At 33.1% G+C, this 144179-nt stretch overlaps 1 protein-coding gene across 1 annotated transcript; it reads left to right on the top strand.

Moving 5' to 3' along the window:
* The first annotated feature begins 138378 nt into the window (after positions 1 to 138378).
* On the top strand, positions 138379 to 140089 carry LOC149553703 (anthocyanidin-3-O-glucoside rhamnosyltransferase-like). The gene has a single exon (XM_089789941.1). The coding sequence runs from the start codon at positions 138530 to 138532 to the stop codon at positions 139919 to 139921; it is 1392 nt and encodes a 463-aa protein (XP_089646067.1). The 5' UTR covers positions 138379 to 138529; the 3' UTR covers positions 139922 to 140089.
* Positions 140090 to 144179: the final 4090 nt, after the last annotated feature.

The raw sequence follows: 144179 nt of genomic DNA, 5'->3' as shown, positions 1-144179 counted from the left end.
TTCTTAAAATATTCAACATACATGCCCAACTATAAGGCCTTCTAGGTTATGACTAGATACAAAGCTTCAAATTCACACTTTTCAGTTCTGCTCTCCAAAATCATCTCTTCAAAAATTGTCCTAGATCTAAGCCTAAAAACTCTATTTATACTATCCAAAATGGCTTATAGATCATTCTAGAACATAGAGAATCCACAAGTCAGCTCTCAAAAAATATTAAATGAAAATAAACCTAACATTAAATTCTTGAAGAGCCACAAGTTAGCTTGCATTAGCAATTAAATGTCCAAAAATTGATGTCTGAGCAAAATTGTGATATCTCCTAGCTTCGATTGAATTAGAACTTGCACTTCAAACTATGGGTAGATATTTAGGTCCTATATGACCCCTAAAGTGTGAAAAGTCTAGTTCACCAAGGAAAAGAATGCATCCAACCTGAAAGTCAAGCATAGGAAACTATCATGTAGAACTGCCAGAAATTGATACTCTGGTAGAATTGGCATATCTCCCAACTTATAAGGAGTTAGAACTTGTGCCTTGGATCATAATTAGGCCTTCTTAAATCATTGAAGTGTGTAGACTCTCATTTATTATGGAAAATTTGTTACACTGATTGCAATAAGCACCCATAACTCAAAAAACACAGTTTTAGTAGCAAGATAAAAATTGAAAACATGGGGGATAGCAGTGCAACATAGGATGCTCCTACATCAAAATTAATGTTTGACAAGAAAATGCACTTGAAGAATTGTTAGCTCAGAAGCAAGAACATGGTGTTGATATTAGATCTACCTTGCTAACTCCTAATGGGTTGGGCTATTATTATTTTTCCCCATCACTCACTTTGATAACCATGTTAGGGTGGTAATCTCACCTAGTTCATCCTCATGACTTTGAAACCCTTAATCATGATCTTGGGTTTCATGTTATGTGCAATTATCATGATGATGGGGACCTATCCTTGATCCTCTTCCTAAGAGCACAAACCTTTATTGTTCATATTTCTTGAGTTATGAACTGTTCTTTGCAATCTTTGACCATATATACCATTGCAACGAACCTTGATGCAGTGTCAAAGGGAACTCTATATTTGTCAAGATTAAAAATGAACTCCTTTCCTAGTTTTTGATAAACTACTCTAAGGACCAAAAAATGTGTAGACAATGACATTCCTTGATTATGATTTCTACTATATGCCCATCAAATACTATTTCATATGTAGGTCCATGAAGCCTGATGATGATTTCCATACTTGGACCTAATCTAAGTTGATCCTGTATTTTATTGATATATCAATTATACATTATATAGATATCTTGTCCAAAATGGAAAAAAAATGTGAAACAAAACCAAATAATTGAAAGGTTGAAAGTAACTAAGGATTAATTTGTTTAAGTATATAAGATAGTCCAAACTAACTTTTAGATAAAGTAAAATCATTTTCTAGAAATATGGATGGTTATCCAAGAATCTTAATACACACAATACCTTCATATCTAATGTAGGGAATAAAGATAAATAATCTTTATGAGAGAAGTATATTGAAGGATAAGAAGAATTCTATTTTGAGTTTATACTGGGGGTTTCACCCTCATGATAGACCAAAAAAGGGGAAGGTTTCCAATCTAGGATGTAAAAATCCCCATGTACTATCCAAATTGATCTATTATGAATATTAATATTTTTATCATTTGGTCAATATGGTCCATGATGAAGAAGGGACAAAATTTAAAGAATATTTTCTATATGATTAAAATAATAATAGAAAAGTATCATCTAACTCTAAAAACATTAGATATCAAAGAGACTAAACTTAAAATCTATACTAGAAGATAAGCAAGAAACATAGAAAAATTGACTCTTAGTGAGAGAGGATACATTGAGATATAATGAGAAATATCCAAGGGAAATCATTTTTGGGAAGATAGTTATGTTTGGGAGTACTAGTCTCAAACATACTACATCACTACGAACAATTACCCCTAACTATAATGCACAAGATTATGCTGTTTCTTCTAAATGAAGGAAAGATAATGCTTATCTTAGAAACCAAAGCCATGTGGTTTCAACCATATATACTGAATATGTTGTAAATAGAAAATTAATCATATTACTATCCAAATCCTTTATCTTAGAAAATAATATTGTATATAGAAAAATTTGCAGATGTAAGGAGAGGTATCCAATGAAAATCAAGAGTTTCTATAGGAACAAGTCATGAAGATAAAATCCTTAATCTAATATGAAGTTTTCTCTTTCATAATATTATTAATCCTTTGAATTGAGAGTTTTGAATTAGAAATAACTATTTTCCAACTTGAATTAGAATAGAACCTACCAAAAATTAAATTATGTGTTAAAAAGCTATAATACACATATGAATTATGCCCTTTATTGTTCATTTTGTTGTACCTAATCTGATGACAGTTATACAAGAATTTGTAAGAAACCTCACTAATCAACAACTAGACCAATTTAACTAGTTTATGACTTGTTTCTTTCTAAAAATATCTGTTATGATATGTTTTTGTAAAATTTCTTGTGAACTATGCTCATTTTTTGTGGTCTGCATTATTTTTGTGCAGGATCTCAAGGTAAGTCAGTTAGCATGAGTTGGGTAAGTTTTATTACTTTATTATTTGGATTCTAGAATATGTATGTAGCTAGATCTTTTTTTGATAAAGTTGATTGTTCATTTTGTTGCACCTAATTTGATGATAGTTCTATAGGAATTTGTAATCAACCCAACTAATCAACAACTAGACTAGTTTAACTGGGTTATGGCTTGTTTCTTTCTAAAAATATTTGGTATGATATGTTTTTGTAAAATTTCTTGCAAACTCTACCCATTTTTCATGGTCTGCATTATTTTTGTGCAGGATCTTGAGGTAAGTCACTTAGCACGGGATGAGTGAGTTTTATTGTTTCATTATTTGGATTCTAAAATATGCATGCATCTAGATAATTTTTGATAAAGCTGATTGTTCATTTTATTGTACCTAATCTAGTGATAGTTCTGTAGGAATTTGTAATCAACCCAACTACTCAACAACTAGACCAATTTAACTAGGTTATGGCTTGTTTCTTTCTAACAATATCTACTATGATATGTTTTTGTAAAATTTCTTGTGAACTCGACCCTTTTTTCATGGTCTACATTATTTTTATGTAGGATCTTGAGGTAAGTCACTTAGTATTGGTTGAGTGAGTTTTAATGTTTTATTATTTGGATTCTAGAAAATGTATGTAGCTAGATCATATATGTAATAAGCACCTTGAAAAAGATCTCTCTAGATATATAAATAGATACATGTTTAGAAGGAAATATAAAGATATACATGTTTACAAGGAAAATAATTTTTTTTTACATACGTACCTCTTCTTGCCCTTGAAGAAAATCACAAAGCAAGAGAATGTAGATCACAAGGGCATGAAATGATAATGAAACTATAGAAAAAGGGCATGAAATGATAATGAAATCAGAAAGCAAGGGCACAAAAATGAGATGTAGAGATCATGAGGGCACAATAACCAAATGCACTGATCACAAGGGCAAAATTCTCCACCCTCATTCGAAGCTCTCCACCTCTATTGCATATAGCTCTCCAAAGTCAAAACAAATGAAAAATGATTGTCATGCTTTCTTTTTATTATTTTATGCTCTCAAGGGCATTACAATTATGATATAGACATTGATATTGCAATGACATCAGGGATAATTGCAAAAACAAAAACATGAAAATGACCACAAATTACATCACTGTTGCAAATTGTCATCATAATTTGACCCCAAATTTTATAGTGTGTACTTGATGTTGAAAGTGTAGGCTTGCAAATATTATACCCACTTCATGTGTTTTCTACTGAATTTGTCTTCAAAGTTAAGGAAATTGAGGGCTTGGTTGTTTGAGTACACCACAAATATTTTTGGGAGCAAATAGTGCTTCCACTTCATTAGAGCTTGGTCTAGGGCATACAACTCTAATTCATAGGAGGAGTATTTCCTCTATGCATCATTGAGCTTCTGACTATGAAAAACCATTGGTCTTCCCTCTTGGCTTAGAACAACCCCCAATATCTATATTACTGGCATCACACTCCACTTGACAAAGTTCCTTAAATCTAGGAAACACTAGAGTAGGCAGTTCTGCTATCTTCCTTTTTAGTCATTCAAAAGCATGATCAACTTGTGGCATCTAGTGAAATTTTTTCTTCACTCCTCCTTTGATTGTATCCAACGTGGGAGTACATATGCAACTAAAATTCTTGATAATCTTTCTATAATACTAGGCCAAACCATGGAAGCTTCTTACATCTGATGTAGTCTTGGTAGTAGGCCAACTTAGAATGGTGTCCACCTTGTCTTGAACCATTTTGAGATTACCTTGAGACAAAACAAAGCTAAGATAAACTAGCTCCTATTTGATGAAGTCACACTTCTCCAAGTTTATCATTAGATTTTCTTTATACAATTTACTAGATTTTTTTTGTAAATTCTTGACATGCTTCTCTTTGTTTTATTGAAAATTAATATGTCATCTAAATAGACAAAAAAAAACTTACCAATGTAATCTACTAATACCTTGTTCATAAGCCTCATAAAAGTAGATGGAGCATTAGACAAAACAAATGATATTACAAGCCATTCATTCAAACCTTTTGTAGTTTTGAAAGTTGTTTTCCATTGATCCCCTTCATTTATTTTGATTTGGTGGTAGCCATTTTTTAGGTCTATCTTGGTGAAATATTTTGCTTCCCCTAAATAGTCCATTAGGTCTTCAATTCTAGGTATTGGAAACCTATACCTAAAGGTGATTCTATTAATGGCTCTAGAATTAGTACAAAGTCTCCAAGTTCCTCTTTTCTTGGGTTCTCAAATAATAGGGACTACACATGGGCTAATGATTTTCCTAATTAGGCCTTGGTCTAGGAGCTCTTGGATTTGCCTGGTAATTTCCTCATTTTGTTAAGGGGAAATCTTATAAGAAGTCATGTTGGGTAAGGTAGCTCCTGGAATAAAGTCTATTTGGTGTCTAACAAGTCTCTTAGGAGGTAGGGTGGCAGGTTGTCCATTACTAACAATAGCTTTGTACTCTTAAGCTATTCTTGTACTTCACTTGTTATCTTTGTTTTCTTGGCAACAACTTCATCTTTGGGCTTCAAAACTAATGCAAACTTAACTCCATTTCCTTCCTCTAGGGTCTTTAAGAACTCTTTCTCACCAAGCATGGCCACACTTGGACCTAAGGTCTTCATCTTTGCTTCTTCTATCAAGGACTAAATTTTGAAAGTCAAACCATCCTTCTTGAATGAGTAGGCATTTTTGGTTCCATCATGTATGTCTTGGTTATCAAATTGCCATGGCCTTCCAAGTAGAAGGTGGAATGCATCCATAGGAAGAATGACACATAGTACTCTATCCTTGTATCTCCCTATGGTGAACTCTACCCATGCTTTCTCTCCCACAAGAATATGTTGCCCTTTATTGAGCCATTTGACCTTATATGGGTTTGCATGTGGGATTCTTTGTAGCTTCATCTTGCTAATTACCTCTTTATTGATTATGTTATCTATTGAGGTTGATTCAATGATGACTCTACACACCTTCCCTAGGATTTTGCATCTGATTCTAAAAAGTGCCCTTCTTTGACTTGATTCTTCTTTGATTGGCTCCTTGATTAATGTTCTTCTTATTATCAAGTTATCCCTTCCTCTAATTCTAAAGGCACTTCAAATTGTTTACATTTTTTGCTAGACTCTTCTTGCACATAGTTAACTCTTTTTGTACTTCCTTAGGAAGTTGAGCCTTTTTTAAGGCATCTATATACAAGGTGTCCTAATTGATTGCAATGGTAGCACTTCATTGTGGTAAAATATGTTAGAATATATAGTCCACCAATATAAGTAAGGGAGGGGGGCGGGGGGCGGGGTGAATCAATTATCCAACTAATATCATAATTATTAACCTTATTAAACTTTAACCATATGAGCAATATAATTAGAAACCAGAACAAGATACTAATGCACAATAACACCAGATATTTTAATTAGGGAAACCCTTGATCAGAGGGAAAACCCAGGTGGGGATGGTACCCACAAGATGATGTACTAACATAAATATTCCTTGCTAGAGGATGGACCCTGTTAAGAGTCTATGAATATGTTTAGTATATATGAGTCCCTATTAGGAGACTTTGAATCTATATTAGGAGTTGCAGAAGATAGTTGGACCCACTGCCTAAACAACTTCAAGAAAAAGACCAATGAACCCAATATCCAAATGATCTTTGTATTATTCCTTGTAGAATAATAGAAATGAAACTTCCTTCCTCTACCTTTTTCCTATCAACTAAACCTCTAATCCTTCTGATCTTATAATTAGGTCACAAATCTTGCATCCAATAATTCTTTGAATCACTTACACACATTAACCAAACACTTTGTTCCTTTTCACACTTCACACTTCATACTACAATGGATACTATTACAAACAAGGAAAACATCTTTCCTTTATACCATATCTTCAAAATAATTCCTTGAGTTGGCCCTGAGGCTTTCCCAATTAATTACAATAAGATAATTAATTAATTATAATTACAATAGGATTGTCAACTCACAATCAATACAAAAATTCACACATGTGATACTAGGGCTTGTGCACTTGCTGACATCACCAACAAACTATCCTCTATCACTACTTGACTATGTATCTTCTCATTACATCTCAGATGAAAGATAACAAAAAAACATTAGGAACTACTTTCCAAATGCTCTGTCTCTTAACTGCTATATGTAAATAAGGTACAAATTAGTACATCTTTGATTTAGACTTTGTGCACTAAACCATGTCATCAAGATACTATGTTGAACATGTCCATGACCGCACATCACTAGACATTCAAACCATTGTCCATACAACTAAGATCTCTATTTGTTTCTCAGCCAGTTTTTATAGAAACTTTACTATGTTGACATCAATGAAAAACACAGTCATGAATGCAAATACTCTCCAATGCTTAGGATACCCCCCCAAAGTAGTATCATCAACAGTCATGCTAAAGATCTCCTGCTTTGGCATTGATGGTAACATAGATGAAAACCATCTAAGTTCCAAGAATACCAAATAGTACTCTGTTGTTGTTGTTATCTTCTCAAATCCTCTTCATTAAACCAAGTCTAAAATCCTTTGGACTCTAGGATTGCCATCATTTATTCAGATGCTGAACAATTCTCAACACATCAAGTGCATATCTCCTACTTCCTCACATGAATATTTCTAAATCTCTCTAAAGATATATCTCTCCCCCATTACTTAGGAGTTATTCTCCTAATACTTAGGATATGGTTTTTGATTCATATTCTCCTCCATTGACAACAATGTCAAAGGCCTCAATATTACAAAATACCAATTGTTCCAATTCTTCAACTAGCTTGAGTGTTGAAAGACACTATTCAAGACCAAATACCAAGAGTCCTCAATGACTTAGCTTATCATAGATACCCCCCCATATGGGAAGCATTAGCATTCAATCCAGTCTAACAATAGTGCTCTGTAACACTAGAATGATGCACTTACTGTATCATCTACTCAGAAGTAGGTAGGGCCATAAACCCAAGCATACGTCTCAAGTACTCAAATGAATCTTTAGGCAAAGGCTTCATAAAGATATCTACAATCTGATCTTTAGTGCTCACATACTCCAATCTAATATCCTTTTCTTCTACTCTCTCTCTTTGCACATGATACCTAATAGATATATGCTTAGTCTTAGAATGCAATACAAGATTCTTAGACATAATCACTATACTTATGTTATCATAGTAAATGATAATAGGTTCTAAAAACTCAATTCTGATATCCTTAAACATTTTCTTAATCCACATTACTTGATTATAGTTATTTGTCACTGCAACATACTCTACCTCAGCTGTACTCTACGAAATACAATCTTGCTTCTTAGCCAAGAAATCAATCTTCCTACAAGAAAAAATGCTCTAGCATTAGTGCTCTTTCTATCATCCATACTTCCTGCCCAATCCACATTAGTATATGCACATAGAGTGAAATCAATTGATTTATCATATCAAATTCCATAGTTAGATGTTACTTTCAAATTTTAGAATATCCTCTTTACTACTACAAAATGATACTCCTTAGGATCATCTTGAAATATAGCTACAATCCAAACTACATTTGCTATATCTAGTCTAGTGTGAGTTAGATATTACAAACCTCCAATCATGGATCTATACTTCTTCTCTATTGCAAGTGTCTCATCTTTGCTAGATACCTTGTAAACAATTATCATAGGTGTACCAATAGGTTTACAACTTTCTAATCAAAACCTTTTCAACAAGTCTTTTAGGTATGCAGCTTGTGAAATAAAAATGCCATCACTATTTTGCATAATATGAAATCCTAGGAAAAACTTCATTTCTCCTATCATGCTCATTTCAAACTTCTTCTTCCTTTCTTCAACAAAATTATCACTTGCTTCATCATTATGTCCAAATATGATGTCATCAATAAATATTAATTTTATCAACAAACCATTCTCAATTTATTTCAAATATAAGTTACTACCTACCATAACTTTAGCAAATCCAAACTTTTCCAAATAGTTGTCCAACCTTACATACTAGGTTCTCGGTGTTTTCTTTAGACCATATGGATCTTTCTTTAGTTTGCATACCATGTCTCTATCTTTTGTCAAAGGGGAAAACCTTTAGGCTACTCAATATATACCTTTTCTTTAAGTCCTCCATTTAGGAAGGTTGATTTAACATCCATCTGGTAAACCTTGAGCTTCTTATTCATTTCTTAAGCAAAGAAAATTCTTATTGCTTCCATTTTAGCTATAGGTGCATATGTCTCCTCATAGTCTATGCCTTCTTGCTATGAATATCCCTTGCATACAAGTCTAGCCTTGTTCCTCAAAACTCTGCCTTGCTCATTCATCTTATTTCTGAATGCCCACTTGGTTCCTATCACATTCTTATCTTTAGGTCTAGGAACTAAATCCCCTGTATCATTTTTCATAATATTCTCTAATTATTCCTTCATTTCTTAAATCCAATGATCATCTTTACTTGCTTCATTTGGGCTCTTATGTTCAACTTGAGAAATCAAACATATCTCTTCATTTACTATGTTTCTTGTCATAACACCTTCGTCTTTGCTTTTAGTTATCTTCTCTAGAGGGAAACTCCTTATTAGATTCCTATTAGGGGTAGGAGTTGACATCTCAACTCTTATCTCATCTCTAGGTTCAAATATCTGCTGTCCTCTTTGCTCAATAGTTAACACATCGTTCTATAGATCATTGTTAGTCTCTAAGAAAACTTCTACATTTAGTCTAACAATTCCAGAATTATCTTCTTTTTCATCTAAATTATAATCTACCATCTTTTCCTTAGTACCAAACTTTTCATCAATCCTTACATTTGTGCATTCAACTATTGTCTTAGTTCTATAGCTAAAACATCTGTATCCCTTGCTTTTCAATGAATAGCCAAGAAACATAACTTCATCACTTCTTGGATCAAACTTACCAATGTCATCATCTCTCTTAATATAGAATTTGCTCCCAAAGATTCTAAAATACTTAGCTGATGATGAATGACCAAACCATAATTCATATGATGTCTTGGTCATACCTTTTTCGATTTGTACTTTGTTTAGAGTGTACATTGCTATATTGACTGCTTCTCTCCAAAATGTTTTAGAAACATAATTCTCAAACAACATTGTTCTTGCCACCTCTATAGCTAATTGATTTCTTCTTTCAACAATCCCATTATACTTAGGTGTTCTAGGTGAGCATAGATACCTTTTAATTCTATTCTCTTCACAAAATATGTTAAAGTCTATAGAGGCGAACTCTCCTCCATCTAATCTCAAAAATTTCATTTTAACACCAGATTCATTTTCAACTCTATTCTTAAATATCTTAAAATTCTCAAAAGCTTCAATTTTTTTTTAAAGAAATGCTACCCGCATCATTTTAGTGAAATCATCAACAAAAATCATGAAGTACCTTTCCCCATAGAATCCTCTTGCTCTTGAAGGACCATTTAGATCAGTGTGACTGATCTCTAGCTTCCTTGCAGTAGTGAACTTCTTGCTAGGAAATGATATTTTATTTTGTTTAGCCAAAATACATTCTTTGCAAACAACATTAGTAGGCTTTGTTATCTCAGCTAAGTCCCTAACTGCAAATATGCTACTAAATTTCACAATATTATCAAAGTTTATGTGACAAAATCTTCTATGCCACAATGAACTATTTTCCACTTTAGCTACCAAATATTTCATTTCAGTAGGATTCAATTGAAATACAATACCTCTAGATCTTGTTCCTATTCCAATCATCTTAAAATCTTGTCTTTGATAATGCAGGTCTTCTTAGTGAATTGCAACTAATAACTCTTGTCCACCAATTGTCCAACACTCAACAAATTATGTTTCAATCCATAAACAAAATAAACATCATCGGTGTTAGTTTTACCATCAAGAGTAATGGATCCAATTCTCATTATATGACAGGCTAGATTGTTACCAACTCTAACAATACCTCCATCATGATTTTTGAACTTAAAAAACTTATTCATATCATCAGTCATGATGTAAAAAATCACTATCAATTATCCAATCATATTTATTTTCCACTTGGGAAACTTGAGCTCTTTCTTCTCTAATTTCTCTACCAAGATCATCTTCCTTGATAGCCACAAATCTGAATTCATCATCACTTTCACTTTGACCTCTCTTATTAGATTCTTCATCTTCATTTGCATACAAACAATTTCTATCTCTTCTAAATTCAAACTTTCCCTTATAATTTTTCTCTCTTTTTAGACATTTAGATGCATAATGACTAAATTCATCACAAGTCCAATGTTTAAGGATTTTCTTACCATCCTTTTCTCTTCTCACAAGAAGGGCTATACATTTCCTCAATCTTCTTATCTTTATTAGAGTTGTTGAGATTTGCTATTTGGATTTGATTGCGTGATCAATTTTTTACATCAACGTTTTGGATCACACTCCGTGATCCATCATCAGGATGAATACAATAGAAGAGAAAGATAAAAGAGAAAGTTAGCAAACCAGACTTCAAATAAAAGGTAGGGGGTTGGGAGGAGAGGAGGAAGAAAGCACACAAACCGAGGACAACTACCAAATAAAGGAACCCAAAAGATAACCAAGCCAACCTGAAGAGGAAAAAGAGTTGAGAGGTGCAAGACACAAAGAGAAGATCCTAGTGAGCAACCTAAAGACCCCAAAAGATAAAAAATAAATAAAAGAAGGAGAAATTAATAATAATAAGATAATGGGTGAATTAAAAAGATAGAAAATAATTGAAAAATATTAAAAGAGGTTCTAACGCAGAAAAAGAAGAAAAAATTAAATAATTAAAAGACTGAAAAAACCAAAAGAATAATAAAGAAATCTACTTAAATAAATTAAGAAAAATGATTAAATAGAAAGGAGAGAGAAGAGACCCCCAAAAAAGAAAAAAGAAAAAAGAAAAAAGTAAAATATACAAAGAAGAAAAATTAGAAGATTGAAAAAACAAAATAATAATAAACTAATAAAATAAAAAAGGAAGATTGAAACATAATTAAAAAATAAGGAATAAAACAAAATTAAATTATTTGAGAGAATTAAAATTGGAAGAATTGAAAAAATAAGAAGTAAAATATACAAAGAAGAAAAATTAGAAGATTGAAAAAACAAAAAAATTAATAAACTAATAAAATAAACAAGGAAGATTGAACCATGATAAAAATAAGGAATAAAACAAAATTAAATTATTTGGTTAGAATAAGCAAAAGGGAGGAAAAGAGAATAAAAAATAAAAAGAAATAAATAACTTAGTTAATAATTAAATTATAATTGGAGAGAAAGATAAGTAGAAAAACAAAACGAAAAGAAGAACAAAGGTAAGTTAAACAAAAGAACCATGAAAGAGCAAAAATTAAGTAAATAAAGGGACAACGAAGGGGGAAAGAATTTTAAAGGTGGGGGGTAGTAAATTTGAAAAAGGCCACAATAAGACAAAGAAATAAAGGAAAGAAAACCTAAAAATAAATAAGATAAACGAATACAAATAATTAAATAAATAACTTAAGACAATGAATATAAAAAATTAGAAGAAAGAAAACACTAAGCTAAAGGAAGGAAGTTAAAAAATAATAAAAAGAAAAATAAATAGAAAAAAGAAGAAAGAAAGAAGAAAGAAAGAAAAAATAAAAAATAAAAAATCTGCAGAAGAACACGAGAAAGCACAAAAAGAAGAAAGCCAACATATACAAATATATATAAAGGAACACATGCAAGCCCATGCATGCAAATAAAGTACCAGGGGGGTAACAAAAAAAGAAAACCAGCTCCCAACAAAGAAATTGAGAAAGAAAGAAGGCCCTCAAAGCCCCAGAACTAGCACGGAGGAAAAAAAAAAAGAAAAAGAAAAAAAAAGAAAGACACCAAGGTGGAAGGGGGCGACAAGGGGGAGGGGGAAAGAAGAAGGAAACAAGAAGGCAGGCACAAGAAAAACCAAAGCGCCTAAGAGGAACAAGAGAAGGAGAGAAGACAAGGACGAGGGAGGAAGGGAAAGGGAGCACCAAGGGGGAGAGAGCGAAAAAACCAAAAAGGGCAGGGGACCCAGGGCAGAACAGGGGAGACAAGGAACAATCAGGACAAGGCGGGGTTAGAATACTGAAGGGACGACAACAAGGGATGCTAAGCATGGTTTAGGTGCCACCCATCATCACGGTTGAGGTTAGACGGGTTGTAATATATCTCAACCGCCTCTTTGAACTTCCTTTTGAAGAAGTTATGCTCCTTGGAAACAATGAGAGCATCCTCCAAACAGATATGATGTTTAGTAGAGGATGAGTGCTCGACAAGGGCGGACTTGAGAACCCGCTCATCTCTGATATCCACTGCATGTTCTTTGAGTCGGGTGGCAAAAGAGTGACCTGTTTCACCTATGTAAGGGATGCCACATGAGCAAAGAACCTTATAGACTCCTGACTCCATGAAGGAATTCCTAGAGTCCTTGAGCAGGGGAAGGCATCGGTTGAGAGTGGAGAAGGGCTTGAAGAACACTCGGATACCCTTTTTGACTAAAATTTTAGAGATCTTGTGAGAAATGCCTTTGACATAGGGGAGGGTGAAGAAAGGGGTAGGATCGAGAGGCGGGGGTGAGGAGGCAGGAGGGGAACAAACAAGGGACCTAGTCTGGCGGAAGGCTCTTGAGATTTGTTTGTTGGAATAACCATTCCACAGGAACACTTGGCGAAGGTGAGTGAGCTCCGGGTATCCGGGTGTCCTTCAAGCCTCTCTCCACTCTCAATCAATGCCTTCCCCCGCTCAAGGACTCTAGGAATTCCTTCATGGAGTCAGGAGTCTATAAGGTTCTTTGCTCATGTGGCATCCCTTACATAGGCAAAACAGGTCGCTCTTTTGCCACCCGACTCAAAGAACATGCAGCAGATATCAGACATGAGCGGGTTCTCAAGTCCGCCCTTGCCAAGCACTCATCCTCTACTAAACATCATATCTGTGTGGAGGATGCTCTCATTGTTTCCAAGGAGCATAACTTCTTCAAAAGGAAGTTCAAAGAGGTGGTTGAGATATATTACAACCCGTCTAACCTCAACCATGATGATGGGTGGCACCTAAACCATGCTTGGCGTCCCTTGTTTTCATCCCTTCAGTATTCTAACCCCACCTTGTCTTGATTGTTCCTTGTCTCCCCTGTTCTGCCCTGGGTTCCCCCTCCCCCTTGTCGCCCCCTTCCGCCTTGGTGTCTTTTTTTTTTTTTTTTCCTCCGTGCTAGTTCTGGGGCTTTGAGGGCCTTCTTTCTTTCTTGGTTTCTTTGTTGTGAGCCGGTTTTCTTTTTGTGTTACCCCCCTGGTACTTTATTTGCATGCATGGGCTTGCATGTGTTCCTTTATATATATTTGTATATGTTGGCTTTCTTCTTTTTGTGCTTTCTTGTGTTCTTCTGCATTTTCTTTCTTCTAATTTTTTATATTCATTGTCTTAAGTTATTTATTTAATTATTTTTATTCGTTTATCTTATTTATTTTTAGGTTTTCTTTCCTTTATTTCTTTGTCTTATTGTGGCCTTTTTCAAATTTACTACCCCCCCCACCTTTAAAATTCTTTCCCCCTTCATTGTCCCTTTATTTACTTAATTTTTGCTCTTTCATGGTTCTTTTGTTTAACTTACCTTTATTCTTCTTTTTGTTTTGTTTTTCTACTTATCTTTCTCTCCAATTATAATTTAATTATTAACTAAGTTATTTATTTCTTTTTATTTTTTATTCTCTTTTCCTCCCTTTTGCTTATTCTAACCAAATAATTTAATTTTGTTTTATTCCTTATTTTTATCATGGTTCAATCTTCCTTGTTTATTTTATTAGTTTATTAATTTTTTTGTTTTTTCAATCTTCTAATTTTTCTTCTTTGTATATTTTACGTCTTATTTTTTCAATTCTTCCAATTTTAATTCTCCCAAATAATTTAATTTTGTTTTATTCCTTATTTTTTAAAATTATGTTTCAATCTTCCTTTTTTATTTTATTAGTTTATTATTATTTTGTTTTTTCAATCTTCTAATTTTTCTTCTTTGTATATTTTACTTTTTTCTTTTTTATTTTTATTTTTTTTTATTTTTAAAATTTTTTTTGGGGTCTTTTCTCTCTCCTTTCTATTTAATCATTTTTCTTAATTTATTTAAGTAGATTTCTTTATCATTCTTTCGGTTTTTTCAGTCTTTTAATTATTTAATTTTTTCTTCTTTTTCTGTGTTAGAACCTCTTTTAATATTTTTCAATTATTTTCTATCTTTTTAATTCACCCATTATCTTATTATTATTAATTTCTCCTTCTTTTATTTATTTTTTATCTTTTGGGGTCTTTAGGTTGCTCACTAGGATCTTCTCTTTGTGTCTTGCACCTCTCAACTCTTCTTCCTCTTCAGGTTGGCTTGGTTATCTTTTGGGTTCCTTTATTTGGTAGTTGTCCTCATTTTGTGTGCTTTCTTCCTCCTCTCCCCCCAACCCCCTACCTTTTATTTGAAGTCTGGTTTGATAACTTTCTCTTTTATCCTTCTCTTCTATTGTATGCATCCTGATGATGGATCACGGAGTGTGATCTGAAACGTTGATGTAAAAAATTGGTCACACAATCAAATCCAGATAGCAAATCTCAACATTGATGGATTGTGGAAATCTAATAGCTCTTATTTTCATTAGAGTTGTTGCTTCTAGTAAAATATCCACTTGCGCTTGCACTCTTTATTAGATTAGGTCAAATGTTCAGGCCACTAAAGATTGTTTTGATTCTAGCTATATCTCCAGACTATCTTAGATCTACTTCTATAGCTTCTAATGTTCTAAGAAATGTTTCCTTGGTGAAATCCTTAGTGTAGGTTATCAATAGATGAATCATCTGAGCTACTATCTTGAATGGTGGCATTAAACTTTTCAAGATCTTCCATACTTCCTCATTTTCTTCCTTGGTTCCACCATGAGATCAAAGTCCTACAACAATTTCTAAACATCTACCAATATAGCTTCCTACAGATTCATCATCCATTATCTTAGCATCTTGAAAAGTACATATCCAATTCTATAATTTAATTCTCTTTGCATGTATATCATCTTCAAAAGTAAATTCTAATGCTTTCCAAATTTCATGAGATGTTTGAAGTGACTCTACCTAACTATATTCATTCTTTGGAAGAGCTAATAGTTGTTGAGAATTTCTAGCTCTCATGTTGCACATGAACAAATCTCTCTCTCCTTCACTGCATTCTTCAAGCTTGTCTTATTTCACAATTGTCTTCTCATTCTTTGTCAAGATCCAATAACCAGGACCCATGCACAACATTTGAGTCTTCATCTTCTCCTTCCAACTATCATAGTTGGCACCATCAAATCTATGACCATCCTTTCTAGAAATATTCACCATTGATCTCCCAAAATTGTTAAGCTTATCCTTCAAGGACTTGATGCTTTGATACCAATTATTAGAATATATAGTTCACCAATATAACTGGAGGAGGGGGGGGGGGGGGGGGGAAGGGGGCTGAATTAGTTATCCAACTAATATCACAATTATTAACCTTATTAAACTTTAACCATATGAGCAATATAATCAGAAACCACAACAAGATACTCATACACAACAACACTAGATATGTTAACTAGGGAAACTCTTGATCAGAGGGAAAACCTTGGTGGGGATGGTACCCACAAAATGATGTACTGATATAAATATTCTTCATTAGAGGATGGACCCTATTAATATTCTATGAATACATTCAGTACATATGAGTCCCTATTAGGAGACTTTGAATCCCTGTTAGGAAATTCCAATCCTCTTAAGAGTTGTGGAAGATAGCTAGACCCACTACCTAAACAACTTCAAGGATAAGACCAATGAACCTACTATCCAAATGATCTTTGTATTATTCCTTGTAAAATAATAGAAATGAAATGTACTTCCTTCCTTTATCTCTTTCTTGTCAACTAGACCTCTACACCTTCTGATCTTGTAACTAGATTATAAATCTAACATCCAATAATCCCTTGGATTGCTTACGTGCATTTTCCAAACACTCTACTCTTCACACTTTGAACTTCATACTACAATGCATACTATTACAATTAAAGAAAACATCTTTCCTTTATACCATATCTTCAAAAAAATTTCTTGAGTCAACCTTGAGGCTATTCCCAATTAATTATAATAAAATAATTAATTAATTACAATTACAATAGCACTATTGGCTTATAGTCTATACAAAACTTCACACATGCAATACTAGGGCTTTTGCACTTGTTGATGTCAACAATTGACTATCCTCTATCACTACCTAATTATGCATCTTCTCATTACATCTTAGATGAAAGATAATGAACAAAAATTAGGAACTGCTTTCCAAGTGCTCTGTCTCTGAACTGCTCTTTGTAAATTAGGTACATATTTTGTACATCTTTGACTTAGAATCTGGGCACTGAACCACAATACTAGGATACTATGTTGAACATGTCTATAAATATACATCACTAGACAATCAAACCATTGTCTTTATTCAACTAAGATCTCTATTTGCTACTCAGCTAGTCTTTATAAAAACCATACTATGTTGATATCAATGACAAAGATAGTCATAAATGCAACATGTCAATACTCTCCAATGCTTAGGATACTCCCCAAAAGTAGTATCATGAACATTCATGCTAACAAAGTAGGATCCTCTCCCCTAGTTGTTACTCTTTCCTCTCCAACCAGTTTTAGAGTCTCTACCTCTGCTAAACCTTCCCCTTCCCAAACTTCCTTCTTATTGCTTAGTCAACTTGTTGTCTCCTTGTGGCCTAGAATCTGATCCTCTTCTACCATAGCTTCTTTGATTTCTTTCATTTCTACCTCTACCTCTTCCTCTAAAGTTTTTGTTTTCCCTCTTGTTGTTTACTTCTTCCACTTTTAGAGCAAGTTGGAAGCATTTATGGACTATTGTGGGAGTCCATAGGCTGATCTTTTCTTGTGTGTTCCACTTCAAGCCTCCTAGATACCTAGCCACTTTGATAGCTTCATATTCTTGTACTCTTGACTTGGAACACAACTTCTAAAACTCTCCAGTGTAAGTTGCTACATCCATGTCTTTTTGTTATAAACTTTGCCTCTTCTTATGTAATTGAATTTCATAGTCCTTTGGTAAGTATTTTTCTTTCACCTTTGTTACCATGGCTTTCTAATTTACAATGAGATTCTTTCCCACTTTATCCCTCTCTTCTTGGAGGTACTTCCACCATGTTAGGGCTGATAACCTTAGCCTAGATTTGGCTACCTTAACCTTCTATGCTTTTGTTACATCTTCACACTCAAGTGGTTCTCCATTCCTTCAATCCACTCCATTACAAGTTTAGTATCCATCTTTCCACTAAAAAAATGGATGTCTTCTAGAGATTTCCCACCTAGTGCCTTGATGGATTTTAAGAATGGTTCCTCATTCAATGGAGTGTTTGAGATAGGTATAACATCTTCCTCATCTATCTTTTCTTTATCCTTACTATTAGGTTCACCTTCTTGGTCTTTCTTCTTAACTACCTCAAAAACTTCTTCTAACTACTTTGTTTTCATCTCTTCTAGGGCTTCTTTAAGGATTCTATTTCTTTCCTTTTACTCACCTATTTCCTTAGCTAACTTTGCATTAGTCACCATTGTTGACTCACCTATGGATTCTTTAGTCTGATACATCTAATCACAAGCCCAATCTTTGTGGCTCTGATACCAATCTGATGTAATGCTAGGTAGTTTGTTTGCTTAGTCCATATCTTATCTAGGACTTTCTTAGGCTTTATTTTAGCCTATTAGGGTTCATTTTAGTACCCTAACCTCTAGAGGATCTCTATCTTGTCCTCCAACTTCTCACTAACTAGTTACACCAGGAATTTTTGTTTCTTCATTCACTAAATGCCTTTATAAGCTAACTTGCCAACTTCAATTCTTGATCCATCTTGTTCATTTCCTCAACTACATGGAGTGAAGGACTCATAAATGAGGTGTTAGACTTCACCTAGGCTTCTAGACACAAATCCAACAATTTTTCCTCAAGTTATTTATATCTACTCCAAAACTGTAAAAAATAGGCCTAATTAAATTAGCTCCTACTTGAATTTTTGGACTATAACCCCAAATTTCTCTGAATAAGGTGGCAAACAAATCATAGATTCAAGTAACCTTTTGGAAAACCTAAATTTTTTGTGGGTATCAAGTCCTCAAGCTCTCCATACACCTGAAAGCAATTTTTATGCCTATAATCAAGGGTTTCACATTGAGAATGATTTTGCTGACTAGGGTTTAATCATACTCTTAAAAGAACTTGTTTTGAAACTTCTTCCTCTTTCATATAGAAAAATCACTCACCCCTCCTCCTTTTTCAACTCATTATTTGAAGTATCTATCACATTAAAACCTCCAAAAGCTTCTTGAAAATGTTGTGATTGGCTAACCAAGTGATTGTGACTTGCCAAGGGCATCACATTAAAAATAGTTAACCAGCTTTCCAGGGCCCCAAAATCTATATACATAATCTATACTAGCTCCTTTTCCATTCCTCTTAAGACTGTGATGAATCCATGCTAGGAACTAATGGGGGAGCAATTTTTGCATAAAGTATCAAGACTAGACCATCACATAGTGTAATTACAAAATATTTTCAAGAATTAATCAAATGAATTTCTAAAACCTAGAAACCTAAAATAGAAAGAACTATATAAGAATGAACTTTAATAGTCTAATGCAAAAACTTAGGCTTTAATCCAATCTTGTGAACATGCAATAAATAGGTAAAACTATGAAAACTGGGGCAAAATTCATGGTTTTCAATAACAAAACTTTCCTCTTACAATATCCAACCTCTGCAATATCATTTGGAGGTACTTAAATACCTTTTCCCTATGGGTGCTAACTATTTCTTAGACCCATGTGTCATTAGGATGACAAAATGTAAAAGTTGTCATGACAAAACTGGAAAATGAAAGGTAGTCATGAGCAACATTTTGCATTTCTAAGCGTCTTTGCATTTTAACTCTTGGAACTTGCTACATACCCTTAACTTGGTTCCTTAATGATGTCTATGTATGTTTGAACATTTAGACCACCATTTTCAATGCAAGTTCATATTTTTGCCTTCCTAGGCCTAGTTGACAAAATTGCAAGGTTTTTTACAACTTATGAAATCATTCCCTAAATGACAACTTGTGATGTCTATACTAAGAAAAAATGTGTAAAAACATCTTAGATGGCATATTTAGATCAAATCCCATTCTTATCAAGGACCTCTAGGATATTTGACCCCTATCCCTAGGTTTTCTCTCAAAAACCCTAAACAACAACAAAGAACTTAAAACATCTAGACTGAGCACAATCCACCTAGGAGGAAACAAGCATGACCTTGAAAGGTACAAAATCACACTCTTGACTTGGCTAGAGTTAGTATAGGCCAAAATCAAAGCTAGAAATCTAAACAAGAAGTTTGACTAGGTGCCCCTGCACCAAATATTAAAGATTTGATATTGAGTCATTGCAATTATTTAATTAATAATGATTAAATTAGAGTTGTGTTTAAATAATGGGCTTTAATTATTATTATTACTTAAAATAACAAATTATGCTTTTAAAGTGCTTTATATAAATAATTAAGTTGGAAAAAAAAAGCAAAAAAAAATATTTTAATTAAAAGATGCATTGAATATGCATGGAATAATTAATAAATTGATTTATTACAATTTTTTTTGATGAATAGTCCCTTCCTTATATTAAAAAATATATAATAAAGTTATATATTCAAAAAAAGGGGCTAGGGGAAATAGGATCACCCTGTGAGTTCATACAACCATAGCTAGAAATCAACTATTCCTCAAAAAACTTTTAGTCAATAGAAAACAAAGAAATCCTCATGCTATTAGTGTAGAACTAGCCGAGAAAGGAGGATCCTTATCATTAGAGCCCCACTCGAGGGTGGGGTGAGTAGATGGCTCAGGGGGAGCCCATCCATCATGAGCAACAACAACATTATCTTCATCTTTCTCTCCCTCAGGCCTAGGAGGAGAAATGGCTAAGTCTAGCTGGGGAAACATCCACTTGGGGTTTAAGTGAGTAGAGGGCCAACTGGTAGCAGGACTAGCAGGATGAGCCATTGGGGACTACCTTGAACTAGACCTTTGGAGAGGTGAGGCAGAGCAGTGTTGACCACTAGAACCTCTAGAAGAGTGGTGCCAACCAAAAACACCATCACCGGGAGAGTGATGCAGTTGAGAGTGAGGCATGTGCGAGTGGTGAACAAAACAACTACATCCTTGATGGTGACCGCGATGAGGGGTATGGTGACTATAGGCCACATCTGGCAGAACACGAGCAATCGTACAGGGGGCATTTCACCATAAATTTTAGAAACATGGTAGACACAAGGTAGACATATATTCCAAAATAATTTCAACAAAGGAGTTCTCAAACCCTACCTCAATCTAAAAACTAAAATTCTAGATAATCTGGTGAATACATGTAGTCTAAATACTTAGTGAGTTTCTTTTTGTAAATTAGATGTTAGAAACCCTACGTATTAGTAGGGCTCTTTATTAGAGATTTTGTTTTTGGTCATTTGAACACACAAATTTTGGGAGTGCAATTGGGGAATTGAAGTTAAAAAGCAATTGTTGAAAGCTTAAGAGTATTTAGACTACATATATTCACTAGATTATCTAGAATTTTAGTTTTCAGATTGAGGTAGGGTTTGAGAACTCCTTTGTTGAAATTATTTTGGAATATATGTCTACCTCGTGTCTACCATGTTTCTAAAATTTACTTGTTAAAATTTATGGAATGAAATATATAGAATAATTCTGATTTATAATTAGGAAATAGAATTTGATTCATGTGTTGTTTAGAAGCAATCGACAAATGTAAATTGTAGGATTATGCTACTAGAAATTAATTTAGAAAACCCAGATCTAAGCAACCAATACAAATTCAACATTAAATTTTAGAGGATAATGATTATTATTGGCTAGAGTTTGAAAGATATTATTTGAAAACTTCAATAGAAATCCCCATAAAGATTTATCAAATAAAATGTATATTTTCCTTAGAATATAACAAAATTATTAGTTAAAAATCTTTTTGAAAAATAGACACATTCAAGATAGAAGATCAAGTATATTATGCTTGCATGTTTCAAAAGATCATAGACATGTGAAAATAATAATTTCATGCTTATTATTATTATTATTATGAAATTTAGTTTTTAGTTTTTAATTTTTTTGTTTATTTATTGATGAAAGGCCAAGGCCCTGTTAAATTAATAAATATCAATAAGATTTAGAACATGTCCTTAATAAGGGAACATCTTCATTTTTAAGGATTTATTTCCTTCTTAGAAGTTACAATAATTGTTGGATTCTAAGAACCTTCCTAGTTAATTGATTTCCAACTTCCATCTTTACTATGAATTATGTGCTTTTCGAATCATTGTGCTATTTTATATTGAATTGTTCACTATGTCTTGCAAAACAATTTAGATTATTGGCCAAGATCATTGTTAGATTATACAAAATATCGACATGTTTCAATGAATAAAAAATTAAGATTGCTATCTTATAAATCAAAACTTATTCCTTTTAAGTTTTAGAAGATATCCAATGCTTTTCCTTTATTCATTTTGATCTTGTAATTTAAATTTCATATAACACATAAATGATATCATTCTTTTATCAGTATTTGTGTTCCCCCATTTGGATTTATTCAGTTTATGTTTCAAGGTTTGAATTTGATTTACTTTACCTTTCTTTCCATGTAATTTAATTAAATTTATCAATTTAGAAAGATGCCTAATAAGAGAAATATTTCCTAATAGTATTTATCTAAGTATTACAAATTTTCATGATTAAAAGCCCATTTCATTACAAATTTGAACTATTATAAAGATTGAGTCTTAGATCATTTTCATGATTCCTTTATGATTAGTAGATCTTATATTTGATACTTTATTTTCATCTAGATTCTATAAAGGAACCTGCATGGGGAAAAGACTAAAAGAGGATCATAGAATTTTTCAAAATTAATAGTCTTGACAATTGAAATACTTGTAAGCCCAAGATAAAAGATCAAATAAACACTATCATTTTATCTTGAACTTACCTAGATTAAGCTTAAACAAATTTAACCAGAACATCCATACAACCAAAAATATTATTTAAATGATTAAAAACATAAATGCTAAAAGTATAAGGGATCCTAGAGCTAAATAATAGCTTGATAATTAAAATAAACCATTCAAAAGAGATGAAGCTAGAAACACCTACAATACACCCTAAGAGAGAGAAATTTAGGAGAAAGCCTAACTAGAAGCTAGCCTAGGGAATAACCTCTGAAAAAGAAACAAATAGGATAGGGAGAGATGTGACACCCCACCAAGGGATCCAAAAGAACTAATCTAAAGTTTTACTAAGTTTGCCAAACATTTTTTTTATAAAGAATAACATTTACAACAATCATAAAGTAGTGGAAGCAATAACAAACTGTAAGAATTTGCCTAAGGGCAAAATTCACCCAAGAACTAAGAAATCAAACACAAGCACATAGTAGACCAAAAATAGACATGATCAATTAATCAAATTATATTCAAATACATTGCTCTGTTCAGAATGTGATGTTCAACACACTAGGAGTGCCTGTATATAAAGGCCTCAAGAGAGCTTCTAGAATGCCTAGAAGTTAGCACCATGAAGTGTCATACAACCAAACACTTGTCCACTAGATATGGGTTATCCTCCATTAAGCATGGAATTAAGTGCGGTGATGAGAGGATAAGCCTACAAGGGTGGGACACACAAAACAGTGTTGTAGACACCATGTGTTTAAATAGAGTTGTGTACTCCTGCATTGTCAACATGACAACTCACAAGGTGCACAAACTCCTAAGTGTCTCAAAAATAAAAATAATAAAATGATGCAAAATAATTAAATAATGCATTAACCTAAGTAAACTTAAGTAAGTGTAAATAGTAAAGTATGTATTTACACCAACACCCCCCCTTAAGTGCAAGTTAGGGGAATGCGCTTAAGCTTATGAACTAGGATGAAGATGCATAATGGGTCCCGGCTACTAGGCCATGTTAGGTACCCATGTACATAATGAAATGCAAATCTCCCATAAAGCGAGGAAAGAGGGAAAACGTCATGGGAAAAACCCTCCCCCAAAAAGAGAGATGAAAGAGGATGCATGGATGGATGGAGTAATCAAGACTCCCCCATTATGACATACATCCATGTATATACAAGAAAGAATGGAGAAGGACAAAACCTCCTATGAGGAAGAAGTCCCCCCCAAAAAGGAGAAGAAGGAGACAAGGTAGTCCCCCCCCCCCTTAAAATTAGTGTGCCGATCAGTGAGAAATGCTCCAACGTAGAAGCTGATCCATGACCTTTGTATGATGTTCCTCCCCTTTGGAAGAAACAAAGGCAAGGGTACCTGTGAGATGCATCCCCTGGATGGAGAAGGAATCTCTATGATGACTGGTATCTCTAAAACTTGTTCAAAAGTCCTTGTGTCGATACTGATGATGGCTTCCTCCAAAATTGCTGAAGAGAAGAGTAGATCAAACAAGGAAGGATTTAGAACCTACTTCAGGAAACCAATAGTCTTCTTAACTGATGAAGAGATCTCCTACAGATGCTGTAAAGAAGAATCCATAATCATGCCAATTTGGAAGGATTGACCATGTAGAGCATGGAGTTGAGGGTCATAGCGGGCCCTCATAACAATTGTAGAAGACTCCTCAGCAAAGAGAAGCGAGAAATCATCATAAAAGTCTCCCATGTCTATGGTGTGTGACTCCAAGAACAGAGTTGAAATGTCTAGCAAGAAATCAACACCTGGAAGACCATGCATACCCTGCAGTGTTGAAGTGCATGAGTCTATCACTATGAAAAAGGATGAAGTATCTGCCTCAAAAAGTAGACAGATGTCATCAAGAATGTCTCCCACATTTGCAATGTGAGACTCCACGAACAACTATGCAATGTCTGAAAGGAAGTCTTCGCATGAAGGTAGAGTAGGAAGACATGAAGTATCCTACTGCACTGAATCTGAAGCATCTATGGTAGAAATAGGATCAGTAGGAGCAACAAGAGCTGGAGGTGTGATCTCATCTGAAGAGGTGTTAGCTGCAACTAGAGGAATGAGTTCCTTTGGGAATGGAGGAATAGCTAGATCTCCATATGTCTCCCACAGAAACATCCAAACATCATAGGGATCAGTGGACTTAACTTCATCCATGGTGAAGTCAAGAACGTCATAATCCATATGTAACCAGAGAGTACAAAAAAGGATCTCAATTGTATCAACATGATACTCAAGATCAGGTGCATACGGTAGTAAATTGTGCTAACTAAGATATCTGATGGAAAGTTGACTCCATTCATAATAGTTGTGTGGGGTCAATTGAATCAAATCATCCTCTTCCATGATGGACCAATCAAAGAAACCTCCAAAAAAATCAAATAACCCCCCCTAAAAAGATGCTTTTGGCACTTGAAAGCCACTTGCCAATTTAGATCCTATTTTTGAAAGTAGTATTTCTGTCTACAAAACCTATAATGTGATTGCAGATCTATAAAATAGACAAAAAAAATGCACTTTAAAAAAAAATGGAACCTGATTTGGAGTCCAGATGAGCCTGTACCAAGCATTTTAAGTGGAAAAATTTGAGATTTTGGAGTTGCAGAAAAATTTAGAAATAGAGATCTCAAACCACCTACACCAATGTGTAGATCATGAAATCTTACCCCAAAACAAAAAAAATTGCTTGCAAAAAGGAGTCCATATGAGGAAGATATCGTTGTTTGAAAATTTTTGCTGCTATTATTTTTTTCTGAATCCCGCCGTGCCTCCAAAAAACAAAAGGCTCTATATTTTGCCTCAGATGTCCGATTTGGATGAAACAAAATCTGATCTGGGGGTTTTTGGACCTTTTGAATGTGATACAAATATCAGATTTGCACCAACAAGCTTCAATCTTCACCTGCAAAAAATCTCTCCTATGGCCCCATGGCCAAATTTTTTTCAGAAAATAATGTAGATCCAAAAAAATAGCAGAGATGCAAATGAAAAAAAGTAGATTTGAGAATTAAATGTACAGATCTGAAATGATCATACCAATTTTGCAAATCGGTCCTTTGGGTGCTGGTTTGCAAAAAAAATATTGCCTCACAATCGACTTTGGCCTAGGGTAGGCAACTTTGTAGCCAATTTTCACCGAATCAACATTCTGGATGCCATGGTGAGGTCAGATCTGATGCTAGACACTCCCAATTTCTGTAGCACTCCAGATTTGGGCTGAGGTGATGAAGCAAGAGTGGTCTCGAAATGGGTATGTGATGAGTATCTCCCTCAGCTCTGATACCATGTAAGAATTTTCCTAAGGGAAAAATTCACCCAAGAACTAAGAACTCAAACACAAGCACACAGTAGACCAAAAATGAACATGATCAATTAATCAGAGTATGTCCGAATACATTGCTTTGTTCAGAATGTGATGTTCAACACACTAGGAGTGCCTGTATATAAAGGCCTCAAGAGAGCTTCTAGAATGACTAGAAGTTAGCACCATGAAGTGTCATACAGCCAAGCACATGTCCACCAGATATGGGTTATCCTCCATTAAGCACGAAAGTAAGTGCGATGATGAGAGGATAAGCCTACAAGAGTGGGACATGCAAAATAGTGTTGTAGACACCATGTGCTTAAATAGAGTTGCATACTCCTGTGTTGTCAACATGACAACTCACAAGGTATGCAAACTCCTAAGTGTCTCAAAAATAAAAATAATAAAATAATGCAAAATAATTAAATAATGCATTAACCTAAGTAAACTTAAGTAAGTGTAAATAGTAAAGTACGTATTTACACCAACACAAACAATCATACATAAATAAACATAACAAATGACATTCCTTAAGGATCCAAAGACATTGAGTCACATTTAATTTTAATTAATACTAAGTAAAATAAATAACACATCCACATAAAAGAATAACTACAAGTCTAATCCATTTAAATAATATACATTTGTTCTAAATGCCACTTGGCAATAAAATTTGGAATGCACAATCATCCACTGTACATGTCATAGGGTATGAAAGGCTAAAATAATATACATTTATAAAAATAGATAACATCATCCCTTTTAGATCGATGAAGAAAAGTACAATACAATAAGTGAAATCATCCATCATGAAGATATAATCATCCATCATAATATACCAAGAATAGATAGAAAGGAACATCTACACAAATGCATCTACTAGTGGTATCTAACAATCAGATCTCAAAGGTATAAGAAAAAGCACTACCACCTAATATCATGGTAACCTAAAAAGGTCCAAATAGACATCTAGACCTAGAGGAAAACAAAGACACGTAGGGAATCTACTATGCAAGCATGCAAGTTTCATCACACGAATCAATGCTAGAGTTACCCTAGTAGTCTAACTTGACCCTACCTCCCTAGTGATTCTATGTCATACTAGTATCCTTTCATACTAACAAGGCATACTAATAACGATGCATGGTCACAACCAAGCATTCTCTCTACTCCCATCCTAGTTTGTACTAGCACTCAAGGCATGGGTGAGAACATACAAAGGCTCTTATTAGGTTTATTTTATTCTCATTTAGTGTAGCATTTTCACTTATTAAACAACTTACAATGGGTTACCTTGGTAGCCACTTTGGGCCTCGACCTCCATTGCAAGCCACTTCTTGACATTACATATAGATAACCTGCCCTAAGCTTAGTAAAAAAAATAAATACAAAAGACCACATACCATACATCAGTTCTTAAATAAGAAACTGACAAGTATTGAGAAAACACTAATCATAATCACATATTCCACCAAGACGATCATCCTAATAGGACTGATCCCAAAATCAAGTATACATATAAACCAATCCATGTCATAAAATGACATCACCAAGAACAAATCATACAGACACCTCAGTCCTATAAAAGTGATTGGAAAGTAATCCAAATACAACTAATCAAAGACTCAAAGGTTATATCAGACAGGTCACACCATTCACCTCAGTTTCACACAAGAACACTGGAAAGAAATAAAAATCAATGCATCAAAACATCTCATAGAGTGTACAAGACACATTACCATGGTTGAATATAAAAGATTGTATACAAACATCATCATGACATCATAGAACAAACCCCCAAGCCTTTGGTAAACATCCTCACTAGCTAAAGCTAAGACAAACCCAAAAACCCCAACACCAGTAAATCACACATTACATAAAGTGAATTTTATAATTCAATAAGTTTTGAAAACCCTAAAGTTCAATATTTACTAAAATTTTTTAGATTAAATCATAGACAATTCTATAATGGAAAACAATTTTCTCAAACAAGAGAACTTCTGAAAATAGAAACACAATAGACATAAAGAAGACAAGAATTCGAAGAATGAGCAACTACTGCACAAACCCACAAGATTCTTCCTGGATCTAATGCTAAAACAATGAACACATAAACATGCAAGAATCTTCCTTTTTCTTCGAAAACCCTCTTTTAAAAAATGTGCTCCTCCAAACCTATGTATCTAGAAATGAGCTCTAATTTCCTTAGGAAAGAGTTTTTCCCCAAAATCAAGGCTTTGATCATGCAATCATGCGAAAACCCTTTGTCTTTAATTATATATTTTAATTTTCATGCACACACTTTATGCAATTTAATTAAAATAAACTTTATTAAATTAAAGCTTTCTCTCCCTTATTAAATCGTGTGATGTTTTTAATATAATATTTATTAATTTAACTAATAATATTATTTGAAGTTTATTAAAAATAAAACTCCTAAATAAATTATTATTATATTAAATAAATATAAATATGCCTAAATTAGAACTTTAATCAAATCTTTTAAACTTAATTCTTTCATGCACATTTAAAGAACCTTTTTTTTCTTTCTAAAAAATAATGATAGAGCTGCTTGACACACACACACACACACACACACACACACACACACACACACAAACACACACACACACACACACACACACACACACACACACACACACACACACACACACACTACTTTGGTTCTAATATAAGAAGCTCTCAGAGAAAAGAACCAGGAAGAAAAACTTCATTCATAACCCCATCAAGTAGAAGAAGGAGAGAGAAGAGATAGGAGGAGAGGAAGGAAGATGGTAGGAAAATTTGATTATAACAATCCCAAAGTAAAAACTCCATCTTACAATATATATATATATATATATGGAAGAAGAAGAAGAAGAAGAAATCAACTAACTAATAGGTACATTTATTTACATAAGTTACTTATGATACAACCTTGAAAAATAACACCCACTAAAACCACCAAAAATGACAGAGGGATGCTGCAAAAGTGAACCTTGTAACCCAACCAGTTGATGGCCAAAACTCTAAGATAACTCCATGCGACAACCTACACATATTAAAAAGCCAAAAAAAATAGAACCAAATAATTTTATTCCTCTGTTCTACCTCTTCTAGAAACAAAATTACCTAGCTTGAGACTAAGATCGGAGGCGAGAATGGGAGGGGATATCACCGGTGCAGTAGATGCTTGAGAGGAGTCATGCTCCAAGAGATCTAGATTTGCAAAAACCATTTGATATACATTGTTAATGCAACTTTTGGGCAAACAACCACCATATTTTTGTAATGCAACCTTAACTAGGTGAAAATATTGTCTCTCAAGGGCTTTCTTAATGCTCTCAAACACCATATAAACACCATGATTACTGAGAAGAGCGTGGTGGTGAAACAAGATCCCAATGAGAGAAGCACCATTCCAAAGATCATACTTCTGATAGGCTTTAACAAGCCTATCACCTTGCAAAAAGCCAAGTCTTACAAATCTGGTAATTATCAATTCCAAATGAAATGAAGATTGCAGTAAATCAAGAGCATTTGACAGAAAGACCAACAAAATTTGAGAGGGATAAATCAATATTTTTCTAGGAGGAAAGAGAATCTCATGCCCACTAATCCTCTTAACACCTCTATGAATGTGAGGGCGATCACAAAAGAAAATGACTACTAGCATGTCATCCTTAATGCAGCCGAAAAATGACAACTCCCAATCTTCCAGCTCCAAGAAAACCCTATAGTTCCTTGGATAATAATCCATGTGCAAAGAAGAGAAAGTTGAGCAAACATCAATTGGGTAACTAACTCCAACCAAATAACTATGGAAACTTGACATATTTGTGCTATTTGACAATAGTGAAGAACAACTTCCCCAAAATGCAAAGATAAAATAAGCACTCAAATAACCTGGAAAAGCATATCAAGAAATGATAGAATAACACATCTATAAACAATGATAACCAATTATGCTTCGAAGATATGGAATCCATCATAATGAAGCTGCAAATCAGATCACATGAAATAAGTACAAGAAAACCAATGCAAACTAACAAAATTAATACCAACTGGCCACCACCCTATGAATAAGAAAAGAATAAAGTACAAAACTTGTTAGAGACCAAATTCAAAGAAAAGGGAATGTTGCCAATTGTTAAGAAGCAAACTTCAGCAAAGGCCAACATGGAATACGACAAATTGGCTAGTCATCATCATCAAAGAATAGGATGTCATGCTAAGTATAGAAAAATAGAACCTCATGCCAAATCATAATTATTACTAAGATCACATCTCCCATCCACAAGTCATTAAAATTTTCCCCACTAGATACCAACTGCTACCCCATGTAATCATGAATACTACACACATTATATATGACCACCCAAAAACATATCTACAAGTAAAGATATGCATAAGCAGAACACACATAATGCTATTAAACATCATCACACAACCTAGTAGCTCACACCTAGTAGAAAAATTAAGACTCACTCTTAATGATAGAAACAACACATTCAAAGAACTTTTAAATTAAAATATTCTTTTATATTTTCTTTTTCCTCCACTTTATTAATTACTGTAAGTACTATTTAAAGCATAATTTACTATTTAAATTAATAAAAATAATTAAGTCTCATTATTTAAATGCAACTCTAATTTAATAATTATTAATTAAATAATCATAATAAAATAATATTAAATCTTAAATCTTTTAATATTTGAATTCTATTTTTATCCAACTTCTTAAATTACACTTTTAAAATAAATATTTTAAATTGAAGTACATATTTAATTAATTTCTAATTAATTAAATACCATCATATTCTAATATTTCTTTAACCAATTTTCTAAATTTAGACCTCTAATTTATACTTCTAAATTTAGACTTTTTATTTAAAGCATAAATTTAATTAATTAAATATTCACATATTTTAATATTTTATTTTTAATCAAATAATATTTATTACTCAACTAATAATATTATTTAAAGTTTATTATTAAAATAAAACTTTTAAATAATAATTATTAAATTAAATACAAACAAATATGCTAAAATTAGAACTTTAATTTAATCTTTTAAATTTAATTCTTTTATTTAATTATTTTTTCAATTAATTAAATATAATTAAATATTAAATTTTTTTATATACAATTTTCATGCAACAACTTTAAGCAATTTAAATTAAAATATCTTTATTAAATTAATTTTCTTTCTCACTTTAATTAATCATGAGAAATTTTTAATTTCATATTTATTAATTTAACTAATAATATTATTTAGAGTTTATTACTAAAATTTATAAATAAATTATTATTAAATTAAATAATTATAAATATGCCAAAATTAGAACTATAACTTTATCTTTAATTTTATCCTTTTATTTAAGTAATTCATGAGACATTTTTAATAATATATTTATTAACTTAATTAATAACATTATTTAAAGTTTATTATTAAAATAAAACTCTTAAATAATTATCATTAATTAAATGAATATTAAATATGTCAAAAATAGAACTTTAATAAAATCTTGAAATTTAATTCTTTTATTCAATTAGTTCATGAGATATTTTTAATAATATATTTATTAACTTAATTAATAACATTATTTAGAGTTTATTATTAAATAAAACTCTTTAATAATTAACATCAAATTAAATAAATATAAATACATCAAAATAAAACTTTAATAAAATCTTTAAATTTAATTCTTTTATTTAATCAATTTATCAATTAATTAAATATAATTAAATATCAAAATTTTTAATAAAATTTCCATTAAACTAAATCATTAAATTATCTTTTAATTTGATTTAATAATAACAGAAAATTGCCACATACCCACAAAATAAAAAATGACAACTTAACTGAAGGGAAGAACCGAAATCAAACTTCAGGGTCAAAGTCACAAATTCATGTCATTTGACAAATTTGGAAAGGTGAAACTAACTCAAATACTTGTCCTATTTTCTAAGGCAATTGGCTTAGGTTAGGATTTGGAGTCAAGAGTTATCTCTCCACTTATATTAATGAAATATTGCGATAGGGTACGCTCATCTTGGCAATTCAAGCAAGTCAATACCTGGTACCTACAATCTGTATAAAATTCACACATGTACAAACACAATATGGTAAACTAAATAGGTAATGGTAGGAAGTGGTTCATCATGTAGATATTGACTAGCAAGTTACTATGACTCCCTTCCTCAACCACATCAGACACGTAAAACATAAAGAAAATATACATGCACACTATACACATGTATACACATGCAAGTATGAGGTAAGTGTCCCTAGAAACTGCATAAAAATCATTCGTCTAACATCATTCAATAACTGAAATAACTGGCACTAAGTACCTCAACATATAACACACACACACACACACACACACACACACACACACACATCTATATCTATATATATCTATATATATATGTATAGGTGTATATATATATATGTATGTATGTATGTATGTATGTATGTATGTATGTATAGGTATATATATATACCTATACATACATATATATATATATATATATATATATATATATATATACATATGTATATATATATATATATATATATACATATGTATGTATATATATATATATATACATATGTATGTACATATACATATGTATGTATATATACATATATAGATGTATATATATATATACATCTATATATATGTATATATATACATCTATATATATGTATGTATATATGTATATATATATGTATGTATACATACATACATACATACACACACACACACACACACACACACACACACACACACACACACACACACACACACACACACACACACACACACACACACACACACACACACACACACACACACACATATATATATATATATATATATATATATGTATATGAAATACAACTAATCAATTCTGGTAATCGAACACCACTAATCATAAAACATAATAATAGAATAGGCCTAAAAGAATCTAGTGAAAACAAATCATAAAAGTCAAGTAGGGGTAGGCATTGCAACAAACACCAAAAACAAGAGAGAAAGGAAGGACATAGAGAGACAAACTAGGTAGAAACAAATATAATGAAATAAGAAGAAAAAAGGACCCAAAAGGACAATAATAGTTGCCAACCTCATAGAATAAGTAAATCAAAGTTTAAAATGCCTAAAAAAATGCCAATGCCATTTAATCAGAGCTTAAATTTAATCTTGATATTTAGATATATGAATTGAAATGCCTTCCAAATCATTAAAGCTAAGATCACTATAAGAATAAGGAAAAATTAAACCTGTCATGACTAGTATAAACACAATGATAGTAAACTCAAAAAGATCACATTCTACTAAAATTACAAAGTGCTCATAATGTTTAAGAGTATACTCACTATTGATATTTAGTATGTACATTATAGCCTATGAGCTAGGCTATCTAGAGAAAGAACATTGTTTGATCCTTCATATTATAAACAAAAAGGAACTACAACATCAACAAGCTAGAACCATATACAAAGCAAAAAGGATGAGGAGAAAGACCAAGAAGGAAGGCCCACCAAAAGAGAAAAAAATGAGGACCCAGATGCAAAACTTAACTATGTCGCATATAACCTTCTGCTTCCAAATTCTAGGGAGATAAAAACCATATCACATTAGACCTTCAGCTTCCAAATGCCACTCAAAACCTTTCCAATCCTCAAAGATTCAGGTGTTGGTGGTTTCCAAAAGGAACATCCAATTTCTAATTATTTGTTCCTTTTTATAAGAGAAGCTCAAGATATTCTTGATTTAAAAAATGGGATAAACTTGGACAAGGAAACTATGAACACCATATTCACTTATTTTAGGAATGCAAAGATTGTCATCAATATTCTCAAGAACTAGGTCCAATTCTATAATGATTGAATTTATAAAAACTTTCTTACATAAATCCCTAATAACTAGTTTATCCTCATCAACATGTAGTATTATAGCCATAAACCTAGCCACAATATTTGTATTATGCTTTTGACAGTCCCGGACAACATAGATCCCTTCCTCAACTATCCTATTAATGACTCTAAACACTGATTTGTCCTTAGTATTTACCATTTTATTGATCTTGAGGTCACTTACTATCCCCCAAAAGGAAATCTCATATTTTCCCAACCTCATGTAGATTGAAGTATCCATTAGACGTAGATACCTAAACAAAAGAACTCTAACCAATCACAAAAGAATGAATCAACCAATTAATTGAATTTTAAGAATCTTCTTGGGTTTAAATAGAGAAATGCATAATAATGAATTAAGAAGGAGAAAGAACTAAGAAGGAAGGATCTCAAAAATCAAAATGAATAATTATTACCCTATATAGCTTTAAATTATCTTGATTAAAGTAGCTTAAGTTTTCATTATTGGTACCATTTTAAATGTGTTGAAGGACACATTTTCCTTGATTTGCAATCTTGAAAATAGATATTTTATCAGCTTTAAGATTTAACATGAGATCAAGTATACACCTAGTGTCACAGACCTTGGGAGAATGACCATGCCACACTGACTATTCTTGCAGAATTATGCAAGCCAAGCTCACATAAAAGAAAATCAGACTATGCCTTCCCCAATTCACACTTATGCAGATGCTAAAATACAGATCTAGGTACTCCCAAACATAAATCATGTAGATTCAAATCATAACATGCACAATGATGTCATACACTATCAACACAGATCAATATATGGGTGGGGCCATCTCCCATATATGCTTAATATATAAGTAGCTAGTATACAAAGAAATCAAGCAATTAGGATCCAATGTCTAAAGACACAAATCACCACCAAGTATTGAATGTGCCAAATCCTCTTGAAAACCCTTATTACAAAAGGAGCTCCTTGCTCATGAATACAAAATGATCATTAGTTCATTATACAACCAAGTAGTCTAGTGTCCAAGACAACTCAACCAAGTCATCAACTCTTGCACTTTGTTGCTCCATTGATCTGATGCTCGAACTTGTTTCCTTCACTTTTTTGATTTCTCCAAATGGATACACATGCCTTCCTTGTATAACAGTTTTCCTTTGGTGAATCCAAGCTAGTCATTATCAAAATAGGTCTGACCCTATTTTTGTGACCAATGTAAGTCCACATGTTACATTAAAGCTAGGCCCTAAATGGTCTTCAAGGTTGGTCTCCAAAAACTATCTCCATGGGAAAACAAGCTCAACCTCCAAAGCTTAGAAAAACCCACTTGGGCCCAAGTTGCACTTGTTACATTGTTTAGCCTCGACAATATCATAATTAAGAACCATGCCCAATATGAGGTCCCAAATTATCTTAGCTATCTATAAAAAGTTACCAAGTCATCTGGCCCAATAAGCTAAGACATATCCTAGACCCCTTACATCCTCCCCCACTAAACTAGTGGCAACATCCCCAATGCCTATATTGTTCACATTACAGTCATGTTTGTTATTAGTGACATACACTTATTTAGATTGTAAGTATCTACCAAGCATATTGTATAGTTAACAATGTTAAGCAAGCATTTTAGACTCTACTGAGTTCTATAGTTGCTATTGAGTACAAGGGACAATATTCAGTTTGCACCAAACAATTTCTACTATTGTGGCAATAAATAGTGCAAATTGAGCTTCATAAGGTTTACTGAGTTCCTTAGTGCAAACCGAGTTGTGTAGTGCTTACTAAGTTTGCAATTGAAATAATGTGAGTCTAGTGTTAACTGAATGACTCAGTTTATATTGAGCTCATAGTGATAGATTTGCTAAGCTATGCAGTCAGAATCAAGTGACAGTTTATATCTCAAGTTTCATAGTATTCACTAAGTCACTAGTGTAGATTGAGTTCAAGACTACTTGGAAGTAATTAGTATGGACTGAGCTTCTATGTCTACCAAGTACATGATGATGCCGAGCATTGATAGTGGATGCTGAGTATCAAAACCTCACCAAGCTAGTCTTTAGAACCCAAGTTTCTATAGTTGAGCCAACTTTGTCTATTTTGTGTAAACTTGTATTGTGGCTGACTTTGTAATTTGTAATTTGCATTGGTATATATGTAATGTATTTGTATTACATCTAATGTGAAAAGAAAAAACACTGTAACAAGAAGAGTAGAATAAAAGAGCGAATCACAAAGGCTACAATAATATAAGAAGTAAAAAATATTTATCTATCATAGCAAGGTGATCATTACACTCAAAGGAATCTCATTCAACAAACCAAGTTGCAGATCAAAGATCAGCTACTATTTCATCCTAATAGGTGGATCAGTTAAATCCTTTCACAAGGTAGACCTAATAGTCTTTTGTAAATATCTTTACCAAGTGCACACTTCATTGTATGTTTGTAAATCCTTTTACAAGGTGGACCTAGCAGTTTTATTGCTCCTAATAGGGAAGATCATCAGAAGTGATCATTGTAAGCCTTAACAAGCCAACTTTAGTAAAGGAACATCTGAAGAAGAATGAAGAAAAACTTACCTTGAAATTCAACACTTGTCTTATATTGTTGAATGACATTGAACATGTGGTAAGGAATGCTGCCAACACATGGAAGAACATTTATGTTCTTCATAAGCAAAGTGATTTTTTTGTCAATGCTAGTGACAAGGATGATGATGAGCATGAAAAGATGAGGAAATTGATGATGAAGAAGTTACACGTTTTGACAATGTAGATGATGATGAAGAGGAACAGGGATAGGAAGCTACCAAGGAAGACTTATCTGAAGTGTAGAACATTGAGGAGACTAACCTAGATAAAATTGCAACAATGGTCATATGCTCACTTCCTCATTCTCCAAGCCAAACATTGAAAACATCAAGCCTTGAAAAAGCTATAGTAGGAATGATTTTGTCAAACACTGTAAGTACAAGTACTCAATCAATTTTTGTACCTATCTAGCTTAGTATTCCATTAATAGAAGTGGCAAGCACTTCATCTATTGAGTAGCCAACACTTCCCTCTATATTAGTTTTGGTTACTCTAGGTATTTCTACAATTGGTATTTCACCAATAAGTACAATATCTACTTTTTAAGAAAATCCTACCATTTCTACTATTGTTTCCATTTCTAGCATGAAAATAATAAGTGTAAGGACAATTGAGACCAAGTCTCTAAGTATAAATTTTTTGAGTAAAGGCAAAGAGAAAGAAGAGGATATTGATCTTGATGAAGAGATTGTTATTCCAAACTAGGACATCTCAAATCTCGATCTTGATCAGATGCATATTTTTGGAGAACTTCTTCAAAAGAAAGATAAGTAGTAGAGGCTTAGAGATGAAAGAAACAAGGAATTCCAAATAATTGAAGGTGTAAAGAATATCCTAGCTAAAACACTAAACATAGAGGTTGACACTTCTCAACCAATTTTGAATTAGTTAGTAGAGGTAGTCCATAAATTCAACGATGATTTGAATGGACAAGAGAAATTGTTGTAGAGAGTTGAGAGGAAATTTGAGAATAAATTGTTTTGGAACTTATTGCTCAACAAATTGCTATTCATAAATTAGAATTATCTACTATTTTAGGCTCACTAGAGACCTCTTGCGATAATGTATCTTCACTATTTGGTAAATTTTGTGATACATCAATTTTCACCAAGGACATAAGAGATAAATTGTCAAAGATTGATGATAATCTAAAGGAAAGTTCACAACAATTTCAAATTGACCCAAGTTATAGCTCTGACCACTACACAAAGATCAAATTCTTGACTAATATGCAGGCAGAATTGCTCAGAGAAGAAGCCAAAATAAGAGCTACATTGATAGAGATTTAGAGCATGATTCTCCTATACATGGATGCATTGTAAAAACATATTGCACATGCCAAAATAGTCATCCATGACAAAAACTTCTCAATTGTGGACCACATGATAAAACTATCAACAAAAGTGTAGATTGTATTGCACACATGTAAGGTGTTGCAAGAGAATTAGGACAAGACAATGAAACTAATCCTAAAGGTACATTTAGATTTTTGGTCATATTTTGGCATTACTGTATAGTATAGATAGCATTATAATATTATACATGTACAAATATTTAGAGATACATCTCTTACAAAAGCAATTTTGAAAGATCCAAAAATAGAGTACTCTATCGAGTTGGAGACACAAGGTGATGAATAAAAAGTGTTCTTGAACATTTTGAATATAGTTTTGGTTGATAAGTGTTTTTTCACTAATGCCTAAGGGGGAGATTGTTGACATTACAACCATGTTTGTTATTAGTGACATATACTTATTTAGATTATAAGTATCTACCAAGAATATTGTATAGTTAACAGTGTTAACCAAGCATTTTAGACTCTACCAAGTTCTATAGTTTCTACCGAGTCCAAGGGACAATATTCAATTTCTGCCAAGCAATTTCTACTACTGTGGTGATTAGTAGTGTAAACTGAGGTTCATAAGCTTTACTGAGTTCCTAAGTGCAAACTGGGTTGTACAGTACGTACTGAGTTCACAGTTGCAGTGATGTGAGTCTAGTGTTAACCTAGAAACTCAACATTAACCAAGTGATTCTATTTATACCAAACTCATAGTGATAGTATTTGCTGAGCTATGCAGTCAGAATCAAGTGACTTAGTTTATATGCCAAGTTTCATTATATTCACCGAGTCACCAGTGTAGATCGAGTTCAAGACTACTTGGAAGTGATCAGTATGGACCAATATTCTACTTCTACTGAGTGCATGATGATGCCAAGCATTGATAGTGGATGCCGCGTATCATAACCTCATCGAGCTAGTCTTTAGAACCCGAGTTCCTACAGTTGGGCCTACTTTGTGTATTTTGTGTAAACTTGTATTGTGGCTAACTTTGTAATTGATAATTGGATTGGTATGTATGTAATTTAGTTGTATCACATCCAATGAAAAAAGAAGAAGTAATGTAACAAGAAAAGTAGAGAAAAAGAGAGAATTAAAAAGGCTACAACAATATAGGGAGCAACAAAGATTTATCTATCATAGTAAGGTGATCATTACACTCAAATGAATCTCATTTAGCAAACCAAGTTGTAGATCAAAGATTAGTTACTATTTCATCCTAATAGGTGGATCAATTAAATCCTTTAACAAGGTAGACCTAATAGTCTTTTGAAAATCTCTTTACCGAGTGCATACTTCATTGTATGTTTGTAAATCCTTTTACAAGGTGCACCTAGTAGTCTTTATTGCTCCTAATAGGGTAGATCATCAGAAGTTATCATTGTAAGCCTTAACAAGCCAATTTTATATTGAAATACTAAAGCTTGTGGGTATCATCTCCACCTTAGTTCTACTTTCTATTTGGAAGGTTTTTGGGGTACCAAATTGTGTGTCAAAAGTGTTATGAATGCTTTTATGTTTTTAGTTTCTTATGCATGCAATTAGATTAGAATACACATGAAAGATTAATTGCTAATAAAGAATTAAGTTTTATTGGTTATTGATTCAGTCCCCCCCTCTTAGTAACTTAGCCTATCACATATATTTCCAACATGTACAACCTAAAATGTACCATGATGTCCAAAACATGAAGGTTTAGTTTTTCTCACTGGAGTCCCTTCATCGAGGGAACCCACCTTCTCCATCGAATCTGATCTTAGACACCACTTCATCTGATCTCAATACTATTTCTTCCACCTAAACTGCTCAGTCTCGAGGTGTTGTTGGTGCAGGTGGATTAAACTAGTCCCAATTTTCTATCACCTAATAACATCAATTTAAGATTTCCAAACCTCTTTCATACCTCTCCCAATTCGAGGTGCCAATTTCTTGTTTATTAGATACCATATCACATAAACTATTCAAAGTATGGCTATCATAGATAGTCACAATTTGATTCTAGTGCCAATTTTCATAGAAGTCAATAAAATTAGGATAAGAGTCGCTTGTGTTGGTCTCAAATTTTGTTACTTAAAATCCATGTTTCTTTAGAACACTTTGAAGTATTCCTATCTTTAGTGGTGTAGGATTTAGAACCATGTTAGGAGACACTACCTCTATCTCATCCATCACTACATCTTCAACATTGTTTGCCTCTTCCAAGGGTATAGTGTTTTGACTTGCATAGCTAGGTAAATCCTCTAACATATCTCCTATCATATCTTCTAACATTTCTGCCATAGAGAATCAATCTCAAATTCAACATATTGATAGTCCATTCCATGGATTGCTCCAACTAGATAGATGAGTCTATCCCACAAGAATTCATTTGCTATATCTTCTTGATCCTCCTATGCCCAATTATTTAGTACAAGTGAGCACCAACCAAAAGTTTCTAAAGTGTCTAAGGTTCCTCAAGAATAGAACATGTTCAAGCTATCTCTAAGATAAAATAAATCACCAAAGAAAATCATTCCGTCACTATCCCAAGTGTCCAGAATTCTATCCATGTGAAACTATTCACCTAACTTCATAAAATTTGATATGATGTTGATGTATTCAAAACTAAGCTAAGTGGTTTCATTCTCCCAACATCTAAAGGTAATCATAATCGTGTATGGATCTAGGAATTCCTCTTTGACCTATGCTATTGGTGAGTCTCTCATTGTAGATTCAATAGGTGTCTCCACTAGATTGACTCCACCATTCCTATCTTCATGTCCCACAAGCCTCATGGAGTTCAAACTTATTTCCAGTTCATGCTATTACTGAATTGTTTTAAAGGCCTCCTCCTTTTTCATTATGCTTCTATCATCTGAGTTATTATCAACCTAAGATAACTTGGCCAATCTTGCAAGCTTATCATTCCATGACTTTGATCTCATTAGGATCCTCTTTCTTGACTGAATTAGAACCGTGTGCAATGATTTCAATATCATGTAGGCATAACAATCCATGTTTTACCACCAAGTTTTACCATCTATAATTGAACTCATAAAAGAGTAGCTTGACCAATTTCAAGAGTCTATCTCCCCACAGATCCAAAATTGTTTGACCATCCCAACTCCATCAATCAAATGCTTTAGTACAATTCCTCAAAAGTGTGAAGGCTTTATCAAGTTTTTAAATCTATACATCCATGCAATTTCCCAGTATCATCAAGTCCCTCAAAAAAACTATACCATGTCACTCTAGTGATCTAAAATGACATCATCTATATAGATCATCTAGTGATCTAAAATGATGTCTTCCCCAATTCATGCTTATGTAGATGCTAAAATATAGATATGGGTATTCCAAAATATAAATCATGTGGATTCAAATCATAACATGCATAATGATATCTTACGCTATCAACACAGACTAATTTATGGGTGGGACAACCTTCCCAATATGCTCAATTTATAAGTAGCCAATATCCAAAGAAATCAAGCGGTTAGGATCCAATGTCTAAAGACACAGATTGCCACCAAGTATTGAACATGCAAAATACTCTTGATAGTCCTTATTACAAAAAGAGATCCTTGCTTATGAATACAAAATGATCACAAGTTTAGTATAGAACTAGATAGTGTAGTGCCTAAGACAACTTGACCAAGTTGTCAACTCTTGCACTTCACTACTCCTCTGTTGCTCCACTTCTTTAATGCTCAAAATTTCTTACTTCACTTTTCCAATTTCTCCAAATGGATGCGTTGTGCCTTCCTTTTATAGTAGTTTTCCTTGGGTGAATCCAAGATAGCCATTATGGAAATAGGTTTAGCCCCGTTTTTGTGCCTAATGTAAGTCCACATGTTACATTGAAGCTAGGTCCTACATGGACTTCAAGGTTGGCCTTCAAGAATTGTCTCCAAGGGAAAATGAGCTCAACTTCCAAAGCTTAGAAAACCCCACTTGGACCCAAGTTTTTCTTGTCACATCATTTAGCCTTGGTGGTATCACAATTAGGCACCATGTCCAATCTAAGGTCCCAAATTGCCTCAGCTAGATAAAATGTTACCAAGTCAACTAGCCCAATAAGGTAAGATAAGCCTCTAAGTTGGCCCATATCATAGACTCCTTACACCTAGGGATATAGTGGTCAAAAACATATCTCGTAATGATTTCTTTATTTATGGTGTCTATGGTTACATGATAATGAAAATAATTGAAGAATGTGCTCTATTTTGATGGGAACAATAAACACAAAACCATCTAAGTATAGTTTTTAATTTAAAACTTCCTGCAAAAAACACCTTTATTAATTAATGCACTTATTCCAAATACAAACTTTTCCAGATCATAAAGCCCTAATTTCATTTAAAATATCATCTTTTGACATACTTTCATATTCCTCTAATTGAGTCATATATATATCCCCTTCTCATACATCTATTTGGTCTTCTTCAATAAATATTTCAATCCAATTTGGACATGGAGGGGGTGACCATGGAGAAAATGAAACAATAAATCCAAATTTCTTTGAATAGTAGGTGTCCATTCAATAAAGCTATTGATATCTTTGATTGACAGTATATGATACAAAGGAGAATTCTTTTTATCTCTCCTTCTATAATTTCCTCATCATAGTAATTTCTCCCTCTTTGACAACAATGCCAAAGACATGTAGTTGTCTTAGCTTCAAAGCCTTCATACATCTAAATTATGTAGATTTAGCATGTCTAACTGATATTTGTCATCTATCTATGAATGATCTATTATGTTGAATTGAATTATCTACCTCAGGCACTTCCCAAAGTAGAGTTGTACTACATCAGTGTGTAAGATATTTTGATTAGTATATGTGATGTAATGCACCTTTCTTGCTTAAATAGCTTTGATTAGGGAATCAACCCTAGTTTAACTCTAAGATATTCATGAGAATCTTAAGGTAAGGGTTTTGTGAATATTTTAGCAATCTTTTCCTTAGTATTCACATATTCTAGCTTCACTTGTTTGTCTTGAACTAATTCCCTCAAGTAGTGATACCTGATAACAATATGCTTTGTTTGAGTGTGCATCACTAGATTCTTTGAAATGTTGATAGCACTTGTGTTATTACAATAGATAACTACTAGATCTATGATTTCTTCTTTCATACCTTTTAGTAACTATTTGATCGAAATAGTATTTCAATAGTTCACTGTAGCTGCCACATATTTGGCTTCAACTATAGATTGGGAAATACAATTATGATTCTTTCTTGTCTATGAAACCAATCTCTTTCCTAGAAAGAATGCAACTCCACTAGTGTTATTTCTACCATTAATATTTCCTTACTAGTTTGAGTTAGTAAGCACCCTTAGTTCAAACTTATCATTTCTTTTGTAATACAATCCACAATATTCTATACCTTTCAAACATCTTATTATCATTTTCACTTCCATCATGTGATTCTCTTTAGGATTTGCTAAAAATCTAACAACTATCCCAATTACCAAAGCAATATCTAGTATATTGTGAACAACATATTGCAATTTTCCAATGATGGATATGTATAGGGTTTGGTTCACATCAGTAGAATAATCAATCCTAAATAGCTTATGTCAAGTAGACATAGGTGTACTCACTAGCTTGGAGTCTTCCATATGAAAAGTATTTAGTATTTCCTTGATATATTTGGATTGTGTAATGAAAATACCAAACTTCATTTGACACACTTATAGTCCAACAAAGAATTTGATTTCACCAAACATAGACATTTCAAATTCCTTCTTCATTTCATTAGCAAATGATTTGCATAAAACTTCCCTTCCTCCGAATATAATATCATCAACAAATATTCTAGATAAAAATACTTCATTATTCTTACCATTCTTCAAAGATAGGTTACTGTTATCATTTTTCCTCTCAAAACCAATCTTCACCAAATAGTTGTGTAATCTTTTATACCATGCTCTTGGGGATTGCTTCTATCCATAGAGGGCTTTGCTCAGTTTACATACCATGTTCTTCTTTTTTGGATCTACAATCCTTCATGTTGTTCAATGTATACTTCTTCCTCCAATATACCATTTCAAAAAGTACTTTTGAGATCAATTTGATATACCTTGAAATTTTTGTAGGCTAAGTATGCATGAAGAGTTGTGACCCCTTAAAGTCTTGCCACTACAAATTTTTTTTCTCCATAATAAACTTCTTCATCTTGAGCACAAACCTTGCATACCAGTCTTTCCTTGTTTCTTATTACTTCTCCATTCTCATTGACCTTGTTCTTGAAAACCCACTTTATCCCAATGAAATTTTTGTCTTTAGTTCTTGGCACTAAGGTCCAAGTATTGTTCTTCTCAATGTAGTCAATTTCTATGTTCATTTCATGGATCCAATATTCATTTTCTAAAGCATCCTTTATTGACTTGGGGTCAAACTTACAAAGTAAGCATGTATTATCTTTGAGTCTTCTTCTTGTCATAATACTTGATTCAACATCACCAATGATTTGATTAGGTTTATGATGTCTTCTCACATATTATTCTAGCATAGGTAATTTCCTTCTTTGATCTTCTGTAGGTTCATCTTGAAAATTAATCTCAACTTCATTTTCTCTTCCTTGCTTTGGTTTAGGTTCATATTTTGCATGCTCAACATTTTCTATCCGATGGTCAACATTGCCTATCTATGACTCAAAATCTTTAGTTTGTTGGTTGACACTAGCTCTTTGTTGCTCAATAATTTGCATTTGCATTTGCATTCCATCATTTTGTCTAATGGGAATTTGCAACTTGAATTTTCTATTTACTTTGAGTGCTAGGAGCATCATCATCCACATAGTTGAATGTACTATAGTCTTCAGGTTCTTCATTACATGAAGTGTCACGTCTTTTTGTCAACTCATCAACTCTCACATTTTCACTTTCCACAACTTTGTTACTGTTAGAATTTAAACACTTATAAGCTTTTCTTTTAGTGGAACAACCTAGGAATATGCCTTCATCACTTTTTTCATCAAGATTTCCATTCCTATTATCTTTCTGTATATAGCATTTGTACCTTTCTTGACTTGTACTCTATTCATGGTATAAACACCAGTACTAATGACTTCTCTCCAATATTTATATGATACATTCTTCTCCATAATTAATGTTATTGCATAGTCCATTATTGATCCATTTCTCCTTTCAACTATTCCATTATGATGAGGGGTCATTGGTGCTAACATCTATCTTTTGATTCCTCTGCCATTGCAAAAAGTATTGAAGTCATGAGAAATGAATTCATCACCTCTAGAAGATCTCAAACTCTTTAGACTCTTCCCTATTTCTTATTTAACTCTAGCTAAATACCACTTAAATAATTGAAAAAGCATTAGTTAAGCTTTAAGAAACATCACACTCATCATTCTAGAGTAGTCATCCAAAAATAGAATGAAAAATTGATCTCCATGGTAACTTTGAACACCAATGGGTCCACAAAGGTTAGTAAAAACCAATTCCAAAATATCATTAGCAATATATGTTTTATTGTTAAAACTAAACTTTGCCATCTGTCCTAATTGACACTATTTACAAATATCATTGTTAGGCTTCTTTAGTTTAGGAAAACCTCTTACTTTCTTGATCATATTGATATTCACTAAATTATCAAATTTCATATGACATAATCTTTTGTGCCATAACCAAACATCTTCTTATTGTGTAAATAGACATGTCTCATTTGATAGGTCTAGATAGAATAAGTTACCTCTTGTTTGCTCACTAGTTCCAATTATCTTTTCATCACCATCATGTGTCTTGGCCTTTCTATTGTGAAATTCAACTCTATAACTTTATTAGTTCACCTGTGAAACTTTCAACAAATTGTAGTTAAGTCCTTCAACCCAGTAAATATTGTCACATATTATCTTGTCAATTAGTTGAATAACACCTTTACCTTTTATAAAGAATGGGATATCATTACCAAATTTAACACATCCACCATTGTATGGTCCAATATCTTCAAATTTATCTTTATCAAAAGTCATATGGTTAGAGCATCCACTATCAATTATCCATCTATCACTTTTGTTCACATAAGAAATTAATGTAGTTTTCTCATCTTCATCAAAATATTCTTTCATAAGAACATAGACATCTTCATCATCATTACTCCTAGATTCAGTATCAATCCTTTCTTTAGTAATATAAAAATATTTCTTACCTTTTTCATCCTTGCTTCTCTTGTAGTCTTTGTCATCTCTTCTTCCTTTGTACTATATTTCCTTCCTTTCATCTTTATCATCTCTATCACGACATCTAACATCAATATGACCAACTTTGTTGCATGAAAAAAAATGATACGTAATTTACCTTTTTATTTACCTCTTAGTCTTCCAAAAATTTTTGAAATGAGGGCTTCAAGTTCATCAATCTCATCATCCAAACTATCACTTTCACTCTTCACATGTTTTCCTTTCTTCTTGCTATGAACTAGAGTTGTGACTTGAAAGTAGATTCAATAGTAGTAGATGCATATTTATCAAAGCTAGACAACACAAAATTAGTAAGTATACCAATTACACCTTCTAAGGTCAAATTTTTACCTAGTGTACATCTCACGAGCTCTTGGATTGTAGACAATCTAATGGCATAGATGGGGAGTAGAGTCCTCAATACCTTACTTATCACTGTTTCATCTTTGATTTCTCCATTTGCACCTCGAATAACATTAACAACCTCTTTAACTCTTGTGAAGTATTGTACTATTTTCTCCCCTTCCATCATTCTTATGTCATCAAATTTACTTCTCAAGATTTCTAATTTTACTCTTAGAACATTGTCATCACCTCCATATATGGTCTTCAATCTATCCCACATCTTCTTTGCATTTTCATGATCTTTTAGGTCCTCAACCTTGGCATAGCTTAGTGCTAAGACAATCTCCAACATTTTTTGGTTGTGTGCTAGCTTATGTTTCAGTTGTTTAGCATTTAGAGGAGTAGTTGTTACCTTTACATATTCATTGTCTAGAAAATTGATAGCAACATCACTGATGCTAGATATGTGTAACTTCATCAAGGTCTACCATGTAGGAAAGTTCTCCTTGTTCATCTTGGGCACATATCTATTATAGTCATGATATTTAGCTTTAAGTACCTTCACAATTTTCTCTGTAAGCACTAAGCTTTGATACCAATTATTAGAAATGTTTAGAATAACTAAAAGTGGGGGTGAATTAGTTACTCAAGGTCAATATGTGCCACTCAAAAAATTAAAAAATAAGCACTTTACTATTCTTCTTATCTTATTGTTTCTCATTCTATACTCTAAAAATTCAATAAACATAACTTGCATTGCATAATGAAAGAATTATCAAATGTAAATACACATAAAGAATTCATCATAGTTTTGACACTAGGATTTTAAGTGAAAACCCAGTTTGGGAAGAACCATCTACAACATGTCACTCTTTTTCACTCTTTCGAAGTGAGCTCTGTTAGGAGCCAACCTTGTTAAAGGTTACAAGACACATTGTTAAATGTGACCTAGTTAGAGGATTTAATCACCCTGTTAGGAGTGGACTTGTACGAGGACTTTGATCATTCCACTTAGAATTTCACCTAGTTAGAAGATTTACATAGATTGTTAAGTCTTCAAATGACTGTTAGGTCAACCTCTATTAAAAGAATTTCAATACAAACTATTTACAATGACTAGAAAGAAAATAGTGGGTTTGATTTATGTGATTAGAACTCACTTTTGTGGGTTTAGATCTTTGTTCAGTCTTTATGTTGGTTTACTGATAAGCCTTCCATTGGCATCTATGAGCTTGATTTGCTTGGAAACCCTTCAAGAAATCAATCTACTCTTCTCATCAACACTTAAGCCTTCTACTAAGATTCACTTATCAACATCAACATCATCTCTAAAAGCTTTCTCTATTAGCTTCACAATCGCTCAAACATGTACATTTTTTTATCAACCTTGCTCTGTATGTCTCTCTTTACATACAAGATTCACACACATACACCCACATGCACAACAACACACCAATTGTTTAACTCTGTATCTCTTTTAAATACATAATTCATACTTTAGCATTTTCTACGTCCACCATAGATATTAGGGTTTACAATTAGGTTCAACTCAATTCATTGTATCTATCAATCTTCTTGATTTTCTTCTAGAAACTTCTCTAGAATTTGTTTGTTAGATATTTACCTAATGTTCTCCTTGAATTTAATGATCCAACTCATCAATCTTCTCTTCAACATGTATTAAATATCCCAAGAAATCAACTGAGTTAGATTCATCTCTCAATTTCCTTGAATTCATTCTTAAACCGTCACTCGACGATCTCTAAATTTTGGCACTCGATTATCACTGAAGTCCTCAGTTGCTATGATGCTTTCTGAATTGACATCAACTATCTTTCTCAATTGATGCTAATGCTCAGTCAACACTATATTCTCTTGTCATTAACTATAGCTCGATTAACACTAGTATTACATGCCACTAACTGTATTTATACTTCTTCTTAGCTCGGCTTAGCTTTCTTGACATAAACAATCACTTTTCTTGATTGAAGTCTATCTAATCAAATTTCCATTGTAACTCCTTTTTCATAACTCAAACTTTCATCTAGGTGCTATTGTTATGAGAAACTTCTCAAATACTCTTCATCAATCAAATAGATATGACATTTAGATTAGGTAGTAATAAATCTTATTAATAGATTTGGCATCAATGACAAAACAACAATTGTTCCAATTGTAAGTTTCCAACACCTCTTACCTATCATCCTTTGAAGATAAAATCTAGGTTTGGGAATGGTTAGATCTTCCTTAATGTTTGAAATGACTAAAGCAAGATCTTGAATGTAAGATGTTTTGAAAACTCTTCTACATAATAGTTCAATTGTAAATTGGTGTGAATATACTTGTAAAGATTGAGCAATAAAATTGTAGAGATGGCTAAATTAGCTATGTATCTATCCCTATTATTAACAAGTTCTTGATCCTTAATTCTATGCACTACACAGACTACTAAAAAAGTGAGTAGCCAACATTATACTTCTAAGTCTTTGATCTTCTATTATGCCATCAAAGACTGTCTATTGCACATGACCCTTGATCATAATAGGGGTAGACATAGATTCTACCTAAATAGATACAAGTTGGAGAATCCTAAGGGCTAAAATTATAGATGGGTATAACTACTCAATGGATGAACTGAAGCATTTATATTTTGTAACCACATGGATCTTGGTTACATCTACAACTGATTTAATGTTTGATAATTTAATTATATGTCTATTAAAAGCTTAAATTCTCTTATTTATGGATTAGTTTGTATATTTACTCTATTCTATTGATTAATGTTTTTTATGAGTATATTGCAACTGTCAACTCCAACATTTGCTAAAGCATCCACTTTTTTGTTGCCTTACCTATATATGTGCATAATCTAGATTGGTTCTAGTTTTTCCATTAAATCTAAAGAAAAATAACTTGTGAATCTCCTTTAATAATTAATTTCTTAATATCAAGTTCCAAGCTCAGGCTTAACCCTTCTATTAATGCTTTAATTTCTACAATATTATTAGTAACCTTACCTAATTATTTGACATGCTTGACTATCCATTCTTGATTCTCATTATGAATGATACATCCTAGGCCTATATTTCTAGGGTTTCCTCATGATGCTCCATCAAAGTTTAACTTGGCCCATCCTTTTGGTGGTGGAAAAGATTTATAATTGGCTCTAGCTAGTTAAAAAAATTTAGAGTACATCATTAGAGGATTGATGAGATTTCTCAAATTATTTTTCATTTTAGCGTCCCATTCCAAAAATGCTGCTTCTTCTTTAATCAATTTTCTAAGGTTGTTATTGATGTTTTCTATGATACTTGTGTCAATTTTGTTTTGTAGGGATGAGATGGACATCTCCTCATTTAGGAATATTCTACAATTTCTTTCTTTCCATATTTCCCATAAAAGTATTGATGGAGAAATCTTCCATAAATTATTATATATTTTTGAAGATCCTTTCTTGGGCCAACTATTCAAATTGTCCAAAATATTATTTTGAAAGGCTAAGTGCCAATTTAGATTTTTACATAACCATGACCAATAAATTCTAGAGAAGGGGAAATTGAATAAAATATGTTTAGTTGTTTCAAAATTATTTTTATAGATTGTGAATCTTGAAGGGCCTTCATATCCCATCTTCATAAATCTATCTACTATTAGAATTATGTTTTGGATTGTGACCCATAGAAAAATGCTAGCTTTAGGTAGACAAGCTAAGTCCCAACATAAATCTAATGGAATTTTTATTGAATCACTTCTATGAAATTTGACAATAAGTTCATAACCTAATTTTATTTCGTATTTCCCATCTTTTGATGCTCCCCAAATTAATTTTTCATTTCTATTTTTGTGGTTAGCTATGCATTGATTTATGAATTAGTTATATTGTGATTATTTGAATTTTGATAATTCTGTTTGGGAAACTCATTTCCACCCACATTTGACCAAAATTTTAAAAATGGTAATATTTTGATAGTCTCTAACTAAAGAGCCCAAAAGATTTGATAATGTGGTTTTGATGTTTGGGGGAAGATTCATCTTATCTAGAGTTGGGAGACCATCCCAAGAATCTTACCAAAATAAAGCATTAGTCCCATCACCTATGTCCGAAGTTAAATACATGCAGATGAGGGGACAACATTGTATCATAAAATTCCATGTTCTAGAGCACATAGGAGGGTTAGAGGTTTACAAAATAGATAATGGGTTGGTTGTAGAGAAATATTTATGATAAAGAATTGATGAGGAGGTGTTGAAAATACAATAGGGAAGTAAACTCTGGAGGGGGGAGGGGGGTGAATCAACACTTAAAACTTTCAAGCTCTAAAACTATTCACCACACATCCATCTCACAATTTATGCATATAAACTAAAATACCAAATTAAGAATATACATCCATAGCATGAAAGTAAAATATTCAACACGTGTATGACACAAAATATTTGGTTACCAAAAACCCCTCTAAGAAGAAGGTAAAACTAGGGTGGGGATGACACCAAAAATATTTACTATTGCAGTAATAAAGTGCATCCAATAAAGGTTGCAATGTTTGATCATGAAACATGATCTACCCTATGAAATGTCTACCCTATTAAAGGCTTATACAATTGTTAGATCTTACTCTATTAAAGGATTAAAAATCCCTACTAAAAGTGTGCTTGATAAAAGGAATTTAAGCTTACAATGAAGTAAGCACCTTGTTAAAGGATTTACAACAACCTATCAAGACTACCTTGTTAGGAGATTTAACTGATTCACTTGTTAGAATGTCTCAACAATGTTCATTCAATTAGCACTCTGTTGCTTGCAGTTAGATCACCTCTATCCTAATGTATACCTGATCCTTTTTAATCAGATGTATCTCTAGTGTCCTTTGATTCCTTTCCTTTATGCTCCTTTAATTGATTCTACAATGTAACTCAATTGATATCACCTTAATCATTATGAATGCTCTGTTTGCAAATGCAAACTCTCTTCTATTCTCCTTAAACATTCTTGAAAATTTTTGGGTTTTTCTTCCTTAAGAAGACCTAGGTGACTTAGGGTTAGGTATAAATCAATGGTAGTGATTCACCCATATTGACACTTAAACCTTCCCTTTTTTTGATTGGATGCATATAATGCATAGTGACTCACAATTAATATTCATCCTTATCAACAAAGATCATAAAACAATCTTTAAGTTGGCTAAAAAATGGTTTACATAGTAGTTTGTGCCAATACAAACAACTATGTCAAAACTATATTACTTAGCATCTGAAGCTTCTAGTGCTCAAAACTAATTGTAACTTCAGTGCTGTCACTTGACATTTGAATGAATCGGCATGTAATTCTTGCTCAACACTTGAATCACTTGATACATACTAAATTCTTGGCATCTAAGTGACTTGACACTTGAGTGGCTCAACACTCACTATTTACTTGACATGCTTTATCTTATATGTTGTTGTTGGCATATATTACTTGTTCAGCATGAACTAAGTAAATGAATTATAATGACTTAAGTGTATATACACTCGTCAAAACCAATCTGAGATAAAAAATCTCCCCCTTAGACATGAGTGTAAAAAACACTTGGTCATGCATTAATGATCTTATCCTTACGCTTGCATAACATAGATATCTATTTGGCTTCTATAAAAAATTTCCAAATATCAAAATTTTGCAATACATGACTTATCAGTCATACCTCAAAATTTCATAACTCCCCTTGAGTTGATTGTTTTGTTCTATACTCTATATCTCAACCAAAGTCTCTCTCCTATTGAGTATATTTGCATAATCTAAGCTGGTACTCTATTTCTATCTATTTGTCTCTATCATATTCTTTTTCATTTCTTATTCTCTTACTCCCCCTTTTTGACACATGTGTCAAAGGGTTATACATTAATAGTGTATTTGTCCAAAAAATATTTGTAGACCTCTATTATAATATTTAGAGCTGAATCCCAATTATCAAAAGCTACCTCCAATGACTTGATTTGGATGGCCAACTCAACAACAAGGTTTACTAAGCCTTCAAGTATAGAAAGATGATGATCTTTATTCATGAGAGTTTTAGAATAGGTTAGATGACATTTTTATTATGGTTGATACAAATTTTACTTATATTCAAGAAATAGAATCTTGGGAAACATTTCTTGATCCCTTAGGTTATGAATTGAGTGATGATATTGCAGTTGGATATATTGATTTACTATTCAAATCAGAGAAGGATAAAGAAGAATGCAAATTTGGAACCTATGATGAGATTATTCAGTTAGCTCATTAGGCATCTCACAAGAAAATTGAGTCAATTATAAAGAAAGCTTTATCAAAGGCCAGTATGACTGAGAGTTAATCATAGGTAGTCAGAGGAACCATGAAATGAGGTATATTGAATGTGCAACCTTTGTCAGTATCTATTTTAGAGACATCTTTAGAACAAAGCATTCTATATGTAGCAGTATCTAATGTTCAACCAAGGTAAACAAAGAGAAAATCTGAGAGATTAGTGGAACCTATGACCATAAAGACTAAAAGGGTCAAGAAACAAGCCACTTGACAAGGAAAAAGGAAAAATACATTGTATTTTTGAGTCTAGTGATGAAGAAGAAGAAGCACAAGAAGTTAAGCAAGAAGAAAAGGTAACAACTTCTAAGAAATTAGTAGGAAAAGCTCGGTGACCCTGGAAGCCAAAGATGGAAAAGATAAACTCAACTATTGCTATTGAGGGTAACTTTGTTCAGATGAACAAATTCTATGATTTGTATAACAATTTTGAGAAATATTAGATTGATATCTCTACTATGAGATACATTATAGCTAACAATCTAAAACTGAAGGATATTGAGGGCATACTAAACCAAAAAGTCTATGATAAACTTATTGAGAAAAATGCACCAACAAGATAAGAATATTTAGAACTTCAAAATTCTATGGTAAGGACTATTTGCAAGACTGATGATAAAGAAGAAATAAAGATATTCTTAAATAATCTAGCACCATATTTAAGGAATAAGGTAAGTCCATTTTTGTTTATGGTGGGTGACAAAGACAAGTTAAGAAGTGAGATTATAGTAGTAATAGGTCATATGTTGACAAAATCTAAGGAAACATCTTCACCTATACCTAGAACATCACATGTATCAATAAGTAGTGACATTATGCAGATAGATCGGACCAATGTTACCATTAACATTGATGACACTAATCCATTTGAAGGTTCTGAATAGAATGAACCTAATACTGAGGATATTGAAGACAAAATAATCCATTGGAAGAGGAAGAGAAGAGAGAAAATGAAAGGAAGGAAAGAGAAAAGAAAGAAGAAGAAGAAGGGAGAAGAATCAAAGAGGCAACATAGAAGATACAACCGGATGATGACATTAAACCTTGTAGTTCATCTAATATTCTTTTTCTTTCTAGCCTAGAAATTAATGATGATGATCAAAATAATTTGATCTCATGCTTATCAAAACTCATTCAGAAGAATAGATTGGTGAAGAGCTTACAAAAAACCCTGATGAAGGTTACTGATAGGCTACATAGTACTTTGGTAGTGTAGCACATAAAGGAAGATCTAGAATAGAGGGCATAGACAATGCTAAAATTATTTGATGAAGAATTTACTAATTTGTTAAGTGTTCTAGAAGCAAAAGAACAAATTTCACATGATGCTAACTTGTTTAGCACCTTTTGTCAAAATATTAAGAATGATTTGATAAGCCTTGATACTTGTATCAAGGAACTTAAAAAGTGTCAATGGGATGGTAAGATATTTTAAATTAAGTCTACTCTATCATGTAAACTAACTAAATACATTGATAGTCAAATTGGAGGAAAGTGAACTAGATGCTCTATCTAGCCAGATACAACATCCATCTTGTAAGATTGATGATTTTGAAGGACAAGTGGCTAGTATTCACAATGATATTAGGAAACTAGAACTTCAAAGGAACAAATTTTGAAAAGAGTATAAGATTTAGAGAGTCTCTTGCTCTAAAATTATCTATTGTTGAGAAATAGTTGGAGGAATGTGTCTAGGCCAAGGACACTTATTCTAACTTTTTGTATTCAGACCTTAATGTAGTTGAGATTGCATCATATGCCTTATGTGAGATTCTCACTTCTCCTAAATCTACCAAGGTGACATGGACTAAAGGTATGGATAATCTTAAGGAAAATTTTGATAATTGCATAAAGATTATATAAGCTTAAGGTAGAAGTACACAAGTTTTTGACAACAGATGGATAGTTTTTGAATAGTTTTTGACATTCTAACCTTTTTCATTGATGTCAAAGGGGGAGAAGTACATTGAGAAAATTGTAAAGGGAAGAAAATGCATGTGAAAATTAGGAAATTATGAAATCATATTGTAAGGGAGAACATATGTAAAATGAAAAAATTATAATAGATGTGATGTTACTGTATTATTTTTGTTAAGTTTTTGTCACTTAACCAATTTTCCCTATTTTGTTGCCATCAATGCAAAAGAGGGAGATTGTTGACAATTGGCTAATGGAGATATGCAATTGTTGTCATTTATGGCAACACATGATGTACATGCTTATATGAAACCTTGAAAATAAAGATACTTAACTTGTGGTACTCAAAATTGTCTACATATGGAATTTGGTATACAATAGTGTATTTTTTTGTTTATAACTTGTTGACATCATATTATGACTAGAAAAGTTAGATGGAGATAGTATACATGTTGATGCTGATGTGTATAACCTTAGAAGTTAGTACAGATTGTACAAAAAGAGATATTCATGTTTTAGTGAAACAAGACAACAAAATTCAAGGACAGGATTATTTTGTTTACAAAATAATTACTTGTCCAATTAGGGCCAACATACTAGATGTTTACTCTAAGTTGGAAAAGTGTATTGTGGCATTAGCCAACCTAGCAAAAATTTGTGTAAAAGCATGATATTTATGCAAAGAAAATTTTGTGATAAAGGATGTAGTTGTTATGTTGAGCAATTGTATGAATTTTTTTGTGAAAGAGATAGATGTGAAGTTTGTGAAGCTATGTTGTGATCTGAGATCAAACTAAGAAAGAATATATATTCTAGAAGTATGATTACTTGTTTGGGCAGTGAGCTCTTCTTGTAATTGGAAGTACATGTTTGGGAAGTGGGCTCATCTTGCATCTACTATACCACAACTCCTAATAGGGTTGGAATCCCCTAACAGGGATTCAAAGTCTCCTAATAGGGACTTTCTATACTAAAATTTCTCATTGACTCCTAATAGGGTCCATCCTCTAACAAAGAACTTATATATCAGTATTTAATCTAGTGGGTATCATCCCCACCAGGGTTTTCCCTTAGCTAGGGTTTTTGTAGTTAACAAAATATGGTGTTATGAGTTATCTTTGTGCATGATTATTGTTACTATTAAATATTACTTTATTACTTCATTATGTATGATTTGAAGTGAAGAATAATATCCAGTTGACAACTAAATTTTATAGATTACTAATTCACCCCCCCTCTCAATAATCCCTATTTCTAATAGTAAAATAGTAGACTTGATATTGCATTATCTATAGGGATATTTGTAATATTATCTACTAATCCTAGGGAGAATCATTTGATGACTATTAAGAGAATAATTAGATATCTAAAAGGAATAGAAGACTATGCTCTATACTACAAGAAAAATGACAAATTTGAATCAAGAGCTTATACTAATGTTGATTGGGCTGGAAATATTGATGATAGAAAGAGCATCGGTGGAGGAGAATTTTTCTTAGGCAAAAGGATGTTTACATGGAATGGCAAGAAATAAAACTACATTTCTCAATCTATTGCTAAAGTTGAATATGTTGTTGCTATAGTAAATTGTAGAAACATTGTATGGATAAAACAACTACTCAAAGGTATGAATGAGGAAATAACTAAACCTATGATACTTTATTGTGATAATACAAGTGCTATAAATATATCAAAGAATCCTATGATACATACAAAGACTGAGCACATTGTAATCAAATATCATTAATTGAGAGAATTAGTTCAAGATAAAGAGGTGAAGATGGAATATGTTAACACAAAAGAGTAAATAGCTAATATCTTCACAAAAGCATTACCTAAGGATGCTCATGACTATCTAAGAGGTAAACTAGGGGTGATACCCCTATCAAAGCTATCTAAGAAGCATGAGGAGTGCCCTACATCAAATAAATTGATTGACATATGTTATACATTGATGTAGTGGATCTTACTTTAAGGGCTGCCTAAAGTACTCAAAAAATTGGAGCTACAAATTAGTCAAAAGCAAGGTGATAGAGGGAGAAACTAAAAATATTCATATATATATATATATATATATATATATATATATATATATATATATATATATATATATATGAAGATGGCATGTCTTTGGTATTGTTGTCAAAGAGGGAGAATAAATTATGGGAGATGAAGGAGAAATATTGATTTGCCTAATCCCGCTGAAGGAGAAATTTGGACTCACTACTGAGGAAGAAATTGTGCTAAGGGAGAAAGTGTACCTACTAATTACATCTGCCTAGTAAGAGGGAGATAATATTAAGGGAGATATAAGAAGTAATGAAAAGGGAGTCACAAGGATGAGTTGATTGATAGTCTGTTGCCCAGAAAAGAATTTTGTAATCTATTCAGAAGATGGAAGTTGTGGATAGAGGGAGAGATTTCAATATAAGGAATTATTTTCTTTTTGGTATTTTGTGGTCATACTAATTAATTTTGGTTAGTTTGGTTTACCATCAATGCAAAAGAGGGAGATTGTTGAAAAAAGATTGATACAAGTATGATAAATGTGTTTCAATTATTGTTTTGTCACTGATGTCAAACCTACTACTTATTTGTAAGATAATTGATTATATGATTTGAGTACTATGATTTATTTGATTGATGAAGAGGATTTGAAAAAATGGAGTAACAATATCCCCTAGAGGAAAGGTTGAGTTATGATATGAAAAGGATTACAAGGATTAGTTAAGACAATGATATTATATTGCATTGATAATCTACTTAAGGTTGCAAAGGTTAGTTACACTGATTAAGTTCAGAAGAACAAGTTAAACAAAGTTTGTCTATCAAGCTTGACAATCTGCATAGTAGGTGCAAAGAAAAGTTAGTGCAAGCTAAGCAAAAAATAAGTTAGAGCCAAGCAAAGTCAATTTTAGTATAAGTAGAGTGAAATAGTATAAGATGAGTAAATTTTAGTTAATTTTAAGCACCAACAAACTTTTGCTCATGCTAAGTGATTTGATAGAGGATACCAAGAAACATAGTATGTGTCAAGCATCAGAGGCTAGTTAATGCTGAGTGTCAGCATTATGAAAAAGATTGAGAATTCAATGAATCTAAGATGACAAGTTTGATTTATAGAATTTTTTGAACCATGTGGAAGATAAGGTTAATGAGATGGTGGCACACAATTCATGGTGAACCATTTTGAGGAAAATTCAAAGAGGATTGAAGCAGAAATTTTTAGAAGGGAATGAAATGGAATAAGGGGCAGATTCATTGAATCCTACTTAATTTGACTTAACCCTAAAATGGATAGTGGAGGATGAATGGAAAAAGATCTTAATTCTCTATCTATAGAGATGGCTGGTTATAAGAAAAATTTGTCATGTGCAAGAACCTAAGAAGATAAGGAGTCTAGGGTATTTCTTCATTCAATGACCTAAGAGAAGAGACTACATTACCAAGTAAAGCAAGAAGGCTTGAGAGTATGGATGCTTGAAGGTTGAACAAGATATCAGAGTTGAAGTGTGTGAAAGCCAAGGAGAATGGAGGACTAAAATAGAGATCAATAATCTACAAGTGTGTTGTAAGTTGTTGTTAGATCAAGCCCTACTATTACTTTCTAATAACTATATTAGTCTAGGGTAAATCCTTTGGATTAAGGTTGACTTAATAGTCATTTGTAAATCTATTAACCAGGTGACATTCCAGGTGAATGATCTAAAAGAATCTAACAAGACTCACTCCTAATAGGGTGATTAAAATCCTTTATCCAAGTCACATTTAATAGTGTGCATTGTAACCTTTAATAGGATTGGTCTTTCATGGTGAACCATTTTGATGCAAATTCATGGTGAACCATTTTGAGGCAAATTCAAAGAGGATTGAAGGAAAAGTTTCTAGAAGAGAATGAAATGAAATAAGGGGTAGATTCATTGAATCCTACCTAATCTGACCTAACCCTAAAATGGATGATGGAGGATGAACAAAAAAAGATCTTAATTCTCTATTTATAGAGATGACTAGTTAGAAGCAAAGGTTTTCATGTGCAAGAACCTAAGAAAGATAAGGAGTCTAGGGTATTGCTTCATTCAATGACCTAAGAGAAGAGACTACATTTCCAAGTAAAGGAAGAAGGCTTAAGAGTATGTATGCTTGCAGGTTGAACAAGATATCAGAGTTGAAGTGTGTGAAAACCAAGGAGAATGGAGGACTAAAGTAGAGATCAATAATCTACAAGTGTGTTGTAAGTTGTTGTCAGATCAAGCCTTACTATTACTTTCTAATCATTCTATTAGTCTAGGGAAAATCCTTTGGATTAAGGTTGACCTAATAATAATTTGTAAATCTTTTAACTAGGTGATATTCTAAGTGAATGATCTAAAGTACTCTAACAAGACTCACTCCTAATAGGGTGATTAAAATCCTTTAATTAGGTCACATTTAATAGTATGCATTGTAACTTTTAATAGGATTGGCCTTTCATAGGGCATCACTTTAGAAGAGTGAGAATGAGTAGCATGTTACAGGTGTTTTTTCCCAAATTAGGTTTCCACATTAAATCATTGTGTCAAATGTGTTATTGAATTTGTCACTTTGTAAAGTTGATTTGACAGTAACCTACACATTTAAGTGATTGTATAATATTATGTATGCATGCATGGTAAATATGTTTTATGGGTTCATGAAGTTGTGAAAAGTTTTATTTACCTCCACTCTTAGTTATTCTAAAGCATTCTAACATTTTCAATAGCTAGAAACTGAATGTCCTTCCTTGCCACAAAAACTAAAAGGATCACTTGTATACTTCTTAGTCTTGGAGGAAGACTCACTAGATTTAGAAGATTTACCCTTTATAGTGGGTTTCTAAGCATCTAATTTAGGAGTAGGCTTGGAGGAACTCTCACTACCTATTGAATATGTCTTAGGATTTGGTTTCTACTTTGGCTTCCCTATAGATGTTTGAGAAATTAATGCCCATGTCTTTGAACCTGTGATAGTATCCAATTATGTAATCTTGGACTTCTCTCTAGACAATCAATCACAAAAAACCTCAAAAGTGGCCATGATAAATCTAGGACCCAAAGCATCCATAATGGAATGGAAGGTAGAAGAAAAAATTTGAAAGTTTCCTCGAAGCTTTGATATAATCAAATTAATGTGCTCCTTGTCTATCTTCTCTTTTCTGCATCCCTATAACAAAGTTCTTTGTTGCTTGAACCTCATGATAAAGTCCTCAATAGAGTGAAATTTTTTTGGTAGAATTGAAGTAAGCTTTGCCTCAATCTGAAGTGCTCTAAACTCGTTCATGGTACCAAACAAGTCCTCAAACTTGTCCCACATTTCTTGAGGATTGGAACACTCATCAAAATGAAACTATCATCTATTTGAAACACTTAGAGAAATTAGATCCATGGCTTCGTCCATCTTATTCTTGTACTAAAAAGTCTAATATTGACTTTGAAATACTAGTTGTACTATATCCAAACAAGACCACAAACCCTTTGAATGGAGAAGTCATTGCATAACTATCAGACATGAAAAAAACCAAATTCCAACTTGCAGAAGGAATGCATATATGACAATAGAGAAAAAATAATTTAGTTGAGTATCATAAATACTTGGTAATAAATACTAGTGAAGTGATAGAGAATCTAGAAAATTCTCAAGAATATCTTTTCAATGATTCTTTTAGATTGAAAAAAGGAGCAAAAATGAACAAGTTATGCCCCCTGAAAGATAAACAACATCATCTAACATTGAACAAAAAAAGGTACTAAACTAGAGAAAAATGCAAAAAATACCTTCACCATCATGCCCATATCTAAATCAGGATTTTGACACTTCTTTCAAATCCAAGAAACACCTCCATATGCTCAATAATAGGGCCTCCATAGCAAAGAAAATTGCCAATTTTTTTTCTAGAAAATAATTAAATGGAGGCCACATGGTGCGTAGGTGGCACGATCAATGGTGGTGGTGCACTAGCAGTGCATAAGTGGCATGGTGGCACACTGATGGTGAGCATCAATGGTGGTCACTGTGCAATGACGGGGCAGTGGTACAGGGGCATTCAAGTACTATTGGCCCTTGGATATTAACAATGACCATTGATAGTTAAAAATCACACTTTTTATAAAAAAACAATTTGTGATTTTTTAATTTTCCACCTTGAAGTGCATGTCGAAGGCTATCCAACCTTGGTATGTAAATTTTTTTTTGCCTCCCCTATCAACATTGTCCAAAATTGATAAATGTTATAGGAAAATAGGAGTTTTGACATCTTCTAAAGCCATCGTGAGGTTTGTTTTTCCTCAAATTTCTCCCAATTTTAGAGACCACCCTATTTTAAGAAAAAATATCCAAAAAATATCACATCTATTCTATAAAACATTCATTCTTCTTTTCCTCCAAATAAGAATAAGCTAGAGTAAGTCAAGCTCTGATACTATGAAAGATTTGAGAAATAAAAATCCACAAAACCTAAAGAACACTTGCATGCAAAAACTTATCACAAAGAAGAAAAGACAAAGAAGAGGCAAGGGTTTGGCTATGAGAATATGCAAATCATATTATCACATTGAAAAGAATACAAAAGATCAATCCTTATAGAAGGAGATCGAAAAACCTAAAAGGGAAGCCCTAAGAGGTAAATGACATTTAATAATTACTAATTAATTATTAAATGGAAATCCAAGTGCATAAAGGGAACTATTAAGATGGGGATAAAGGTAATTTAATAAATAAAATAAAATTAATGCTTTACTCCAACATTAATCCATCTCATGATACCCTTCCTACTCAAGATCAAGACATTCCCTCTACTACAACCATTAACAATTCCATTCCATCTTAAGAGTTAGCATCCATAGATCCTCCACTTCATCTACTAATACTCCTCCATCTCAAGATCAAATCACTCCATCTCATGGTTCCATTCCCTCCACTCCATTATATGATTCTATTCTATTATATGACTCTATTATGTTATATGACTCAATCATTCCTTCCATTGCACTACATGATACTCTGATAAGTCAAAATCAAAGTACCCCTTCATTATCATTTCATGATACTAATCCATCTCATGATCCTATTATATCTCATGGTTCCTCTCAAGATACCAATTTTCCACAAGATCTCGCCACACTTATCCAATCCACTCATGAACCCCATATACACGGACTTCCATCTTGTATTGAAAATGATAAGTATCCCATTGAAGAAATAATTTCTTGAGATTTTGGCACACCTTCCACTTCTTCAAAATCTCAAGTTCCTTGATCCAAACATAAATGTTCCCATTATCTATATTCTAAGTTCATTTTGGGCCATTATATTCATATTCCCATTCCTTCCTCATTTCCATCTATTTTAGGTCTTTATGCTTCAAATCCAAACTCTTCAACCCTTCCATCCATTTGGGTCCTTACATACATGCATCCACCATATCCAATTCTTCCACTTCATCCCCTCATGCTCCTAATAAAGATAAAAAAAGGTGCACATCCTTGGATTCCTTCCAATTTTCTCCATCCATAAGCTCTCCATACTATTTATCCTCGTGCACCCATACCATAGAAAATTGAAGAAAATTGAATACCAAAAATTAAGTGAATAAAAACAAATATCCAAAAAAATCCAAGGATCAACATGTCATCTCTAAAAGACATGCTCAAGAAAAGAAAAATGCGATCCAAAAGAAAGAAGAAATTAAAAAGCCACAAAGGCTCAAAATTAAAAAAATTGAAAAATCATGAGGATTACAAAGCTACTTAAATCAAGCAACAAATCTAAAAGAAAAGTTCAAAATGACATCTGATTTGACTAATCCAAAGGGTTCCTTCATTCATAAATCATCCAAACTTTGATTTTCTAAATCAATTTTGGGTCCTTATGTACCCAAATCCACCATCCTAAATCCATCATCTCCTTCATCCATTTTGGGTCCATGTATCCCAAAGTTTGAACTTTCTCCTAGATATCCTCTAAAATTTCCTCATGTCCATCACCCTTCAAGGTGTGTGCCAATGATGATCTTTCCACCTCCTTTCATCCACCCATTCAAAAGTCTTCCAACCTAGCATCCATCAACCATATCTTGCTCCCAACCATTCCACCCCCTTAATCCAAACTTTTTCATAAGTCCTTGACCTCCAATTCCTAGTCCATTTCATCCTTCTTTTCACTATCCTAGCAACATCTATGAGAAAATAGTAAAAATTCCTTGAAAATAACAAAGAAAAAGAAATAAAAATCAATGGATACTATCCATATATCTAGATTCTTGAGTCCTCCCTCTATTTCCCTATCATATATCCATTTTTTGCAAGTCTACTTATGTTGGATACAATTGGTTAATTGAGTGTTGTCTTTGATGTTACACAAATGTCATATCAGTCATCAGACAGAGTCTACTGAGCTCAGAAGGTAAAGCATAGTAGTTTACAGAGTCTACTGAGCGTTGCTGTATATTACACTGTAAAGATAGCTTCTACCGAGCTAACTTGGTTAACAAAGGAAGTTCAGTACTTACCGAGCTCACTCGGTGATCGAAGGAAACTGTGACAGAGTATTTACCGAGCTAGGAAGGTAAGCGAAGAAAAGTTAGTATTTACCGAGTCAGGAAGGTAAACGAAGGATTTAGTATTTACTGAGTCAAGAAGGTAAACGAAGGATTTAGTATTTACCGAATCAGGAAGGTAAATGAAGGATTTAGTATTTACTGAGTCAGGAAGGTAAATGAAGGTTTCAGTGATTACCAAGACAATTTCCACCGAACTCACTCGGTCATCTATGGAAACTCAGTACTTACCAAGTTCTCACGGCAATTGAAGGGTTGTCACGAAGTTCACTGTATTAACCAAGCTCAGTTAGTTAACACATGAATTATTTTTTGAATAGTATTAACCAAGCAAGGTCGGCCAGTAAAGGGATTTGTTAGCAGTGATTGAAGGGTTGTCACGAAGTTCGCTGTATTAACCGAGCTCAATCGGTTAACATAGGAATTATTTTCTGAACAGTATTAACCGAGTAGGGTCGGCTAGTAAAGGGATTTGTTAGTTTGTAATTTTAATTATTTCTAGCTAACTATTGTATATTGTTTAATTATTGGTCAGTGATTTGAGCTGACTAAGATAATCTGGAAGGTATATATGGTCACTCAAGTTGCAAATCAAAAATAGAGAAGTGTGATTATGAAAAAGTTATGAATGCGAATTATAGTATGAAGAAGTGAATGTTGAGAAAAGTCTGATGGAGGATCAGATGTGTTAAAGGAGCTGCAAAGTTGTATTTGATCAGTAAGGATCCAGTCAAGCATAATAGAGATCTGCAATCAGTAAAGATAAGTTGCACACTATATCAGGTCATTTCATTGTTGCTTTTTAACCATTGTAACAGTGAACTCAAAATATCTTAATAGAGTTGGTTTAACAACCATTCTATAAATCCTCTAACAAGGTGACAGTTCAGTTGAATTGTTCTAAAGACCTCTAGCAAGGCCACTCCTAACAGGGTGATTAAATCCTCTAACAGGGTCACACCTAACAATGTGTTTTGTAACCTTTAACAGGGTTGGCTCCTAATAGGGCTCACTTCAGAAGAGTGAAAAATAGTAACTAAGTTACATTGGTGGTTTTTCCCATATTGGGTTTCCACGTTAAATCTGGTGTCTCTAGTGTTCATGATTGCTAAATTGTTTTGGTTATCAGTTCTTAATAATTATTAGTATTTGTTGCATTATCAAGTTTCAGTAATTTGTAACTAAGATCAAGATTTTAGACATCTAAGGGACTGTGAAATGTTTTTGTGGTAACTGATTCACCCCCTCCCCCTCTCAGTTACTCCATTCTCATTTCCAACAATTGATATCAGAGCTTTTTGGTGCTTGCAGGAAAGGATTTCAAGGTTCTAAGCCAAAGATCAAGATGTCTTACAAAAGAGAAATTCCAAAACTTAACAGAGATAACTTCTCAGCATGGCAAGAATTGATGAAACTTCATTTGGCTACTGTTGGTGATACTGGACTGAAATACCTTGAAGAAAAATATGAAGAACCTTCTGGCAGATTGTCAGTTAATGATATTGCTGAAAAGAAGACTCACAACAATATGATGATAGACATAGCATCTGCTCTCAGCTATGAAGAATTTGATGACATTAAGGACTGCAAAACTGCCTTTGACATGTGGAACAAGCTAAAGGAGATCTATGGAGGGGATGATAATGTGAGAAGAGCAAAAGCAGAAAGTCTAAGAGGAAAATTTGATCAAATGAGGATGAGAGAGGATGAAAACATTGCAAAGTATGTTGAAAGAGTTAAAGCATGTGTAAGTGCAATTAGGGCAGCTAGAAGTGACATCAAAGGAGAAACAGTTGTAAGCAAAGTTCTCAGAACCTTGCTTCCCATTTATGCAATCAAAGTCTCTACAATACAGGAAAGAAGGTGTGAAGCAAATCATAAGATAAATCTTGAGGCCATAGTCGGAAGACTAACTGCATTTGAACTAGATAAATTTGACAACTATGTTCCAGCCTCCAAAAACATTGAATCAACATTTCAAGCCAAGCTCTCACTCAAAGAGAAAAACAAAAAGAAGATAGAATCACAGTTAGAAAGTGAAAATGAATCAAGCCAAAGTTCAGACAGTGATCTCAAAGTGATTGAAGCTCTACCAGCCAAGAAATATTCTAGAGGCAGAGGAAAATACAAAGGTAAAGTTCCTCTAATCTGTTTTTCTTGTGATGAAATTGGTCATATTGCAGCAAGGTGCCCAAACAAGCAAAACAATGATGAAAAGAAAGATCACAAATGGAATGGCAAGAAAGACTTTAAATCATCCAAGAACAAAGGTAAAAAATCATGTTTCATGGCTGAAAATTCTAAGGATTCGGATAATAGTAAGGATGAAATTGTTTATATTGCTGTTAAAGATGACTCTGATAGTGATGAAGATAAAATGGCTCTTATCTCTCATGTAAGTAAGAATGATACATGGATTATAGACAGCAGTTGCTCACATCATATGACTGGTGATAAAACTAAGTTTGATCAGTTTGAAGACTATGATGGTGGCAGTGTGAGGTTTGGTAATAATGAACCTCATTTCATAAAAGGAAGAGGAAGAATCTGTCTATCCAAAGAACTTATATGTAATAATGCCTACTGGGTTGAAGGTCTCAAACATAATTTTCTAAGTGTTTCACAGTTACTAAATACTGGATTCAAGGTAGAATTCATTCATGGAAAGGCGAGACTGTTGAATGAGCAAGAAAAACTGATAGGATCTGGCACCCAAACTAAAGGTAACTTGTTCTATCTAGAACTTGGTGAATGCTCATGTTTTATTGCTCAAATTGAAGAGAGTTGGTTATGGCATAAAAGGTTGTGTCATGTCAATTTTGATAATTTGGTAAAAATAAGAAAATTCAAGAAAGTAAGAGGCATTCCTAACATTAAGAAACCTGAGGTTGGTCTATGCAAGAATTGTCAGATTGGTAAAATGGGAAAAACTAGTTTTAAAGGTAAAAACTATCAGTCTGAAGATATATTAGAAATTGTGCATACTGATTTATGTGGACCCATTGGAATAGAAAGCTATACTGGAGAAAAGTTTTTCATTCTTTTTGTTGATGACTATTCAAGAATGATGTCTGTCATGTATCTAAGGAATAAATCAGAAGCATTTGAGAAATTCAAATGGTATTTGGCAAGAGTTGAAAAAGAAATAGGGAAAAGGCTGAAAAGTTTAAGGTCAGACAGAGGTGGTGAATTCATTTCACATGAATTCAATAACTTCTGCATTGAAAGAGGTATTAAAAGACAAGTTTCAGCACCAGGAACTCTAGAACAAAATAGAATAGCTGAAAGAAGAAATAGATCCATTATGGATTGTGCAAGAACCCTGATGATAGAAAAAAACATTGCTATCAAATACTGGAAGGAAGCCATCAGCACTGCAGTTCATACCTTAAATCGAGTACATTTGAAGAAGGATTCATTCAAGACTCCCTATGAATTATGGTATGGCTACAAACCCAATGTAAGTTATCTGAAAGTATTTGGAAGCAAATGTTATATTTTGAAAGAATCTAGAAAAGGAAAATTTGATGTAAAAGGTGATGAAGGAATATTTTTGGGTTATTCCTGCAAAGGAAAAGCATATAGATGTTTAAATCTATCCACTCACAAAGTCATAGAAAGTGCACATGTGAAAGTTGATGAGTTTGTAGACAAATCAGAAGAAGAAAGCAAAAAGGCACCTGAAGACTACAAGAGATTTGTTTAAATTGAACCTGATACTATACCAAGTATACCATTCACTCAAGAATCCTCAACTCCTGAGTCTTCAGTAACCGAGTTGCAAATAGTTCAAACCGAGCCACAGCAACATTCAGACACTACCGAGCAAGTGTCTACCGAGTCTGAAGCAACCAAACCAGAATAGCCTGAATATGAAATTGAAGCACAAGTAGATATCAATGAAACTCATTCAAGAGGTAAAGAACCTGTATTAGCTAAATATGTCAGAAGACATCATACACCAGATCAGATCATTGGAGACAAATATGAAAGAACCCTGACAAGAAGTAAGTTGAAAAATACTTGTTTACTTGCTGATTTTGAACCTAAAAGTACTAAACAAGCATTGGAAAATAATATTTGGATTGAGGAAATGAATGAGGAAATAGAACAGATAGAGAAGAACAAGACATGGACTCTTGTACCCAGGCCTAAAGATAAGAATATAATAGGAACCAAGTGGGTATTCATAAACAAGTTGACTGAAGATGGTAAGGTATCCAGAAACAAAGCTAAATTGGTATGCAAAGGATACTCTCAAGAAGAAGGTATAGATTATGGGGAAACTTTTGCTCCTGTTGCAAGATTGGAAGGAGTCCAAACCTTACTTGCATATGCTGCTCACAAAGGATTCAAAGTTTATCAGATGGATGTCAAGTCAGCATTCCTCAATGGAATACTAGATGAAGAGGTTTACATTGAACAAACTAAAGGTTTTGTTGATCCAGATAAAAGGAACATGGTCCGCAAATTACACAAGGCATTGTATGGTCTGAAACAAGCCCCTGGAGCATGGTATGAAAGATTGCATAACTATCTTATTCAGATTGGTTTTCAAAGAACTAATGATAATAGTAGCTTGTATATAAAGGAAGGACCAGATAATAAGATTGTTTTGGCAGAAATATTTGTAGATGATACTGTTTTCATAGGGAATGATGATCTTTGCAAAGAATTTTTAGAACAAATGAACAAAGAATTTTAAATGTCTATGTTTGGTGAAATAAAATTCTTTGTTGGTCTTCAAATTCAACAAAATAAGAATGACATCTTCATTACTCAATCAAAATACATCAAGGAGATATTGAAAAAGTTTGGTATGAAGGACTACAAACCTGTTGGAACTCCTATGTGTACTGGATTGAAACTTACCAAAGATGATGAATCCAAAGAAGTAGACCAAACATTGTATAGATCTATGATTGGAAAGTTGTAGTATGTAGTTCATACCAGGCTAGATATTGCTCTTGTAGTTGGTATTGTTGCAAGATTTTCAGCAAAACCAAGAGAAACTCACCTAAAGGAAATTAAAAGAATAATGAGATATTTGAAAGGAACTGAAGATTATGGACTATGGTACAAATTTGGAGGTAATTTGGATCTAAATTTTTTTACTGATGCTGATTGGGCAGGGAATCTTGATGACAGAAAAAGCACAAGTGGAGGAGCATTCTTTCTTGGAAAGAGATTGGTTTATTGGACAAGCAAAAAGAAAAATTGTACATCCCAATCTATAGCAGAGGCAGAGTATGTTGCTGCACCAGTAAACTGTTCCAACATTGTTTGGTTTAAGCAGTTATTACAAGGAATGAAGATGGAAATCAAAGAACCAGTTGTTATGTTCTGTGACAATACAAGTGCAATCAATATATCTAAGAATCCAGTGATGCATTCCAAAACAAAGCACATAGCAATAAAATATTATTTTGTCAGAGAATTGGTGCAGGACAAGGAGATCAGACTGGAATATGTGCATACAAAGGAACAAATTGCTGACATATTCACAAAGCCACTACCTAAGGATACATTCTTGTATCTCAGAGGTAAGTTAGGGTTCACTCCCCTATCTGAAGTTCACTAAAATAAAGTTTTAAGTGATGCATCAACCTATGACAAGTTGAAAATCTATCAAGTTGATGCAGCAGAGTATTGAAGTCATTGCATATGAATCTGTACATAAGGTACATTGTAATCCAGTTGAGAGTACTTTTGGCATACAAAGAAGAGCTTTTACTTTGTTGTATTGTCTTTGGCATGTGTTGTCAAAGAGGGAGAGTAAAACTGTAATATCTATTTTGAAATTTGTAAGCATTTGTAGAGGGAGAATAAAACTGTTATACAATTCCTTCACAGAGGGAGATTACTAAAAGAAGGAGAAGTTTCTATCTAAGAGGGAGAAGTATTATGTTGACATATTGTGCTACACTATAAGAGAAAGACTTGTTTTCAAATTTCATTCTGCTATGACATGTTGTGTTGCCATCAATGCCAAAGAGGGAGATTGTTGGATACAATTGGTTAATTGAGTGTTGTCTTTGATGTTACACAAATGTCATATCAGTCATCAGACAGAGTCTACCAAGCTCAGAAGGTAAAGCATAGTAGTTTATAGAGTCTACCGAGCGTTGCTGTATATTACACTGTAAAGATAGCTTCTACCAAGCTAACTTGGTTAACGAAGGAAGTTCAGTACTTACCGAGCTCACTCGGTGATTGAAGGAAATTATGATAGAGTATTTACCGAGCTAGGAAGGTAAGCGAAGAAAAGTTAGTATTTACCGAGTCAGGAAGGCAAACGAAGGATTTAGTATTTACCGAGTCAAGAAGGTAAATGAAGGATTTAGTATTTATCGAATCAGGAAGGTAAACAGAGGATTTAGTGTTTATCGAGTCAGGAAGGTAAATCAAGGTTTCAGTGATTACCAAGACAATTTCCACCGAGCTCACTCGGTCATCTATGGAAACTCAGTACTTATCGAGTTCTCACGATGATTGAAGGGTTGTCACGAAGTTCGCTGTATTAATCGAGCTCAGTCGGTTAACATAGGAATTATTTTCTAAACAGTATTAACCAAGCAGGGTCGGCCAGTAAAGCGATTTGTTAGCGGCGATTGAAGGGTTGTCACGAAGTTCACTGTATTAACTGAGCTCAGTCAGTTAACATAGGAATTATTTTCTGAACAGTATTAACCGAGCAGGGTCGGCCAGTAAAGGGATTTGTTAGTTTGTAATTTTAATTATTTCTAGCCGACTATTGTATATTGTTTGATTATTGGTCAGTGATTTGAGCCGACTAAGATAATCTGGAAGGTATATATGGTCACTCAAGTTGCAAATCAAAAATAGAGAAGTGTGATTATGAAAAATTTATGAATGCAAATTATAGTATGAAGAAGCGAATGTTGAGAAAAGTCTGATGGAGGATCAGATGTGTTAAAGGAGCTGCAAAGTTGTATTTGATCAGTAAGGATCCAGTCAAGCATAACAGAGATCTGCAATCAGCAAAGATAAGTTGCACACTATATCAGGTCATTTCATTGTTGCTTTTTAACCATTGTAACAGTGAACTCAAAATCTCTTAACAGAGTTGGTTTAACAACCATTCTATAAATCCTCTAACAAGGTGATAGTTCAGTTGAATTTTTCTAAAGACCTCTAGCAAGGCCACTCCTAACAGGGTGATTAAATCCTCTAACAAGGTCACACCTAACAGTGTGTTTTGTAACCTTTAATAGGGTTGGCTCCTAACAGGGCTCACTTCAGAAGAGTGAAAAATAGTAACTAAGTTACATTGGTGGTTTTTACCATATTGGGTTTCCATGTTAAATCTGGTGTCTCTAGTGTTCATGATTGCTGAATTGTTTTGGTTATCAGTTCTTAATAATTATTAGTATTTGCTGCATTATCAAGTTTCAGTAATCTATAACTAAGATCAAGATTTTAGACATCTAAGGGACTATGAAATATTTTTGTGGTAACTGATTCACCCCCTCCCCCTCTCAGTTACTCCATTCTCATTTCCAACATACTTATCCATCCATTCACTTGTCCTCTTCCACTTTCACTCAACACTGGGGGCAATCTCCATTCATAATGCACTACCTTATATATCTTCCATATTTCCTTCTACCGTTCATCATCCTTTTTCAACTTTGATCTTGACTATCATTTTCCTTTCATCCATCCATATGCACCTACCATATCCCTTTCTCATTATCCATACATTTTCCTACATACTCCCACCATCCTTTCACATATTTGATCTTGACATCATATCCATATCTTGTATCCCTCATCCTTGTTAAATTTATTTCCTCTATTCTCCATCCATAGTCCTATATAATCCCATCCTCCTTTCATATGTATTTGATCTTGATTATCCCATGCATTTACTCCATTCCATATTCATAGCCTCCCTCTTATGTCTTGTACTCATATCTCTTCCACTTTGATACCTTTAAGACTTGTGATCAAAACTAGAGGAACAAAAAATAACCAAAAAAGAAGAAGTAATAATATCCATGTATGCTTTGGAAATAATACATGAACTTCCATTTCTTCTATATGTATCCTTTACACACCTTCTTTCCATTTCCATGCATCCTTTCCAATTATATTTTCTTTAATTTTTCTATCCTTGGTATGGGCAATTTTAACTCCTTTGAAACATGGTCATTGGCTCCTCATCGTATAATAATATATCCTTTGGTCCCCCATATTTTTTAACCTTTCATTTCATCCCTATATCATCCCATCCATAAAATTCTGCCCACCCTTCCCATCCATTTACCATTCCTTGGTTATCCCTTATCATTGGTTCTAATCTATTCCACCTTCCATCAATTTTAACTTCTTCCAATTCATGCAATCAATCCATTTATCCTCTAAACTAATCACATTGCCTTCATCCAATAATTTTATACAAATTAATTTCCATCCTATCTAGCTATATTTTTCTTCCAACCCAAGCTTATCACAATCATTTTTCTAATTCAATCAAGTTCTTCCTTCATCGACCATCTTTTCCAAATTACTTTATTTGTCACCTCTTCTCATGATATTGAGATTTTACAAATAGTGATTGCAAATAGAGCTTAGAAAAAATCACACTAAGATTAAATGATTTGAGAACCTTGTTCCTTTCACCATAATTTCAAGTGAACCAATCAAAAACATTTCAACAACATTCAATCAATAGCTCAACCTTTTTACCTTCAGGATGATTCCTTCCTAAGTTAGAATATTGAATTTCACCATCACAATAAAGTTCATGGAGAGAACTATTAACTGAATGAATACTTTTTTAGGAGGTCTTTTTTATTTTATTTCATTTTTGTGTGTCAATGGCCACCTCCTCAAGTTTCCTCAATCATTAATACCTTGGTGATGCTTGAATGGCTTAAATTGACTATATGTGGCATTTTAAGTAGAGATTACTTTAGCGCCAAATCTTCACCATTTGGTGATCTAGTCTCATAGGTCGATCATCATTTGATGAATAGTGCATGGAACATAGCTCAACCGTATCACTAGATATTTATTAGATTTGGGTCCAACACCCATGGTAGTCACCCATTAGTTATCACATGATTGGTCAAAAATATTGGCCTAATCAACAATGTAATATACATCTTGGATATATATATTTATTTTAAATATTTCACCATCCTTTGCATGTTTTTTTCTTATTGGCCAATGTTCTTTAACCATTACTATAACCAAATAATTTTCCCTTGGGTTGGGCATCACCTACCATTTTCTCAACGTGTGTCGACCACCAACCCCGTTTAGCCAACTATTTCCTATTGTGGGCTTGCATAGGAAGGTGCATTTTTCCTACATTTGACATTCCTTCTTATTAATCTTGTGTAATTACCCAACCTAGATTGGACTATAAGATATTATTATTCTACATAGTTTTCTCTTTTTTGATCTGGAGACTGGCATTTCTTATTACTGCCGAAGTTTCAGAGTGCTGAGTGCATTGACCATTGACTCATGGACCATGGTTTTCATAGAAAGAAACTAATTTTTAATTTTTTTTTAATGTGGATAGTGGTACTGGTACTAGTTTTTTTTTAGTTTTACTTTCCAATGCCGACTAGTGACTAGACATCTCACATGTTAAGATAGCCTATAGGTTTACAAATTTTGTTGGGTAGTACCATAGACTATAGTACCATAGTAGTAGTACCATTTCTATGAGAATGAATCATATTATTGTTATTATATGTTGTCTAAGTAGTTTATTATCACTATTTACATTCTTTGACTCATCACTATTTGAGTCTTTTGTTCAAAAACTAAGTTGATTTACTTTTTGCAACCTTTATCGGTTTGCAATTTCAAACAAGAAGGGTAACAGTGAGTTTAGTAGGATCCTTGAAAGACAAGAGAGGCCACCATTACAAAAATACAGAACCATATTGACATATTTTGGTGGTGGAAATGTTGGCAACCTACAAGATTCACAAGTTAGATCTCCAGTGCTTATTGAAAAAGGAGATTCATCACAAGTTGGAGGCCATATTGAAGAAGTTCACGTTGGTGAACCTGATATCTTAGTCGAGGATGAAATTTAACATAATTTGGAGGCACTTCCCCTAAGTAGGGAGTTACAAATTGATATTATAGAGTTGGAGTTAGTTAATGACCAGTTATGTGAGAAAACTATAAGTGATTCCATAAATCATGTTCATGCACAAAAGGGGAAAAGAAAATTGGAATAAAAAAAGATTGATCTTGGTGGGATCTATCCAAAAGGAATTTTCAAATAGAATGGGTGGAAAAGTACTAGTTCATTAAACTAGTGGCCAATGCAATTAATGGTGAGCCTCCTGTAGAATGCAGATGTAAGATTTTCACAGAGATAATAAAGAAGGAGAAGAGGTTGTAGCTTAAATTTGATAGCATAGAAAAGCATATCGGTAGAGTTTACAAAAAGGAAACTATAGATGGATTTGAAAAATTTGTGCTAACTTGGAAAACAAAGGACAACTATTCACATATTAGGAATGCCAAAATATACAAGTTACACAAGCAATTATGGGAGAAGCATCCTACAGTAAAAGGTTTCATTGACAATTTCATTGAGAAAGCAATGTAAGTGAAAAATATGGAAAAAGTAGTTCAATTAGGTGTGGTCTTTTATATTTTGAGTAGAGGATGTCCTATGAGAGACTACCCTTTAATTACGACCTTATTGCACATTTTTAAAGTTTGAAACTACCCAAATAGTCACTAGTTAGTAAATAATGAGTGGGAATGGGGTAGATGTCCTATATAGGCTAAAAAAGAAGATATGAAGGAAAAAATAAAACACTCAAATTTCATTGCATTTTTTCTAGATGAAGTTACAACAATTGATAATACTTTTCAGGTGAGCATGCATGTTTATACTATAAAAAATCTTTGTCATCAACCCTTTCTACTATCTGTTGCTAAATTGAATTGTAGTGCAGTAGCTGAAAATTTATACGATTTATTAAAGAGTACTCTAATTGAATGTGGAGGTTTTGATAATATGGAGATTGCCAAAAAGTTGGTGTGTGTTGTAGTAGATGGAGCTTTGGTTATGCAAGGTCATAAAGGTAGTCTTTGCAAAAAGATCAAGAATAATTTGGCACCCTATGCTATTCCCATTCATTGCATGGCCCATCGAATGAATCTAGCTTTTGAAATTGTTAGCTATTTTGGTCGTGTAAGTAAAGTGGAATCTCTAATCAAAGAGATTTACCAATACTTTTTTCAAATTCCAACACTTTGCTCAAGGATTTATTGATGGGAGGAAGCTTCTTAAGGACAATGATACAAGATAGATCTCTTTGGATGGACCAATGCATCGAGTATTCTTTGAATATTCATCATTGCTTGGACTAATCCACTTTGTGCAAGACAAATTTCCTCATCTATATTCAAGTCTAAATAATTCTAAGATACTCTTAACTTTAGCAACTATTCTCTCCATGCTACAAGATAGTAGAAATATTATAAAAAAGGTTCAACAAAGAGCTATGTACATTATAGAATATAATAACCTACATAAAATGGCATGTAATAGCCTAGATAGTTTGTATTGATTATTACCATTAGATGAATCAAAGTTTGCAAAGTGGATAGAAATAACATATTTGAACAATCTTAGGAACTTTTTACATATTGGTGAAAACCGCGAGGTATGTTCTAGGGTACATGGAGTTGACATACCAATACAGTACTATACCTACATCAACAATGACTCCAACCCCAATAAAGCAGGAAGTAAAGTAGAATCATAACTAGAGAAGGTACTTTCACATGTTACAAGTGAAGACTTCAAGAAGATCAAAGACTCTATGCTTAACTCTGTCAAGTGAGTTTGCTACAATCTTTTGTCAGAAATTAGATTCAGATTCCCTCTAGAGGAACTGCTTGAAGCAATGTCTATTATTTTTCCTCAATATTGGTCTCTAAACTATTCGATTGATTTTTGAAGAAGGATGATGACTTTGATTCAACATTTTTGCAAACCTAAAGTAATCAATGAAGTAACTATAAATGGAATTTTAGATGAATCTCAACTGTGAGATCAATCATATTCTTTTGCAAACATAACAAGGGAACAATATGATCTTATGGAGAATCCAAATAAAGAGGGAGCAATAAAAAAGATTTGGAAAAAATTTGGTGAGAGCAATTAGTTGAGAGGGTCAATACTAGAATATTTCAAGCTTACCAATTTATGTTTGATAATGATATTGGGTTTAGTGGAGGATAAGATATTTTTCAGTAGTTTGGGCTTCCTAAAGTCAAAGGTTAGAAACAAATTAATTTTTTTTTTTGATAATTGTTTCAAGCTCTATAATTCTAGGTATGAGGTAGATAGTTTCCCTTATGATAGGGCTCTCAACATTTGGAGAAATAGATGTCAAAGAAGAGGGATGACCAACATTTCAAACCCAAGTGGTAGTGGCAATGGTGGTGGCAATGGCAGTGGTGATGGTGATGGTAGTAGCAGTGGTGGTGGCACCAGTTCATGTCCTAATATTGGAAGCAATAAAGATGATGTTGACTTTGGCATGCATACTAAAAATGACACTAAATCTAAAGAAAACACAACAAACAATGAAATGTTATATGCAATAAATGAGGAGGATTCTGATGATAGTGATGCTGAGCCAGTCCAAGTGGAGTGGCAACTATAGCAGCTTCTCAACTTCAAGTTCTAACTTCTATGCGAGTAAAGTAGTAGGCTAGTAGCTTTGATCTAAGACTCTATCTAGTAATTAATTATGTTTGTCGAAGTTAATTTATAGCCTTCATTCACTGCCCTTTTATAGATCCTTAATTTTTTTTTTAAACATGTTGATGTTACAAACTTACATGTTGAGATTTTTATTGAAACTAGTTTTTACTTTTAGAGTCTACAAATGTTGAGATTTTCATTGATTATATTTTTTAAACGTGTTGAGATTTTTATTTATTCTAGGTTTAATGCAATAGTACATGTTGAACTTTAGATTTTCATTCATTCTAGTTTTTAGGCATGTTTACTTTTAGATTTTCATTGATTCTAGTTTCTTTAAGAAATTGTAACATAATGCATTTAATAGAATAAGGTTTATTTAAAAAAAAAAGGTATTATAATTTATAATTATAAATTAGCCTGTAACATAATACATTTAACAATTACAAACAATTAGGACCTTTTGTAAATGACTCAACGTCAAATGACCCTGAATTCCCTTTTATAGATACAAGGGAGCAACAATAGCTGTAGGTCAGTTTATAATTGTATATATAATCAAATTGTTACTACATAATACATTATGTGTGTACAATCACATTGCCAATTTACCACATTACCGATTATACAATTGTTTCAAGTAGGAGTAGGGAAATTTTTTCCATCTACTCTATGTAGTAATAGTATGCTAGTGCTTGGCTATCCAATTATCCTAGTATCTTGATATGTTGGCTCTTGATTCTTACAACAATTAACATTAAACAAAGTTGAGATTAAATCCAAAATTTGAAATTAAAGAGTAAAAAGTAACAAAACAATTATAGTACTATCACTTACTAAGTTGTTACATATTAGTGCTATCAACTATGACTATCACTGATAGCAATAGTAACATTTTGAGAAGATAACCCAACTCCAATGATGTTCTTTAGGGAACTCCATTCTACATCATTTGGAATCTTTATTTTTTTGAGGTCATAGCTAAATAGTTGTAACCTCATCAAAAATGAATACTTCAAAGAGATATTTTTACAAGAATAAAGAAATTTATCTATAACTGCATTCAATGTTGATAGTGGTTTGATGCAACTTACAATTCTTTCTAGAGTGGTTTCCTCAAGAAAGTTGGCTAAATCATAATTCATGGTGTTCTGCAACTTTTTCATGTAATCTTTGGGCCAGTGCAAGAAGTTGGGTCTCACTTTTGGCTAAAAAGTGGAAGTGTTTTTCCTATTTAAAAAATATTTTGTCAATTGATGTGAAAATTTTAGCCATTTAGAGATTAAATATTAAAAAAGTTCAGAAATAAAAATTGTAGTGCTTGGAATCTTCTTTTTGAATATGTAAGTTATTTGTATACCCATATGATAGATTATGTTTTTGGTATGGATCTTTAAAAACCACTTTTTCAAAATGTCTATTTCAGGACCATGCCACGCTCGTGTACGGACACCATAATTTGACACAAATGAATGAATTTTTGCAAATCCTTTTAAATGGAGTTACTTGACACACCAAAGATTGATGAGAATATTTTTCTTGAATTTTTTAATGAATATTTTTATTATTATTAATTTTTAATTGGCTATAAAGGAAAATTTTTAAACCTCTCGTGTATGGACACCATAATTTGATCAAAATTTCACTTTTTTCAATTTTTTAAAAAAACTTCAAAAGAATTTAATGCAGATTGATGACATATAAATTAATTTAAGAAAAATATAAAATAAAAAAGTAATAAAAGTTTTAGTGAACGTTGCTATTTTATATTTAGGTACCAACTTTGATTAAAAAAAATAATAAAATAGTAAATAAAATCATAACTCTATAAAATTTATATTTCTGAAATCAAGATAGTGAGAGCTCGAATGGGTTTTTGTTTTGTAAAAAAATTTGATTGAGAAGACCCTCTAAAAATTATGGCAAGGCATGAATTTGTCAGTTCAATGCCTTAGCCAAATCTTGAGAGGCCAAGGCATAGGCTTGGTCTCACCAAGCCTGTCCCAAACCAAAATTTGAGGCAGGACAAAAAAATCCTGCCTCATGTTGTAAGAAACGAGCACCCATTATTTGAATTTAAAAAAATAGGTACCCGTTTTGAAAAGCTAAAAGCGACATGTAAAATCCGTCAAAAACTTAAAAAATTGAATTTTTAAGAAATGGGTACCTGTTTTTTACTTTTAAAAACAGATACCCAATTTTAAAAAAATGGGTACCTATTTTTTATTTTTTAAAAATGGGTGCCCATTTCTTAAACATTCAAATTTTTAATTTTTGAGAAACGGGTACCCATTTTTTGAAAATAAAAATCGAGTACCCGATTTTTAAAAATAACGGGTGCTCATTTTTTAAATTTAGGGTCGGGCACCCGAGTTGAAAATGGGTGCCCATTTTTAAAAATTGGGTACCCGTTTCTAAGAGGTCTCATTTCGCGGATTTGACTTCTGCGGAATTGCGACCCAACTTTGTGCATTCACCCCTTCTTTTCCAATGATTTTTTCATCTGAGTAAGCTGGATTTGGTAATCCAACATTTAGCAAGTTTAGTATGCTATGATTCATCTTCATCAAGTCTCTAGAAGCAGATTTGAGAGCTTCATCTATTTCCATTACTTGTTCACAATTGTGATAGACAACAAAGGTCATTACAGAGGCATCCAAGTGATTTTTTATTCCTTGGTTTGCCAAATCCCTGTCACTAGATCTCTATACTTTATTCAAAATTTGTTTAGCAAGATTTTTTAAGGAATTGGTGAAGATACTTCTTTTATCCTCAACATCCTTTTAAAAATTTTCAAAGACAAGTTTGAGATTGCTATTTTAATCAAGCCATTCAAACATACTATCACCGTTCTTCATTATTTTGTCCTAATTTTCTTGTTTGATAAGCTTAACCATTTTTATTATAGTATCCTTGACATGATGGTCTTCGAAAGATGTCATTATATTTTGTGCAATTATATTATCCATCTTTTTCTTCATTTTAGACATCTCTGTTTCACTCTTTTTCCATATTTCCTCCAGTTGCCCCTACCAATTAGTTGCTCTCTTCCTCTCATCCTCCAATTTCTTCTTCAAATCATGGATTCTCTTTTCAATAGTTACCTCTTTTTTCTTCTCATCCTCGAGTGCCCTTTCCAAATCATGGATTGTCTTCATAGTGGACTCCACCTTTTTCTTCACATTGTCTAATTTCTTCTTCAAATCTAATATTTTCTTTGCAGTTGACTCCTCTTTTTTCTTTTCATTCTCCAATCCCTTCTTCATATGGTGGATTGTGTTACTATTTATAGTAGCACTAGACTCCATTTTCTTCATATTCTCCAATTCCTTCTTCAAATCAAGGATTGTTTTTGTAGTTGACTCCTTTTTTCCCTTTATATTCTCCAATTGCTTCTTCAAATTGTGGATTGTGTTTGCACTAGACTCATCTTTTTTCTTCTCATTCCCCAATTCTTTCTACAAATTATCAATTATTTTTTCCTTAGACTCCTCTTTTTTCTTTTCATTCTCCAATTCAATCTTCAAATTATTATTTTCCTTGACAACAGAGTCTAGTTTAGTTTTCAATTTATTGTTGACCTATGCACTACTCTCTGTAGACATGAACAACTATGTAGTAAAAGTTTTTTCATGCTAAATTCTTTTTTTTCACTCATCGAATTCTTTAGTCAAATTTTTTAGTTGTTCATTTATCTTTTCTTGCTAGACAATTTCCTCTGTAGGAGAAGAATTCTTTATCTTGTTTTGCAATTCTTTAAACCTATTGTCTATTGCTTTCTCCTTGGCCTTCATATTATCAAGGTTTGCTTGTAACTTTTCTATTTTCTTTGTAAGCCTTTTTTTTTCCCTCTCCACTTTCAGAAGTGTAGAGTAGACCATTTTGGTGCTCTCTTTTAATATATTTATTTTGTCAATATTTTTCACTTTTGACAAATCCATTTCAATACTGGTAACTTGTATATTGTTACAATTTATTACATCTTTTGGTGGATTATTATCTCTAGAAAGGGGCATAATAGCCATGAAGTTCATCATTTTGATGTTTGGATAATATGTTAGAAATATACTATTAGTAGATCCTTGACATTCAACAACTGCATCACTTTTTAAAGTCTTCATAATTTACCTATTTCTTTTGCTTGTCTGATCAAACTTTGATGCGAACTCCTTCAAAATAAAATTTGGATTTGCTAACACAATTGAGTGTTTGAAAGGTGAATTATTAGTTGCATTACTGTATGTTCCTCCAACTCTAGTTAAGCTTACTCCAACTACAATTATTTTTTGAGGATTTCCAACATGTTGAAGATGGCCCATTCCAAATCCTGGTGTTTTAGAACTATTTTTAGGGTTTTATATAGAAGCTACAAGTTCATACATTGGTGAAGTAACTACTGATATTTCTTGCATTGAAATTGTCATAACTTTTTTCTTTTTTGACAAAGTTCATCCATGCTAGTGCTAGTGGGATCAACTACAACTGGATTTGAAGATTTAACAAATAATGTGTTGGGATGACCTTGTGAAGCAGAAGTATAATGTTTTTTCCCTTTCCAAATGAATCATCTTCAATCTTAGTGGAGAGTCCAATAATTTGTTTACTTCCTCTTTTTGGTGGATCTAGTAGTGGAACTGGGTTCCAAATCCCTTCACCACTTGAACCAATGGGCCCTATACCTGCATAACCCATTTTTTGTATCATAGTTGCCCCTTTAGTATATTATTGTTTAATAGAATCACTCATTTGAAGATTAACAATATGTTTTCTCATAGTTGACCTAGAATCCTGAATACCTTGAATGTCTCCATCAATATTGAGGTCCTTATGTCCTTGAATATCACTGTCACTTCAACTGCCAAAATCATATAGTATAGTTGGATGCTGTTATTCAAATAGTTGCTAAAAAGTTCATCCTCCTTAATTTTCTCAAGACCTACTGATGTTATAGGTTCACCCAAATTTTGCCTCATTTTTCAAAACTCAGTCATTTTGGTTTGATACCATAATTCAGATGCGTATGCCTCTTTAATTGCTTTCGGCATAGACCTTTTAGAAGGTTGAGATGCTTCCTTGTAGAAATTTAAGTATGCCAGGGGCTTTGATTTGTGTGACTCCAATATGTGCAATGTCATAATTTGGGATGCTAATTATTGTATTGAAATATTATTCTCTATTGCATGTTTCTCCATCTCTTTCTTAACCTCATTCCATGAATCCTTATTTTTTAACTTTTCTATCAATGGCATCTCCTAATGTTAATATTTTCTCACAGAGTTCCCATTGGCAATAAGTCTTATTTTATTATGTTTAGTAGGTCATAATTCCAATGACTGACAAAATCAAAGTCAAATAAAATTACCATTTCATTTTCCACTTTGAAATCTTTTCTCTCAAATGTGAGGCCTCCAATTATGAAAGGAAAGGAAGAAAATATCATTTTCTTTTGTTGTCCACTGAAAAGTTCATTTGTGCTCTCCATTTTCTATACATATTCTAGTGAAAAAGCCCTTTTCGTAACATGCATTGGAAGTTTGCATGGTTCAACTATTGAGCCATAAAACCTTAAGACAGTGTACTCTTCCATGAAGAACCAGTCAGCCAATTGAATTTGACTTCCTAGTTGAATGCAATCTTTACAAGATACAACCAATCTAGGCATCAAAGTGCTTGTGAATTTTTGGTAAATAGGTTCCAAAAAGAAGTCTAAAAAATGGTTCTAGTTATTATTTTTAGTAGTTATCCTCATCTTATGTGTCCACTCATATACTGGACTTGGAGTCTCTAATTTCCTTTGAGTTTTCTCCTCAAACTTATAGACCTCAATATCAAGCTTGTTGTTCTCTTTCTAAAATATTGGGCAATGCTTTGCTAAAAGAAGGTAGCACGAGTAACTTGTGAACCTAAATGTCTTCATCTTGCCTATAGTTGTACTTTGTTTAATCATTAGTAATTGTTTATTGCATAGATTCAACAATATTTTGAACAAAATTATATCTTACATCTACCTTCTCCACTGACTAACCTCGAGAATGGATATTATAAATCATTTCAAGAATATTTGCCCCCACTTCCTTGTTACTATCTAATCCCAAAAAAAATGACAACAAAGAAATAGTAATCTAAACCCATGACACAAAAACATCATACTTATAAGGAGGCTTATGGTCTATGTCCAGTGTAATAGTAACACTAGTAGATGTTTATTAAACCCTTAATATATGAATCTTGAAAAATGCTTTCTAGTTTGTCATAAGCTTGTGCTAGCTTATCCAAGTCAATATGCTCATTAAAAATTTCTAGTTTAAATCCTAGCCCTAGGTCTAATAGAGTGAAAAATTTGCTCTCAGTTATGGATAAAATTTCCTCTTGAGTGTTTTGGTTTATAATTGCCTTTCTATTTCATCATAATTTTGAGCACATAGTATTACAATTTTAGGACAAGGGAATACTTTGGGTACAAGGAGGTTCGCTAATCTAGTAACCAAAGTAGCTAGTTTATTTATATGTGCACAAATAATATTGCTATATTTGTAATGATTTATCCCTTTTTGTGGATCTTTCCACTTATTAAACAATGAATGTCTAGTTCCCATGATTTCAAAATCTCCATGGATAACATGATAGAAAATATCATAACATTCATTAGTGAAATCTAGGGTTTGTAGGACTTGCCTGAGTTCTATAATGTTTTTCATTTTCTTTATACTTGCACTTGTATTAGAGGCTTTTGACTTTGTTTTTCCCATGCTTGCTACTAGTTATTACACAAAATTCTTCTTCAAACCCTATTTGAACAAATTGTAAAGTGTAATCCTAAGACAATAAAAATCAAGATTTCTATTGCTACGAATTGCAATGAATTTAAAAAAAAATAATTTAAATACCCAAAATCAAGAATCGAGATTCGACAATACCGGTGCTAATATAGACTTAGATAATTGGTGTTGTCTTATGACACTCAAGTTTCACACTTTTAGTCTTTCAAACGCAAAATGGAATTTAGTTAGTCTTTGAAAACCCTATTGTATCAGATTCTTGACTTGGAGTTGGAGAACTTTGAAATTCATACTCTAAAAAAATAAAAGGTAAATAGTTAAAAGTTAAAATGCAAGTATTAAGTAATTAATGGTTTTAGGTACTTTACTAATACTATGTACAATGTACATGTAAACAACATAAAGACTCAAATTTCAATAATATACATAACTATAATATTAAAAAGTAAAAATTTACTACGTTAGTATACATTTTAATATTGAAATTTATTCATTTTAAATAAATAAATAAATAAAAATTGAACTTAATAATCGATATGATTTTTGGGTCAATTTGTAGAATGCTATCGCTGTTGTCAAGAGTCATCTAGAATCGTGAAACTTGTCAAGGATAGATGTCATGATTTTGGATTTTTCTTAACAATAGGGATAGTGGTGGTCTAATTTTTCACAAGGCAATTTTTTTCTAAATTTAGGTGTAAAAAATTAGATAAGGGTTTGGTTTTCTATGTAACTTTAACCCTAGGTGAAACCCTACCACAATAAAATCTCATGTCCCAAATAAAAATGTTAGGTTTGTTTCTTGTATTTTTCAAATGTTTTTTTGGGTGAGCTTTTTGTTTTCAAAATAAAATATCTTTTTGGGAGATCATTTTAAATTTCAAATGTTTTGATCTTTTCTTTTTGAGTTTTTTCTACCATCAGATCTTTACTAAATCTATGGTGGTCATCATGTTGCATAGCAAAGTTGCAAGTGTTTTATCCTATGCGACATGGCAAGCATCACAAAATAAAAGGATGATGACAAAAATAGGAAATGGGGCACAAGTTTTTCATTATTTTAAAAGTACTTAGAGGTCAGGTTGATGTCATAAACATTAGCATTAGAGAAATGAACTAGTTGGAAGGCACTTTGTTTATCGTCACTGGTAAGGAAAAATTCTAGGAGGTTGCTATGTCACAACTGAAAAATACAAGAGCATTGCTTGTAGTGACATAGCGCCTTGACAAAAAAATTGAAAGGCGTGAGATTTGTAAATAGACGGGTGCCATAAAGTCATTCTATTTTAATGAGGATATATGCTTATGATGTGTTGTCAGAAGCACTGAATGTAGTAATAATGGTGGAAACATGGTGAACTTTCTCGATACCAAAATTTCAAAATTAAAAAAGGTCACTATGTCACAACCGTGAAATGAAGGAATCCCACCGGTAGGGACATAACACCATACCGAAAAAGACTAAACATGGCAGGACTTAGTTTTATGGTGTTACGAAAAGGATTAAAATATTATATGGTTTGCCCACTTGTCAGAATATTCCCAAGTCACATATGACATGGTAACACACTAAAGAAAAGGGTGGATGAAGATTCAAGACCATCAGATAAAAGTTAATCAACTATTGTTGCTAAGTTTTTATTAGGACTTGCTCATTTTTTAAGGGTAGCAACATAGCGACCTAAGAAATAAAAGGAGGGACCCACCATAGTCACATTAAATCACTAATCAAATACACATCATCAGATTGAAGTGAAACCGATGATAGTCATTATGTCACATAAAGAATTTGCTCACTGTTTAAGCATGGTGACATAACGAGAAGGTGACACATGTCCATGAAGTGCTAGCGGGACAATTCCAAATTGCTAGTAGTAAAAAAATATTATATGGAGAAAGATAATTAGGTTGACTTCAAGCTTGGTGAGTGAAAAATGAGCCATTCTTTTTAAAAAAATTCTTGGATCATTAGATTTTTCTCAAATTGATGACGTAATTTCAAAATTAAAAGGTGTTGCCACTTTGTTCTCCTTACAGTTCATTTATGAAGGTTTAAAACTCCTCGTGCAAACCAAGAATAGAGTATATTGTAGAAAATCTTGTCATTTCTTTCATATGCTAACAAATCTCTAGGCTTTCCAAGAATTTAGAGCTACTAAGAATTTGCATTGGGTGATCACAATGTGAAAGATTTGCAACTTGTCCACAAAGTATTGTAGAATTTCCAAAGATAGCAGAGAGTTAAAGTAATTTTCTATTATCACCATATACATTAAAGATTTCTATTTTTTTGCAAAGTTGTTCACTATGCCTCCAAAGAATTATTTTTTGGGTCAAGAGGATTATTTGGATAGAAATGTTCATGATGATCTTCTCAAATTATTGCCTGAATCCACAAATGAGATTGTCAAGGTGAAAAAGTTAATCTCCCTAAACCCTAGACTCAAGATTATTGACAGATTGTTTGATAAGGGAAATTGGGTTAGGGATGCTAAAAATTCTCAAATAGGGCTTTTTCTCTTTAAAAAATGGTTCTCAAAAAGGAAATTATTTGCCTCTCATGCAAATATTTGGAACTTTGACTTGGGAAAGCTAGTGGTCCCCAATATCTTCATGGATGCTGACTTATTAATGACTATTGCCAAAAGCTATGACCTAGCAATTAGATTAGTAATAAGAACAAATGGTGAATGTTTGATCACAATAAGCCCTGAGGAAATTTGGAAAGTTTTGGTCTAGAGCCACTATCAAATTATAATACACCCATCGACCTACAAGGTTTAGAAAAAGAATATTTGTCTAAAAGAGATACGATCAGGTAGGGTGGTCTAAGGGCACATATAGGCACAAATGGGAACTTTCTAGTGATTATAGCATCCTCTAGGGAACCTTTTAAAAAGAAATATGTCACTTCTTGGGCTGTAGAAATATGTATGACTCTGTGTAGTGTTTTTGGTGAAGATGAACATACTATTATGCCTATAAATTTCATGTATATGTTAGCTCAGATTTCTTCTTTTGGTGTTGATGTTATTTTTGATTTTGCCTCCTACTTAGCAAAAGAAATCCATATAGGCTTGGTTGGAATTGCCAAAGGCAAGATTGAAAAAATGTTTGGTCATTATTCTTTGCTAATGCACATGTTTTTGTTCAAAGGGGCAACATAGTTTGGTAAAGGAATGGATTTAAATAGAGAACATGAGGGAGAGGCTATGCCAATTCAAATATGGAGTGCATATATGACTTGGGATGCAGATAAGGCTAGTTTTGTTAGGTTTGATAGGTATTTTTCCTCAAAGCTAAGATGCCTCTTACTCAAGGACAATCCCAGGATTCCTAAGGCACTAATAGATTTTATCAGGCCCATGAATAATCCTTCTAGTTTGAAAGTATCACACAATTGGGGGGATATTATACCATACTCTATTTTTACTGTTATCAGAGTTTATGGTTTTCAAGGGACTCCTCATGTTTTTCCTTACCAAGTGCCAATAAAAATAGGAATAGCTGAGGTGTTGTGGCAGCTGGGAGAATTGGAAGAAACCTATTTGGTAAAAAAGACAAAGAGGCTCAATTTTCCCCACTTGTACTGTAGCCCATCATTTTTTTATTACAAAATGAGGCTAGTTATTTTTATACAAAATTTTAGATCAGTATAAGATGGTAGTGCCTAATGCCCATTTTTGTGATATAGAGGGCTTTTATGACCATTTTTTTAGAATAAGGGTTAAATTTGGTTCCATAAAACATGAACCATATTACCCTGAGGATATAACTAGAAATGAGTTCTCCTTGCAGGAGCAAGAGACCAAGAAGGAAAAGTGGAGGGTTTTCTCAAGGGTTTTGGAATTTATTCATTGTTTTGACAAGAATTATAAGCCTTTTGATAATGTAGAAATAGGGGTAGATAGAATCAATAAACTCATGATTACCATTCCTAAAACAATGGAAACCATGAATGAGAAAAAATAATTCTTTATTAATGCATATCTAGATAAGGCCAAAGAGGTTATGAAGAGATTGGCATTCACTCCTAATATGGGAATAGAACAATTGATTATCCAAAAAAGGTTAGGTTATAATGCGATCCAGAATAAGAAGACCACTGTGGATAAAGGCAAACAAATAATAGGATCCACCAATGTTGTCTTGGAAGAGAGACTTGATGAGCCCTCCCCTAAAAGGTAGAAAGTAATAAAAGAGCAAGGTTCTCACATTGAGGAGTATTCACCTACCTAATCCCCTTTGCAAATTGGAGAGGAGCAACTCACTGGGGAGCAAGTTGAACAGATGGGGTCACAAGGAGGAGTATTTATTACCCAAGTAGAGCTAGATGAGGGTAACCCTCAAGAGCTTTTGGTGCCAAGCCTCGATTTGACAGTGGAAAATTATAAAGGAAGGGAATTGGACCCTATAATAGAAAAAGCCAGCCATGAATTTTTGTCAAATGACAATTTTGTTAAGTCAAGAGCTTTTTACCAATTTTTATGGAGATCAAATATAGGTAAATATGAGGAAATGTGCAATAAGTTGAGGACTGAGCACCTAGAAATGGAGGAGGTAGCCATATAAAGCCAAATAAAAAATAAAATGATGCAAGAACTCCAAAACTTGACCCCTCAGGAAAGGATACAACTGGTGAAAGCATCATGTGGTTTGCTGCTACCCAATTGGGATATAACAGATGCTTTAGTTTTCAATTCTATTTCTAATAAATTAGACCTATAGGATCAAAACAAGAATGAAATCAAAGGTACTACATTTAGTGCAGACCATGCTGCCTTAGTTATTTGGTCCATAAGAAAGGGAACTAGGACTATTTCCTCACAATCAAATGATACTGGATTGATGGGCAATATAATTGTCAAAAGGGTAGAAGATACAACTAATGTGGAGGCTACACGTTTCAATGTTGACACATCCAACCTGGCTTTGGCCACTATAGAGAGATGAGAGGGAAAGGTTAGAATTATAGGCTAAATATGAGAGAGTTTTGGAGGCTCACAATAAAGAAGTTCAAAAAAGGATTAAACTTGAAAACAAAGTGATGGGATGGTCTTCTAGGCCAAGGATTACATACCCTCACCCACCAGTGAAGCCTTTTAAATCCACTCCTCTTATTGAAATGCTAGATACTCCAAAAAGGCCACAATACTATATGGCTAAAGATTTTGAAGAGAAGAGCAAACTATGGGCACTACATGTAGAGTTAAATGTGAAATATGAAGATAAATTGAGGAAGGCTCTTATGTATCTGGTTGATAAAATTGAATGGCCATTATTCTATGATTAGTTAGCAAGGGTAATAAACATATGGGAGGAAATAAAAGCAAGAAAAGAGACTTTGAAACCCATTGTTAATAAGTGGAATAAGAGGAGGAAAAAGGTTATATTGTTATGTTATTCTATTATAGAATTTGCTCATGATTACATTGAAAAACTTTTGATATTACTAATGACCTCCTAGATTTTGATGAAAGAAGAGTTGGGTTACAAAGAAGAATTGTTAGTTACTTGGATAAGTACAAAAAGTGTAAAATTAGACTTATTCCCACGTGTTCTGGATAGAAAGAATAAATTGAAAAGTAAAGATGAGTGTGCCAAGGGATTAGATGACTTATTTTATTTAAGAATGAATAAAGTCATAAATGAAATAGGACATGCATGGTGGGCAACCACAAGAGAAGAAATGGTGAAGGTCCAATTATTCTTTGATTCTTTAAAACAAAATTTTGTTAGCATTGATAAAGAGGTTGAATATGTGATTAAGAAACAAAATGATATCCTATAGTTTAACTGGCTACATGAGACACTTTTTGACAAGTGGATGGTAGATATTACTTCTAAAGAGTAGAGGGGAGAAGGTGAAAGCAATGGTGATGAGATGGATCAAGATGAAGTACAAATCATTGATGTACCTTCAAGAGATTAGAAGAAAGAGGAGGACAAAGACAAGTAACCAATTGTACTTGCAAGCCCAAAAGTCCAAAATGATGACATGGAAAAGGAAGAGGTAGGAATGAAGGTGGTTTAGTTAGTTCATGATGAAAAAAACAAAAATCCTTGAGTTGAGGTTGATTTGCAAGTACCAAGTACCAAAACAAGACACAACATTGGCTAGTTTAATAGCTACATATTCTGAAGAGTCACAATAGCTTAGGAGCCAATCATGGAATCAGTAGAATTTGGAGGTGTAATAGAAATAGGACCTACCAAAGGAATACTATGATGTATAAGTTTTCTATTACACAAAGTTTTTGTCTTTTTGATAGTAGAATGTAAATATCTTTTGTCTTAAGGGAAAACTGCCATTTTCTCTTAGTCTGAAGCTTGTTGCATCTCATACTATATAACTAAGATCCTAAGGCTAGAGAAAGGGTCTAAATACTTAATCTTGAGTTATTCTGAGTTTTATTCAATTGTATGCAAACTTTTCAAAAGAAATCAATGCAAAGATGAACTATCACCACATTTTCTAGCCGAATCTTGTCTCTATTTATGTTATCTGGTTGCCTTGAAATTGTATAAGCAAGTCTTATTCAATTGAATATAATTAAGTTGAATTGTATATCAATTTGCTATTGCTTTTAATTCAAAGAATAGAGTAAATGCTTTAGTGAAATTGATAGAATTACCATGATAATAGAAGGGATGTCTGTAGGAATGAGCTTCTATCAGAATTGCTGATAATATTGATTGTAATGCAATAAGTAAGATCTAGGAATTGAGTAGACTCTAGATCCCAATAGATTAGGTACTGATCTAATTATTTTAGTTTGTAGAAGGAAAGATCATGAAGAACCATCAAACTTAATTTCAAAATCCATTTGATTTTACTATTGAAGATTATCAGTCTTGGTTAGCACTCATTTTCATTTGATCTTTGAGTCTTAGTTAGCTACTATTGCTAGAAATATTTGTAAACTTGAGGAGAATTGTGACCAAATATGATTATAAGGGATGTATATCATTTTAAATTGTCATGGAATGAAAAAACTATGTATATGTCAGAGATAGGAGATGAGAATCATAATGAAACTAAAATATTCTTACTCAGTAGAATTCAATTGAACCATCCCTCAAGTATACCCATGTTAGTTCTGTAGAGCCTAAAGAGTAGGAGATCCATCTTAATTTCATTACAGTTGGGTCTAAATAAGGAACACATTGAATTTTTTATATGAAGTAGCCGACCCTTAGATTTTTTGTGTTTTCATTATCTTAGTATTGAGCATTTTGTTGCTTAGTAGTTGAAAAACACTAATAGATAGCATTCCCAAAACTTACTCAAAATTCATCCTGGGCCATTTATTTGTCTTTTAATTAACAATTATGACATCACTAAGTTGAGGTTAAGTAATATATATTTTAAAGAATAAACATAATTATTATTAATATTAACCAAATCCTGATAGTTAATTGAGCTTTGCAATGACCAGACACGTGTCATGATTCTAGATGAATCTAGGCACATGAGAAAATATTCCCCAAATTGGCCTGAAATTCATCTCAGGTCATCAATCTTTCTTTTAGTCAATGGTCAGGAGTCAGGAGTGAGACATAACTGTTGTCACTTAGGTTTGCACCCTTGTCCAAGGCCTAAGCGCGAGAACAACCTAGTGAAACATGGAAACAACCTCCAAGCTATGGGACTTGAACTACGAGGTTGAGTCTCCGGAGAAGGCCGGCTTCCTCTTACTATCAGGGCGCACCTATCTATTCTCAGAAGGGAAAGGGAGAAAGAGAGCGTTAAAGCAAATGTACCTAGTCTAATCTAAGGCAGTGATGCACCAAAACAGAGTGTTCAGACTCGTTCCTGCCCATATATGCACTACAAAACTAGGGTAATATACAAAAGTCATACACGTCCAGACTTATATCGATCAATAATCACATACAGATCAAAAAACCAACTGAATGACACCAGGAAAAGGAGATTTCACTCGTATATTATCCAATAGGCCAAAGATAGATACAATATGTGGACCACTAATATCAATAATGCATCAATGAGAGGCAAAAGAAGCACATGCACATTGACCACTGAAGAGAATGACACAGGATACTATGTAGCTCAGAGACACAGGGATTCTACACTGCAAGTCTGCAAGCAGTAGCAGAGAAAACTAGGAAGAGTCGACCCAAGAATAGATCACAAAATTGCCTTTATAGCTCAGGCATAACTGAAGATTTCTGCATTACATTCACTTCTCACCTACTGGCATTAACTTCCACTCTGAGAATCCAATTGGAGATCTGATTGAATCCTGGCTTGCATACCAAGAAATCTCATATCTTTCTGAGAAAGAGCCTGGAGAAGACAGAAATGATGCTGCAACATTCCCTGACATGGTAGATGGATCGACCGAATGGATGGAGTGTCATTCTGTGCTTAGCATTCATTCCAAGTTGGTGGCAATCAATCATACCATCAGATTTGTGGCAAAGCTTCTGATTTTCCATCATTCATGATTCGTGCATCCATTGAATTGATCAGTCAATAGGCTCGACGAGCCAACTGGGCCATGCAAACCAATCAGACCTTCGATCTCGCCACCATGGCAGTCTCTTTACATCTGACTGGGCGTTACCACCCTTTCCATGCGACTAGGCGCTATGTCGCTATCGAAAAAGTCTTCGAAGGTCTCGATAGCGCCATAGCGCCTAAAGGTTTCAACTTGACTGCGCCACCTTGGCGATCATCTAACCGCAACCGCTCGCTAACCGCCACGTCAAAAATTGGACCTGCAAGGACACGTGTCCTCTAGGCGCTAACTCGCCATTGTAAAATCTGCGCAGTTCCTCCATGGCAAGAGAGCGCCCGCCGCTGATCTCTTTCCAATCTGACAGTTGCAGACTCTCCTTTCTGCAGCCCTCCTTCTCTCATGATTCGCCGGGCCTGCTGATACATGACGTCTATTTGTTGGTTTGTCGGTCATCCAACTCTAACTGCATCTGGCGGCATGAAATGCGATCCCGCTAGGACACGTGGCGCACGGGCGCTATGTTGCCATGTTAAAACCTGTGCATCTCTGCCATAGCGAGATGGCGTTGACCGTCGATGCAACCAAATCTAACGATCGTGAAGACTCATCGTACCTCATGTTTCCATCCTCCATGTCGGCACACCTGGTATCGCCTTGCGACACGGCCCCACCTAACACGTGTCACCAGTGTGTGATGTCGCTGTCATAACTCTCACGCAACTCTGCCATAGCGCAATGGCGCTTACCGTCGATCCAAGCCAATCCGACGGTGGAGATCATAAACCTTGACTGTGTTAGCCATGCTGATAGAGACTCTGTCTTGGTTACACGTGGCTACTTCTAATTTATCGCCGTGACGCCGGGCTGACAAACTATACATGCGGAGTACCGTGGGGACCCACCTGTCTGGTCATTCTTCGCCGTGATGAACTCTCCATTTGGGCGCTATGTCGCCATTGAAAAATGCATTGGTTTTTCATTGGCACCATGGCGCCTCGCCGGTCTTTGGAACTTCCGGCCCGTGAAAACCCATTGCCCGCCGCCAAGAGTACTTCCGCCGGGCGCTATGTCGCCATCAAAAATTTTCGGTCGATATGCAATAGCGACATGGCGCCCACTGACATCAAGGAACTTTCTGACCCGCCGAACGCCGAACCCATCAGACACGCGTCAATTAGGCGCGATGTCGCTGATACTATCTCCCGTGCAACTTTCGATGACGAGATCGCGCCGACCGTCGATCCATCTAAAATCTAACGGAAGAGAAACTTTGGTGGGTGAATGAATGATAACAATAACTATAACTTATAAGAAAGAATCTTTGACTACATGTGTCTCAGTTTTGGGTAGAAATAAAATTTAACTTCAATCTTTTAAAAGTTGGCCTAAAATAGAGCCATGATCATTGATCCATCTTTCATTGAACGGTCTAGATCAAATCATGAATCATTAAAACTTAAACCTTTCATATAACTAATATTAATTATTTAAACAAGGCTACATAGCAACTAAGTTCGTGCCAAAAAATTGATAGAATTAGCAAAAAAATTTATTTAAAAAAATATTATCATGAAAAGAATTTAAATACCATATTAAGTAATATAGAGAAAAGTATCGAAATAAATATTGTTAAATAATTTTTTATTAATTTTTATTATTTTATTCTTAAGTTTGAGCATGTCAAAACCATGATGTTAATTTAATTATTTATATAAACTATTATATACAATATAATTTATAATTATTATTATAATAGTTATAATATAATATAAATAAAAGATTTTCTTTTCTATTATAGAAATGATTTTCTTTTCTATCATAAACTTTTTATTATAATGATGATATGAAAAATTCAACGAGGATATGTTAAATTTTATAAAATAAAATTGATGCAAGAAATGAAACAATAATGAAAATAGTTTAATTTAAATAAAATAATTAAAATTCAAAAATATAATTACAGATGCTATATTTTTATTCATATTTATTAATTAGTTTCAAAATTAAAATGTAATATAGTTTAATTATCTATAAATTATTAATATATATTGGAAATGTGCATGTGATAATTGTTTATAAACTATTCTTCATCATTTAAAATATTTCATAATGAAAAAAAGTTAGGTGACAAGATAGGTATGAAATAAAAATTTGACACATAAATTATCAAAATTTTACTTAACTGGTAAGTGCTACTGATGAGGAAATTGGACTTGTAGTTGTTAAAGAAGAAAGTCCAGAGAAATGGCTCTCGAGCGATTTACCTACATTCTTCTAAGCACTATAACAATGGGAGATTGGTGGTTGTAGGGTTGCAGATTGGGGGGCTCTCCTTGACAGGTCGTGGACTGGGCTGTGCATCCGAAGGAGGAGATTTGTGCCATGCACAAGTAACAATTCATGCATACCTATTTATTTGTGTTTAGCATGAGAAGTGGTTGCTGTTGCTAGTGGATTTGCTACTCCGTGGCCTTGGTCTACTCTCTTTTGTGGAGGACGGGGGGATCAAAAGTGTAGGTTTGAAGCTGGGAGGGATTAGATTAAGGGTGGGGGGAGGTATCCCTTTCCCATTCTTTGATTCTTGCAAATGGCTAATGCTAAGGGTGAGACAGCAGTGAGGAGCCCTCACTTGGATTTTTGGGTGGCATTAGGCCCTAAGTTTTCAAATCAAGGGATGAAGACCTTTGACAACAATCTATTTGCTTTGAACTTTGAGACTATTGATTTAGGGTTATCTAATGGCTCAAGGATTACAAAGACCAATGGATTTCTCAAGAGGTGCAAGGAGAGGCCAAAACTGGTTATTTTGGTCGAGATGATTGTAGATAATGTTGAATATTATTCACATCACTTCTTATATTATAAGTTTTGGGGGATGAGGGTTTCCTCACAATTTTTGGAGGTTTGGGCTTGGAGGACTTGGGAGCTAGAGGGGGAAAGGAGATAATGTTGCTGGAAAATAGCTATTTCATGGTTACTTTTAACTGCATTGCTGATTGCAATTGAGTGTTTGAGGGACGTCCTTATTTCCACAATAAGGTTGGGTTGTTTATCAAGACATGGCATCTTGGCTTCAACCCCATAGAGGAGCTACCAAATCATGTCCTAGGGTTTGTTTACCAAGGTTCCTGGTGAAATGTTGTTGAGAGGATGTGTTGCATCTTTTGGCCTCAGTGCTTGGAAATCCTATAGGGACTTCATCGCAGACCTTGGGTAAAAAGGTAATGACTTTTACATTCATTTGTGTTGAGATTGATCTAAGTAGACCTTTACCAAATGCAATAGAGATGTGTGTGGGTTCTTATTCTTGGGTGCAAAAATTGGACTATGAAACTCTTCCTTTTAATTGTCATCTTTGTTGAGAATATGGTCATTTACAGTGAAGATGCCCAAGGAACAAGCCTCAGGAATCCCAACCATCATAGCTTGTGAGTAATCCTCCTGAGATAGATAAAGGGAAGAGTATTTCTCCTAATGAGGTAGGTGCTTCTGATGGCTTTGTTCCAATTAGGGATTGGAATTAGAATAGAGGTCAAAAGAGGCCTTTTAAAGAAAGGCATGATGATACCTTTAATAGATTTGAGGTTTTGGATGAGCTCAGCTGATAGAAGGTGAACTTGGGTTTGATCAATTTGGATCATGGGCTTGTGGGTTTGGCTCAAGAGGATCCTATTATTGATTCTACTATGGATCCACTAGGGGATGAGTGTTGGCAATTGGATGCATATCAACAAAGGGGAAATTCTGAGGTGTAGGAACCCTTGGCCATTGTTACAAAAATAGGTGTAGATTCTCTATCTATTGGGCAACACATTGGTTCAAGCTTGATAGTGAAGATTAAGCCTCCTCCCAAATTGGGAATTTTGCAGAAAGATATCAAGAAGGGTAGGGTAGAGAAATTTGTTAAACTTGGTTGAAAAAAAGATGTGGAAAAGATTAAATTAGTTGGTGAAAATTTGGTGGAGTTGGGGGCAGTTCAGCCTCTGGATTCTATTTTTTCATGCCCCTTGAAATGATTGTTCTGTGATGGAATGTGCAGGGCTTGAACAACAACCCTAGACAAAAAGTGGTTCATGAGTTAGTGAGAAGGCAAGGTCCTGATGTTGTCTTTTTGCAGGAAACTAAGTTATATATTTAGAGCATGCAAGGTCTGAAGCCTAGATTGTGGAGAAGTGGGGAGTGCTAATGCATTGGGGCTCATGGTGTTTCTGGGGGTTTGGCTTGTTTATGGAATCTTAAAAAAATCTAGCCTCTTTAGTGGATTTCCTCTAAATCTTCTATGCCTATGATTGCTACTAGTCTAGAGATAGGGGACATCATATTATTTTCCAATATTTATGCTCCTACTAATTTCTAGGGTAAACAAGCTTTGTGGTCCCACATCAGGTTGATTTGTAGCATGTTGCCTTTTCATCCTTGGATCTTGGCTGGAGATTTCAATGCTATTTGTGGGTTGGCTGAGGAGTGGGGTGGTATTGGAAGATTGGAGCCTTCTGTACTATTACTTCATGATAATATAAATACCTTGAATCTTGTGGATATTAAACCTAGCAATGGTTAGTACACCTGGAACAACTATCAGAGTGGAGAGTTTTGTATTGCAGAAAGGTTAGATCAATTTCTAGTTTCTTGTTATTGGATTGGAGGGATGTGGTCATCTTGCTTTGAGATCTTGGATTGGAGACGATTGGACCATTGGCCTATTAAAATTTCTCTATACTCAACTCAAGTTCCTCAAAAGCCTTCTTTTAGGTTCAAACTTATGTGGCTTCAGGACTCATATTTGAATGATTTGGTCTATGATTGGTGTAAGAAAGGTAGACTAGCCTATGGCACCTCAATGTATATCTTTGCTAAGCTTCTTCAATATGTTAAATTTGAGCTCAAATGATGGAATCATTTGCACTATGGGAATGTCTTCCATGAAAAGGTAGGGGCCCAGGCAGATCTGGATGATATCACAAGAAGGATAAGGGAGGAGGGGGTAATAGATGAATTGCTTTAGGATGAGACTCATGCCATGAAATTGCTAGAAGAATGGGAATTGTGAGAGGAAATGTATTGGAAAAAGAAGGCATGAATTGATTGGCTTCAGGAAGGGGATAAAAATACAAAAAATTTCTTCAACTCTATGAAAGCTAGGAGACATGGTAACTCTATCTCTGGGTTGGTGAATGATAGGGGAGAGCATCTTTCTTCCTTTCTAGAAATGTTTAGGGAGGCAGTGTAGTACTCGCAAGGGGGCTCTCCTGAGGAAGCACAAGTTCTTTCATGTATCCCCTCTCTTGTGACAAAAGATATGAATCAACATCTCATGAGGGATATCTCACTTGAGGATCTTGAAGGGGTTGTTTTTAATATGAAGAAAAGGAAGGCATCAAGTCCAGATGGTTTCCCAATTGAGTTTTTTCAAGATTTATGGGATACCATCAAATTTGATCTCCTGGCTATGGTTCATGAGCCTCAACACAATAAGCAGATGTTAAGGGCTCTTAATGCTACTTTTCTTGCTCTTATCTCCAAGAATGAGGGGGCTGATAGGCTGGGCCAATTTTGGCCCATCTCTTTATGCAATGTTATCTACAAATTTATTTCTAAACTTATTGCAGACAAGTTGAAGAAGGGGCTTGTTGATTTGATCTCCAAGGAGCAAAGTGGTTTTGTAGCTAGTAGGAAAATTCTAGATGGGATTGTTATTGCAACCAAGGTCATCCATTCTATGGCCAGATCAAAAGAAAAAGTAATGTTTATCAAACTAGACATGGCCAAGGCTTATGACAGAGTTAGGTGGCCCTTCCTGTGATAGGTTCCTAGTGCTTCAGGCTTTGCGAAAGATTAGATTCAATAGGTTTGGAGTTGTGTTACTTTAGTTTCTTTCTCGGTGCTTATTAATGGGAGTTATTTTGTGCTTTTTGGGGCTTCAAGGGGGCTTCATTAGGGAGACCCTCTCACCCCTTATTTGTTTATTCTTTTTCCTAAAGTCTTGGGGAGATGGATTAAACAAAATGCGGAGTCCAGTTTTATTCAATGCTGGAGATGGGGTGGAGCCTTACCCCCATAGACTCACTTGCAATTTGTAGATGATACTACTTTGATGGGGATGGCTACAATGAGGGAGTAATTTAATCTTTGAAGGGTCTTGGATGTGTACTTGGTTTCTTCAAGACAACAAATTAATGAGGGAAAATCTTTGATCTACTTCTTCAATACTCTGGGCCCTATTCAGCAAAGGATTACTCACACTTTGAGATTTCAAATTGGGAATCTTCCATTTAAGTATCTTGACATTCCCATATGGATGAGTAGGCTTCCCAAGGAGTCTTGGTAGTTTATTTTGGACAAATTTTGGGTAAAATTTAATCATTGGACTTATTGTTGGTTATCCTTTGTTGGTTGCATCCAGTTGATTAAGTTAGTTGTGCAGGCTTTTCTCATTTATAGATGCATGCTCTAGGTTGCTCCTATGGGATTTCTTAAGGATCTTGATTATGTGGTGTACCAATTTTTATGGGCTGGCTACTTGGAGACCTCCAAATGGAGTTTGGTTTGATAGGAAGTGGTGTGCAGTTTGAAAAAATTATAGGGGACTAGGCTTGAGGCAGTCGACTTTGATTGGGGAGGCATTGGCTGCTAAACTTTATTGGCAGTGGTGTAATGAGCAGGATAAGAGCTAGGTGATGGTTCTTTCTTAGAAGTATCTCTCAAGGATCCCTCATCTCAATATTTCTAGGTATCCACTTGGGGGGAAGACATCTATGATTTGGTATACTCTTAAGAAAGGGGCTAAGCTTATTAAGGATGGATTATTTTGGATCTGCAAGAGAGGGGTGGAGGCCCGATTCTGATTAGATTCTTGGGATGGATATCCTCCAATCACTTCTCAATTTCTTAACTTGGTGATTCTTTATCAATGGTTTCTAAAGGCTGGTTGGTCACAAGTGAGTGAATTTAAGTCCTTTTTCCCCTACAGTCAGATGGAAATGGCTAAATGGAAGTCTCCAGATGAATGGATGATTGTTGATTTATAAGAGGATTGTCTTGTGCTACAAAATATCCTTTCTAGTAGAAGATGTTGTTCTCTCTGGGAGGATGATGTGCTTTCCTAGTCTTCCAATTCTTAAGGGACGTATATGGTAGCCTCTGGGTACAATAGGTTGATGTCTCATAAGATGGTTCTGCCTGAAATGCAGTGGTGGAAGATGGTCTAGAACAAGCTATCTTGGCCAAAATGTAACTATTTTATTTGGATGTTGGCTTGGAATAATTATTTGACTTGGGATAATATTTGGGGAGGATTCCATGACCCTTCTATTTGTGTTATGTGTGGGGCTAATGAGGAGGACTCTACCCTTTTGTTCTTTCGTTGCTCTTTGCCCTACAACTTTGACATTTTTGGTGGGGTGTTTAGACAACTCCTTGTGTCCATGCTTCCTCCTTGATTGAGTTTTGGTAGGTGATGGGTTGACCCCCTTCTATGGCTCCATTTTTGCAGGAGGTATGGTTTGTGGGGCCTATCTTCTTATTGTGACAGATTTGGCTAGAGGACAATTGAAGGATTTTTCATGGAGAATAGAGGCTAGTGCAACAAATTTGGCAGAGGTTATTGGGCATGGTTCAAGAGATAGTGGAGGCTAAGTGTGAAGTAGAATTACCTTTGGGGAAATGAGATATAGAGTTGGTGGAGAGATTGGGGACTTTGGGGTCTTCTTTGGCCTTAACCAGGGCTAAGAGACAGCGTCATGAGAAGCAAAAAATTGACAGGTTGGAAAATGGCAGCTTCCCCCTATGGGGTTTTGAAGATCAATAATTATGGATCTTCAAGGGGCAATCTGGGTCTAGCTAGTATTGGTGGGATTGGTAGAGATTCTTTGGGCTCAATGATTTTTATCTTTTTGATCTATGATGGGATTTAGACCATTAACCTAGTGGAAGGGTTGGCTATTCTTGCTGCTCTTAAGAAAGCTCATGCTTTAGGGTGGAGAAGAATAGTTTGTGAATCTAATTCCCAGGTTTTGATCAACCTGCTTATTAAACAAAAAGTGGCTAATGTTAATTAGCAATTGGCTAGGATTGTGCCACAAATTTTTCAAATTAGTTCCTTGATGGAAATGGTGACTTTTGCACATATTCCAAGGGAGTGGAATATGACAGCTGATTGTTTGGCAAAATGGGCTTCTGAGCATGTTGAGGGATGGAGAATGGGAGTTGGTTCCTCAGGAGCTCCATCTTGACTTAAGGAGCATTCTTGATGAGGATAGGGTTTAGAATGATGACAGATGATTGTGTTGGCTATTTTATCTCTGTTTAGGATTGTGCTTTTATTTCTCCTTAGGACCTTAGGTCCTTGATCTCTTTGTATTAGTTCTTTTTGATCTTTATTAAATTTTTTACCCCTTTATTTAAAAAAATAAATTAAATTTACTTAAATTTGTTAAGGTTATAATCTTTTAGTTTTTCTTGAAATCCACTCTTATAGCTCCGTTTGCTTTAACCAATCAGATTAAAGATAAATAGTTTTAGAAATTACAAAACTAAAAATTGTGTATTTTATTTTATCAAATATTAAAATTTGATATGTAGAAATTTTTTTATGACAATTGATTGGTTGATGTTCAATAGTTTAATCAATAATTAAAAAAAATCAATGCCATAGTTCTATAGCCTATGATACAAACTAATTATGATCACCTTATCATGAACATAGAGCCCAATATTTGAACTCATTTTTACTATTATGATATATATTGTAATTAAGTGAACTATTTATACATATAAAAAAAATCCAAAGATTGATAAAAAATATACCAATAGTTGAACACATGAAAACTTATAAATGTTATAGAAACAATAAATAACTTTTTATCTCAAATAAAAATTAAAATATCATAGCTATTTCATATATGCGTGTCACTCAAAACATAATATGCTCAATTAAATAAACATCGATATCTTAGTAATAGTGTACAAATACTACTCTTATGTGTACAACTATTGGGGTAGCAATGTATATGCATAGAGTAAATCATATCAATAATATGTCTCACAAATATAAAAGGTGAATACTAATAAATGTTTTGCATTTTCTTATGAAATGTGTAAGATTGTCAAAAACTTTTAGAGTTCAACTAATGATCCCTTTGTGTTGGTTATAGGTTGTATTTTATGTAATAATGTGTTATTTTTATAACAATAAATAATTTTTTTGTTGTTGAAGTAGTTGTCATTTTGTGTTATATATAAAAGTTATATATAACAAATATTTGTGATTAATAATAACTATTTGGTCCATTTAAGTTACATATGTGTTACATTTCATAAAGTTATACAAAATTCTTTTAACAACAAATAATAATTTTAAATTTAATTATTAGATAATTTTAGATTAAGCTTTGGTCGAATGTTTAAAAAGTCATTTTTTGACACATCTCACTAGCTGCACTATTTTAACGAGTTGTGTGATGAGTCAAAACTTCAAACCTTAGTTGTAGCCTATAGGTAGTTCAATGTCCATTTTATGTTTCTAAAAAAAAAATGAAGGTCTTATGATATCCCATCACCATGTAGCGGCTACATGTTGACAAAGTTAGCCCTCATGACTACTGGTTTCTCTCCTCTATCTAATTGTTGCACAATGCAACTTAAAACTTAAATCACAAAGTGTAGTAACCAGTTGCAAACATATCAATTATTTGAGGTTCTTGACAATTTTCAAAATCCATGATTTCGATGAATAAAATTAAACATGTAAAATTAATGAAACATCAAATTTTCAAAAATATAAAATTATATTTTGTAAATTGTAATCAATTATAATTCATCGATCATTAATTACTTGATAATGATAACTTGATTTAATAATCATAGCATTTTTAATTAATTAAAATTGACTTAGATTATAATCAATATTTGCTAAATTTCTTTAACTTGATAATGATAAGTGATAACTTAATTTAAATTTAAATAACCATGGCATTTTTCATTTAATTCAAAATATGATAAAAAGTTAAAAATATTACAATGATCATGATATTAAATAAATTTACATTTCAAAATAGGAAGAAATAAATAAATAAATTAATATTCAATATTTTGTATGAATATTAATATATAAGTTATAGTTTGAATTTTTTATGTTCAAATCAAATTTCAATATTATCTATACAATTTAAATTGCATGATCACTGATCAGGATTCAAGATTCATGATTCATGATTCATGATTCATGATTCATGATGTTAGATGTATCATAAGATTAACTTTAACAAACTATTTTTTTATTTATTTAATATTTTTAAATAAATTAATAATAGTTAAAATTATTATAACTAATAACTATTAACTTGCATTGCCTTGGCCCTTGCATTCATATATTATCAAAATTTTACAGGTTTTGAATTTAAAGGACATACACGTACATATTACAAATTTACAAATTTTCATTGGATAATTTTCAATTGAATAATTTTTTACTATAAATCATTAATCAAATATGAAATCATAAAGGGATTTTTGAAACCCTTTTTTTTGCTTCTAACTTTATAACTATTAATAGTTTTTTTTTTATAACAAAGTCACAAACTAACATTTCAATAGTGCATTGAGATGCCAAAAACAAAGTTGTAGACTAATAGGAATAATGATTTCAGAAGCCAAAAACTATTATTTTTATTGATAATATTTTAGAGTGTATAATGTACATAATACTGATTCATAACATAGATATTCAAAATAGTTGATTAAATCAACTTGGTTTTACTATTTTGTAATTTACATTAAAGGGAAAGGCCACATCTAAAGAAAAAACAAATATCTTAAAAATATTTTTTTCCCAAAGGGAAAGGGTTAAGGAAATAGGACTCAAGAAATAGAGAACAGGGAGCCTAGAAGCATCCGTGGGTTGAGGGACTGAGGGCTTGAAGCCTTCAATTAGAAAGGTCTTCAAGTCCATCTGCAAGGAATCTATTGGAGAAGATAATGTCACTAAACTCGTCCAACCATGTGAAGTCAGTTTCGTTGATATCATCCAAGAACAACCACTTCCATAGAAAATTCCTTTTGAGCCACACCCACTTCTGATGGCGAGTCAATTGTTGTTCATTCATGTTGAGCAAGAAGGGTTGCTTCTATACAATGCTTCCTATGCCTTGCTTCCAACACTTGTTTGTTACATTTGCAAAAGGGATACCATTGCTTGGCCATAGTACCTACTTGACCAATACAAGAATTTTGACGTCATCTTCTAAAAATCTTTCCTTAAAAATGTTATGTAGAAGCATTAGAATGTCTACTTGATTTCCTCCAAGGTTGAGAAGAGACACAAGGAAGTGGGAGGTAATATCCGTGGACACACGATACCTCCTATCATTTCTTAAGAATTCATGACCAAGGACTATGAATAAAGCATGGCAGATAAAAGGACCTTGGGCATCTTGCTTGCAAACTATGGCAAGGACATCATCAGGAATTATGCCCAAAAAGGGCTTTTGCAGAGCCATTGTAGTGCATTTTAGGCGAATTGATGTATCTATGACTAAGATTCAAGAAACTCTGCAAACCAAATTCAGAATCAAGAATTTGACAAATGATAATGAAAGATGAATTGAAGAGGCCATTTAATGGCAATTGCATTAAATTGTTTGGCATTCATGATCTTTCATATCTTATTTTTCATATTCCTATTAATTTTCAAGTGTGTGAAATTTATTTGCATTAATGTTAGATAGTCAAAAGTGCCTACCAAGGTGGCTGTAAATGGAATGTAATAATTGTAATTATCAGTACGACATTTATGATTTTAATCTTGATGTATGTTCACTACATTAAGTGCATTCTAGTTAATGGTTTCCCTACAAAAATTTCCACCTGTCTCCATTCTGGAAAATTTCATGTGATTCCATGTCTTTTCAAGAAACTGGCCTCAAAATGCATCTTGTATCATTAATCTCTAATTAATCAACAATCAATAAAAATTATTAACAACACAAAAGTGACAGTAGCCAACTTGGTAATAGTGGCACTGATGTAACGATGTTACACCATTATTAATAATAGACCAATACATGAAGTGACTACTTAGTATTTAGTACAGTCACTAGCCAATACATGTGTAAATTCACTTTCAGCTTAAACAATTTTTCATTTGACCACTAAAGATTAGCCAAGACCATTATTATTCATTTTCCTATAAAACAAGTAATTCACCTCTGACATTATTAATTCATTTTTGGAAAGGAAAAAATAACCATCATTTATTTATCTGTCACCAAGAAAAAATATTAATTCACTACATTTAAAATGATTTTTCTAGAGAAAGGAAAAAAATCACCAACATATAATATTTTATTTCCCTATATGGAACAAAAAACTTGACCTCGACATTAAAATTTTCTTGCCCACAAAATGTTGGATTTGCCAGCATTTTAGGCATTTTTTCGGTAGGGGTTTCTTAAAGTTATCATTGATTTTTAGTATGATCTATTTTCCTTATTCTTTAGCACATCTATATTAGTTTTTTAGTTATGTGTTTCTCATTAGGAGAAAAGGGTTAGCACACTTTCCACCAAGATCCTTGACAAGACTTTGGGTGTGCCCAGACCTCTTTAGTGCAAATATGTCATTCATTCTATCATAGATATGTAATTTACATCTATGTTACTAGATTCTCTATTATATTTGAGTCTAGTCCATGTAAAGCAACCTTGTCATCTATGCTACTGTAGCACTTGATGCATAACCCCTTTTGCAAAATCAAACTAGAGTGTCCTCTCACATGAACACAACTAAATACCCCAGTATCATGTAGTTAGGATACATTTAGATTCATTATGCATGTTTTTGGGACAAGTGATCATTATCCCATTCATTCCTATCTACCCTATAAATCATGAAAAATAATATTTTTAGCCTTTTTTTCCCTTCCCATATCTTTTTCGAGAAAAATGGTCAAACTATGTTCCTTTTTCACCTCATTTTCTAAAGGGGGCTCCCTCCTCTCTTGTCGTCACTATGACATGACTCCTAGAACTCCTTTCCTCTCTAAGGAAACCTATATTTTATTTTCTTTTATGCAATGTCATCCCAACACTACTTCAAAGAGGGACAAAATGTAGACACTTAAGATCGTCCCAAATGTTATGTTAATTAATTTAATATTTCCCTTGACACTGTAATTGATTATTTATTTAAAAAATTATAATTTTACATTCTTCTACTTATTTAATTATGTTTATTTAATTAAAAATGTTCACTTTGTAAGGTATTTAAATTTAATTACATCCCCCTAATGTGTTAAATTTATTTAATGCATAAGTGCTCCATAAATCCTCTTTTTAAAATAAATCTAATTTATTTAATCCCTCCACTTTATTAAATTCTCTAATCCTATAATTAAATTAAATCCGATTTGATTTAATCCTAATCCTACTTGAAACCTAGCCCACCACCCACCACTCTCATCCTTCTAAGCCTACTCACTACCTAAACCTACTTTATTAATCTTAAGCTCCCTCTTAAGCATCTTTTTAGCCCTATCTGGTTGCTTACACATGTGTGAGCAACTCAATCCCTAGGAGCCCCTCTTTCATCAAATTCTCCAAAAAGGACTCTTACACCCTTGTTCCCTACTCCTTTCCCCAAGGTTGCTCACACATGAGTGCACCTTGAACCTCTCAATTATAAAGACTATTTTTTTACTTTTGCATGGCTTGTCCTTTAGCCCACATGTCTCCCTTGTGGCACTTATGTGGATTCCACATAGATGCCACCTCCTAAAGGCCTCCTTCAAGCCTATAAATAGAGCCCTTGTCTCAGACATTTTTCATCTCCTTAATTGCATTTTTATTATGCTAGTTTAGTTTTAGATATTTTTAGAGATTTTATGCTCAGATCTAACCTTTAGTAGTTGTTTGCATTTTAGTCTTAGATCTTGCATTCTCATTCTAGATTTTCATTCTTAGTTTGATTATTTTTGTCGATTTCCATATCCTTGAATGCTCTGAAGTATATTTTCTTCCATAGCCATTGCTTGAAAGTGTTCTTCATTAATCTTATCTTAGTTTCATTTATCATTTATCATCTTGGGATTCAATAGTTGTGTTTGAGAATAACACATCCATGTCCCTCAATCTTGAGCACACCAATGAGCTATCATTTGGGTGCCCTTTTTAAGCTGCTTTGAGGTTGCGTGGGATCCTTTCATTGGTTGCATTGGTTCTAAAACTCAAGTAGATTAGTTATATTTTAGTTTATTTAAATTTGTTTTTTTTGATCGGTAAGAGGCGAAAACCAAGATTAATTATTATGTATTATTATTAATTATTATTTTATTAAGCATGGGGAGATTCGAACCCAAGACCTCTTTGATAAGAGGCTCACAATTCACCATTGTGTTTTAGGTTCTTGCCTTTAGTTTATTGAAATCTTGATATACATTTACAACTAAAGTTTGCTAGTTTATGCATGCTCCCAACAAAGAAGGATTTTCATGTATACATAATATTATTATTTGACTTAAAATATATATATATATATATATATATAAAAAATTAAATTTTGAGAAGATAATGTTGGAATTTATAAGTGGGAAGATTTTCTTCTGAGAGTTGGGGGGGGGGGGGGGGGGTTTGAATCATAAGTAACAAACTTTAACCTTTTCAAAATTTTTTAGCTAAAATAATTCACATGCATCTAATTCATCTAATAAACATGAAAGTAAAGACATGCATGAAAATAGATAACACAACATTTTGGTAACCCAAAAATCCTCCAAAATGAGAAGGTAAAATTGGGGTGGGGATGACACCCACAAAGTATCATTGCAACAATATGTAACTATTTAAGGTTACAAAGTTTGACAACTTTCAACGGTTTGCCCTATAAAAGGCCTATCTTGTTAAAGACTTTACACCCTGTTAAAAAGTGACCAGGGTAAAGGATTTACAAACACTCACTTGGAGTGTTACCCTATTAAAGGATTTAGCACCTTGTTTAAAGGATAACAACATGGCTATTAAACCAACCTATGATCTAGGATTTTCATTCCTAATAAAATGGCTAGAGAGTATTAGAAAGTCTTGACCTGATGACTTGCAATATTCAATTACTAATTCTAGATCCTCATTTTGCTCTATCTATTCTAATCCTTGCTTGATCTGATATGTCTCTTCTCAAAATTTTGACACTCTATTATGATCAACTGAATTTCACAATGTTGTTATGCTCTTTCTAAGTCTTTACACCCCTCTACACTTTACTAGCATTCTCCCATAATCTCTTACTCATGCGTACACATAATGGGGTCTTTTCCTCCTTTTAAAGGCTTTCAAGACTTAGGGTTAGGTATGAATCTATGATCATTATTAATTTTCCTTTTCCCACTCAATTATTTCACTTTTCCTATTGGTTTCATGCTTTCTCCATTTTTCTTATTGGCTGCATGTTGATTACATAGGTAATGCAAAAGATTCGATCTTATCTTCAAGATCCTTTCAGATTCATCCTAAGTCAACTCAAAAATAGTTTACATTTGAGTTTGTGAAGGCACAAACTCATATGTTTATTCTATGTTACTCGAAACTTACTAGTTGTTGATGCTTGGCACATATAGGAATTCTATCTCACTCGGCTCCTATACTAATTCTATTTCACTCAGAATCTATACTATGCTCGACATCTATAGTGACTTGACATCACTTATCACTTGACACTTGAATGTCACTTGACACCTAAAGTTCACTCAAAACCTATTGAATCTCTAGCTCGACACATATTGTAGCTCGACATCTGTATTATACTTAGCATTAACTTGATAATTGGTTAATTGTGTTGACACTCAATTGTCAAAATCAATCTGAGACCAACAATTTCCCCTTTGACATGAGTGGCAAAAACACTTAACTAAGCATTATGAATTTTATTTCTATTAGTATACTATACATTCTATTTGGCCTATGTACAAAACTTCAAAAACTTATTCAAAAATTTTGTATACCTCAAAAGTTTGTAACTCCACCTAAGCTAATGTGCCATTTTGTAACCAAGATACCCTTAAGCTGAATTTGTCTCATGCTGGCTCCATTATCTACCTTATCATTCTTTTGCCTTTATTTCTGTGTACCTTGTTTCTAGTCTATTTGTACTCCCCCTTTCACATCTTCTTGTAGTTTTTGCATCATTTTGGTTGCATCTCCTTATTACTTCCTCAAAATTTGAATATCTCCCCCTTTGGGTATTCTTTAATACCTCCATTAAAGAATGTAATATCTCCCCAATTCTTATTATATGCATAATGTTTATATCTCCCCAATTCTTATTATATGCATAATGAATATCTCCCCCTTTTTGACACTTATGTCAAAGGGTCATAAGAATGAATAGAATATTTAGCCAACAAAGTTTTATTTACCTCCATTATCATCTTTAGAGAGGCATCCTAGTTGTCTAAGACAATTTCTAGTGCTTTGAGCTAGATGGCTGTCTCTACTGCAAGATGTTAAAGGCCTTCTAAGGTAGAAAGATTGGGGTCTTTCTTTAAGACATTTTTTGCATAGGCCATTTCCTTATGTAGTACTTCTAGGTGTGGGGTAATAGCAGATTGAATTTGTACTAATTTGGCCTTAACATTGGCCTCTTCTACTATCAATACAACTATCTCCTTCTGAGTGTGAATCATTGTTGCAAAATGCTTCTCACTTTGAGTTGGATCTTTAGGTAGCTGTGTGCTAGATATCTTAAGATTTCATTCCAAGCTCAATATTCTTTGGCCAGTTTCCTGTGTGAAAAATGATGAATCACACAATTTGGAGTACAATGAGAATATATTCTCAAGTACTGCTTTCACTTTTTCAACCTTTTTAGCCAGTTCAACCTGTGATAGTGCTATCTTACTAGATATCTTCTCATTAAATTTCATTTGAAATTTCTTTTCAGACCATTCTAATAATTTGACATTAGTATTAAGGTCTTCATTTTGTACTTGATCCACTATGTTGGACAATTACTTCATGAGGGGCTTTGTTTCATCGGGTATAGGCAAGCTAAATGCATCAAGGAATATGTCTTTAATTTCTACTAATTCTTGCTTTTCTCTATACTCATTTCTGAGTATCTCTTGCTTCTTCTTCCTCTCAAGTGCCTCTTGTACTTCATTTATCTGTGCTAGGTTTATTGTTTTGTAGTCATAACTTGGAATGACTATTTCCTCATTAAGTGTAGGGTTGAGACCATAGTGAAGTACCCTTGCTACCTTGGTGGAGCTTGAGCTTGGTGCTGAGATTTGTAGTGGTACTACATCAGTGCTCAATTTCTTGGTAGGAGTCCTTGTAGTAGGAAAATTTACCAGTGTTTATATTGCCTCTTGCTCTCTTTCCTTGGGGGTTTGCTCCTCTTCCTAGTCTTCTTCTCTTTTGCCCTAATCAATAACAATGATCTGAGGTGGTGCAACTTGTCTTTGTGCTAGAAGAACATCTTGTCCTATCAGCTCCTTTACTAGTTCCTCAACACTTGTTGTTGCTATTACTATGGGATCAACATTGTAGTTGTGTCTTGTGCTGCTTACTCTTTTGGTTCATCATCTATGGCTATGGGAGGTTGTGAAGGTGGTTTTTGTGTGTTCACCTGCTCAGTTATTTTCGATACAACTTTTTGCAACTCTTCTACACTCACCAAAATAGGATTTGTGTACAATTGTGATTGCAATGTGGTTTGGTGAAGGATCTTTTTGAGATCCTATGTAGTTAGTGGATTGATGTTCTAACCTAAGGTGTTAGGAACATCCTTGAAAATTACATTTTTTGTAGGTTCTATAGGTGGAGGACTTGGTGGTGGCAATTGCGTGTCTTGGACACTATTCTAGTTGCTACTCCTTAGCTATTGCCTCTTCACCTTGCTATGTCTTCTCCACTATGACCTCTTCTTTTTCTTTCTCTCCTTCCTCCTCTTTTTCATTCTCCTCTTCTTCCTCATCATTTGTTCACTCAAAGGGATCTTCCTACCCTTCCTTGACAATAGTCAATCCATAATTAATTTCCACATTTGTGTGGATTTCTTTACAACATCCTCTATTTTATTTTGTAAAATACTAAAGGCTCTGTATTTGGGTGCAAATTTGCTCCCATGTTTCTTACTAGCCTTGCTTATTTGACCTTTTGTTAGGCTAGGCATCACATGAGCCAATGTTAAATCCCTTATTTCCTTCTCCATATTTAGGTAGTAATGCCATTTATTTTCTACAATGGAGCTTAGCTCCTTAGACATAGAGTTGTCTAGTTCAAGTGGGTTAGTCTTGAACTTGGCCATCATAGTGTAGATATATTCTTCCACTATGTTTTTTTCTTTTCTCGAAAATTTATTAAAATCAAATCTACATTTCCCCTAATGTTATCACAAATATTTTCCAAATTAGATTTCGTGGACTACCTTACCAATCTGAATTGATCATTGTCAGACTCTGTCTTTTCTTCATCTGACTTTTGGGGTGCAACATACTTTCTTCTTTTCTTTTCTTCTATAGGACCTCCTTGCTCTGTGGCTTTGTGATGTAGGAGCATCTAGAGGTATAAGGGCAATCCTGTGTCACCCAAAAAAATGTGCCTAGACATAGTTTTTGTTTCATGTGTTTTCATTTTTTGATACCCATTTGGGTCAAATAAAGGTTCCAACTCTCATAGTTCCACTATTAGTGTTCTACGTTAGAGTATTTAAGCACCTTGGGATATGTGTAAATGTAAAAAAAGGACAATGTAATTGAGCCATAATTATGGTGAGCTAGAAGGTGTAAATTGGAGGGATGATTAAAATTGTAATTTAGAACATTCTAAAAAAAGAATCAGGTCAAAAGGCTGCATCGTTTGAAAGTTATCATAGTTTTTCAATTTCTAGAGACCTCCTAAGAATTCTTCAAAGTCAAGTTTGAGGTACTAAATGACCTCATAAAGGCCTAAAAAATGGGGGATGAGTGAAGCCTATCCATAGGGATATAGATCACTTCAAGATCTTTCCAGAAATGTAAACGGTTCATCAATCAGAGCTATGGTTCAAAAGTTATGCCTCTCAAAAGTTTGGCTACCGTTTCTAGATTCTTCTAATTTTGCACTGACTTCTAAAGTGACTTCTAGAGCCTTCTATATTGGTAGTGGATGCCAAATAGTGCTTTTTAGAATGTATTCCTAATCCTTAACCCATTGGGGCCTATTTAAGAAAATTTTTGGCATTGTAAAAGGCAATTTAGAGTGGAGTTTGTGAAAAGCTACTAGGAGAAGAAATTATCTCCAGATTTATGCTATTGTAAACCCATAGGGCATGTTTTGGAGTCTATTTTCCATGCACTAAGTGTATTGGCATATTTTCATAGTTAATAAAATTTTTCCTTTCCTATTGTGTCAATTCTGTACTTAGGTTGTGCCTCCATCAAGTGGTATCAGAGCAAGGTTTTCCTAAGTGTGTAAACAGAGCGCCGACTGCAAGGTAGTTTGCACCAAGACTGTGTGGTTGTGGGTTTGAGTTAAAAAGATGCCTCCATGAAGAGAGCATGGTGGAAGGGATGAAGCTATTAATATTGAGGACATTAGATCCCTCCAAAGGCAAGTTCAAGCGTTGCAGGAGGAGCTCCGTAGAGGAACAAATGTTGCTGCAGGTGACAAAAGTGAGGATGACAATGAAGAAGAAGAAATTGGACTAGAAGGGGAAGTTGAAGGGGAAGTTCTAAATTAGGCAGAGGAGAGGCTTTTTAGGGGCATTACTAAGTTTGGAAAAAGACCTACAATTGATTTGGGTGTATTTTCAAGAAATCTAAAATCGAATGAGCTGATCGACTGGATCAATGAACTGGAGTACTTTGAGTATGAGGATATCAAGGATCCAGATAGTGTTAAGTTTGCAAAGGCCAAGCTGAAAGGCCATGCCAAAATCTGGTGGTAAGAGGTTCAATTGGAAAGAAATAGAAGAGGAAAGGAGAAGATCACAAGGTGGGATCGCATTGTGGACAAACTAAAGAAGTGGTTCATTCCTGTTAACTACGAGCTTGATTTTTTTAAGAAGATGCATGGGTTAAAGCAAGCAAGAAAATCAGTCCAAGAATATACGGAGGAGTTTTACCAACTTTTGGTTAGAGTAGGGCATGGAGAAGCAAATAAGGAGAAGGTTTCTCATTATATCAGTGGGTTACAACCTAGCATCCAAGAAGAATTAAGTCTGGTAAGAATAACCAGCGTTGAAGAGGTATACCAGTTTTCCCTACGAGTTGAAGAGAAGCTAAATAAAAGGTTTGAAGGGAGAGAAAGAGGGCATGGTCAAGGAGGAAGGGGTAGTGGTAGGTCATCTGGAGGTCAAAATGAGACCCAAAAGAAAAATGAAGATGTGGGTACTAGTAGGAACTAGAGGAACGAGGATTTCAACCACTCTTGTAATCAAAACTTTGGATATCAAAGAGGAAGAGGTAGAGGACATGGATAAGGAAGAGGAGGCTTCCATGGTACCTTTTTCCATTTCAATGAAGAAGGTCATCATGCCTTTGAATGCCCTCAATGACAAGGAAGGATAGATGGGAGAGCTGAGGGCCAAGCTAGGGTTGCTCATGTGGATGAGGATGGATAGTCATCACATTCAGAGGATGCAAAAGAGGAGAGACTTCAGTAAATGAAAGGGTCCTACTAAGTGGTGAGATTGAACCAAGACAAAGGAGGAGTCTATTTTGTACCAGGTACAAGTGTGAGGATAAATGTTGTGATGTGATCATTGATGGTGGTAGCACTGACAACTTGGTGTCAGAAGAGATGGTCTCTAAGCTAAAGCTCAAGAGGGAGAAACACCCCTAGCCCTATTGGATCGCTTGAGTGAAGGATGATCATAAGGTCCTAGTAAGTGAACAATGTTTAGTGAAGTTTAAAATTGGGAGTTACCATGATGAAGTTCTTTGTGATATTATTCCAATGGAAGTTTGTCATCTATTGTTGGGAAGACCATGGTAGTTTGATAGGCATATAGTGCATGATGGTCATGCAAACACATACTCTCTGACAAAGGATGGAGTTCACCACAAACTGAAGCCCATGATAAAGGAAGGTGAAAAGGTATGCAACAGTGCTAGGATCTGTCTTGTTGATGGAAGAAAGTTTTTAGATGGCATGAAACATCAGCATATGTGTTATGCTTTGATTCCTAGAAAAGATAAGGAAGGTAGTAGTGAAATACCACTTGAAGTTTTAGATTTATTAAGTGAGTTTGGAGATATCATGTCTGATAATTTTCCAAAAGGATTGCCACCAATAAGGCAAATTAGGCATTAGATATATTTAATCCCTAGAGCTAGTTTTCCTAACAAGGCTACTCATAGGATGACTCCTACTGAAACTGAGGAGCTAAACAGATAGGTTCAGGAGATATTGAGGAAGGGTTTGATTTGAGAGAGCCTGAGTCCATGTGCAATACTTACAGTACTAGCACCAAAGAAGGATGGAAAGTGGAGAATGTGTACAGAATCTTGAGCTATAAATAGGATAACCATCAAGTATCTGTTTTCTTTGCCAAAAATGGATGATCTTATGGACTACTTGAGTGGAGCTTAGTACTTCACAAAGATAGATCTCAAGAGTGGCTATCACCAAATATGGATATAAGAAGGAGATGAGTGGAAAACTACCTTCAAGACCAAGGAGGTCTCTATGAGTGGTTAGTCATGCCCTTTGGATTGAAGAATGCTCCAAGCACCTTCATGCGGCTTATGAATGAGGTACTTAATAAGTTCTTGAGAAGATTTGTTATTGTTTATTTGGATGATATTTTAATTTTTAGAAAGACTTTGGAAGAAAATTTATTACATATTCATAGTGTCCTTGAAAGGTTAAGGGAAGAGAAACTATTAATTAATCTGAAGAAGTGTAGCTTTGCTAAAAAAGAGTTAGTCTACTTGGGGTTTGTGGTATCACCTGAAGGTCTCAAAATGGATCCAAAGAAGGTAAAAGCCATCTTGGAATGGCCTACTCCAAGGTCTGCTACTAAGGTAAGATCATTTCATGGTCTAGTTAGTTTTTATAGGAAGTTCATTAAAAATTTCAATGGCATATGTGCACCCTTGACTGACACAATAAGAGGGGATAGAAAAGAGTTCAAATGGACTACGACAACTGCGAGAAGTTTTGAATTGCTGAAGAAGAAGGTGACTGAACAACCTGTGTTGGCACTTCCTAATTTTAGTAAGGTATTCCAGGTGGATTGTTATGCTAATGGCAGTGCTATTTGGTTGTATTAAGCCAAGAAGGTAAGTCTATTGCATATTTTAGTGAAAAATTGAATGATGCAAAAAAATAGTATTTTGTTTATGATCAAGAGTTTTATGCAATAGTTCAAGCCTTAAAGAAATGGAGGCATTATTTATTGCCAAAGGAATTTGTTTTATATACTATTCACTAGGCATTAAAGTACCTAAATAGCCAAGGTAAATAGAACCAGAGGCATATGAAGTGGGTTGAAGCATACATTTGTGTTGAAGCATAGAAGTGGAAAATCTAACAAGGTTGCAGATGCATTAAGTAGGAGGTAGTTGTTGCTTACAATAATGTAGGTTGAAGTAGTTGGGTTTGATGAACTCAAGAATCTGTACCTTGAGGATCTTAATTTTGCTGAAGCATGGAAAGCTTGTAAAGAATTTGTTGCTGTAGATAGGACCAAGTGGCTGGACTATTTGATTCAGGATGGTATGTTGTTCAAGGGCAGTCAATTGTGCATTCCAAGGAGTTCCATGAGGGAAATTTTGATCAAGGAGAAACACAGTGGAGGGATGGCAGGACATTTTGGTTGAGATAAGACCATTTCCATTTTTAGAGAACATTATTTTCAGCCTCAAATTTCATAGGATGTGAAGAAGTTTGTATAGAGTTGTCAGGTTTGTCAAGCAGCCAAGGGATTTAGTCATAATAAGTTAGACTATATCAGCCATTGCCTGTTCCATCAAAACCATGGGAGGAGATAAGTATGGATTTTGTTCTTGGATTGTTGAGGACACAAAGGGGTAATGACTCAGTATTTGTGGTGGTTGATAGGTTCTCCAAAATGACACATTTCATTGCATGCCACAAAACTCATGATGTCCTCCATATTGTAGACTTGTTTTTCAGAGAGGTGGTGAGACTACATGGTCTCCCAAGGAGTATAGTTTTTGACAGAGATACTAAATTTGTGGGGTATTTCTAGAGAATATTGTGGTAGAAGTTGAGAATGGACTTGAAATTTAGTTCCACACATCACTCGTAGACTGATAGCTAGACAAAAGTGGTAAATAGAAGTCTGGGCAATTTGCTGAGATGTTTAGTTGGGGCTAAGCCCAAGGGATGGGATTTGATTCTACCGCAAGCAAAATTTTCTTACAATAACTCTATAAATAGGAGTATTGGTAGATCACCATTCCAAATTGTATATGGAAGTAGCCCAAGGACTGCACTAGAATTGAGGAAGATGGAGCAAGGGGAGAGGGAAAGTGCTGAAGTAGAAGAATTTGCTAAACATATCAAGGGCCTACATGAGGAGGTCCAGGCACACATTATCAAGATGAATCAATAGTATAAAGCTAGGGCTGATCAAAGGAGAAGACATAAGGAGTTCCGAGTAGGGGATCTAGTCATGGTACACTTAAGAAAAGAAAGATTTCCAATAGGTACTTACAAATAGTTAAAGATGAAGAAATTTGGCCCCTGCAAAATTTTGAAGAAACATGACTCAGGAAATGCATATGAGGTGGAATTTCCAGATGGAATTCACATCTCTCCTATCTTCAACATTGCAGACTTAACAGAGTATCATGATGATGGTGCAAATGAGGAGTTGATGCTAGAGCCATGTCCAATTCCTACTTCTAAGAAGGAGGAGATAGAAGAGATTCTGGACAGTCGTGTGGGAAGTAGTATTAGAAATAGGAAGTATGAAGAGTACCTGGTTAAGTGGAAAGGATGACAATTAGAGGACTCAACTTGGATATTAGTAGCTAAGGTTTCCCATTTGGGTTTTCCTCTACCATCCATAAAGTGATAGGGTCACTTTTCAATGTACCCTGGGTGTCTGATGCAGGAGCATCCAAAGGTATAAGGGCAATCCTGTGTCACCCAAAAAAATGTACCTAGACATAGTTTTTGTTTCATGTATTTTCATTTTTGGATACCCATTTGAGTCAAATAAAGGTTCCAACTCTCATAGTTCCACTATTAGTGTTCTACATTAGAGTATTTAAGCACCTTGGGATACGTGTAAATGCTAGAAAAATAGAGTATGTAATTGAGCCATAATTATGGAGCTAGAAGGTGTAAATTGGAGAAATGATTAAAATTGTAATTTAGAACATTCCAGAAAAAGAATCAAGTCAAAAGGCTGCATGGTTTGAAAGTTATCATAGTTTTCCAATTTTTGGAGACCTCCTAAGAATGCTTCAAAGTCAGGTTCAAGGCACTAAATGACCTCTTATAGGTGTGAAAAATGGGGGATGAGGGAAGCGAGTCCATAGGAATATAGAGGACTCCGAGAGCTTTATGAAAATGTAAATGATTCATCAATTGAAGCTATGGTTCAAAAGTTATGCCTCCTAAAAGTGTGGCTACTGTTTTTGGATTCTTCTAATTTTGCACCAACTTCTAAAGTGACTTTTGGAGCCTTCTATTTTGGCAGTGGATGCCAACTATCACTTTCTAGAATGTATTCCTAATCCTTAACCCATTGGGGCCTATTTAAGAACATTTCTGTCATTGTAAAAAATAGTTCGCAGTGGAGTTTGTGAGAAGGTACTGAGAGAAGAAATTATCTCCAGATTTATGCTATTGTAAGCCCATAGGGCATGTTTTGGAGTCTATTTTCCTTGCTCTAAGTGTATTGGCATATTTTCATAGTTAATAAAGTTTTCCCTTTCCTATTGTGTCCATTCTATATTTGGGTTGTGCCTCCATCACTTTGTGCTTCCCCTATTCCTTTATCACTTGTGTTGTTGCCCTAGTGTCTACCCTTGTAGTTGGCCTAGTTGGGCTCAGTTTTATTACTTTCTTCTTCCCCTTGGGTTGTGCAATAGGCTATTTTTGTTCTTTTCTCTTCTTAGGTTCAGCCATGGGTGCTTCTTGCTTGGCACCTTTCTCTTCTTTTGCATCCTCACCCATGCCTTGGGTCAAAGCAAGTGTTTCCTATCCTTGTTCTTTGTCATCATCCTCAACTTCTTCATCTTATTCTTCTTATGCAGCGCCCTCTCCAAATTTGGCCTTAAGTTTCTTTACCAATTTGTCTTTTTTCTTTAGTGTGGAGGTAGTACTCAAGTCCATATCCACATTTGATCTGACCACATCAAAAGTTCCAAAATGTGGTGCACTCTTGTCCACTTCCTCAGCTAATAGTGCAATTATAGCTATAGATGCTTCATCTATGTTTATCTCATAGCCAAGAGGTCTTAACCATCGAACTCTTGGTATGGATACTTATATATAAGTATAATCAATATCTACAAGAAATTATACATCATTTACATACTTTTCTACCATTGAAACTAGTATTCTTGGCCTTTGCTTCATGGTCTTCTTGAAGTCTTCAAAATAGCTAGTCATTAGGGTCTCAAAATTAGCTCCCATTTGTTCTATATATTCATTAACTTGAGCTATTATAAACCTATTTTCTTTCCACACAACTTTACCAAAAGATGGAAATTCATTTTATACATAGAAGAATATACAAATCAAAATTGCACCAAACTTGCACTGTGCTCCCTTGGTTCTCCTTATTGCTACTAAATTTTTATTGATTTGTTGCAGTTGTAGTTTGGCAAGATCATAAGTATTATCCTTTTTCACTAGTTTATAACCCACATCCACTACAATGCAAGAGACTTTGTTAAGTCTGCTAGATTAGTAGAACTTATGTGCAATAACTTTAACAACAAAGTCAACAAGAGGGTCTTGCATAGTGTCTATTGTCATTCCTCTCTTTTTCCACTTGGCACCAATGTTCTTTTCAATTGCTTCCTTGGAATTTCTTCTAAGAGTCTTTGGCTGATCTAGGTTTGGGTACCCTATCACTTTATGTACAATTCTCTTTGTTGTTTTTATTGGACCATCCTCCAACCATATACTTCCATCATGTATCTTGCTAAGCACTATCCTAATCCATTCAGTTTTGAAAATTGTAGGGAATTCTAGGGCATGTGTCAAACCCTTCTTCTCAATAATTTGATACTCTTCCTTCAAAACTCCATTTTCACACAATATCTCATAGGCTTCCCTCACCTCCATATCTCCTATGGCTCCAATTTTGCAATTGTAACATCTCCTAACATCTTAGACCATAACTACCTTAGAGGGTATAATGGATAGGGCTCCAGCTGGGTCATTTTTATATGCCACTTAAGGGATTGGCTAGAAATCTGGTTGTTTTACTTCATTTGACACTAATTGAACCTCAAACAGTTCTTTCTCTTATGGTTTCCTAGAGCTAGAAGCCATTTCAGTGATCTAGGGTTTGAATACAATACAATTTAAAATTGTGTAGCTCAGCACAAATGTAAATACCTTGAATTTGATGAAACTATGCTGAATCACTCTAGAAATTGGCTCAAATGCTAGATTCTTTGCTTTAAAATTGTTTTACACTCTTCTTTTTCTTTGCTCTTCATTCACGATGAAGAAAAATGATTCAAAATGCGGTAATATACCCTATTTTCATAGCCATTTATGCTTAGTACATTTATAGTTGTCCATTCGGCTACTTAAGAATTTTTGCATTACTTGGATTTCATTGTTTTTTCACCACGTGGCATCCACATAAGTATCTCTCACTTAGCTTCAACTAAAATTTATTTTTACTTGGCTTCCTCTAATAACTCAGTTGCAACTAACCATTTGGCTACTACTGATTTTGGAAATCAACTTGGCTTGTATTAAAATTTTACTCGGCATTTGAAGACAATTTTTATAGCTTGGCAACACTAATGAAAACTTGAATTTTTGACTTTGCATCTCTATTCATGCTGATCTCTTCCTTTTAATACTTGCTTATTTAGGAACTGATGTATGATAAAGCTTTGTATATTAGTTCCACATGCCTTCTTGTGCTTAGTTTGATGAAGTGTGACCACTTGACCTATTAAGTTAAGTGATCCCTTCATTTGATGTGCTGCTCCCATCTTTCTTCTTCCATGTCTTATTCATTTCTCCTCTGATGTGTTCAACATCTACCTTCTCTTTTCCTTTGTTGATCTCTGATTTGGGTGCCTTTGAACTTGTTGGGAAATTTCTACTGATATGACCAGTCTTCAAACAACTGAAACATGTGGTTTGACTTAACCATCTGCTGTAGTTTCCACTAAAATGTGTCCTTATGCAATTTTCAAGGATGTGTCCATATTCTTAACAATAATGATAGCTATACCTAGTGTTGTAGTCCCAATTGTAATGATTTCCATGATTATATCCCCTTGTTGGCTAATTAGGTATCCACGTAGGCTTTGATCTGCATTCAAAAGCTTTACATCTGATCTTCTTGCAATTGTAGTAGTGACCTTCAAATCTTAGTTTTCTTATAGTCCTAGTCTTGCAATTATGTGCATGATGTCCTTTCTTGTTGCACTTATGATAGTGACTCACATTCTTAGGTTTATCATGCTGATGGGCATTCTTGCTCCTGCATACATTAGAGGTATACCCCTTTTTACCATAGAAATGACAAGTAGGTTTAGTGTTCTTACCTTTGTTACTTCTTTCTTCTACAATATTGGATGACTTTCCTTGTTTAGTGTTGATGTAACCTAGTCCTAAAGTATCATTGCTAGCACTTGGTGATTTCAGTAGCTGCTCAAAGTACTTAAAGGCCTTGTTTGGTTTGTTGAAGTTCTCTGCAATCTCTTTCTCTCTTTTTAGGTCATTTTGTAGTTGTTCATTTTTCATCTTCAGTGTAGAGATCTCAATATCCTTGACATTTAGTTCATGGTATCCATTCATCCTCTGGCTTAGGGTGTCTAGCTGCATGTTTGAATTTCTTGCAAGTTCAATTGACTTTTCTTCCAGTCCGTTGACAAGATTTCTCTTGTCATCTTCTAGCATAGCCTTACCTTCAATGGCTCTTTTCTTCTGTTTAGTCACTTCGCAAAGCATCATGGCTTGTGATTCTTGTTGAAGTTTAAGTGTTCTGATTTCTTCTACTTGGGCTCTATTCTTCTCCATTAGGTCTGCTATTGCTACATCAAACTCTTTGCAATCTCCATTTGCAAACAATTTTGAGGTGTTAATATCCTTGTATTGTGTATAATTCTCAGCTATGGCAATCTCTTTTCTTCTCTTTAATGATTTTCTCAGTTCCTCCTTGGCTTCTTCCAAAGTGTGTAGAGAAAGTTGTACATCAATTTCCTGATTCTTTATGATCTTCCCAAGTTTTTAGACTTCCATTTCCAGATCTTTTCTCCAAGCTATAAGGCTCCTCCTTATGAGAACTTGGCTTTGATACCAATTGTTGGAATTTAAAAGTGGGAAGATTTACTTCTGGGGGGGGGGGGGTTGGGGGTTGAATTAGAAGTAACTAACTTTAACCTTTTCAAAACCTTTTAGTTGAAATTATTCACATGCATATAATTCATCTAATAAACATGAAAGTAAACACATGCATGAAAACACATAACACAATATTTTTGTAACCCAAAAACCCTCAAAAACGAGAAGGTAAAACTAGGGTGGGGATGACACCCACAAAGTATCATTGTAGCAATATATAACTATTTAAGGTTACAAAGTTTGACCACTTCCAATGGTATACCTTGTGAAAGGCCTGTCCTATTAAAGACTTTACACCCTATTAAAATTGACTTGGTTAAAGGATTTACAAACACTCTCTTGGAATGTTACCTTGTTTAAAGGCTTATGACATGGTGATTAAACCAACCTATCATCATAGGATTTTCATTCCTAATATAATGGCTAGAGAGTATTAGAAAGTCTTGACCTAATGACTTGAAATATTCAATTGTTGATTCTAGATCCTCATTCTACTCTGTCTGTTATGATCCTTGCTTGATCTAATATGTCTCTTCTCAAAATTTTGATACTCTATTTTGATCAACTAAATTTTTCAATGCTATTCTACTCTTTCAAAGTCTTTACACCCCTCTACACTTTGCTAGTATTCTCCCATAATCTCTTACTCATGCACACACATAATGGGGTTTTTTCCTCCTTTTAAAGGTTTCAACAACTTAGGGTTAGGTATGAATCTATGATCAATATTCATGCTCCTTTTCTTGCTCAATTCTTTCACTTTTCCTATTGGTTGCATGCTTTCTCCCTTTTTCTTATTGGTTGCATGCTAATTACATAGGTAATGCAAAAGATTTGATCTTATCTTCAAGATCCTTTGAGATTCATCCTAAGTTGGCTCAAAAATGGTTTACATTTGAGTTTTTGAAGGCACAAACTCATATGTTGATTCTGTGTTAATTGACACTTATTAGTTGTAGATGCTTGGCACATATAGGAATTTTGTCTCACTCAGCTCCTATAGTAATTCTATTTTGCTCGGCATCTATACTTTGCTCAACATTTATAGTGACTTGACATCAGTTATCACTTAGCACTTGAACTTCACTCAACACTTGAAGTTCACTCAACACCTATTGAATCTCAGGCTTGACACATATTGTAGCTCGACATCTATATTATACTTGGCATCAACTTGAGAATTGGTTAAGTGTGTTGACACTCAATCATCAAAACCAATCTGAGACCAACAGATAACATATTATATATTTTAATAAAAAAATCTATTTATTCAAATATGCCACAATTATTTTTTATAATTTATTTTATATTTTTCTAATTCTTTATATATATATATATAAAAGCATTAATTTCATTTCATTTGTTAAATTACCTTTACTCCCTTCTTAAGATTTTCCTTTATGCATGTGTATTTGCATTTAATAATTAAATATTTAATTATTTAATGTCATTTATCTCTTAGGGTTTCTTTTTTAGGTTTCACAATCTCCTTCTATAAGGATTGATCAATTATAAATTTCATTCATTCTTTCATTCTGATAATATATTTTTCCATATTCTTAGAGCAAAACCCTTGCCTCTTCTTTTTCTTTTCTTCTCTATGATAGGTTCTTGCATGTAGGTGTACTTTAGATTTTATGGATTTGTATTGCTCAAATCCTTCATTGTATCAGAGCTTGACCTACTATAGCTTGTTACTATTTGGAGAAAAAGAAGAACAAGGTTATGACAAAAGATATCTAGGATTTTTCAATTTTTTGTGTGGAAATAGGTGGTCTCTTATTCTTGGAGCACTTTGAGCAAAAATGGACCTCATCGTTGCACTCAGAACATCCAAAACTCCTAAATCCATATAAGGAAATTTGATTTTGAAGATAGAAATTTTGGGACTATTTTTTTTGCATACCAGACCATATGGCCTTTGTACACATTATGAAGCGCAAATATTTAAAAAATTGAAAAGATGAAAAATAAAAATGTTTTTAAAGCATTTCCTTTTTAAAGAAAATCTTATACATTTGTTTTAAAGAAAAAAATGTTTTAATGCATACAAAAGGATGCCTATACACATTGAAATCATCATGTCAGCAAGGTATTAACATCCTTGATAGAAAGTACTAACATAGGTCTACAATGTGCAATGCTCATATCATCTTTGTAGAAGCTAAAATTAGACAACGATTCAACTATCAAGCATTTGGTTTTCATTTTCTTGTGGATGCTCTATTGGTTTTTTGTGATATCTTAAGCATATGGAGGCATTCTTTGGAAAGAAAGATATCATCAGAAAGCTGATTCCAAGATAGAGACTTTAGTGAAGGCCTAACTTGGAAATTTTTCCATTTTCGTACCTATTTTTTCACTCAAAGTCAGATGATGATTTCTATCATCCAAGCAGCATAACTTTCTCATTTTAGATCTATTTTTCGATCCAAATGAAGCATCAAAAATATATTCTCAAGCACTATCTAGATTCTCTATTATTTTCATCAGTATTTTTCGAAGATACATGCAATTCTCAAACTAAAGCTTTTTTCTCTTTTCTTTTATATGCATTCTTTCTTGCAGCTAGGGTTCTATTTTTTGCCTTGTGGGGGTTTTTTGTATTATTGTTTCTATTATTTACATTAGTTAACCATAAATTTTTCAAAAAATAATCCTACGCATTCTAAAAAAAGGTTGAGACCTCTTCTTCTCTAAAACTTCTAATCCCTCATAACTATCACACATGGATGTCCTTGATGACATGACTTCTCTGGTCAAAAGGGTTGTGGTCTTGTTTAGACATAGTGAAACTAGTTTGATGAAGGACTTTTGAGGTCATGCAACATAGGAACAAGATGAATGAGGCAATGAGATTGATTTCTTTAATATATCTGACAGTCTATAGTTTCATCTTGATGGGTGCAATACCCTTTAGCTATGTGGACCAAGTTTGATGACTTGTTTGGTATAGTGAATGACTTTTAGGGAAATTTAGATTGAGGAAAAGATTACCACTCTTGTACCAAATTATTTTCCTTCCATTAAGGACTTCTTGATGAAGTTCAAAACAATAGAGATATTTATTACATAGTTGTGAAAAAGATAAGACTGACACTTCGTGCATTTACCTAATTCTTTCTAAGCTTCATGGAAACTTTTAGATTTTTCTTCTACCTTCTATTTCACCATGGATACTTTGGGTACTAGATTTACCATGCCATCCTTTGAGGTTTATTGTGATCATTTGACTTGAGAGAAAGCTTAGATCTCTCATTTGGATTCTATCATAGGCTCACAGACTTATGCATTAATATCCCAGACATCTTCTAGAAAGAAGGAGAAGAAATATAAGTTACATCCTATAGAGTCTCAAATTGATTCCAACCCTCATAGTTCATTAGGCCCACCTCCTCCTAAAGGGGATAAATCAAATCTAGATATACCAAATTTTTCTTGCTGTAATAAACCAAATCACGATGAGTCACATTGCTATGAGAAGAAGTTAGATGGTTATGTCAAACATGTTTCATATTTGACAACTCTCCTTTAGAAGAGAAACATTGATATTCTTTCTACTTCTCATAGATCTTCTTCATCATCATCATTTTAGTCAGATGGTAAAGACATAGGAAAGGGTGATTCCCTATGTGCAACTACTACTTCACATTCTTCTTTATGAAATCTTCACAAGATTTGATCTCTTCTTTTGAGTCTTCTCCTGCTCCACATATTTTGATGGGGAATAACACTATTATAACTATCCATGGGAAAGGTTCTATTGACATTGATGATGGCACATTTCATGATGTACTATGTGTTCCATCTCTATCCTCTAAGATTCTCTCTATTTATCAGATTACACACAGTGGGACAGGGAAGATAGTTGAGTTTGTATAAGATTCAGTGCACAGTAGAGACTTGAGAAATGCAATAGTGTTTCTACAAGGATTGTTTATCATTCTTCCCACTGATACTCTTTCTCTCATTTTGATCCACTATTGGAGACTCACTCTCCTTCTTCATGAGAGACTACTGAGGTGAAGTTGGGTCAATTGAACTTATATATTATTCCTGAGACCAATATTGTGATTTCTACACCTCCACCTCCTGTTCAAATTCAATCTATTGCACAAGATTACTTTTCAACATTTCCTACCATTGTAGTTCCATTCATCAAGCCATCTAGTGCTATTATTGAGGATTTATCAAAGGATATACATTTCCTCTTAGATGAAAGATTCAACACACCTATTATCTGACCTACATTAAAGATTCCATTTTAGGATTCTCATACTTTCTCCTTTGAGCATTAGCTAGGACTTCCATCTTCAACTTAGATTCAGGGGTTTCATCCTCCTTGTCTAATTCCTTTGTTTCTTTTAGATTGGAACCACATTTTTTTTTTCATCGACACATGACTTATACCATTCTGGGGGGACTATGGAATCTCAAGCCTCTATCATGGGGGTTTCATTGTACTTATGGTTTTAAGAGAGTCTCATGAGACATATCGTTTGTATCTTTTTCTTTCTATCTCATTTTGGAGTAGGTTTTTTCACCATGTCATTTTCCATATTTCTTTGTTTCATAGAGATTTGGTTGTGATTGGGTACCTCATTAGGCCTTGTTGTTGAGACCAAGTTTACTTTCAACATTGTAGTTTCCTTTCTTTTTCATGCATTTTTTGTAGTTTCATTATTGCTCATCTTAAGGGGGGCTATTAGATGAAAGCATTGATTTAATTTAATTTATTAAATTACCTTTACTCCCTTCTTAAGATTTTCCTTTATGCACTTGCATTTCTATTTAATATTTAAATAGTAATTATTAAATATCATTTACCTCTTAGGGTTTCCCTTTTAGGTTTTACAATCTCCTTCTATTAGGAATGATCAATTGTAAATTTCATTCATTCTTTCAGTTTGATAGTATATTTTTCCATATTCTTAGAGCAAAACCCTTGCCTTTTCTTTGTCTTTTCTTCTTGGTGACATGTTCTTGCTTGTAGGTGTTCTTTGGGTTTTGCGGATTTATATTGCTCAAATCCTGAGAGAGAGAGAGAGAGAGAGAGAGAGAGAGAGAGAGAGAGAGAGAGAGAGAGAGAGAGAGAGAGAGAGAGAGAGAGAGAGAGAGAGAGAGGTAATCGACAAAAGCCTAGATTATTTATTATTATTGTTAAGATTAATTATTATAATGTGTTGATTTCAAGTAGATTCGAACCCAAGACATCCCTGATAATATACTCTCATAATAACACAATGTTAAACTTAAAAATATACTCATAATAAAAACTCAAAATGTTGAGAGTGTTGATCCAAAGAAAAATAATAATTATATAATTAGTAGTAAAAAAATATATAATTAATCATAAATAGATTATATTTATTATTTTGTTAATATGAATTATTATTTTTTAGATTATATTTTCTTAATTAAAGGTTCTACTATATATAAAAAGATAAATATTAAATAATTTTATATAACAATCAAAGTATAAATTAAAAAATAAAGGAATAAAGAATTAGAATAACATAAAATAAATAAATTATAATAATTATTACATATTCTAATCTAAATTTTAAGAAGAGATGCAAAGTGTCATAGTTCTTGCATAAATTGAAGATTGATTTGGGTTGACAAAAGTAGAGACATGTATAACGGGGGTAGGAAAGGAGGGAAATAGATAGAGGGGTAGAGAAAGATGAAGAGGTAGAGAGAGATAAAGATAGAAAGATATAGAGGGGAAGGATGAGTTCAATATTTTGAAATAGAAATAGAAGTGGAAGAATAGATATTGCAAAGAGGAAGTGATAAAGATATAGGTGGAGAGGGGGGACAAAAATAATAACTTGTCCAATCTAAGGAGATTGAAAGATAGGGATACAAAAAGAAATAAAGATAGAGAAGTGGAGATTGGAAAGAGGGAGAGATTAAAAGACAAATATGGTAGTAATTTGAATTAATGAAAATAATTGACATAGTTATATAGTGTAAAAAAAATTAGTTAATATTTCAATCAAATATTTATTAGTGTCATAGTTATTTGAAATTTTAAAAATAAGTGATCTTGCCAAAATTTAATAGATATTAAAATCTTAAGTTAAATAATTAAAAGATTTAAAACCTCTTCCATATAAAATTTAATTCTAATTCCAATTCTAACTTAATTTAAATTATATTTTAAAAAATAAAATCATTAGCAAATTGATTACATATATTATAATTAACTATAATTTTGATATAATTAAAAATTAATAATACTTAATTTTAAATTTAATTATGTAAAATTAGTATTTTGATGTCATATTGCAATGTATAGATTTTTACTTTATTTCAATGTAATGAAAATAAAATATTAAGAAAAAAACTAAACAATAAACAAAAGAAACAACTTATCTATTACTTACCACTAGTTGGTATCGTAAACTAGCAATGACACCTTTGTGTGTGATGGGTAAGGTGTAGAATGTGAACTAGAAAAAAACATAAATATGACCATTCTTACTTAAACAAAAATAGAAATTGTCCCTACATTAAAATTAAAGAGCATAAGGACACTAAAACATGTAAAGTTGAGACAACTAATAACACTTACATGTCCACATTGGAGATTATGCCTAAATGTTAGTTGCAAGAAGATGAGAGAAAGAAAATTTTTTCAAAGTAAAAATATAAGGAAATAGAAGAACCAAGGAAAGTATTGATATTACAAGAACACATGTTTATAAAAGAATAATTATTTATAAAATTGAGTTCATAGCTCCAGGTCAAAGCGTTTACCCCTCTTTAAAAAAAAAAATATATATATATATATTTTGAAAATAATATCAATTTATGTAAATTCATAATATAGAAAATAATTGTATTACATTTCAATAATAATTGAAAAATAAAGATAAACTAAACAATTATATTGAATAAATTACAATTTATAATTTATATATCTAAAAGACCTTTTATATGTCTAGTTAAATATAATTTATTTATATAATACAAATTTTGAACAACTAAATTTCTTTATACATCAAATATAAAAAAGAGTAGTGGTAAAATGCATTTTAAAGCTTTAATAAAATTTTTCACAAATTTCTAGTTTATTTTTCCATCTTACAATACACGATAGACCTTAACATAACTTATGTCCAAAATTTTATCAAGAATCATAATTACAACCGATCTATGTCATAGTATATTTAGCTTTTTATATTTAAATAGAATTTTAGAAGATCTTTAAAATAGTTTTAAATATTTAATATATTGAACATGGCTAAATTTACTTGTATCATATATAATGTAATCCAATAGAAAGTAAAATAGAATGGCTTATTTGGCAGTCAAAACTCAAATGTGATAAAAGTTTTTTTTGAAATCCCTTAAATTTATCTTTGATCTATAGAAAAAAATTCCAGGAGAAGACAAGAAGACACATTTGTGTCAAAGAAGAGTGGACACAATAGGTAATAAGTAGAAGTTAATGCATGTATTTAATAACGTGAGCATAAGTTACAAAGTTTAGAAAAAATAAGTATTGATTTGTGATAAAAATTATTTTCCTCTCTTGCTATTTTGACTCTCAACAAATAGAATCAATGATAATTAGCTTTTTAATATTTTTAAAATATGCATAAATTTATAAACTTTAGAATATGTATATATGTTTAACAAAATTTACAATTCTATTGGTTGAACTAATTAAAGATATGCATCAAATGAATGCGTAAGTATCATGCTACATAGGAACTAATAAAAAGTTACAATTAAACAATACTTTAAATGATATTTTAAACTTGTAGAAATTAAATCAATGATATGACTGACAATACTTAGTTTGACACACATTGTGTTGATGCACTATGGCATGATGGAATGGGCAATGACATGGCATCCAACCAAACCAATTTCATGGTTGGATAGCCATTGCTCCCAAGGAGATGTATGGGCACAATTACCTCCTATCACTATCCACATTAATTCTCATGATCATGTACATATGGCATTGATTTTTGGGGTGGTAGATGGTCATCTTCAAAGAAACTTTAACACACTACTCCGTGAAAGAATAAATAATAAAGAATGAAGTCTTTAGTCTAGAGCTTTTTATACCAATTGTCTCGAGACAAAAAATAAGAATGGGTTAGGGGGAGAGGGATTCCCATTACCCATATCCTTCCTTGTACTTCTCATATGTGATGATAATTCAAATATATTTACATATTTCCATGATAATATTGGTTTGAAGATTATGAAAAGAATGGGTTTCAAAGGTGAAGGTTGGCAAAAGATGATCAAAAAATTATGAATCCAATTGAGCAAACAAGAAGACCAATTCATAAAAGCCTTGGATATTCTATTGGAAAAGAAAGGATGACCATAGGTTCATGCAAATGAGTGGATCAAGGAATGAAGACCATGCAATGTGCATATTGTCACAAGTCAAAAAATACAAAGGAAAGATTTTGGGATCTACATTCATGCAATAGTTGTGGTTTAAAAATTCATTGTGAAAAAAACATGTTGGAATATAGAACTCTATAATGGATCTCATGTAGGTAGCATAAAAATTGATTATGGATAGATCTATGGATCGAGATGGAAGAAGGTTACATGTATGATAATTTTTTTATTGAAATATAAATGTTCAAGTTTGAGAAAAGATAGAAATTTATCAAATTTGAATGTTCAAGATGGATCAACAATGGTTTGAGTAAATCAATTTTACTATCTAGCAAGACATCTATAGAAAGTGATTATGCAAAGGCTTTGAAGAGTTTTCACAACAGTTGGAAAAGGTCAAAGGTATCGGATGAGTTATTGAAGCTATATTTAGAGTAAAGTCTTGGATCCCCTAGAGCCCACAAAGTGGCTCAAAGGGAGATATTGAAACCATAAAAGGGTTTTACACAAGAACCTACAATGCACTAGAGATTGAGTTTTCTAGAGCTCATGGTTAGAGGTTCCCAAGAGAATGATGGGATTTCCTAGGTTCGATCTAAATTTAAAGATTTAATATTTGGTATGTTGATGAGTTTTTTTGTGGTCACTAGAAACTGCTTTTCAAAGTTTGTGACGATGAATGTAGAAGTTTACAGTTAACTAAAAATAATTTTAGAATCACATTGATAAGGAGAAGTGCATGTAGTAGCATTGAAGGTAGAAGTTAAGGGGGAGTGTTGAATGACGACAATTTCTCCTTCATTGGTAGTAGAAACTGATTGTTTTTATTGTGCACCAAACTAAACATGCAACTGTTTAATTGATAGTTTATTCCAATTTTGATTCACTGAGAAAGGACGACTTCATTGGAAAAATGAACATGCAACAGTCATCGTTTAGATACAGTTTAATATGCATGAAATAAGGAGAATAATCTCCAAGTCTATTTCTTTGGCATCTATCATAAAAAGTTAAATTGTATCAGTTAGGAAAATACCAATCCTTGGTATAAAGATCCTTTAGTTATCATAGTAGGAATGCATGTAGTTAGATTTATATGCAAACAATTATTTTTGACTCCAAGTTCACATAGAAGTGTTTATGCATAATAAAATCTATACTAATGGTAGTTTTTAGTTCATGCATATGTTGTAACAATAGTTTATAATCTTCTATGTAATATCCCACTCAATCAGAAAGTTTTTATATATTAATGTAAACACATTCAAAATTGACATGGAATAAAATAGAAATTGGTCTTTGTTGTAGTAGAGTTGGCTTATGTAAAATCTTTGTTTTTGAATTTATGTGTTAAATATCTATTTTTGTTTGTGTATTTTGTGAATGCTCTATTCTCCCCCATTTCTACGATTATCAAAGTCATATCAGAGCTGTATGGAAAGATTTGGATGCAAATCATGGGATTTGTTTGAAGAAAGAAATAAAATTATGCTAAAAAGATTACAAAAGACGACATATTGTTTTAAGAAGTCGTCCATGAATTCAAAGGAGATATTGAAGCCATAATTTTAGATAATAATCATGCTTATTAAACTATAATGAATTGGAGAATTAGCAATTTTCGATGATGAATTTAGTGCTTTGACAATGACTTCAACATCATATGCCTCAATTATCTCTAAGATGATATCTTCACTAAGGTCTTTCAAACAATTTAAGAGGATCAAAGCTTCCATCTCCCCCATTTCTACGATTATCAAAGTGGTATCAAAGCTGTATGGAAAGATCTGGATGCAAATCATGGGATTTGTTTGAAGAAAGAAAGAAAATTATGCTAAAAAGATTACAAAAGAAGACATATTGTTTTAAGAAGTCGTCCATGAATTCAAAGGAGATATTGAAGCCATAATTTTAGATAATAATCATGCTTATTAAACTATAATGAATTGGAGAATTAGCAATTTTGGATGATGACTTTAGTGCTTTGACAATGACTTCAACATCATATGCCTCAATTATCTCTAAGATGATATCTTCACTAAGGTCTTTCAAACAATTTAAGAGGATCAAAGCTTCCCTCATCCTCTCCAATTAATCATGCACCTTTTTCACACTATGGGATTCCAACACTAACCTAGTAACATAATTCTTTATTTCCTTGCTAGAATCCCTAGACACTGAGATTAATTTCCTATCATACTCATCCAATCATCTAAGTAAAAATCCAATTGTAGCAAGCCCCTTTTTTGCCCATGGATTTTCCCCTATGACCATTGTTACATATTTTACAAATTCCTCTAGTTTTTTCTAAAGGTCCTTGTTTCATGACCATACTACATCCATTTGGGGCTTGAGTGTCTTGTTCTAGCAACTAACCGAGTGGTAGGAGTTCTAGAGGAACTTAGTATCATGGTTGTCCAAGATGCTCAATTCCTAGATGGCTCTCATTCCCAGATTTATCCTCTCAACTAATGTATCACTCTACCTTGATAGGATTTGTTTCTCACTTTCCTACCCAATTAGGTTGTCTCCTACCTTCTCTTCTAGTTCCACTTCATTGGAAGAATATTTTCAAGGACTCCATAAGAAAGCTCCTTATTTCTCCTAGTTTTTGGTTAACCAACTATCCACTATCAATTCTTTCTTGTTCATTTTGTATAATTCTTCAACCTCAACTGATATTATTAGGACTTATGAGGATGAAGGTGCTTGTGCCTATACTAGAATGGATATCATTTCCTCCTTAAGGAGCACCTTTAGTCCCACATTTTCCCATTGGGGACCTTTAATTTTTCACATGTTTCTCATATTTCTCCCAAATACTCTAATTAATTCTCTTAAGATCTACCAATTCAATTTCCTTAGTCTAATGTCTGAAGACATCAACCTCTTCCTAGCCCTATGGTGGAATTTCTACACTAGTCATTACATCTCCTCCCATCATTTCCCTTACTCACTAGATTTCTTGGAAATTCTTCCTTGGTTTGCTATTGGGTGGGATGTCGATTACTTTCATGTCTCTTTCTTTGTCTTCCTCAAGAAGCTAAACTTGCAGTGTTGGAAGTTCCAATCCTATTTCTTTGGCCTTTCGCTATGTCATCATTATTTATGACGTCTCGACCATCACCAAATATTCCCCTCTTTTAGTCTCCTTAGAGGTCATCTCTTTTAAGTGTTAGCCCTAAAATTGTGACCCCCATCTCCTCTGGTTTCTCCATTCCCACAATGATCATTGGTGGGAGGGATGGACTTGTCTCTACTTTTTGGTTCCCTCCTTTGGTAGTTTCTTCTTAGCCTCTTCCTTAGCCTTTAGTTAGGCTTCATAGGATCTAATATGCTCCCCTTAGGACTTTCTCCTCCTCCTTCAAAGTTTTTCTTCATCTTCTTTCCTTTTAATTTCCTCCTCTTCCAAATGGGGGCATTCTTGTTCTTTTCTTTCTTCTTCCTTATGATGAAGGTACTTTTCTTCCTCCTTGCACCAATTCTCTTCTTTTGCATTAGATTGCATCTCTGCCATTTTTTGTGCATATGCCTTAGCTTCCTTTTCTAGATGTGCTTCCTCGGTATGGCTTTGTGGTTCCTCTCCAAGATAATTATAGGGATGTCAGGAGTTCGTATGTGGGAGAATCATATCCTATCTCTAGTGGCATCTCTATATTTCTTTCCCTTTGGACATCTTGAGCTTTTGCTTCATTCCTATCTTGATCAGCATAGGACATTATTCTTGTTCCCTTGTCTTAGCCTTTGTATCAATATCTATGGGCACAATCCCTGGGGCTTCACAGGCTGTTACTTTGAGTGGGGTGCTGCCTATAGCAATAGGTACACTAGATAATTTTTCTTGTACCACAACCATTTGTTTCTTCCCCTTCAATATTTTTCCTTCTTCCTCCACGAGCACTTAGAGTGGAGAATTCATCTCTCTGGGATGAGTAGAGGGCTCACCTACCTTCTATTTTCCCTTTTCTTGGCCTGTCGACTGATTGGATATAGTCATCATTGTAGTTCTTATTAGTTTAGTAATCCGAATGCTTTAAGGACATACTGAAGAAAAATAACTATGGCTCCTCTTTATCACCTCATGGGTGACCTCCTCTATAAGCACATTCTCCATGTTCATCCAATCAACCACCGAAAGGGTCTCCTTCTCAATTTTGTAATATTTTTAATTGGCCCAAGTACTACCAACCAAATAGTGAAGCTTGGTTGTCTGTGTTTGACTAATTTTTGAAGGGGTCCTTTGTCAAATTCATAGAAGTTAGACTCAATTGTATTGAGAAAGACCCATTAAACATTCTATCTTGTTGGTGCAAGTGCTAGTAGTAAATATGATTTATTTTAATATATAGAAAATGTGTCTTCCATCTTGTATGTGCAGTCTTTGGGATGACTTAAACATCACACACTAAGACTTAATTCCTAGGCTAAAATTGTTAAATAAGCAAAGTTGACTTATTTTTCCAAGCTTAATTTCCTCTTAAGTGTGTGATGTTTAAGGGTGGTTGCGGTCTTCTAGAGAACAAGTTTTTGATTACTGATAATTTTGTTAATTAATGTTTGCATGAGCCAACCGTATAAAAGGGAAGGTGAATTATGATATAATAGTTTGACAGCCATAATAAAAATTTTGTAGTTCATAAGATCAATCACAAAATTATTTTTTATTGTTTAAAAGTACATGATCAGTCTAGAAATATGCTTGAGATTGTCTAAAAGCATTTCAAACATAAGACTGTTAAGACCAATGTGTCATTACACACACACACACACACACACACACACACACACACACACACACACACACACACACACACACACACACACACACACACACACACACACACACACATGTGTGTGTGTGTGTGTGTGTGTATGTGTATATATATATATGTGTGTGTGTGTGTGTGTGTATATATATATATATATGTATATATGTGTGTGTGTGTGTGTGTATGTGTATATATATATATGTGTGTGTGTGTGTGTGTATATATATATATATGTATATATGTGTGTGTGTGTGTGTGTGTGTGTGTGTGTGTGTGTGTGTGTGTGTGTGTGTGTGTGTATGTATATGTATAGAACAACTAATTCAAAAGGAAAAAAAAAAAATTATAGAATTCTATTATCTATTAAATTGATCTCTTATAATGGTTAGGTTTAGGAGTATTATTGTTACCATTAGATTCAAACTCTAAGAAAATACTATTATAAAATATTTAAATAAAAAAAAGTCATTCATAACTTTTTCAATTCTTAACTACCCTAAAAATGTTTGATCTTCCTTATTTTAAATATATTTTACATTTAAAACTATTAAATTTTTTCATTTAAAACATTCTAAAAGATCTAAAAATTACGAAAAAGAAAATAATAGAAACAAGTGACATAGGATGCGTAAGTACTTACCTAGTAAGTTATAGTAGAAAAAACAAAAAAAAAAAAGCTTTTTAAAATAATTATTTTTAAAAAGATTTTTCGAGTTTTAATTTTTTTAATTGCTAATTTTTATTTTTATTTTTACTATATCTTGATTTTAGCTAATGTCAATAAGCATTCTACAATAGTAGAAAGGGTGAAGTGGGATGGTCTGAGTGTGCTAATGTTAAAATTTTTATCTTTATAGGTTAAATTTGACAACGATCTACACATCAAGATTTTAAATTTAATTAATAAAAAAATACCTTTAAAATTAATTTAATAAACACCAAAAAAAATATTTTTTAAAAAGATATAAATCATTATTTTCTTTAGAAATTAAAATTAAAAGCTTTAGTTAGTGAAAAAAAATGGAGATTATGAAAATATAAATAGTTTTGGATGTAGTAAATTAAATTTTAACCATTTTGTAATAGATACATATCGACATTTCTTTAGATAGATTTATTTAAGATATCTATACTAGTTTATCTTATTAATATATTATTTAAATGATCAATAAGACTATATATGATATATTATTGTAGTATAATATTTTATAGCTTATATCATTTTATATTATTATTTGTAATATTATATATAAAAAATAACATTTATAGAATTTAATAATTTATACCTAGATTTCACTTATGACATATAAGAATAACATAAAGTTAATAAAAAATATTTTTTGATGATTAACATATTTAAATAATGATGGTGAGACTAGTTCTAGAAAATATGCTTGCAAAATGAGTAGTGAAGAAAATAAGCTTTACAAAAAACTCATGAATTGGCATACAAGAGTCTAATTCATTGAACCAATTATAATTTCAAAAATTAATTTATAAAATTTATAAAGTTTTAAAATTGTTGTGTAGTTTTTGAAAACTAATATTTGTATAAAAACATGAAATAAACTAAATTTTAATTGATATATTAAAACTCATTTAATAACTTGCTAAGAGGAGGAAGTCAAAAAAATCACAATAGTACTTAGTCTATTATCAAGTACTAATAAGTAAATAAATAGAAAATTAAAAACTATTTCAATCGATTAAGACATGATTAAAAAAGGTTAAAGAAAGAGATGGCGTTGATATGAACATGGCGACAAAGAATACTTAGGAGCTGATATTAAAGGAAAGACAAAAAAAAATGAATCGCCTAATTAAAGGTTTGGATCACACTATTTGAGATGTGAAACTTACAAATGGAAGGCCCCTAAAGGAGAGTGGGATGGCAAATTTGTAGGTTTTGCAATGAGGGAGTCGTGGGAATGAAATGAAATTATGTTAGAGATTGTACTACATACGAGGATATCTATAACCAATACAATGACACTTTAGAGGTGAATACCATACAAGAGTTTTTTGAGGGGTCAAGACTTCACAAAGGAGGCATCTTACATAGATCCACAACAAAAGGGACAACTTTGAGAAATCTCAGGAGGCTGATAAATGAACTTTTCTTTCATTCATTCATTCAATGAAAATGAGTTGTAATTTAGAAGGTACAACATACATGTTGTGATCCACGTTCAACTTAGAGCTGCTCCTTATCTCATCACATGTACAATAGGGCAATGGCTAAATCGTAAACTAAAATACAATGTCTAGTACTTTGTACACTTCTAACATTTTAGAATAATTTTAAATATATATTCTTCTTATAATCACAAGATGATGATTTTTTAAGGAAATGGCTAAATTTTAAACTAAAATGCAATGTCCTTATGTATGTATGTGTACCATACCATGGCAACACTCGGTGAGATGTGACCCCACTTAGATTTGATGCTTATTAAATTTTGGTGTTTCTAGTGCTTCGTACACTTCTAACATTTCTATATAATTTTAAATATAAATTCTTCTTATAATCACAAGATGATGATTCTTTAAGATCTAAATTTAATAATGTATTAATAAAGAAGTATTTTAAATATCTAATATTAAATACATTATTATTTTTAAATCTATTTAATCTTTTAATTTTTTCAATATCAACCTAAATTCCAAAATTTTAAATTATTTCAAAAATATCAATAACTTTTTTTTCAAATGTAATTTATCGTCTTGAGATAAATTTCCTTATTTGAATGGATCTACATAATAATCTTAAATTATATTATTATAAGAATTTTTTTTTTTCTTATTATTAAAAATCTAAGTCAATTAAAAGTCATATTTTGTTATACTTAATATCAAAAAATATTAGTACTTGTGGATAAGCATAATACTATTGTAAACACTTTTTCATAAACAATGATTAACAATTCTTATTTTTACCAATCAAAATCAAGTGTTTTTTAATTCTATTGTATTCATTTCTATAATATAGATGCCAGTTTCTTACATTTCTAATTGAAGAAAATAAATTAAAAATAATTTGATTGGCTAAAATAATTAGGATCTTATACACTATTTTCAGGGATCCAAATATTTCGGCTATTTTAAGACATGTTGAAGAACATTTACACATAGTAAATTAGTTTTGTTCGATTATGTTTAAGTTATAAATCATTAATCTTTGTACAATTATCTGTTCAAGAGTATTTATGACTATTTGAATGGAAAATTTAGAACTATCATTAGAACTTAATTATATTTTTTAAATTAAAAATATTATATTTATAACTTTACATATTTGTATAATATTCTTATATAATACATAGTATATATGTTTTTAAATTGATGATTCATATTATTAAAATTTTCTTTTTCATTATTATTAACTCAACAATATAATTTAAATTATAATTTTTTATTATACAATATAATTAATATGATAATTATTAAAAATTTATACTTAAAAATATTAAAATCTAAATTTTAATATAATAAAATTATAATTAATTAAATTTACATATAAAACTCTAATCATAATTAACTACATAACTTTAATGCAAGTACTAAGCCTACACTTGTTTGAATATAGATGTAGTTTGTTTCTAAATTCAAAAAAAAACTTTTTTTTTTTTTTTTTTTTCAAATTTAATATTAGAGTGATGCAATACAGATGTTGTTCATCATCAAACATATTTATGAATTGTGTGAGTCTTCTCAAACTTATCAAGAGTGACCATGATGAAAAATATCTCATACTTAAAATGATTTCAATTTTAAAAATAAGTTGGTTTTAAATTTAATGTTAGCTATATAGGAAGGGTCAATAAGAGACTATTAATGTATTGCATAAAGAAAAAATGAGGAAAAAGTAAATTTTTCACGTTGTATGCATTTAAATATTTTATTGGGGTCATTATGAGACCTTAGAATTGTTTCTTAGATTATGATTATGATTATGATATTTCAAATTAATATTTAACTTACAAACTAACCAAAAAATAACCAATAAATTACTGAAGTATCATGTGAGTCTTGTCAAAATTCTGGAACTTATCAAGATTGACAATGATGAAAAACAACTCATACTTAAAATGATTTTTCTTTCTAAAATTAGTTTGATTTTAATTTTGTTAGCTAGATAGGAAGGGTCAATTAGGGAGTATTGGTGTTTGATTTTAAATTTAATGTTAGCTAGATAGGAAGGGTCTATGAGGGAGTATTGGTGTTTGATTTTAAATTTAATGTTAGCTAGATAGGAAGGGTCTATGAGGGAGTATTGGTGTATTACATATTTGATAGAGAAAAAGAAGAAGAAAAATGTGATTTTTTTTTTCCATTTTGTATGCATATATTTTTTTCAGCTCATTTCTACAAGCTAATGTAGAGGGAAAAAATGATTTTATTTTTTAAAAATTTAGAAAAAAACTACATCTATATTAAATTAATTTAAGATATTCTATAAATGTAGTTTTTCCTTACTTTTTTGGGTAATATTTCATAGATTGTTTGATCTTGTAAAACAATAAATGAAAACACAATAATATCCTTTTACCAATAATTTTTTTTCAACATAATATTATAATCTATCTTTTCAAATTATCCTTAGTATTTCTAACAAAATACAATCACAATTCATAAGTATGTTTGATGATGAAGTATTGCATCACTCTAATATTAAATTTAATTTTTTTTTTTCAAATTTAGAAATAAACTAATCGATATTAAAATGAATTAAGATATTTAACTATTACAAAATCTAACATTTAATTGACTTAGATTTTTAATATTAAGAAATATTACTTTCTTTCTTATAATAATATAATTTAAGCTTATTATGTAGATCCATTCAAATAAGAAATTTTATCTCAAGATGATAAATTATATTTGAAAAAAATGATTTAGATTTTTAAAATAGAATAAAATTGTAGATGTTAGTTTTCCACAATCCATTAAAATCTTTGCTGTATTTTCTGGGCAGATTGGATACAAAAAATTGTCACACAATCTACCCAGTAAATACAACATAGAATAAAATGTTGAAATTTAGATTGATATTGAAAAATTAAGAAATTAAATATATTTAAAAATAATAATGTATTTAATAATAGATCTTTAAAATACTTCTTTATTAATACATTATAAAATATAAATCTTACAAAATCATCTTCTTGTGATTATAAGAAGAATTTATATTTAGAATTATTGTGCAATGTCAAAGTGTTTAACAGACGTCAAATCAGGGCGGGGTCACATCTCGCCAGGCGTTGGCATGGTACGGTAGACATAGATACATAAGGGCATTGCATTTTACTTCACAATTTAGCCATTGCCATACACTAAAAACCTGTCGTTGGCCATTGCCCACGCGTTTCACGAGTAAATCGGAGGAAAAATTAAAAAAATAAAAGCAAATCTTGTTGATAGCTTGACATTCAAATCAAAATCTGAAAATGACAATCACAAACTTGTTTTTTATGTGGTATCCTCTACATTTGAACAAAATCTACTCACTCCCCACTTTCCCAGTGTTTCTACCACTTTTCCAAATTTTCTCCTCCTAGAGGATCATGGAATCATTAGATAGATCATATTGACATCATGAACCGTCTGAACAATAAAATGTTCAATAGTTGACCGTTTGGTGCTTAAAAATCTATAACTAGGTTATAAAGGGAGCAGATCATACAGAAGTAGGAAACCTGAACGCAAGTGCCAAGTATGGGAGAAAAGGCACAACTTCAGGTAGTGATGCTGCCATGGTTGGCACAAGGTCACATTAATCCCTTCCTAAATCTTTCCAAGGCCCTGGCGAGCCGAGGGGACATCAAAGTGTGGATCGTATCAACGCCTGTCAATATATCCAAAATCAGAGCTCGCTTGCATGGGGAACCCACCATCCACCTGCTGGAGTTGGCGTTGCCGTCTGTAGAAGGACTCCCCCCTGGCGTCGAAAGCACAGCAGACATCAAGCCAGAATCCGTCCATCTCCTTCACAGTGCATTCGATCAGCTGGAGAAGCCGTTTGAGAATTTCTTGCGAGGTATTATGGCAGATGTTCTGGTTTACGACTTCATAGCGTCTTGGGCTGCCACGGTGGCATCCCAGCTGGAAATACCGAGCTTTGCCTTCTCCGTCTACAGTCCGGCGTCAATCGCTTATGTTCTGGGCCATGCTCAGCGGGCAGCGAGCGGCGGGGACGTGCAGGCGGAGGATTTGAGCGAACCTCCGATGGAATATCCGTTACGGACCATCTCCTGGAGGCTGTTCGAGGCGCGCCTCTTTTTTAGCAACTTTACTGCCTTTGCCGTCCGTGCGTGGGCGTGTTGTCAGTGGTCGTGTGGAATACTGATAAAGTCGTGCTTTGAAGAGGAGGACAAGTATATGCAATATCTCAGCCATCTCACCGGAAAGCCAGTCATTTCCGTTGGCCCACTCATGCTGCCTGAAGCAGCTCGGACAGAAACGTCGGGAAATTACTTGATAGAGTGGTTGGACAAGCAACGGCCCGCCTCGGTTGTGTTTGTATCATTCGGGAGCGAGTCTTATTTGTCGGCGGAGCAGATAGCAGAATTGGCGTCGGCACTGGAGATCACGGGGATGCCCTTTCTGTGGTCGTTGAGATCATCTGACGGGACTTCCTCGGCGATGTCGTTGCTGCCGGAGGGATTTGAAGGGCGGACACGTGACCGGGGGCTTGTAGTTGGCGGGTGGGTGCCTCAGCTGAGGATCGTTTCGCATCCGTCGGTGGGGAGCTATGTGAGCCACGGTGGGTGGAGCTCGGTGATGGAAGCGTGGCTCCACTCTGGATTGCCGCTCGTTTTGATACCGTTGCGGCATGAGCAGGGGCTTAACTGCCGACAGATTGCGCTGGAATTGAAAGGTGGCATTGAAGTAGAGAGGAGTGAGGAGGGGAGTTTTACAAGGGAGGAGGTGTGTAACGCGGTTCGGACGGTGATGGGTAAAGATGGAGAGAGAGGGGAGCAGATTCGATCGAGGGTGAGTGAGCTCCGTGGTGTGGTTGAAGTCAACACACAGCGTCAAGAGGCGTATACGGGGCAGCTAGTTACCCACATGAAGAAGCTTCAGGAAAAGCAGTGTAGCTTACCCTGAGATTGGCACCTTGCGCGAGTCTTGTCAGTAATTTCGTAATCATTTGTGCTGGGCTGAATTATATCTAGCAATTGATGTAGGAGAGAGGGGTCAGTAGTTGAATGTGTGCATTGTAATTAAATAATCTATACTTATATTAAAATATTTTAAAAAATGGATTGTTGACAAGTGGGGTCTCTTTCAATACTTTTGTGTTATATATAATGTTTACAAAAAGTGTTTCAATAAGTGTGGTCTCTTTCTATACTTTTGTGCTCTATACAATATTTACAAAAACTGTTTCAATACTAACGTGATGTTTGTATTCTGTCTAATTATAAGAACCTATACATGGTTGAAAAAGATTGATTTATAATATAAAAATAATAAAGATCTAATATTAATAAATAAAGATCATATTATATTTATAATAGGGAGAGATGGAAAGAGAAAGAGAGGCATAGAAAGAAGAGAGATAATGAAAGATATAGAAACAAAAGAATTATAGATAGATATAAATGAATTCCGAAGAGAAGATATATATATATAAAGATTGATTTATAATATAAAAATAACAAAGATCTAATATTAATAAAGATCATATTATATTTATAATAGGGAGAGATGGAAAGAGAAAGAGAGGCATAGAAAGAAGAGAGATAATGAAAGATATAGAAACAAAAGAATTATAGATAGATATAAATGAATTCCGAAGAGAAGATATATATATATATATATATATATATATATATATATATATATATATATATATATATATATATATATATATATATATATATATATATATATATATATAGTGACAATAAGAAATAAAAAGATTGTATGTGTGTACAGAGAAAGGGGAATTATAAGAAAAATAATTATGAATAAAATTATCCTCATACTTTGTAATTTATAAAAGGAAAAACAATTTAAATAATTTAAAACTTAAATCTAAATAAAATAATAGAAGAAGATAATCTTAATGTAAATTCAAAAATAGATTGTAAAATTATATATTTCATTAGATTAAATTATAAATAATATTATACATGAAAAAAAAATCAATTTTTTATAACTAATATTAGTTAAATGGAAGGTAACTCAACATTGAAAAAAATAAAAAATATTATAAAATGAGTTTAAAAAGATGAAAATTTTAAATAAATTTAATTTAGATAAATATTACTAAAAATTAAATTTCAATCTTTAAAATATTATAATAAAATTAGAACTAATAGCTAACTTAAGCTAGCATCCAATTTTTTAAAGAAACGTAAGTAAAATAAATGGAGAGGTATCTTTGAAAGAAAAATTGGATAATAGTTTCTTTGGCAATTTATGGAGCAAAGCTTGGATGACCCTTTATTTTTTCTCTAGGTTTTCAAATTTTTACATTTAGGCTCTATTTAATTTATTTTGTATTTGTTTGGGTCTGCTTTTGATCTTAGATTCATTAGGTTTTTGTAATGGTGAGAGAATGGGTTATTAGTTTAATGCTTCTAGGTTTTTATTATCATTAAATAAAATGGAATATATATTTATGATATTAGCTAGGTAACAAGTTAAGTTAATCTCTCAAATAGATAATTTTCAATGGAATAGTAGTTTGTATCATGAAATGTAATTAGATTATTCTAAGAACTGTGTCTTGTATGAGTTAATTTGATCATGTGTTTATAATTATATTCTATATTATGTTTTATGACATATAGTGAGTTTTGTAATTCTACACTTCTTTCTAGTTAATTATGTTATTCCTTCAATTATTTTGAGCTCTATTTTAAATTAACATGGAATGTGTTGATGAATTTGTATTTCTTGTTTTGAGGCTTAGTGTAGATTAGCGAAGCAACCACCTAGCTCCATCTGAATAACTAGATGATCCCTATTAATTAAGAAAACATTTAGAGTGGACTGGGTTTTTTCTTCTCTACCCTGTCCATGTTGGGGTAGCACTATTAGAGTAAAGGAATTAGTTTCTTTGAAACTTTCTTGTGATCAAATTGTTCTTTTATTAAATAAAAGAAGTATATGTGCTAGACTATTGGCTAACTTTAGCATGACTCTCTTTAGTTGCATAAATGAAGATTACATTTAGTCTTTATGGTTGATGAAAAACAAGAATTTGTTATTTATGAGAGCTAGTTCTTGAACATATATGAAAATCTCATAGTCTCTTGTAAATGGTATTTTTGATAGATGTGGAGGAGATGGTTTTCATTATGATTAGATGTTTCCTTATACCATGCTATTAACAATAATACTAATTCATGTAAGGAAGGGTGTGGTTAAATGCACAACTCCAACCATCCATTATGAGTATAAGATGTTAGAAGGTAAACTCCATTGAGATAATAGAGAGGGTGGTGAAGTAGTTATCATATCAATATAACTTTTAGCCACATTATTAAACTTTAAGAATGTGAACAATATAATAAACAATCATTAGAAGATACACACATACAATAACACTAGATATGTTAACTAGGGAAACCCTTGATCAGAGGGAAAACTCCTATGCGAATGGTACCCACAAAATGATGTACTAATATAAAAGTTCCTCAAGTAAGAGGGTGGTCTCTATTAGGAGCCAATGGAGTGTTGGAAATATGGCTAAGTAGGATGAGTAAGGGTTTCCATTTATGGCAACATATAGCTCAGGATGAGATGGCAGAATATACAGTTGAAGATCCCTTGATCAAAGACAAAAAAATTGTCTAAGTGATAGACAATTTTGATATGAGTGTAACACAATTTTTGATATTGTGAAGTCTATAGTGATAATTAGCACATGCACAGTCAAGGACAAGTAGCATAGATCATCTCAATGATGTGGTGAAGAGCGCAGATCAATACGGGCAATATAGATCAAGTTACATGCCAAATACTAGTAAGGGAAGTGAACAAAACAAAGTATAATATGAAAGAGTTAATAATAGGTTAAGGAATTATTTTGATCATGAAATGATTACTTGATTAATTAAAGATGACATATTAGATGTTTACCCTAAGTCAACATGGGCTAATTTTGTATATAGCCAAATATGTGGAGGCATAAAGTCGACTAGACAAAAATTTGTAAAAGAAAATTGTAGAAGTACGACATCATTATTTGCGAAGTAGAGGGTGCAAATGCAAAATGTATGGTGTATATGTAAACTATGTATGTGACATGAGAACTTATGTGAAAGATCTATGATGGGAATTTTGATGGAACTTCAGAGATATGCAAAGTACACCAGTGAATAGAAAAGATGTTATTGTATCTATCTCATTATGCTTAAGGCACTGAATTGTATAATTTCATGTTAGGGCAGTGGGCTCTTCTTGCATATATATGTAATTGTATTACCAACTCCTAATAGGGTTGAGGCTTTTAACATGGTCTAGTCATCTAATAAGGATCAAGACACTATATGTACTTCATAGACTCCTAATAGGGTCAATATCCTTAACCAAATTCTTTTGTTTAGTGGATCATTTTTAGGTACCATCCCCATCGGGGTTTTCCGTTGGCCAGGGTTTCCCTAGTTAACAAAATATGGTGTTATGAGTTCTCTTTGTGTATGGATTTATTTATTGTTCAACATTATTGGTTTACTTTCATATGCATGTTATAATTTATTAATTAACAATATTCAGTTGTGGGAAAAAGATTCTATAATACTAGTTCACCCTTGCCCCTCTCTTAGTATTATATAAATTTCTAACAATTGGTTTCACAATCTAGTTACTAAGAAGAGGCTTAACAGATTGAGTAAGATCCCTATGGATATGGAACAATTAAAGAGGAGTCTTGAAGAATCCCTTAAGAAAATTGATCTTGTTACACAAGAAAGAGACAACCTAAAAGAAAGGTGTGAAGATGGAAAAGATCACATTCGTAAATTGAAAGATAAGATAGATCATCTCAAATCTACAAAAGAACCTAGAGAACAGATTAGTGATAGTTATGAGGTAGAAAACCTTAATAAAGAAAATGAAATTTTGAAACATGAGTAAAATATCGTTGAAGTAAAGTTGATTTTGAAGAAAGATGATAGCAAGACTGAACTAATTTGAAGTCTGAGAATGCAAATTTAAGATCTCATTTGACTAAAGTGACATTTGAACTAGATTCTATAAGAATAGAACATGTTGAATTAGAGAAGTACACTATCATTGTCAAAGGAGAATTGGCACAAGCTAAGCAATAGTTATAAAAGTTCTATTCTACTAGTGAGAAAATTGATGAACAACTATTCTATCAAAGATCTTCTTATGATAAGAAAGGTCT

Source organism: Cupressus sempervirens, chromosome 6 (assembly GCF_028749045.1).
Source record: "Cupressus sempervirens isolate cs-2001-9-10 chromosome 6, ASM2874904v1, whole genome shotgun sequence".
NCBI classification, from domain to species: Eukaryota; Viridiplantae; Streptophyta; class Pinopsida; order Cupressales; family Cupressaceae; genus Cupressus; species Cupressus sempervirens.
This window is presented reverse-complemented; position numbering and strand designations above follow the sequence as displayed.

What these genes read in the sequence shown, in the direction of transcription:
- LOC149553703 (XM_089789941.1), top strand. Translation starts at nt 138,530, where the DNA reads ATGGGAGAAAAGGCACAACTTCAGGTAGTGATGCTGCCATGGTTGGCA.